General features: G+C 40.3%; 1 protein-coding gene across 1 annotated transcript; it reads left to right on the top strand.

The window, feature by feature from the left end:
* Positions 1-58,604: 58,604 nt before the first annotated feature.
* Positions 58,605-118,565, top strand: SH3BGRL2 (SH3 domain binding glutamate rich protein like 2). The gene is made up of 4 exons (XM_037039270.1): positions 58,605-58,851; positions 95,114-95,299; positions 112,174-112,254; positions 115,581-118,565. The coding sequence occupies exons 1-4, from the start codon at positions 58,807-58,809 to the stop codon at positions 115,590-115,592; spliced, it is 324 nt and encodes a 107-aa protein (XP_036895165.1). The 5' UTR covers positions 58,605-58,806; the 3' UTR covers positions 115,593-118,565.
* The last annotated feature ends 25,614 nt before the right edge of the window (positions 118,566-144,179 follow it).

Raw genomic sequence — 144,179 nt, 5'->3', positions numbered from 1 at the left:
GATCTTATAGCTTTGTTTTTATTAAGATCTAAACTAATTAATCCAATTAGTAAAATATCATGTTCATAATAAGGCTTATATATGGGGGATTATTCGTAGTGTTGGCAAATGGTGAACTGAATATACACGTTTAACCCCTGCCTCCCGAAGTCCCAGTGAAATAACAAAAAAGCCATAAAATAAATGAAAAAGTGTTTAAAGATTAGAAACATAACATTAAGGGGTAGCGGTATGGAATGGAGATAGCAGTTGAGGAAATCTTTGAGGCAATTCTGGAATATAGAAATTAAATAGGATGAGATTGAAGGAGTAAATAGAGAAATAAAAAACTACAGCCTAAAATTTCATTGGTAAGAATACTGCTTTCTAAAGGATGCCCAGAGATATTTCAAGTTCTGAGACAATATTAGCAAAAGTCAGTTCTGGATAGGAATATCATCAGTGCAATTAACCACAGAAGTGCTGAGGCAATTGGGTCCTACTCCCCTTCCCTCTCTTTCCCCTGGGTTTACATTCCCAAATTTAGTCTATAAACACAGCACACACAGCCATGAGACAATATTGATATTATAAACTTCAACAATTAAAAAATACAACAAAAGTCAGAAAGGAGGAAGTTCAAAGAATATGTGTCCTAATTTTCTCATCTTTCATAACAAGTTATGAATACTGTCTAAAATTAATATGTCAAGAAATAGTAGTAAAACATATTATTGGAGGCTAGAGAGTAACCACCACAAACAAAGAAAAATCCCTTGAAAACATTCAGTGGCTGCTGATGAAAATTTGTATCTCTGGGGAGGGAGACTTAGCATAGGAGGTCAGGGAAGGGGCAAGGAGTCTTAGACACATTTGTTTAATTTAAAGTTTTTCTGAATTTTGATATTGCTTTCATAAAAACAAATAATTTTAAGTGCTTAGTAAGAAGAAAATGTAAAGAAATACACTGAAGTGTTCATAGTGGTTGTTTCTGTATAAGAGCTATGGACAATTTTTGTTTCAGTTCTCTATAATTCTACATTTTCCAAGTTTCCTATATTTATTAAAATTTCTAAAGTAGAAAAAAATCACTATGAGTAAAATGTCATGATCATGGGTTTTCTGTAAAGTATTTCACATACAACACTTACCAGAAAAGAGGAGAATCAAAGTGGCCAACAGGGAAGTCTGGGCTTTGTAGCGACTGATAACAGGGAAGGGAGAGGTTGGAACTGAACAGAGGAAACTGGCACCAATTTCAGAAAGGAATACATTTTGAATATACACTGGAATGGAAAGTTTGACCAGCCACGGAATTTATTGAGCCATTGCTGGATTTTCCCCCACTGTGATTCTCTGCTAATCTAGATTCTTCTGTATGATGAGACATGCATATTCATTCCCCACCCCACCCCCGTATTTATCACAGCCAGATAAAAATCTGACCTCCGCACAGATTAGAAATGAGGCCTTCCCCGTGAGGACAAATTGTACCTGGAGCTGCTTGCTTCCTGATTTTGTACTCACTGGCCACGTCCACCACAGGTCAGACACGACCTCACAGAATTGGCTTGGTGATCTGATTGATGTTCCTACTTGGTCAAGGAGTCAGGCCCATGCAGGCCTTTGAGTTCTACAGGATGGTCACTATGTATGATGTGGTTAGTGCAGAATATTATCAGAATATAACTGATCACTATAAGAGGTGCCTCTGCACAGAAGCCTCAACTATTAGTGATTCCAACAAAACCATCTTACTTGTACTTCAATGTCGTGACTATGGCATCTATCTCTGTGTACTTCTTTTAATACTTTTTTTGGCCAATATCTCAGGAGAGCACATATTCTGTCATGCAACATTCAGCAAAGATTTCTGCAAAAGCCAATAGTCATGGATGCAGCTAATTGACTATCAAAAGGATAGCATGCCAGCCCACTACGAACAGAGACCCTTTAGAAATATCCACCATTTTGCCCTGGCTGGTGTAGCTCAGTGGACTGAGCACAAGCCTGCGAATCCAGAGGATCCCGGTTCGATTCCCAGTCAGGACACATGCCTGGGTTGCAGGCCAGTTCCCTGTAGGCCATTTCCCAGCAGGGGACGCGCAAAAGGCAACCATACATTGATATTTCTCTCCCTCTCTCCTTCCCCTCTAAAGATAAATAAATAAAATCTTAAAAAAAAAAGAAATATCCACCATTTCAAGGGGCCATATGAAGGCCATTTCAGAACTTTCATGCAATGTTTCCAAAATTTAAAGAACTATTTACTTTCCTGAAGGACTTTTACAACCAAACCCTCCGGTGGGCTTTTCCACTGCAGACTAGACATCTTAAACTATGTAAATGTTCTTTGGAATTAGGAAGTTTCATCCCCCAATTCTTTAATATATAATGGAGCAACATAAGGTCTTGAAATATTAAAAGAGCTGTGGCTGCTTTCACTGTGGACTAAATAAAAGTCAGCTAGGATCTTTTTTGGTCAAGATCTTGCTTCTCAAACTGGGATCCACAAACAAGCAGTGGATCCTAGCATTGCTGTGGATTACTCAGAGTCTCAGGCCCCACCTGAAACCTACAGAAAATAAAAATCTTCAAGGACTTGCTGAGGAGACTCCAAGGCTGCTTTGGGAAAGTTCTCAGCTGTCAAAACAGAGTCACTATATCTTATGAATTTCACAACTAACTTCTGAGCATGCTATACTAGTTATTTGATATTCAGGGAAGGTTAGATATTTCTCATACTGATAGCTATATTTCATACTGCAGTTTTTCTAAGCCTTCACACCATGGTTCATTGCCTTGGTGATTCAGACCCTTTTAGTTGGGTTGCAGGTCAGAGAGGATTCCATCTCCCAAAGAGTATTTAGCTTTTGGTATGGAGGCTTCTTTCCAGTCAGTGCTGAAATTTTTCTTTGAGAAGTACTTACATGATTTACACAGCCAAATAAAGAAAGACAGAGGTCACAGCTGATGTAAGTCAAATAATAAAGTTCTAGTTTTACCATTTTATTTGCCATGGCCTCTGAGTTTGTACCTGCCAGTCCAATGTTACACTGATTAAAAATACAGAACATTAAGGAAGACGGTATTAGTATGTTTTTTATACACAGAAATACTGGATTCTGATGAACTTTTTCAAAATTACAACAAAACTTCAGTTTTAGATTAGATATAGATATAAATAGAGATACATATATATATTATATCTTTGAATATGTATCTATACATATATATATAGATATCTATATATATATCTTTGTTACAGTCCCAATGTTACACTGATTAAAAATACAGAACATTAAGGAAGATGGTATTAGTATGATTTTTTTATTCATGGAAATACTGGATTCTGATGAACCTTTGCAAAAATCACAACAAAACTTCAGTTTTAGATTGTATATAGATTAGATATAGATATAGATATCTATAAATATCTTTGGATATATATTTATACATAGATATATGTCTATATATCTATTATATCTATATACAATCTAAATATATATATACATGTATAGATGTATATCTATATAACCTATATATAGATGCATATCTATATGTAATCTATATTCATATATATATTCACCATCTAAATGAAAATAATCCACGCTTATGGCCCCAGTGAAGAGAATCGACTCAAAAATTCATTGCATTTTAAATTTGGTTTGTTTCCTCACTTGAACGGACATGAAGACATGATGTACCAAAACAAGAAGAGTGACCCTTGCAGCTATGATGGATACAACCCCAAACAAAGATCTTGAGTGACTTAATTTTGTAAGTCTGAGCCATTTTCCTTCCTCTTCCATTATCTTCCAGAATGTACAGTTTTGTGAAAATTATATGGTCTGGTCCCATTTTAAAAGGACTCTTCTTCATTCTCAAGAAATGTTACAGTTGATCATAAGCTATTTTTTAAGATTTTATTTATTTATTTTTAGAGTGAGGGGAAAGGAGGAAGAAAGAGAGGGAGAGCAACACTGATGTGTGAGAGATACATTGAAGTCTGAAGCATCAATCTGTTGTCTCTCGCACTCTCCCCACTGGGGACCTGGCTGGCAACCCAGGCACGTGCCCTGACTGGGAATCCAGTGGGCAACCTTTGCTTTGCAGGATGATGCCCAACCCACTGAGCCACACCAGTCAGGGCCATATGCTGTTATTTGATATGTCATCATCAATTTCTTAGTGGTCATTTTTAATTCTGTGGTCAATTGAGCTGTGTTGAGAAATCGCAGTTCATGAGTACAATTCTCAAAAGCCTTTGGAGAGTCAAACGACCTGGCTTTACTTATTTTTCCTGTTGTGATCGCAGTAGGTGCATTTATACTATGTTATTATGGCGTCTCTCTATATACAAAAAGATTAAGTAGGAATCTTTGAAGCATCTAATTTTTTATGTAAGAAATTCCGGGGGTGTGGGAAAGGGGGCATACTTTTTAAATCACAAAGTTTGTGCTAAGGACAAAATGTATGCATACATATTAATAGAGCCTTTCTAATCTTCTTTTGACAAATTCTCCTGACAGTCAGTTGAGGGTTCTTGTTTTAGGAGTATTCTTTGAAATTCAATAAAGGATTTATCGAGGAGTCTGCAAGAAGGAATAAAGAATGTTGATTTGAAATTTGTAATTCAAATGTACTTTTCTCTAAATCCTAAAATCCAGTCAATAGGAATGAAAGTTAAAAATATAAAATTTAATAGCTTTCATATTGCCAAGCAGTGCAATCAAGAGCACAGACTTTGAAGTCAGAGGTCAGACAGACTTGGGTCTATCACTCAAAAATTACATATTGAACATGTTATTCAAGCTTCAGTTTCTTTTCTGTAAAATAGAAACCATCATGTCCCCTTCCTCAGAATTATTTTGGAAATTGAGTAAGATAATTGTTCAGTAAACCTTTTGGCTAGTGAATGTAGGTATTGTATTATTATTACACAGAGTGGAGCAAAAGTAGGTTTACAGTTGTATGGAAAATTATACAATAATTAATACCTAATAATATAAGAATAAACTCTGTGTTTCACATACTCATGACTGTATACCTACTTTTGCCCACCCTATATACCTGGCAATATCTAGCTACACAATGAAAGCAATAAATATTATTATATAGATAAATATTGTTATTATGGATATTATTATATATCTACCAATATCTGTCTTGATAATGTAAAAGACAAGATATTTTACTCACTATAGTCATATTTCGTGACCTACATAAAAAAACCTAAAAATATACCATGTCTCCTGAAAGAAAAACTGAATAATTTAAAGATATCAAATCATTCGAAATTGATTTATATGCTCACCATTTCTTTAAATTTTTCAAGATGATCTCAAAATACATTTAGATAAACACTCAAAGTTAAGTAATTTTTATTATAAGGGGAGTTATAATATGTCCAAATATTAAAAGATTACAATGCTACAATTAAAATATATGATGAAGTTCTTAAATTAACAGAAGAAAAAAGATAATTCATTAAATGATTCTAGGACAAATCATGAGTGTAGGGATTTTTTTATGACCTTTACTCATACCATTTTATTAACTACATACCAAATAAATTTAAGAATTAAGGGTAAAAATTCAAAATATAACAAGCAAGCATAAAATTAGAGTAATTACCAAATTTCTGCAAGAAGGATACTTCCTAAAAGTATCCTTTCATCATTACAAATGATGAAATAAATATCTACTAAACACATGAACAGAGGATATGAACAGATAATTGACCAAAAATAAATTCATGCATGTTCACAAGTGTGGAAAAGTCTAACATCATTAGAGGTCTTGTTTTTTAATTCCAAAATTAAGTTATTAGATCTAAGTAGATTTTGCCTTTACTCTACATTTATTTCCCATTTCAAGAATAAAACCACAGACTGCTGCTCAGGAGGAGGCGAGCTCAGGCACCCACACTCTCGGGAAGTGATAATCCAGTTCCAGAGCCATCCACCCAGCGGCTCAGGGTTGCTGTGCATGCGGCCCAGCACAAAATCATAAATTTATCTAAAACATGAGATTTTGTTGTGATTACGTGCTGCAATGCACTTAACATGTAGCCCAAGACAACCTCTTTTCTTCCAGTGTGGCCCAGAGATGCCATCCAAATGGCTGGACACCACTGGAAACTTTTTTGTTAGCAATATGTCAAAAGTCTTAAAGCAACTGTATCTCTTAAACCAAATAATTTGATTTAGAATTATTCTCCTTGAAGGAATTCCTAAAAACAAAAATTGTAAAGTGCAAATATGCATTTATAGTATCACAAAATTATTTTTGAAAGAAACTGAAGAGACCATAAATATAATGTGGTTAAACATATTATGGTTTATGGTTAAATTGGGAAAAACATTAAAAATGTTTGTAAGATTTATAATAAGAGGAAATAAATATAATAATTTTTAGGAAAATAAATGAATATAAAAGTATAATAAATGGGCAAAATATTAACTCTGTCTTTGGGTGGCAGCACTAAGGACATTTTGTATTTTTTTTCTAAATATATATTCTGATTTCTCTATCATGGACACATTTAACTTTTATGATTACAAAAAAATTATAAAAGCTTTGAAAACACCACGGTAACATATTTACTTTTATAACAGTGCTTTTCTGGTTCTATGAGAAATATACAAAACAACAATTGTCAATTTATATTTCTTCTCTGACCACATGCATAATTATTGACTCTTAGGTGCCCACAAGAATGGTATTATGTACATGTCAACAAACTTTGATAAGAAACATGAAAACTTTTTAGTATTAATCTTCAGATATAAGGAGGTATTTGCAATTTATAGTTTTATAGTATTTTACAAACCATTTCAAAACTAACTAACAATAAATAAGGTGACAGAAAACAAAGAAGAAATACAGAATTTTAACTAAGCCAAATTTTAAGTTTTATTAAAATTAATACTTATCTAGAATGTTTTTACCTTTTTAAGTTATGATCATTGTAGTGGTTCATGACAAAAAATTAAAATTTATGACTGGAAAGAAGATATGGAATTTTCCAAATTATTATTCAAATATGAAAGATTTAAATTCTTATTGAGCAACAAAAAGCATTGAGCATATGTTTTCAGAACATCTGCAACATGAAAAAAAAATGTGAGGAGCTAACTATTAATAGAGAAATGAGAGAACTGGAGCATTCCACTGGGAATGTTCCCAGACTGCAGCCTTCCAAGGGTAATTATGTTTGGAATATTTACATTTGGACTAAATGCACACTAGAGGAAAGTGCCTCGTAATTAGTAGTGGATAAGTTTGCTAAGATGCAACTTTGCTGCAGCCAGCAAACATCAGATGTCCAGAGAATGTCTTGTTTCTAAGTAAACTTTAATGTTTTATGAGACAATTATATATTCATATGTCTCATTGGGCATGCGAAAATTTTTCCAGAGTGCTTCCAGGAGAAAAGTTACCCTGATTGCAGGGAGTTTGGAATTAATCAGCCTGGAATGCACAGACTATTATGTACATGACAGCTTATTATTTTGAACCTCACTGATTTATGACTATGATTATTCCAATCTGGGTTCTTGTTTTCCTTGGAATTATCAAGGAAGAAAATGTTTACAATACAAATTAGTATCTTTAAAAAAATCTTTATTTACTTGCTTGTTCGCTTGTTTGTTTGTTTATTTATTTGAGAGAGGGGAAGGGAGGGAGAAAGAAGGAAAGAAACACTGATGTGAAAGAGATGATCCTTTGCCTTTTGCATGTGCCCCAACCTGGACTGAACCCACATCCTAGGCATGTGCCCTGACCATGAATTGAATCGGTGACCTTTCACTTTGCAGGATGACGCCCAACTAACTGGAGCCACACCAGTCAGGGCACATATTAATATCTTAAATGAGAATCTCCTAAAAGAGAAAACTGATTTAAACATGTCAGCACCTTTTTTTGTTTAGAGAGTCAAATGAATTTCACTGGCATGAGCAATACATGCAATGAAGGAGGTAACACAGCCAGGGGAACAGGAAGCAGGGGAGAGGGTGTGTGCAGTCTGCTGCTGTACCTCCTCCAGACAGTTCAGCTCAGCAGACAATGGACTGCAGAATCAGCACCATTTGGGCACAGGTCCTACTTACACAAGAGGTTCAGCCACTATCAAATCAATAAGCAATGGCTTAGGGCTTAGGGTGTTGCATACATTAGGACAGCACTAGACCCTAGCCTCGAAACTAGCATTCCATGGTTGCATAAATACATAATGTGAATGCAATTTTTAGAACCCTTTTTGAAAAAAAACTTATTTAAGGATAAATAAAGCACAGAATCCATTTATTAGTCATTCATTTAGTTCAAAAAATGAAAACTCTAAGTACGGTCTCTGTAACAAAGATCTTCTCACCAGTAGTGAAATAGCTGTTGCTCAGCAAAAGTTTCTGGTAACAAGCTGACATGAATCTGTAAGATGCATTTCTGGCACTTTGGGTGTTTTCTTAATTTAACTTTTCATTATGAAAATGTTCAAACATATGCAAAAATAGAGCTACTAGTATAACGAATCTCCACTTATCTACCTTCTAGATAAAACAACTATCAATGTGAGGTTGGCAGAAGTAGAATTACAGCTGTGACATTCTTTTGCATTAATAAAGTTACTGTAAAAATCATAACCTGCATGTCTTTTCCCGTATGAAAAACTGTAAACCTACTTCTGCCAACCCTTGTTTGTGAGCCATCACACACGTGTGATTCCTTACAGACTCAGTTTGATTCTTCCCCAATCACTCTTCCTGGAGTTGTGCCTGATTTTGTTACCAATTTTCACTTGAATAGGAATGGGCCAATTCGGCTTCTGTTTCTTGGACAGAAACTTTTTGATCCTGAAAGTCTTGTGAGAAGGCGAAGAAGAATCAACCACATGCACCGTGATGGCAAAGAGAACCTGCGGTACTCTGGGAGGTAGAAAGTGTGCCTAAACCCACTGAAGAGACAGCCAGTGCCAACTGATCCCTGCTAGCTGTGCACTAGAAAGTACTGTAAGACTGAGATGAACTAAAGAAGGAACTGTTCAGTTTGTAGATAGAATTTAGAAGACAATGGCCTTTATGCCTGGTAGGAGAAACCTGAAGAATATAAAGTACTATATTTCATCACATTTTAGTTTTTTTTAAATTCAACATTAATTTTTTACTTTCCATGAATTTGTAAATTTTGCATCTTTTACTAATTCTGCCATAAATTTTCTTAGAAAATGTTAATCTCTGGGGGTACAGATGAGGCAAGCAAAGCTATCTGCCCCGTTGAACAGTAAGTAGTAAAGCCAGGATTTGATCTAGAACTATCTGAATTCAAAATCAGTACTCACGCCTTCTTCCTTGTTTCCAAAATTCTTTCAACATGGGAAGTCTTCCAATTTATGAGTTACTGTACTTAAAATGTATACTATATTTTCATTTATAACTTATTCTCAAGAAATACACAAGAGTTTCACAGACCTGAATCCTTTTAATATTCAAGCTGTGTGACAGAATGATAAATTATGTATGAAGGTCTAGAATATGCTTTCCCACTTTTGTAATTATAATAGAGAGGAAATTATTGTGCCCCAGCAGTTTGAGCTGTTGAAGGTGAACTCTCTTTGATATCTGACCCGTAATGCTCTCCTGGTATATCTCCTGCTGCTTCTGACTTAGTATCCTCCATTTTTCCTGGGTAAGCTTTCTCTCTCTTTTTACTCAGAAAATTCCCATTTAGATTAATGAAATGAAAATTTCCCTGGCAGGAGAACAAGGAAGAAATGGATTTTCAACAACAGGAGGATATAATATTTACACCTGCTTGGGATGAGAGGAATACATTCAGCTAAGATAATTGCTCCTTTTTTCCCTTCACAAAGGAAAGAAAACTCTATTCTTAAAATGATTTATATGTTTTTTTCTGGAATCATAGGACATAGATGATAAATTTCTTTAACTCCTTTATTCTCTGAACATCCTCAATCTCCATTTTGGGGGGATACGGAAGAGAGAACACCCTCTGCCTCTCTAACACGTGAATACAACCATCACCAGGCTTCCTGCAGTGACCTTTCTGTGTGGCGAGAGAAATTTTAAGAATATAGAACGGCATTGTATTTATTCAATTTTCAGGTTTTTTTAAATTCAGCATTAGTTTGTACTCTCATTGAGTTTAAAAATTATGTATCTTACTACTTCCACCATGGTATTTGATTTAAAAATTAAGGTTCCATAACTACAGTTGTTTTGTCATTTACCAAATAGCTTAAATATTATAGAAGAAAAAGAAATAGAACACAGCTCATAGTTTATCATATTATTTGGCATCATTATAACCCACAGTTTCTCAATAGAGTCACTATTTACTAGCATTTTGGCAGAAAAACAACTCCTTGTGTGAGATTGTCCAGAGCACTGAATTAGCTCATCATCCTTGGTCCTGATACACTAAATGTCTATAGGACCCAAGAGTCATTGTGTTAAGTAAAAGTGCCTATATACATGTATAATTTCCCTTTTGGGGTATGGTACTGTCTATAACTGAATGAGATTCATCAATACAATGCAAATTTGAGAAATCCACAACTCTCTCATTCTCTCCTCTAAATTCGCCCCAACAATTATGGGAATCTCTAGGGAGCATCTCACATGTGCTTATTTATGAAATAGTTCTCTCCTCTCCCATACCACAGAAACAAATTTCCTTGTTCCTGCTTCAGCTTTCTGCAATGATGTCCAGCTCATCATTGCTAGTGTTTTTCCTATTAAATCTCTTTTTGAGTATATACTGGTACGACCTATATGTCAGAACTTAAATGTCTCCTTTATATCCCCATAGTTAGTGTTAAGTGAGATGAGTGGTATATCATGGCCAGTTTTGGAGTGAGGAGGGTAGGCAGTGGAGGAATGAAGGACCTGAGAGTTCTCGCCATCCATCGCAGAACCTGGACCACACTCTCTTCTCTTACACTCAGTTGCCAAGAGCATCTAAGTGCCTACCAGATTCTGGATTACACGGGAACAGTCTTATGAAGAATAATGCCTGGCTTATTGCTGGTGTCAAATACTTGAGGTTGGAATTCCATTGAATTCATACATTAAACCTCCTGAAGTAAGCGGCAGCCTCTGGCACACCTCTGATACACTTGTTGTCCCATCCAAACACAGCATTATCCAAATTCTCAGGCTGATAGACAACCCCCTATAATTTTAGCTTTTAAAAAACAGACCTCTCAACTATGTTTTCATCCCATGTGTCCAATTGCTTATATTTTTCTATTGTCCCAAACTAAATATGTCCAGAACAGAACTAGTTTCTTTCCCATCAAACCTGCTAGAAAGTCCTTCCAACTTCTTCATTAGTGGAAGAGCGAGAGGAATCAGTAGTAACCAATACTTCATGAATCCCAGGTGAGGAAATTTGAGGTAATCTTTGACTCTTTTATTTCTTATTAGGTACTAATTATTATGTAAATAATTCCTAAGTAGTGACCTAATGTGTCCCTAATTATATTTATCCTTTTATAAATATCTTAATTCACCAAATTAGATTCTTTTCACATTGCCATAACATTTTTCTCAGAACTTTATTGCCTTAAAACTGAATTAATCAACTCCCCGTGGCTTAGCTTTTCCTTGATTCATTCTTCTTTCTAACCTATCAGTCAATTTTCCATTGGACCATCAAACACACCTTCTGCACCTATTTGAGAAAATATTCCTTAGTGTCACTAATTGTATAAACATGTATTTGATGTTTATAATGTAGCAGACCTGGTTCTTCCTTTCCTTATTTCTAAAAAATTTCTACTTCTTTAATATGAAATGTATCCTGATTATTTCAATCCACACTGTTCTCTCTTTTCTCTGAACTCATCTCATAGTAACTCATGCTCAGAACTACAAAAGATGGAATTTTATTGATAGCTAACTATTTCCACAACAAATTACAAATATGTGGAAGATGTAAATCATAGTTTATGCCATTTCTATATTGTATTGTATTGTAGAGAACAGGGCTGAGCACATTCTACTTGTTAGGAACAAATGCTTGCTTGCTGACTTTATTGAAGGCTTAGATTCTCTCAAGATAGGCCTGACTAAAAACTGAGCTAATTGGGGTATAATATATAAGATCTCCATTCATTGATCTTGGCTGGTTTCCTATAGGCTGTGATGGTTCATTTGGTAAACAAAATAAAATCTCACTAATTAAATTTTTAGAACTGATGTTCCTGAGTGAACTCATTCCTTAATCACGCAGCACTCCTTTAATATGACTTGCCCCTTATTTGTGCAGACTTAGTTCTGTTACTGAGAGTAAAGTAGCATTATGTATTTATTAAATTGTTTTTGGGAACTCTGATATGCTAATTGTAGAATGTATACAAAATAGCAAAGAATAAGAATCTCCTCAAAGAGGAAAAATATAGCCAATACACTGCTGGAAGAAAATGTACATATGGGGGTGAAAAGAATTTGCCCTATATCCGGGACTATTTCACGTTTCACTAGTATGTTATAGGTGTAGAGATAGACAAATATACCAATCAGACAAAAATAGAAACTTCAGATAAAAGCCCTCACATATATGAAAAGTCAGAGCTGCAATTTTAGAGTAGTGTGGAAGGGGAACTTAATAAATAATGCCTGGACAACTGTTTCCTATGTGGACCCACAACATAACCGAAAACTAAATTCTTGATGGATTAAACACATGTAAGTGTCTAAGCTTTTTGAAGAAAATATAGGAGATTATCTTTGTAATTTTGTGTTACAAAAAGGACTTCTTTAGACAAAAAAGGAGTGGAATCCATAAAATAAAAGAGATAAATGAAAGTCTTAACACAAGGACTTATTTATTAAAAGACCCTATTTTAAAAGTGTGAAAAAACAAAACACAAGCCAGGGTAGAGTAGGGTGGGAGGCTTATGTATTCCAATTTCTGATGTATATTAGAATAAAGTATTAGTATTATATGTATATATAAAAATACACCAGTATTGTACATAATGCTCCAGTGTGTGTGTACGTGTGTGTGAGTGTGTGTATATCCAGTAAAAACAAATACATGCAGACCAGTAACAAAAAGTGAAAAAAGCATCGATGCCCATTTCCCAGAGAGGAAAAATAATAATTAGTAAATGTATAAAATATGTCCAACATGTCCAACTTCACTCCTAATCAAGAAAAGGCTGAAATATCATTTTATATCAAAATATTGGCAAAAATCATAAAGCCTGACAGACCCACTGTGCTTGACAACAGAAACTCCTGTATCCTGCTAGTGGGAGGACAGGTGTGTCCACGCCCCTGTGGGGTAATGTGGCGTTGCCTTGTAAAGTGAAAGATGCCCCCACCTACCAGTAGGCAATTCCAATTCTAAATCAACACTCTAGACTAGGGAAAATCTCACAGATCTGAACAGAATACGGGTACTAAAACATTCACTGCAGTGCTGTTTTTAATAGTAAACACTGGAACCAACCCAAAGGACCACTGCAGGAGACTAGATACGTAGGTCGTGGTAGACACACATAACGGGGTACTCGATGTGTAGCGGTGAAAACAAATAGACTGCAGTTTTATGCATCCCCATGATGAAACATAATTCCGATGAAAAAGAAAGGGACAGAGTATACACAGTTTACAGTTCCAATTTTATAAAATTCAAACATATGCCCAGCAAACATTATTTAGAGATACACAAGTTTTGAGGAAAAGCCCCCAAAATGATAAACCATACTTCAAGATAATGGTTACTTAAGAAGCAAGGAGTGGAGCAAGTTGAGAGGGTGGCAGTGCCAAGCGAGGTACACAGAAGGGACTTCAGAAGGCTAGTTGTCATTCTTAAGCCAAGTGGGGAGAAGAATGTTTATTTTATTTTTCTTATTTATACTGTACATCTATATTATATTCTTTACATGGATGAAGTCATCAAAGATAAAATTTCTGTTAGCGTGTGTAGTAAACATTTAGCTAAATACTGTCCTGGTGTGTAACCTGATTCTAAAGTGGGTTTGCCTAAAGTGTCAGGACTTATATCTACAGCCGTCACTTTAAGCACAATTTCTGCTTTGTGGGCATGGTTTTCAATGACTGTATGTAAAAATACGTAGTTCTTCACAACTCTATATTCCTTCACGGAAATTTACTGTCCAACCGAGACTTAGACTATCAGTGGGAACATGCAGAAGGTCAGATTAGTTCACCAAAATTGAGGGCTGGGATGATATATATTAACTCTGTCTGTAAATAATCTGGGAGATTTTCTCTTTGCTCTGGGCCGAGTGATAATGGTCTATATGTCTACAATTTTAAAATAACATTATTGAAAATAATCCCCTCCCCCTCCTCCTTTACAACTCTCCCCACACTAAGTGTCTTTGGGAACATATGGCAGCTCCCAGAAAAAGCGGAGTGAAGATCTAAAACATCAGTGCGCTGTGCTGCTATCATCACAAGAAAAAAGAAAACTGGGAATCCAACAATCTCCTAACACAACCGCTGTTGCCTGCCAGTTCTATATCAAATAAAAATCGTCGCTTAGGGGAAAGATGGCGGCACAGTGACTAAGCAGACAGATGGCAGGTGTGAGTCAAAACACTCTGGGGTGCGAGCTCAAATCATTCTGTATTACTCACTGCTGGAGAGAGAGGGAATCAAAAAACAAATCGTCTAGTGGACCACGAATAAAAGGCTGAAATCCAATAGAATTATACAAGGTAGGGGAGGCAACCAAGGTTTTAAGAGTTGCTTTGCCCCTTCTAAAGCGAATTCTCAGGTCTGCCCTTTGATCTTTCTCTGCCTTCATCTGACCTAAGCCTCCCCCACCTTTTCCAGCTGGCCTTCCCTGCGATGCACAAGGAGGTTATTGTTTCTCCACTTATCTCCCAGCCTGGGCTGGGACCACCTGTTACTAAAGTTAGCCGGCTGCATTCCCGGAGGGCAATGTTCCGAGGCCAGAGATAAGATGTTAACCACAACCCTTCCTGGCCAGCAGCCCCTGATGGTTCACCACCTTAGCGTTCTGTTCCTGGAAGTGACCAAATCTAACCTGTGTTAGACACAGGCTTGGAGCAAGACAAAGACTCAATCACTCTCTCTCATTTGCATAACTCTTTCCCACATTGCCATCATAACGATTAGCTTTAATGAAAATGAATGTAATTACAGAAAAGGGCCCTAGGTGGAGCTTCAGTACTGGTGGCGATAAATGGAAGAACAAATTGAAAATAAAATCAAGGTCCTACAAAAATTCATAGTGAATTATAACATTTTGTTGAAAACTTGTTTTGCTCTTGTTATTCTTCCTGCATAGTCAACAGCTGGATGTAGAATATGTCTTTTGTTGAAGAATATCTCTCAAAAGAACAAGGTTCTGTAATAAACAGTGAAGGCATATTAAAGCCTGTATTCTGTGCCTGATGGCGTTTCTACAGGGCAGCTTATGTGCAAGAAGCAGCGTTAACACATTACGTGATCCCCTGAATGTTTCTCCTCAGTCCTTATAGGAACATCATCACGACAATTTATTTTTGTAGGAAAAAATTCTCATAAGAGAAATAATCAGAATTATTTTTAAAGTGAATTGCTTTTGGTAGATTACAAAGAAACTGTAATATGTTAAAATTAGTTCTTCATTTTTAAAAATCTCTGTCAACAATGCCAAAGAATTGAGAATTATTAGACTTGAAACTTTATTTTATTATAAGGAATGTATGTAGCACATAAACAGAAATCTATTTATATTCCTAGTCATAAAGAAAGATTATTGAGATTTGGAAGATTTTGATGGTTCTGCCTAAACATATGAAATAAGTGGTGGAAAAAAGGAAAAAGTGTGACCATTTACCTGTAATGCAGGAATTCTTAAGCTGGGAAAGGGATTCATGGGTAGAATCCTTTGGGTCTATGGTTAAAATTCAGGACATTCAGGACATCTATACTGACCCCCACTTTATTTAAAAGTCTTGACACTTTGTTCATCATGATTTTTGCCTTAATCTTGATTTTTAAAGTATTGCACTAAAAATATTTTGATAACTGAGTTTTTTAGTGATCCTTACATTCATTTTCTGACTGAGTGATTGCTTCATTCACTTCGTGCTAGTTCTGTTCTGATCTATGGACTATTATCACCTTCACAAGCTTCTAACTGAAACCTAGCATTTTCTTTAGCTATGAATGTAAGCAAAAACCACAATAGTATAAGGAGGCCAGTAGAAATTACAGATGTTTCACGTGACATTATGGTTGTTGCAAATATCACCAAATATCATTTACATTCACCACTACTTCCAATTTATGAGTTAATATATTTGCTGTACTCATATATCTTGTTATTCAATGCCTTAATAAAAAAGCATACAATATATCACAAATTTGCTTACTTTAATAATTTGTAACTGTACTTCAATATTGTTTCTTTTATAATTTTATGCCATTTATTTTATTCATTTAAATGCATTCATTATTCTGAAAAGGGATCCAAAACCTCACCACACAGGTCCATTAAAGAACCCTGTATGGGATAGCTACCCAGCCAGCTAATCTCTTGGTCACATGATCTTTGACCTTGGACTATTCATTAATTCAGGCAACCTATAACTCATGTATACATACATTCACATGCAACTAGAGTATGTATATATGTAAACAGATCAGGAATTTTTGAAAATCAATTTATGGCTAAAGTAAACCAAATCAGTTTAGCCATATAGCCATACCCTGACATAGCCATACCCTATATAGCCAGCCATACCCTGATACAAGAACACAGAGTTCAATAAATATGCCTGTTCTTGGGTGCTACTTGAACTCAAATCTCTTAGTGTCTTAGCCTAGGAATCGGACTTTGATTCAAGCTTTTTTGCAATTCTGATTCAGAGGGCTGTTGTCCTAAATGTTCCTTTCTGAAAGACTAGTACAAGAAGTTGTTCAAGTGGTTCTCAGTGAGACTTCCAAATCTTCAAAAAAAAGTACTTTCTCTGTCTTCCCCACTCATTCCTTTCCTTCTTTCTACCTCCTCTTTCTCCCGCCTTCCTCGCTCCCTCCCTCTCTCCCTTCCTTCCTTCCAGAGAAACTGACTTTTTAAATATCAAATATGCCAGTCATTTAAAGGAAGAAATTTATAACACTTGTACTCACACATATGACCCAACTTAAGGAGTTGAACATTGCAAATAAAATCCAAGTTCTGTCATTAACCTTCCTGATCATACGCCAGCCCCGCACCTTGAAGAAGGAATTTACATTCAGAATTTGGTGTTTATCACTCAATTACATATGTTTACATTTATACTACATATGTATGCATCATTAAATGAAATGTAATATTAGAGGGGGGCCCCAAAACATGGAACTTATTTATTAAAAATTGTGTATTTATTATTACATGTTTAAACTTCAGTCACCTTCAATGTACTTCCCATCTGATGCAGTACACATATAGAGATGTTTTTCCCACTGCTCAAAACAGTGTTTGAGCTTGTTGATTTTGATGTCTTTTCGTGCTTCTGCTGTTTTGTCTTTCAACTCTTCCATATCAGCAAAAATGTTTCCCTTTGAGGACTTTTTTCATCCCAGGAAACAAAAAAAAGTTACTTGGGGTGAGATCAGGTGAATGGGGAGGTGGGGCATGGGGGTCATGCCGTTTTTGGTCAAAACCTGCTGAACACTCAGCGCAGGTGCACTACTAAATCACCCATCATGAAATGGGCAACGGAGGTAAAAGTCTTAAAAAAAAATTACTGAAGCCGGACACAGCCTCTCACAACAATGCCAGTTGGTACACTAATACAGATGGGTTCCTAGAACACTCACTTATCGGGACAAGCCTGTAGTACAAGGGGTCCACCCTCTAGAAGATAATTTCATTTCTTGGGGGAGTCCCCCCTCATATATCAAACACTTCTAAAGTTGTTAACATAGTATGTCTTCTGAAATGTACTACTTTCTCAACATTGTTTATGAAATTTATCCATTATATGAGTAGCTCTAATCACACTTTTTTAAAATAAACTTTTTATTTTGAAAGAATTTTAGACTTACAGAAAAGCTGCAGAGCACAGAGAGCTCCCGTACACTGTTTCCCCACTTTCCCAGTGTTAACATCCCACACAATGATATTTTGTCCGACGAAGAAATCAACATTGGTACATCACAAATAACTAAATTACATATTTTATTTCTACATAATTAGTTTTCCCATTAATATCCTTTTTTCTACTCCAGAGTCTAATCTAGATTATTGCACTGCACTTAGTGTTCACTTTTTTCTACTGAATAGTTATCCTAAAATTTATGTCTCTATCTTCATGTTGATAGATGTTCAAGTTTTTTCCAGTGTTTCATTAATGTACCCAATGATATCTTTGTATTACACATATGAGGTCACTGTGCACACACATTAACACATCTTCAAAGTACTTACACCAACATACACTCTCACAAATAAATGAACACTCTTACTGCTCCAAATTCATTCCAACCTTTGGTATCCTCAGACTACATTTTTAACATTTTTATGGGTATGAAATAGCACCCATTTTATCTTTAACTTGTTTCCTTTATTATTAGTGAGATTCAACATTTTTATTTGTTTCCCATTTTGTGAAATTACTGTCATAATCATTATGTTTAATTTTTATATTGATTTGCAGATGTATATTCCACATTAAATCTGAGTTGACAATATGCACCAAAAATATCTTCTCTGGTTGGTGGCTTGTCTTCTCTCACTTTTTAACACAGCACCTAGTCAGATGCAATGACCTCTTGAAATGTTAATGTGGTCTAATTGATTCACAGTCTTTTCCTTAAAGGTTTAAATTTTTTTTCAGGATAGTACAATATTTCCCAACCTTGAAAGCATAAAAATGTTCTTCTATATTTTATTCTAAAAGTTTTTCCCTCCACTAAATATAGACTTGTATGTAGAGCTTGAGGTAGAAATCCAGTCTCCCTTCCGTCCTATTGCAATATATAGATCCCAGCAGAATTTACTGACAGGCTTACCTTTCCCCGCTGATCCACAATCCTACTGACATTAAAGACCAAAAAGACCAAGTTTCCTTATGTGCTTGGCTCTGTTTCTGGATCTCTGTTCTCTCCATTTCTCTCCGTTTTTTATCCTTTTGCTAACATCACATGATTCTTAATTATCATATCTTTGTAAGCCTTATATCTGGAAGAGGTTCATTTTGTATAATCTTTAATTTTAGGATCAGCTTATTAAGGTCCATAAAACAAAACAAGAACAAAAAACCTGGTAGACTTTGGGATTGTGTTGAATTTGAAGTAAAACTGATATCTTTATGTTTGGATCTTTGTATTCACATATATGGTATACTAGTAGGTCTCTTTTAAAGGGTATCAATAAAGATTTATAATTTTTTTTCAAGAATGACATTGAAATGAGGCATTATTCAGGTAATCACAAACCAGGAAAGACAGCATGAATAGTCCCTCACTATAAGAAATTCTAGACCTCTGGTCAAGATGTCAGCATAGGTAAACACAGCTCACCTTCTCACACAACCACATCAAAATTACAAATAAAATATACAACAACCATCACTCAGAACTGTCAGAAGTCGAGCTGAATAATAGTCTGACAACTATGGAATTAAAGAAAACACATCGATCCAGACAGGTAGGAGGGGTGGAGACACAGAGCAGGCTGTTCCCACATCCATGTGTGGTAGATAAAAATTTGGGAGGAATATCCTGGGAGCAAGGAGTCCTAGATCGACACTAGGCCCCCCAGCCCAGGGTTCCAGTGTCAAGAAGATACATCCCCATAACTTCTGGCTGCAAAAGCCAGCAGTAATTAAGTTGGTGGAAGAAACTTTAGGAGTACAGGAAGTGCCCCTTAAAGAACCCACACACAACTTACTCAGATGCACTCTTGCTAAGATCCAGCACCAACCTGTATAACTGGTAGCAGCTTGAAGGGTAAAAGGAATTTTCTGCTTCCTCCACAGTATCTATGAAAAACTCAGCTTCCATCACACTTAACGGTGAAAGACTTAACACTTTCCCCTTAAGATTAGGGACAATAAAAGGATGTCTGCTCTTACCCCTGCCAACCAACACGGTACTGGCTGTTTTAGTCAGGGAAATTAGGCAAGGAAAATAATAAAAGGCATTAAGATTGGGGCAGGAAAGTAAAATACTCTCCATTAGTAGATGATCTTTCTTATATACAGAAAATCCTAAAATGCTACTAAAAAAGTATTAGAACTAATAAATGAGTTCAGCAAGGTTGCCAGACATGAGGTCCATATACGATAATCAACTGTATCAATACAGTAGCAATGACCGAGCAATAAATAAAATTAAGAAAAAATTCCATTTACAATAGCATCGAAAAATCAAATAACCAAAAATAAACAGAAAACAAAATTTAGACACTGAAAATTACAACATATTGTTGAAATAACTAAGATCTAAGTTAAATAAAAGACATTCTATGTTCAATAATTGTTATACTTAATATTATAAAGATGGCAGTATTCTCCAAGCTGATGTACAAATTCAATGCAACTCCTATTAAAACTATAGCTGTTTTTTTGCAGATTGACAAGATGCACCTAAAATTCACATGGAAATTCAAGGAATCCCAAATAGCCAAAACAATCTTGAAAAGGAACAGAGTTGGAAGGCTTATACCTCCCAATAGCCAAATTTATTATAGTGCTGAAGGAGTTGAGACAATGCATTACTAGCATAAGAAAGACATATGGAATGTACCATTGGAATAGAACTGAGAGTCCAAAAATAAACCCTCACATTTAGGGTCCATATGGTTTCAAAAAGGGTGCAAAAACAATTCAATGAAAAAAAGAGTTGGCTCCTTAAGGAATGGTATTGACACAAGTAGATATATACACATACAAAACAATAAAGTTGGACCCCAACCTTATGTCACATACAAAATTTAACTTAAAATGGATCAACACAAATATGAGAGTTAAAACTATACAACTAGCCCTGGCTAGTGTGGCTTAGTGGTTTGAGTGTTGGCCTGCAAACTAAAGGATCACTGGTTCAATTCCCAGTCAGAGCTCATGCCTGGGTTGCAGGCTGGTGAGGGGTGTGTGGGAGGCAGCCACATATTGATGTTTTTCTCTCCCTCTCTTTCTCCTTCCCTCCACTCTCTCTAAAAATAAATAAATACAATCTTTTTAAAAACTATAAAACTCTTAGAAGAAATCATAGACATAAATCTTCAAGACCTTAAACTAGTCAATGGTTTCTTGGCTAGGACACCAAAAGCACAAGCAACAATAGAAAAAAATGACGCATTAAACATCAAAATAGAAAACTTTTGAGCTTCAAAGGACATAATCAAGAAAGTGAAAGGATAAGCCACAAATGGCAGAGAATTTTTAATATTCTTTATCTGGTAAGAAACTTTTATGTAGACTATAAAAGAAAGTCTCATTATACAATAATAAAAAGATAGTTAACCCAATTTTCAAAATAGGAAAAGGATCTGAACAAACATTTCTCCAAAGAGGGTATATATGTACAAATGGCCCATAGCACATGAAAATATGCTCAATATCACTAGTCATCACAGAAATGCAAATCAGATCCAAACTGAAATACTACTTCATATCCACTAGGATGACTATAATCTAAAGACAGACATCAAGTTGATAAAAATATGAAAAAATTGAAACCCTATGCACTACTGGGAGGAATGAAAAATGGTGCAATCCCTGTGGAATATAGTTTGGCAGTTCTTCAGATGATTGAGATACGGTACAGAGACATGCAAGACAAAATCAGGTGACTCACTGTGGAACTATGGAGTTTCCTCCAGAAGTTAAAAATGGAACTCCCTTTTGACCCAGCAATTCCACTTCTGGGAATTTATCTGAAGAAATCCGAAACACTAATTCAAAAATATATGCCCTTATGTTCATTGAAGTGTTATTTGTAATAGCCAAGATTTGGAAGGAGCCTAAGTGTCCATCAGTAGGTGAGTGAATAAAACAGCTGTGGTATATATACACAATGGAATACTAGTTGGCCATAGAAAGAGCAGAAATCTTTACCCCTTGTGACAGAATGGATGGACCTGGGGAACATCACACTATGTGAAATACCATGTTTTGCCATGTACAATGTGCACCCACATTTTTGGCCCAAACTTTTAGCAAAAATATCTTTCATTTTAATTTTTTAATTCAATTATTTACTTCTTTACATTTAGAAACAAAACTGATCATCATATTCTAGAGTATTACTTTGCATATGGATATTGTTATTGCTCTCTAGAGTTATACTTTTCACACATGAGCATAAATAAAAGAATTAAAAACATGTATATAGAAACAAAATCAGTACTACCCCTGTATAATGTGTATCTTGCCCTCAAAAATTTGGGCAAAAAAATGCTCATCATACACAGGAACTGTGGTAAGCCAGTCAGAGAAAGATAAATACCATATGATTTCACTCATATGTGGAATCTAATGAACCAACTGAACTAACACACAAAACAGAGACAGACTCACAGATAGAGGGCAGGCTGACAGCTCTGGGTGGGGGCGTTGGGTGTGGAATGATCGAGTGAAAAAGGACCCATGGACATGGACAACAGTGTGGTGATTGCAGCAGGAGCGGGGGTGGGTGGAGATGGAAGAGGGTATAAGAGGGATATACGGTAATCTGTTTACTACTTATCTGTAACACCCAGCTGGGCTATGGAGATAGGATGAATGCAACTAACTGATGGGTGTTGTAGACTTGAACAAGATTTTAATTCTTGTAATATCTGATGTTTTTCATTAACAAAAGAGATTTAGAATGATAGTAATCGTGTTTGTAAAAATTAGGTAAAGGCTTGTATCCAAAGAGTTAAAAAGTTCAAGAACTCAATATTGCCAGAAGGACATTTTTAGAAGGGCCCCACTTAAAGGCAGATATTCTGCTCACCACAGGCAGCCTCCTGAAGCCCCACCCTGATTAGTTAGAAAAATGCACCTTTCTCTCCCGAAGGTGGCTGGATTCCAGCCCCTACGGAGGCCTTCCCGAACAGCCTTGCGCAGGACACAACTACACAGCAGGTGTCCTGATTGCCATTCCCTCCACCATCTCTCTCATCCTCTTGTCTCTGTTTAATTTTTCTCCACAACGTAAAACAGCCTGTAATATACTATACAAATTAACTTGTTTTGTTTAGCTTTGGTCTCCACACACTAGAATATATGAGTCATGATGACAAAGATTTTTGTTTTGTTCCCTGTCACCAGCTCTTAATATGCCTGATTAATCCTGATAATGCTCAATAAATATTTGTTGAAGGAAATGTGCTGGAAATAGACCAGAACAAAAAAAAAAAGAAGAAGAGGAAAAAAGAATCACTATATGACCCACCAATTCTACTCCTAGCCAAGAGAAATGAAATATGTATCCATATATTTTTACACAAAAAATTCTACACAAATGTCCACAAGTAGAAATAACTCATATGCTATATTTCTATAATAGTCAACTGATGAATGAATAAACAAAATATTATATATCCATACAATGGAATATTTGGCAATAAAAAGGAAGTATTGATACTGTACATGGTACAAGATGGATGAACCTAAAAACATTATGCTGAGTAAACAGAGGCACTTATAGAGAACCACATATTATATGATTCAATTTATAGATAATGTCCAGAGTAGGCAAATCTATAGAGTCAAAAAGTTACCAGGGCAGAGGGACTTGGGGAAATGAGAAATAACTGCTAATGAGTATAGGGTTCCTTTGGTGGGTGACAAAAATGTTCTAAAATTGCTTGTCATTATGGTTGCATGACTCTGTAAATACAGAATACTGAGTTATATACTTTAAATGAGTAACTGTAATGCATGTGAATTATATCATAATGAGGTTGTTATAAAAAATAAAAAAGGGCTCAACCTCATTCAACATCAAATAGATAAAAATTAAAACCACAAAGATATGTCATTCTACTGCAAACAAGCAAAGAAAATTCAAATTTTGGAAAGTGCCAAAGTGTTAGCATGGTCACAGAATAGTGAGGACTGTCACCCACTGCTTACAGAGTGCAAATTAGAGGCACAACTGTGGGAAACCCTTTGGCAATACCTTGTATACACCCCGTGACCTAGCACATCCTATCACTCTCTGTACATAAACACTAGAAGACAGGTGGAATAATATTTATAACAGCATCTACTAAAGACCAGCACCACCCGAATGTTCATCAACTGTGGAATGGATTCAATTGGCTAGTACAAGGCAATTTTTTAATGAAAAATTGCGATCGTGCTGCAAATCATAGACAGATTCACTTAGAGTCCCAGAAAGATACTAGATTCAGTCTTCATGGAAATTGTCCCATGGAAACTGCCCATAACGAGGCAGAGGACATTCTGAAAATGGAAACTGTACAATATTAGGAAAGGGGAATGGCCAGAAACAAACACCACCAACAAAACAAATACCCTCTGCACACCAGGGTCGGTTTTTTCCCCATAGGTTCCTAACCTACAGGAAATGTGGTTGTGTTACCTCCTAACTCCCTCAAATGTCTACAAAGCAAAGCACTCTGTTATTAGCCCAGCATACGCCCAGATTCGTAGAAAGAAATACTGTGAGAGTAGAGAGAATGGGGGGTAGGGGGCAAAGTATTTTTCAAGGGGCAAGATGGGACTCTCCAAGGTGGGGGACATTGTCTCTTGCTCTGCAGGCAGGGAAGTAACAGTAGGCAGATTACTTTCTATTTGTCCTCTAGCTACATTCCCCCCTGCACCAGAGCATCAGGTACAGGGACAGAGGAAGCCTAGAACCTCCTATCTTGACCTCCAACCTCTTGGGAGGTTCTCCGGTTGAGAATCTGCCTAGTCCTTGTTAACCATTTCTCCACTCTCCACCCACTTACAGGAGGCCAAGGAGAAAAGCAAACTGGTCTGCCTGTTTCCACTCCTGTCCCCTCAGGCACAGAAGCAGATACAGTCTCCTCACTGCTGGGAAAAGTGCTTCCTTCTTTCCTCTGAAGTCATTCCCAGATTCTCTTGCCACTAATCATTTCTGTGTGAGATTTTCTCAGGTGTCCTTTCTATTAATAAATTCTCACTTGTCATACCATCTTCCCAAGTGACACTGAAGTCATTGATTTGCTTCCTCACCATAGCTTCCTCTTCTGGCCACAGACAGTTAAAAGCGTCTCAGGAGTCCCCTCCCAAAGCTTCCTCTCCTCCCACTCCAACAACTGCAAACAAGTCTGAGTCAGCTGAAGGATTTCATGCCCGGAATCTGCAACCTTGGATCATCTGGCAACACTGGTTATTCAAGGTGGAAAAACCCAGGAATCATGATGGTCAGACAGGCTTTCTTGTCTATGAAAAGGCAGCGAGGAACACGATAGGCCGAGAAAGGAGTTTTAAGTGAGTTTGCAAGAATGCATATACATATATAAAATGTGCATGTACAAAATGTAGTGAAGCTTCTGCAATTCAAGTGGATTTTATCCTCTAAAAAGTCAACTGCTTTGCTAATCAATGTGATCAGTTTTATATGTAATGTTTACTTATTCTCATTCAATACCCTGTAACGTAGCTGAAGAGTAAAAAAATATGGGCTTTTTAATTTCCTACTATGGAAAGCTTTTTTGGTCACTGTTCATGTTCATGTCAATACTTAGCAGTTAACAATTCACAGTACACATCATTCTCTTTGGGAGGTTCCTAAAAAGTTATTTTAACATGAAAGATCTTATATTTCTTTATTATTATGATACAGTATTGCTTTCAAGAAGATTTTGAGGTGACTTAAACTAAAAATAATACAACTATAATAGTAAAAGAAAATAAAAACTATGCAAAAGAAAGAAAACAAACATGCTTAGCTTAGTGACAAATACAACTACAAGGACTGAGCACTAAGCCAACTTGAGTTTCCTAGCAGTCCAAGTAAAAAGGGACACAGAAACCACATCAACACTTCAATAAAAACAGGTTTGATTTTATTTTATAATCAAATCTAAAAGGCGTTTCTAAAAAAGGAAACAGCCATTCATTCAAACATTCCTTCATTCAAGTCAAATCCTAGATTAAGATACTGGGAACACAATGTTAAATATTTCAAAAATAATCTCTGCCCTCAAAGAGCTTAGAAGTTATTGGGAGGGACAGACAAGAAACAAGTAATCAAGCAAATAAACATAAATCACAATTGAAGAAGTGCACAGGGGACTAAGAGAATAACCAAGTGGGAAGGACTCTCTGAGGGGGTAACGTGAAAAATAAGTAAGAGATGAAATGTATTTTCTGCACAGAGCTATTTCGGGGGAGAACAAGGCCCTGAAGTACTCCTACAGAAGATCGATTTTTGAGGTGGAAAAGCTCCCAGTGTGTTTGTCAGATATCCTACTTAGCAGTGCTACAAAGGAAGAAAGAAGATTACAGGCTCCAGAGTTTTCAATTAAAATGCCTGCGTATGAGGCTCTTGGCATAGAGAGTCAAGGAAGACTTTCAATGTGAGAGCGGCAGCAGTTAGATTTACCTCAAGACGTAGCAGAATCTGCCTCCAAGAGTCCTGGAGGGTACACGCCTACCTACCTGGGCTTCTGTGATTTTGCCTGAACTCAAAGATTAAGAAAAATAGTCTCATGTTAGTAACTTTTGGCCTGTAATAGCTTTCCCTCCCACATCACCTATGTAAGTAAAGAGAGACAAATAAGAAGTGCACTTTTACATAGAAACATTATAGCCCTGGCTGGTGCAGCTCAGTGGATTGAGTGTGGGTGATGCGGGCTGTGAACTAAAGGGTCGCCGGCTCAATTCCCAGTCAGGGCACATGCCTGGGTTGTGGGCCAGGTCTCCAGTGGCGGCTCATTTTTTTTCTCCTTTCTGTACCCTCTCTCTAAAAATAAATAAATATAATTAAAAAATTAAAAAATAAATAGAAACATTATAATTCATATTTGCATTAAAATTTGAATAATTTAGAAATTGGAAAACCAGAAGAAAGTTATATGAAAGTTCCTCGTTCTTTTTCAGTCTGCTGAGAGAGAGTCAGAGGGAGAGAGTGCAAGAGGGGAGAGGAGAAAGTGGAAGTACTGGGGGTGGGAAGAGAGAGAGAGAGTGTAGGTGCTCAAGTCTCTGCTTCAAAAGGAGTATGATGTTGAAAAAAGCTGACAGGCTGAAAACAGACCCAAGTGTTGTTGCTATGGTTACTGTACCATCTGTGTTCTTGCCTACCCTACATCAAAGGGTTATATAACCTGGTAACTAGCTAAATATTAAAATGGACCCAAGAGTTGAACCGGTTATTTTTGTCAATTTTAAAAAGGGTAATTGTTGTCAGAATGACTATCATCAACAAGTCAACAAACAAGTGCTGGCGAGGTTCTGGAGAAAGGGGAACCCTTCTGCCTTGTTCGTGGGAATGCAGACTGGTGCAACCACTGTGGAAAACAGTGTGGAGACGCCTCAAAAAATTAAAAATGGATCTGCCTTTTGATCCAGTGATCCCACTTCTGGGGTTGTATTTGAAGGAACCCAAAACACTAATCCAAAAGAACATAAGCACCCTATGTTTATTGCAGCATTATTTACAATCACCAAGATATGGAAGCAGCCCAAGTGTCCATCAGTAGATGAGTGGATAAACAACGATGGGACATTTACACACTGGAATTCTATTCAGCTGTAAAAAAAGATGAAAATTTTACCCTTTCCAACACTAGAGCTTTCTTGTGCAACTTCACAGGAACTGTGATAAAGAATTGTTGGATCACAACTGACAAAAAAATGGCCCACAACCCATTGTGGAAAAAAATAAATTGTTAAACTATTAAGCACAGGAATATGTACAGCAGGTCCTACAATAATGTCCTTTTATTCAACATCTTTTCATTATAATGTTGATGAGATGCCATAGGAACTTAACTGTTGTTTATATCGATTAACCTGTGGTAAAAATTGGTTTTGCTATAGATCATTTTACTTAATATCACAGAACCTATCAACCACATTAAGGACTTACTGTACCATCAGGATCATTTTCCATTGTTCCATTACAGATTAATTTCCTACTCCCTGCCTTGAACTTGCATGAGGAATTACTTAGACAATTATTAAGACCATAACTTTCTTCACAGGATATTATCTAAAACCACCTTAACTTCGTAATGTTGGGGTAAAGCTGTAACATTCACATTAAGTTTTAAAATGTGGAGAATTATTTTAATAAATGCCCATATTCAAATGTGAAGTGCCCATATGAAATCTGCGGCATAGGTCCTCAAGCAGCTGAACAGCACTGTTATCATTCGTGGACTTCGGTGCACTATTCAACACATGAGAGTCAAAATGCAAGTTCTCTAGAGAAAACTTTGAACATGTGTGCTTGTCATAGTCAGTTTGATTAAACACATTCAGCACAGAAATTGTTTCTGCTGAGCAGACCAGAAAGGAAAACACATGCCTGAAAGCACTGTGGCTGAGCTGGTCACTAGGAAGCAAATTTCACCTGGAAATATAATCTTGGAGGCAAATTTTACTTTAGTGAGTTCTTCTGGACATAAGATTGCCAACTTCATCATATTAATTCCCCTTAGAAAGAATCCAGAGACTTCTAATTTAAAATCAACAATAATGTCATGAAACTTCAGAGTAGTACTAGATTGATCTTCAAACCCAACTTTGCAAGCCAGCAAACCGATGATGCTAAAAGGGTAGAAAAGAAGGGCCCTTCCAGAGGCGAGTGGAGCAGCTGGCTGAGGGAATGCTTCCAAACCACATGGAGTCCCGCTGGTCACAGGGCGGGCTGCAGAGTGTCCTTTCTGCTGAAGAAAAGGACAAGCGTGCCCTGCTTAGGTCTCTGGGCTTGCCTGAAGTCTCAGGACAGTCCTTAAAAACAAATGTTTTCAGCTTTAGGTGGTGGGGCACATAGCATTTTGTTTTTTCTAACTCTTCTTCGTCCTATGCGCATCTATAATTACCTTCTTTGTATTCTTGGGTCTCTGAAAACATATTTCCTTCAAGCTGGGCCTTAGACACCTTGCTGGAAGAATTTGGACCTTCCTGCTGTCACAGGATTGGTGACACCGCATCTCCCCCACCCTGCTGAGCACCGCTGGGTGATCATAACTGGGACCGATGTGGGCACATCGCAGAAAAACAAGCTGACCCTTGCTGCCTGGGTGGCTGGCAGACCGTTCAGAAGCCATTTGTGTTTGGTTAAAATGTCACAGTGTACTATGTCAAGGAAATATGATATTTAGCTTTTTAAAAATCAGAAAGCCACATTTCCTTTCTTTGTACTAAATACCATATTTTTTTGCATATGAGCTCAGGACAATTTCCTTTTTTCAGATGAGTTATACAAACTAACAACTCTGTCATTTATTTACACACCAAAATCTGGATGGAAAGTTCTGCTACTAGTACACATTGTATAAGTAATGCTGTCACCTCCTACTACATTTTTAAAAATAAAACTATTTCAGTTTTGGACACTCGTTATTTTCAGAATTAAACTTTGGGCTCCAGTTTTGAGATAGACATAAATATTTTTTTCTAGTTGTTTAAAAGGAAAACACACTTTGCTTCTCTATTAGGATAGAGCAAAACAAATGCCCTTCTACGGCACATTTTTACAATTCTTCCGACCTACAAAAAGGACTTTGCTGCTGACTCCGCTACCAGCACCCACCCATCCTTCCCTCCAGCACTCGTTTTATGAGGATGTAAATAACCTCGTTTCACAGCACACCCTGTTGTACACAGCCCTTGGTTGCTCCCAGACTCATTGTGATTTCAGTTGACACAGTTTGGTTCAGCTGGACTTAAAATTTTCTGCAGTTTGGAGTTTTCTACTCCCAATTGATTCCTTGTAGCTTCAAAACCATGGTGGCAGAACATTAGCCTTGCAATAGAGCCTGCATAAATTAAAAAAAAAACATTAGCAGTCTGATGGCAAGATCCAGTATGGGAGGCAAAACACTGGAATAATAGGGTCAAAATGCACAGCTGGGCAGACTGCACCAGCTGGGCTTCCAATGTACCTAGCAGAAGACAGTTCCTGGCCCTTATTTATTTTTCTTTCTTTTTAAAAAGATTTTATTTATGTATTTTTAGAGAGAGGGGAAAGGAAGGAGAAAGAGAGTTAGAGAAACATCAATGTGTGGTTGCCTCAAACATGGCCCCCCCTGGGGACCTGGCCTGCAACCCATGCATGTGCCCTGACTGGGAATCGAACTGGCAACCCTTTGATTCGCAGCCCACACTCAATCCACTGAGATACACCAGCCAGGGCTATTTTTCTTACCTTCATGATCACCATCTCCCACCCTTCTTTAACCCTACAGTCTTGTTGAGTCCTTATTTCACAGACCAATGGCCTTACTGGCCATGACCTTTCTTTGGTTCTTCCCTCAGAGACTGGGAGGTGCTTCCATGCTACTCAATTAGAATCCTAATTGGACAGAAGCACTGAGGACTCATGCACTGCACCCTTGGGTGTTTCACTAATAATGAGAAAGAGAAGTAGCAGGAGACTGAAGAAGGTCCCTCCCTGGCCTCCTAGGAGGACAGTTACCAACAGCACCTGGACCAAGATGTCACAGGATCCTCCCTTCAGTACGTCTGGCTCTTCCAGTCTCTCGGTTATCATGTGATTATTCATGGCTGAGAGTTTCATTTTACACAGGTCTGATTCAGTGTTAGCTTTCTGTAGACAGGAAACATGTTTAACCCAATGTGTTGCCCAAAAAGCTTGGCTCATGGTAGGATTTCAAGAAGTTCTGACTTAATAGGATACACAACTTCCTCCAAAAAGATTAAAGTTCAAACTAAGGGCAATGACATCAGTAACATGGGGCATTATGGCCATAATTTTAGAAAGATTCCTAGGGTGTCAGCAATTAGTATTCAGAGGGAAAATTCTGTCCTATGACCTACAAAATCTTTTTTTCTCCCAGAATTCAACCTAGGAATCTGACTTCTCATCCCGGCTGCAGATCAGGACCCCCTGGCCCACTTGCTGGAACTATAGCTGACCTGTCTGTCCCCAACCCCATTGCCTTCATGACCTGTTTGACTCATTAGATATGGGATCCAGTAGAAAATATGAATTTATTTTAAGTTGCCTAGCTGATTGTCTTATGCCTGGCAAGGTTTGGGTACACTGCCCCCAGAGAATGCTGACATGTGGAGAGCCATGTGCTAAGAAAGTGGTGAGACTAATCTGCAAAACTATTGGCAAGATGAAGGTGTAGCTCTTCATGGGCTTAACAACCTTCTCCCTACTGGGGCTGGAGCAGGATGGGGTGGAGATTCAAATCAAGCATTTACACTGAACATACCTTTTCTGTTGGTGCTAGAGGTGACTCCTCAGTGGTAAGCAAGAAAATATTCCCTTGTGTGATAAGCTCTTTTCCATTCATGACATTGAATATGGAAAAAATATGCATGAAGAGCAGTAAGTGCCTTGACTGCTGTGGCTCAATGGGTTGAGTGTCATCCCACAAAGCTAAAGGTCGCCAGGCCAGTTGGATTCCTGGTCAGGGCACATGCCTGGGCTGTGGGCCTTGTCCCTGGATGGGGTGTGTGCAAAAGGCAACCAATTAATGTTTCTCTCAAACGTTGATGTTTCTCTTCCTTTCTCCCTACCTTCCCCTGTCTCTAAAATATTTTTAAATCATTTTTTAAAAATGAGCAGGAAGCCTGTACTATTTGAAAAGTCTGTTACCATAGGCATTGATTAGACATATCCAGACGAGTTTGACTGGAAGAGGAGGAATGGCCATACCTGATTCTGGCTTTGACTCAAGAATGTGCCCTGCCTTCCCAGACCCAGAGTTCTGACCTGCACTGGCCTTGCTCTCTCCCCGCTGACAGGCAGCTGGCTCTCCCAGTTAGAGGAGTCTCTTTCTTTTACTCCTCATGTTTCTTCCAGCCTCATTCATCCAAGTCCCACAGCATGGTTAAATCAACAGAGCCATCTGAGTTGGCACAATGTTCTATTCTATGGCAACTATTAATACTCCATTCATCCACAGCTGATCCTATAGCCATATTGATCCAATCAGTCACATAGCTATATTTCCATTAGCTGTCAGGATTCCAAAACGTTGAATCACTTATGTCTCAGCCTAGCTGCCTTTATTATAAACATCATCTTATTTACCACTAATGCTGCCAATATGCCTGTGGACACAGAGTTACAAGAGACTGGCTAGAATCTTCTCATCCATTCATCTGGGCAAAGAAGGCAGGCCATTCAAGTCTCATTTCTCATGTGGCCCAGCCAATGGAGTTACGACAGCACGTGGAAGGCACATTTCCAATGTCAAATGAGAGAACTGCAGAAATGTCATCAGGCAAACCTGTTACAGTTTTAGAGATCTGCTCCTGAGACGATGCCTGCCTTTCCACACACTGCCTTCACATTTGCTTCTTCTAAGACTGCAAGAAATTTTTTCTGACATTCTTCTGGAACAAAGGAAGGCACAATATTACTATCCTTTTTTATAATATGGAAAGTTTCCAAAGAAGCAAATTGGGAGAAGGAAATAAAAACTGGGTGGAGCCTTCAAGTCTAGATTGCTGCTAATTCGTTATGTACAGCCTTGGACGGCCACTTAACTTGTTGATCTCACTTTTCTCAGTCACGTATTTTTTCATTTGACATACATTTCTTCAATAATGTCCAGATATTTAAAGCCAAAAGAGTCTCATAAATACAGTGCTTTGAGAATTCACGCTTTCGTCTTGGAGAGACAGAAGTCCCATGCCCTCGGAGCCATACCTCGGGCCTGCCTTCAGCACACTGGGAACGCTGCTGTCTTCGTAAATGCCCCCAGCAGCCCACACATTCTGAACTAGATGAACATGGCCCTATGTTATAGGAACAGATGGTTCTCGATACTGTTATTAATGGCATCAAAATAAATCATCCAATGAGGGTCTATCAACAGGCTTGGACTTCATTTCATGCAGGACAAGTCACTCCAAAAGTACTCAGAGTGGTATTTTTGACATTCACACTTAGGACCAAGTTATACCTCATGGTCCAGCCTGATCCCTCCCCGCTGGCTTCAGGGCAGGCAGAAAGTTTTCTTATTAATTATGGTCAGTCCGTAATGTAGAGCTCATGTCCTGGCCACACAGTCTTCTTACACAATTAAGACATGTCCTGCCTTTTACACAAGGTCTGACAGAGTTAGGAATTATGTGAACGTATGTCATGTTTCACAGTTCAAAGAAACAATGGTGCCTGGCATACAAGTAAGACCCTACTAGAAGTATATTGTATACTCAATAGGGATTGAGTAAGTGAATGAATGAGTGAATGGACACCATTCTCTCCCCAGTCTTCATCATCACTTGTTTTCTTCTGTTTAGGCTGTAGGGTTATCCCCTGAGGAACTAAGGGTGAACTTCATGACCTCAGGCCCCATGTCCTCCCTTCTATACAAGGTCTGACAGAAAATGCCCTGGGTCTGGGAAATAGGAAACCTGATCATGTGTGGCACACAGTAGGCACTCAAATCAAAATTGATTAACCGAACTGAGCCTTGGGTTTACAACTAACCAGATGATGTGTGCTCTGGGGGCAAGGTTCTAAACCGAAGTTGTCCCACATGTAGAACAGGGAAGTTAGACTAAGTCATCTGGACTATCCCTTTCTGCTCTAAGATTTTATATCCTATTTACTCTTCTGCTATGGGCTGACAGCCCGGAACTGCTCCATGAATGGGTACTAGGGACACTGCCTGAGCCTCGTTGCCCTCACCTGCAAAGATGGACAACAATCCAAGGGGTGTTCTGTGGCTTATGTAAAACAAGGGACGTGGGATGCCTAGAAACATCCCTGACACATAGAAGGGGCCCACCAAATGATAGTTGTTGCTGTCTTCATTATCGAATAACAGTTTTTCTGCTTCTCTTTTAGCTAATGAATTTTGCCAAATCAATTGACCTTAAATTAACTCATTTCTCTACTTTGAAAAGATTCAGTCACAGACTCCAATGTTGGGCAAATCTAGGTTCTAATAATAGCTCAGCCGCCTACTAGTTGTGTGACCCCAGGTCTCTTCACTACTCAGAACCTCAGGCTCCTTGTGTGTAAAGCACAGGTAATTATACTTTTTTTTGCTGGATTAATTGTATGTAAAGAATGTGGCATAGCAATGGCTCAAAATTAAAAGCTATAATCACAATTCCATGCTGTTAGGCAAGGCTGAGCTCCAGGATTTTTTATAACTTCATTATCCACAGAAAAGAATAGGCACGTGTGTTTACTAAATGCCATTCTCCCTACTCGGTCTACAGTGATTTCTCCTATCATCCCCTAGGAGGGTTTTATCCCCTCACCCACTTCATCTGGGAACTTCCAGATTATGACTGAGGATCTGATAAGTGGGTGAGAAAATTCAGCCCAGTGCCAATAGTACTGACAGTTACTGCAACCCACTCCCTGTTCCAGTGTTGTTAAAATACAAGCATGAGACACCTACGTAATCCAAACCAGGGAGTAATTTAAAAATCATATTGATTTGACTTTGAAATGAGGCTTGGGATGTTTCAATAACAAACTTCCTTTAAGTTCTGCCTTGGATGAAATCAATTCTTATTTCCTGAGCGTTCATCAGCTGAAAGCAGGAAGAAGCAGCTCCAAAACCTACTGGGCTTCAGAGAAACCCACCTTGCTCAACGTTAAATATTTGACACAGAAATCCTCCAGCAATCCTCAAAATGCATAGAAGTAAAACTCCTCTACTGATCAAGTGGGAAATGTGCAGAGAATTGACTCTGTGTTCAGCAGGCACTGGCCAGTCCCATGCACATGCATCAGTGCCCTTCCTGGCCATCTAGGCATCTGGGTGCAGCCCTCGGGACTTCTGACCTCCCACCCCACTGTCCCCAGCTTTGCCCAGGGACCTCAGGCCCCCTCCTTGCAGGAAGGCCAGATTCACTGGTATTTTCATTACCTGAGAGTCAGAGCCAGTCAGTTGTGAAACACATCTACAGGACTGCTAACCATGAGGGCAAGCAGCACTCTGTTCAAACCAGAGCTCCCCAACCTTTTTGGCACCTTGGGTGGGTTTTGTGGTGGGGTGGGGAAGTGACACAGGAGGCAGAGCCCAGGTGAGCTTTGTTTTCGACCTGATTCCTAAGCAGTCTGGAGCCTGGGGGTTGGGGACCCCTGGTTGAGACCAGAGCTAATAAAAGATCAACCAGTATGTTCTTTCTCAAAGAGTAAGAAATCAAAAGAATCTTTCACTCAAAGAGGACAGTTTTGAAGGGCATCTCTCCTCATTCTTATTCTAGCATCAAAAACCACATCAAAACGGAGCTTGTCCGAGTGCCTGAAGTAGGCCTTTGTCCCTAAAGTGCCTGAAATAAGGGCCTTGGTGAGCAATGATCTAGGAAAAGAGCAAGCTGCATTCACTTGAGCAAGTGAAATAGGCTCATTTAAAACGATCATATCTTGGTTTATAGTGCATTATAATCCATAGTTTCCAGGGACTTTGGGAGTGGGGGGAATACTATGGAGAAGGAGTTATAGTCCTCCTCAGCACCTGAGAGTGTGTGTATGCTAGAGGTAAGGCTTTGTGTAAACTTTAGAAATAAGTTTGGATGAACTTTGGAACCAGTTACTGCCTGTCAGATAATTCTAGTTCAGTCACTCCTGAAAAGCAAATGATCTTGACCTTATTTGACCTTCCTTCAGTGACATGACTGTACAGTCCCTGAAGGAAGGTGAGTTTGGGGCAGTAGGTGATATGAAACAGGCAGCTCTCATCAGAGCCCGGGCATGAGGCAGTGAGCGGGGAGAAGCCACATTTGCTGTCCTAAGTGTTGAGAAGAGACTCTGCCTAATGTTGTGGCTGAATAATAGTACGGACCATTAAGTTGTTTTTTCTCCATACACATTTTCTGTCCCCCACACCCACCTACTTCTCCCCTTTTGCATTTCATTGCCTCAAAGGCACAGGGCAAGGTGAGAAGCAGAAGGGGCTGTAGGTCCTTTTGGGTTTTGTTTTCTGAAAGCCATACCCATGAAAGAGGACGGTGTTAGAAGGAGAGGCAAAAGCCTAGAAGACGGTGGTGGGAGAGTAGGACGCTGCCCAGGGGAACGGAGAGCATTGTGGGACCCTGCTGGGAGCTGTGCAAGGATGGGGGGCTCTGTTCTGAAGAGGGCACTAAGCCTCAGGGGATAGGGGATAGTTCCTAAGGAGGATGCCCTCAGGCCCTGAGGGCCCAGAATGTGTGCCAGGCCTGTGGCAGAAGCACGATCACACAGGGCTGGCACGGTGTCATGAACTGAATGTGGGTGTCCTGCAAACATGCATATCCTGAAGTCCTAACCCCCCAAGTGAGGGTATAAGGGGGTGGGGCCTTTCGGAGGTGATTAAGTTTGGGTTATGTCCTGAGAGCAGAGCCCCCAGGATGGGATCAGGACTCTCATAAGAAGAGGAGGAGACACAAGGGTGCTCTTCCCGAGCACGACTGAGGAAAGGCCACGTGGGCATGGCAAGAAGGCCGCCTTCTAAGCCAGGAAGGGAGTTCTCATTAGGAAGTCAATCTGCCAGCAACCTGAACTTGGACTTCCCAACCTGCAGAACTGTGAGAGAAATAAAAGTCTGTTGTTTAAGCCACCCAGCCTCTGGTATTTTGTTATAGCAGTCTGAGCTACCCAGGACACACATCAAAGACCATTATTTGGAGGACTTTTCATCATTTTTAGCCCTCTGTGAGCCTCCCTCCCAGGTTCTGGTGCAACCCAGGAAAGGGGGGAAGGACCCCAATACTGACTAAATGGAAGTTCAGGGCTATTTAGGTAGAAGCTAGACTAAGTTGATGAATAGATAATAGGAAAAAATCCCACTATTTCTGGCACAAATACACTTTGAACACAGAGTCATAACAGCAGGAATAGGTGGCTTTCTGTTCTCAAACCAGCCTGAGTTTAAGCTTTGAGAGTCCTGCAATTTTCACTGATCAGGACTAACAATAAATGTTGTAGGAATGGGACCCTTCTCAATCTTTTGTATTTTATCAAAAATGTCACATTCATCTACAACCAGTTACCTTGGCATGAGAAGAACTGCTTTTCTGCTTTTTGCTCTGCCTTTTAAAAGACACATGAGGTTGGGAAGTTTATTTAACCTCCCCACCCGGCAGTTTTTATCTGCGAAACCCAGATGGCACTTACTGAATGAAGAGGAGCCATGCACTGACGAGGCACCGATACCCAGTCTCTGGCTCCCACTCTTGGTCTCCAAGCTGCACCATCCACGAATTACCTCTTTGACCCGTGTCTAGGCAATGCTGGGCGAACTGGGTATTTGGCAAAGGAGTGGTGATCATGATGATGATAGTGGATATTGATATTAATGTTTCTAAATATTTGTCAAGTGTTTTATGTTTCAGCAAGGAAGTTTCAAATATTTGATGCGATCTGATACTCTGAGCACCTCTCTGAAGGGCTGTTACGCCCCCTTTGCAGATAAAGATACTGAGAGAGCTAAAGTGAAAGGTCATGGTGAAGGTGTCCACTGTCAAACGGCAGAAGCTCCATCCACCGAAGTCCGTGTTGTTTCTACAGGGATGCAGAGCTGGCCCCATCTTTACACTCTAAGTCCTGACTCTCTCCTCAGTGACAAAGCCCCTTCCTTTAACCAGAAATTGAATCATAAATGTTATTTTTCTCATTTTGCTTCATAATAAGTGCCACAAAATACGTCTGGATTCCTCTAACACTCTCAATAAGGCTATTGATAGAAAACTCGAAAGTATATTTGTATTCATGGCCCCTCAGGCTTCCTTCCCAGTCCCATTCCTTGCTCTTTGTCTAGGTTTCATACTTCCTTGTCTTCTTGTGCTGCTCAGACTTCTTTCATTGCCCTGAGGGACAGCTGCTGCATTGATCTAGGTGGGGACAGTGGAGCCACATCACCTTGCTCATTGCTCTGCCACTTACTTATTAACTGCACGACCTCGACAAGTTCCTCAACCTCAGATTTCTCACCTTTAAGCATGGCTAGAACTTACTTCATAATGCAACTGCAACTAAACAGGAGTTCACCTTAAGAACCTTGCACCGTGCTTGGCTGTTAGAAAGTATGCTATGAATGGTAGGTGCTGCTGTGGTTGTTCAGAAATCCCATCTCATTGGCTCACCCTGACTACAGTGTGGCATATGTGTTTTGTCATAGGCTCTTTTACATATTTCTTTAATGCTGTGGTCCTCAAACTTTGGGGAGCAGACCACCCAGGAAGCTGTCCACTGTCCTGAGTTCAGAGTCAGCAAGCCTGGGTGATGTCAGGGCTGCTGTCCCCAAGGCAGGCCCAAGGGGCCCAACGTCTAAAACCTCGAGTATCATGGGAAGAGCAAAGGCTTTGGAGACAGAGACCAGAGCTGATTTCTGGTCTTGTGACCTGGGACCTGTCACTGAACTCTCCATACCACATCCAAAAACTAGGCATAAAAATACCTCTGTCACGGGGTTATTGTGAGGAAAAAATGTAAAAAGTTCATTAAGGCCCTGTCACTGTGGGATCTCAGTTGTCGGGGTGGTGTAGATGGAAGGAACCTCACAAAAGTCCTAATTAAGCTTCGTACTAAAGAAGGAAAAACAGAATTATGAGATTAAATAAGTAGGTGCTCAAAAGACGCCATTGAAAGGTGACCCACACTTGAAACATCAGAGCAGGGACTTGATCTTGTCTTTCCCGTGAGCGTCAGACTCAGGACCATCTAACAAAATTCCAGTCTCACACTCAAGTAACACCTTATCAGCATATAACCCTCTCAGGATCTTTTTTAGAAGGAGCAGTGATTAACAGCCAACACTAGACTGGTAAGAGTGGAGTTGTTTGTATCAGAAAGGGAAATGTTATTTAAGTACACTGGGATTCGGGAGAAAGAAGTACTAACTTCTGCTGCTCTTCCTCCTCCTCTTCCTCTCATCCCTGGGCAGATGCATTGTGTTTGGTATGAAAATAGAGCCAAATGGAAGGTTGACCCTGAAGACCCCAGAGGGCTTCCCCCGTACCCCTTCACTCTGAAATCTGGAGCTAGACACCGTCACCCTAGAAATCTGGGACATGTCTTTGCTCCATCACGAACAACTTCCTGAATGGAGGAAGCACAGGGTAGCTGCCTTGTTAGCACTACCTGAAGCTGCTGGCTGTTGGCATGAGTAATTCTCCCTTAAAAATAAAATTTCTCTGGTCATTTCCACCCTCAAAGTTGCAAAGAACAGTGGGAAATATTCTATACATCTTGAATTTTAGAGCTGGAAGGAATCTTAGGAGAGGTGCTTTCAGTGTTTTTGACTATGAACCACAGCAAGAAATACATTTACACATGACCCCGTGCACACATGCACACACATCTACTTAATGTATGTTCATAGTGTTTTATTTATTCTATTTCATAGTTTAATGTGTATTTTGACCTGTTAAATTAATTTCTTCACTGCTACAGAGATAACAGAGCTCAGCATGAGGAAGCAACTTGTCTAAAGTCACAGAGCAAATAGCTACAGAGAACAGCAAATTCTAAGGCAAGGGAGACTGGAATAGATGTAGTGAAGGTGGGTGAAGAAGAGGGAGTGAAATGTAGTGAGGTCAGTAGGGCCCAAACACGAAGCTCTGTGTCCTAACACACACACATGCTCACACACACAAACTCCACAAGCTATGGGAGACAGGGAAGGATTAGAATACGCAGCTGACCTACAAAGTTCATGCTTTCTGCTTTCAGTGGCCAGAGCACTGAAGATGTAATGGGGGTGCAGAGCAGGGGAAAGGCAATCTTTCCTTTTCTTGATACCATACCTTCTCTCCTTCTTTGTAACATCATCTTCCAGGCCTTGCACCCATTCTCATCTGATACTCGGATCTCATCCCTGGACTGCCTGCCTTCCCAGGACATCCCTGCACTTCTAGATGCCAGCTCTGGCCACCTACAGACCCATTTGAATGATCCCTCTAATATCAGAATTCATGGCTCTGCATTCTCCTGACTCTGATGACCTCCATTCTTCCTTTATCACCTCAAATGAAGCCTTGCCTTAAACTTATCAGTGCTGGAAACTGTTTTCAGGTCCTATTCTGTGAAATTGCCCATATTCATTTTACTTCTCTACCCACCTCCAATTCCAGCAAGCGTTTATTAAATGCTACTATATGCTAGGTAATATATATGGAGCAGAGTGGAAGATGCCAAGTTGTATACTACACAATCTTGTGCTCAAGAAGATCCCAGTCATGGGCTAGACAGACAGATAAGGAACCACAATCCAGAGTGATATATGTGATGCTGCTGGTGGTGGTGCTAACATCAGTAATAGAACTAATAATTCACATCTGTTTGGTGCTCTCTATGACCAGGCACTATGCTAAGTGCCTTATGGGTAGAAACTCAGTCCTCTTAAGTTAATTTAGCTGGAATCGTGCACAGCCAGACAGACATTCTGGCTTCAGGAGCCATGCTAACCTCCACCTCTCACCACCAGTGATAAAGAGAGGCATGCGTGGCTGAGGGAGCCCAGTAGGGGGCACCTAACACAGAGCATCCTGGGGAAGAGGACCCCAGCATGAGTTTTGGGAGGTAATATTGATTGAACCAGTTGTACACTGTGGGTTGAGAGGAGGTGATCCAGGTAGAAAAGCAAAGATTCAGAGTTCAAAATGGCAGAGAACATTATGAGTAAAGCAAATAATTTATCCTGGCTGAAATGTGGAATGGTAAGACGTAAGGTGGGCAGGATACACATTTGATTTGTTTTTGTCCCTTGGCATATAATGTTCAGAGCTCAAAATGTGTGAAATGCTATGCCCTTGAACTCTTTGTCTAACAACCAGAGGTTTTATTCCTTTCGTCTCTTTTTTTTTTTGAACCCAAATAGCATTTGTTTGGTGGTGTTCTGAGCATTTGCATTGTGCCTCACACCATAACCACCTCTGCCTTTGTCTTACTCTCTGCGAGATTTTAAGCTTGCCCCTCTGAACCTGGAGCAGAGAGTAGACACTCACTTATTTACTAAACTAGCTCCAGGAAGGACTCAGGGGAGCTTATGAGTCCGTTCTTGGCACACTGCACAGAAAAGCCTCTGATTCAAACGGAGACAAACCCTGAATGACAGAGGAAGCATGCATTTCCTGGCCATGGAGGTCAATGGCCACAGGAGTGGAAGAGGGCGGCTTTAGGAAAGACTGGGGCAACCACGCAGGACAGATGTAACCCGGGTAGGTGGAGAAGAGGGTTAAAAGCCACTTTCTGACTTGGTGCGACTCCTACTCCTCTCGAGCAGGAGCAGAAACAAAAGGTGGCCTGGCAGTTTATTCCCTGGGAAGCAGTTTTGCTCCAAGTAAGACTCACCGAGGGCCCCTCAGGGTCTCAGCCCAAAGGCTCCTTCACAAGGGACTGATACGGACACTGGCAGTGCAGAGGGCTCACCGATAGCAACTGCAGGGGACAGTGGCCTCAGCATATCACTCAGACACTCTGGGTGAGGAGCCACCTCACTGCTCTGGAGGCCACGAGGCCCTGAGGTTGCTTTGAGTTCAGAAACCCCATTGCGGGGATCACAGCTCCTGGAGTAAGAAGAGGAAAGGGCTCAAATGGAGCTCTGGTTTCAGCCAATCAGCAAGAGAGGCTGGGCTGCTACAAGAGATGACACATTGATTGTCCTCACTGGCTAATGTGGTCTGGTCAGAAGACAGCAGTTGGAGTCCAGCAGCATGGACCACCCTACTACCACAGTGACCTCTGTGAGGCCACCTCTGTGCAGGCAACTCTATAGCCTGTAGCACTGTATCTATTAGTAAAGGTGAAGACTTTGGAGCCAGACCCAGAGGCAAATGCAGTCTGCAGCTTGCTAGACAAATCACTTCATCCTTCCAAGCCTGGGCATCCTCACTTGTCCAAGGGGACTCGCATCTCCCTCAAGGAATTGCTATGAGGATGGAGTGTGATCACACCTGTAAAATGCCCAGTGCAGCGGCTGATACATATTAAATACTCACAAGCTGTGGCTATTTATTTTTTCTTCCAGAGCCACAAGGTCCTCCTGTCTCTGACTTGTAGCACACAATAAACTGTGCCTATTTATTATGAAATGATTTCCAAATTTATATTTCCTTAATACCTTACATTTCTGTTCTAAAAACCTATTTTAAACCAACCTTGATTTCTTCAGTTTTATTTTGCAAGGATGTGGGCTGAAGTCACCTTCTTTTTTCGTGTTCGAGAGGCACGAGGCCCGGAACAGCTGTTAATGACACAGCATGGCTCACATCAGATGGCAAGGCGGGAACAGGCACAGGGAGCAGCGGGGGCCCACTGGCATTATGATCCTGCGCTGGCCTTTTGCACGGAGCCCAAGAGAGATGGGTGGGGGGAGGACGAAAACAAAGGTAATGGTGGTGAGGAGCTGGAGGCAGGAATAACAAGACTCAGCATTGGTTTACTGGGATTCCTGGCTATGTGGCAGCTCTGCTCTAGGTTCTTCATACACATTTTTCTCCCTTCGTCTTCAAATGACTGTGAGAGAGATGGCGTCTTATCCTGTCAGGAAGAAGATACCTCTCAGCAATGTCAACTGACTCACTTGAGGTCACACAGGGCCTTTGTATCCATGTCTTCCTGATGCTCGGGCTCATTCTTTTACTGAAAAGAACAACAAAACCTCCAAGAGGCTGGTCCTGAATCTGCACCAAACACTGTGCTCAGGGTCCAGACCTCATCTTCCTTACGGTTACATTAAGGGGTTGCACTGACGACCTCCACGGTCCCTTCCCCTCTCACATGCTGCCCTTGTCACTTTGGTAAGCTCTCTGCTCAGTGATTCAGGGCATAAGAAAAATGCATGGAGGAGTTACTAAGTGCAGGATTTGTCTATTTAATTCATTTGTAAATTTCAAGCTAACTTTTGATTTTGAAAAATATCCAACACCTGAATTCAACAATTATAAAAAAATTGCCATATTTGATTCTTTCATATTTGATTCTTTCTATGTATCATCTACCTAAATTTTTGAAATTATGTAGTGATCATCTTGAGATTTCACTCTTAAATATTTCCTCCTGCATCTCCTAAGAATTAGGACATCTTCTTTTTTTAAATATATTTTATTGATTATACCATTATAGTTGTTGTTCTATTCCCCCCATTCATTCTCCTCCACTCTGCACACTCCCTCCCCCACCATTTCCCCCTTTAGTTTATGACCACGTGTCTCAAGTTCTTTAGATTCTATATTTCCCCCACTATTCTTGCCCTCCCCCTATCTATTTTCTACCTACTGTCTATGCTATTTTCTGTACTTTCTCCCCACTTCTCCTCCTCCCACTCCCCTGTTGCTAACCCTCCATGTGTTCTTCATTTCTATGCTTCCACTCCTGATCTAGCTGTCCTCTTAGTTTGCTTTTGTTTTAGGTGTGGTTGTTGATAACTATGAGCTTTCGGTCCTTTCACTGTTCATATTTTTCATCTTCTTTTTCTTAGATAAGTCCCTTTAACATTTCATATAATAAGGGCTTGGTGATGATGAACTCCTTGAACTTGACCTTATCTGAGAAGCACTTTATCTGTCCTTCCATTCTAAATAAAAACTTTGCTGGATAAAGCATTCTTGGATGCAGGACTTTGGATTTCATGAGTTGGAATACTTCTTTCCAGCCCCTTCTTGCCTGTAAGGTCTCTTTTGAGAAATCCACTGACAGTCTGATGGGAACTCCTTTGTAGGTGACTGTCTCCTTATTTCTTGCTGCTTCTAGGATTCTCTCCTTCATTTTAATCTTGCCTAATGTAATTATGATGTGCCTTGGTGTGTTCCTCCTTGGGTCCAACTTCTTTGGAACTCTCTGAGCTTCCTGGACTTCCTGGAAGTCTATTTCCTTTGCCAGACTGGAGAAGTTCTCCTTTATTATTTGTTCAAATATGTTTTCCACTTGTGGCTGTTTCTTTTCCCCTTCTGGTACCCCTATAATTCGGATGTTGGAATGTTTAAAGATATCCTGGAGGTTCCTAAACCTCTCATTTTTTTTGAATTCTTGTTTCTTTATTCTTTTCTGGTTGGATATTTTGTTCTTCCTTCTGGTCCACTCCCTTGATTTGAGTCCCAGTTTCCTTTCCATCACTATTGGTTTCCTGTTCATTTCCCTTCATTTCAATTAGTTTAGCCTTCATATGTTCCTCTAATTTGTAAGTATAATCAACCAGTTCTGTGAGCATCCTGATCCCCAGTATTTTGAACTGTGCATCTGAGAGGTTCGCTATTTCTCAGTCGCTTAGAGTTATCAGCTCTGGGGCTTTGAGTTCTTCTTGAGCCATATTTTGGACTGTTCATGCCTGTTATGTATGAGGAGTGAAGCCCTAGGTGTTCACGAGGGCAGGGCAACTCAGTCACTGGGTTGTGACGCTGTATGTGGGGGCGGGGCCAAAGGAAATCAATGGCGGGCCCCCTCTGCCTCTGTCGGGGACGGCACAGTCCATCTCACTGCTCACTTCTTTGCTGGTTTATCTGTGCTCGAGAATGTGCAACCGCGGGCAGCCTGCCCAGCACCCTCACTGGGTTCGAGCTGGGGCGTTGGGATGGGGGGGTCAGTCTCACTGTTCACACCTCTGCTGGTCTATCTGCGCGTGAATGTGTGACCACGCTCAGCCTGCCCCACACCCTCACTGGGTCCGAGACGCTACTCTGGCTGCCTGCGAGCCTGGGTCGGTGGATCCTTCTTGCCCAACCCTGCTCTGCTGCTGGCTCTGCCCCTCTTACCGGTCCTGGTTGAATGGTTCGTTGTTGTCGGACTTCCATATAGTTGTTTTCTGTTCTTTGGCTGCGTCTTTGTTTACTAAACCTTTGTTGTATTCCAGGACATCTTCTTACATAACCACATACCATTACCACACCAAGGAAAATAAACACTAATTTCCTATTTATATGCAAGCTTAATTGCCAGTCCAGATTAAAATTTCCTTATCTCCAAAAACTTTTAGAGGTTTTTTTTTTGAGCCAAGATCTAATCAAGTTTCACTCATTGTATCTGGTTAAGCAAGTTAAATAAGAGTTTTCATCAAACTTAGTATGTTCGTTTGATTCATGACATTGACTTCTAGAAGAGTGCAGGCCAAAGTTTGATAGAGAAGCCTACATCGTGCATTTCTCTGACAGTTTCCTTGTGATGTTTACTTAACCCCACCCCAATTTTTCCTGTAAACTGCAAGTTGGTTCTAAGGGCTGGATTGGAATTAAACATTTTTGATTGTTTAATCTGAAGGGCTACTTCAGAGGTGATTGGTATTTCCTACCACTTCAGTCAGGAGACACAGAATGCCAGGTTGTTCAACAATAATGACGCAACAGGCAGTCACTTGGTTAATGCAATGACCCACAGGTCCTTCCAATATCAAGCTGGGGGATTTCTTTGAGAATCTACTTGGTAGGCCCTGGGTAATCTGTTCCACAACAACCTTGTACTTAATGATATGAGCATCTGTTGATGTTTATTTAATTGCATATATAATTTAATTGACAGCTGCAAAATGGTGATTTTCTAAATTATCATTTCTTGTTCGTTTATTTGCAGGCATATCTCAGTAAATGAGAGCTTTTCCATACCTATGGGGGATGAATTAAAGCTTCTTTCCAAAAGGCAGGGTGAGAGCCTCTTTTTCTTCGCTAACTTTCAGAGTAAAAAGTTGCTATATTTTCAATGGTGACAAATTAGTTTTTTTCTGTCTCTCCTGCTTTGAACACTCCTATGAACTTTATTTATTCAAGTTTTACTTACTTAATCAATTTTTAATTGAAATTTTTAGAGAGAGACATCAATTTTTTTGTTCCACTTATTTATGCATTCATTGGTTGCTTTTTGTACGCCCCCTGAATGGGAATTGAACCTGCAACCCTGGTGGATCAGGATGATACTAAAACCAACTGAGCTACTCGGCCAGGGCCTTTATTTTTATTTATTCATTTTTTATAACTAGTAGCAGTCATTTTTGGCGCCCGATAGCCCCAAATTTGGCCAGCAGGAGCTCCTTCAAGCTGGCCGACTCCTGTGTCCTCTGAGACATCTCCATTTTTCTGAGCTCTTCCCTGTGCTGGGCACATGAAAATGTCCTAGGCTTACCTTGTAACTTCTCAGCCCCTGACTGGGGATCAACCATTGGTCCAAGGAGCCTTGGAACCCTTTACAGGAGAATAGTATTTAAAAACCGAGATCTCTGAATTCAGTTAGCTCATTGCTACTGCAGTATCATTGCCTCTAAGCTCTTCAGTAGCTAAAGCTAAGAAATTTACTTACTTAAGTCATGAGTTAAACATAATACTTCCAATTAAAATTTAATGGTTTTCCTTAACTTTTAAGATTTTATAGTTGTACCTCTTTTCTCTGACACAGAAAAATCTCAGTTTCTAAGGCCAATATCACATTTACTTTGTATTAGTCTAATATATATATATATATATATATATATATACACACACACACACACACACAGAAATATATATATATCCATATATATGATTTAAAACTGAAATACCAGAGAATTACTTGGCAAATTTTAGTTGTGGGGAGTGCAGTTTCTTTGTTGTCCTTAGAATATATTTGATTAAAGATGAACAATAGGAGTATTGTGTCCCAAAGTCACTTGAAAAAATCAATTTTTCTGTTTATCACGTAGTAATTTGTTTCCGTTTGATTTCAGATTTGGTTTACTTTTATTTTTTCTTTGTAATTAAATTTTATTTTTGAATAGTTAAACCATGTCTGAGTATTTATATGAATCAAATCAAAGCTATATAAAAATGCACTCTGAGAAATTGATTACATTCATCCATACCCCTTCCACCCGTCCCTCTTCCTCCCCCACCACTTGATTTCTATAGGTAACCAATTATTTCACCTCTGTTAGTTTGATATTTTATATTTGCATGGGTAATTTCTTCCTCCCTATTACACAAAAGAAAGTAAACTATATTCACTGCTCTGTGCTTTGTTTTTTCCTTACTAACAATATTAACCATCATATATCCCTGAGAATTCTGCATGAATGTATCATCCTTATTCTTTTTTGTTATTGCATAATTTATTTAGCAGTGCTATATTGTTGTTGTTCAGTTCAAAACAAGCAGTGTAGTTTATATACTCCCACTGGTGGCCATTTTTGCCTTTGTTCATGTTCTTCTGGTCCCCTCCGGCGTTTGCGGTTTTGACCTCAGCTAAGGCCTTCCAGCTGAGTGGAGGCAGAGAACGCCAGGTACAGCTGATTTCCAGAGGACTCACCCTGTCTACCCACTTGCCTTTGGTGGAGATGAGGTCAACAAGAACAGAACTGCCCGTGTTTTCCCTTGGGTCTAGCCCTAGGTACCCTGGGTGTCTTCCTGTTTAGATGGAGTTCGGGAGTGATGAATGAGGGCAGGGTGTGGCTTTAACACAGCCTGGTTTTAACGCCATCTATTCCCATTCCCTTTCCCTTGTGGAGCAGATGGGAGTGATTTCCTTCTTGTGCTAATTTAGAGGCCTTTAAACAAAAAGGACATGGGATTTTACTAACATTGGGAAGTCATTCCATTTGGTTAAAGAAAGATTTTATTACCTACTGAAGCTGTGCTTCCATTTTAAAAAATAAGTGTTTCAGCCCGGATTGGTGTGGCTCATTTTATGTGGCATCAACCTGAAAAGCGAGAGGTTGCAGGTTGATTCCTAGTCAGAGCACATGCCTGGGTTGCAGGTTCAGTCCCCGGTCAGGGCACGTACAAGAGGCAACCAATCGGTGTTTCTCACATCAATGTTTCTCTTCCTGTCTTTCTTCCTTCCTTCCCCTCTCTCTAAAAATAAGTAAAATCTCAAAAAAAGTTTCAGATTTCTCACAACAGCTTTATATATAGTGTATGTGTGTCCTCTTTATGATGACCTTTTTCCCCTTCAAAACAGCTTTATATATAGTATATGTGAGTCCTATTTGTGATGACCTTTTTCCTCATCTTTAACGCTCAGAACACACATCCTCTGGTTTTCTTTCTGCTACGTCATTCATCAGTCCCACTGGAGCCAGGCTCCCCTTTTTAGAGATGATAAATGAATGTTCCTTCCTGCTGCATAATTCTTTAGCAAGTCTATTTGTTCAAAGTTCATTTCTTAAGTTATTTGTCCTAATTCTGTCCTACTCTTTTTCTGACCTTTATGACAGTGGAATGGCAAAGAGAAACTAATGCTAGGTGCCTGTGGATTTGATGATAAGCACACCTTATTGCACGCACCTGGCATTCCCTGCGTCCACCCAGCTGTGAATTACTTATGCTTTAGCACATGCAGAATAAATTAACCTAGGTCTGAATATATTACCCACTAGCCCTTGGAGGATAACTGTCTCTAGGACTCAAGAGTCCTGCGTGAGAGTCGGCATCCTTTTTAGCCTTGAAGTCTTTCTTCTCTGTTTTAGGGTGAAACTGGGATAATTTCCTGGCCTGAAGGATGGGCAGGGGGTCATGAGCAAGAAAAGAAACATGTATGGGAAAAGAATTTGGGAGAGAAAAAATGGAGAAGAGGAAGAGAATGGGAGCGAGGGAGAGGAATAGGGGTGTTGCAGGAGAAGAGTGGAAAGGGTCTAAACTGTATCACGGACATAGGTCTGGTGGGAAAAAACTCTTCTCTGAGGGTTGGAAGCCATGTTTCCAGTTCCATTATCTTTTTTTAAAAGATTTTATTTATCTTTAGAGGGGAAGGGAAGGAAAGAAGAGAAATATCAATCAATGTATGGTTGCCTCTCGTGAGTCCCCTGCTGGGAACTGGCCTGCAACCCAGGCATGGGCCAGGACTGGGAATCGAACCGTGGTCGTGTGGTTCACAGACTCTCACTCAATCCACTGAGCTACATCAGCCAGGGCTCTCCAGTTCCATTATCTTCTTCACGTAGTGCTATCCAGGGGATCTGAAGAATTTGGTTGTAAATGAAGCACTTTGGGAAATACAGTGCCTCTTTTTATTAGTGATCGATATTTATGAGTAATTAACATGCACCGTTAGTTTACTCAAGCATTTGGCATGGATTGTGTCATTTAATTCTCACCCAAGCCTAGGATTAGGTTGTGTTATCTCCATTTTACTGGTGTGGAAACTGAGGCATGGGTACTAAATACTTTACCTGAGGTCACACTAAGCAAACAACTGTAGCATCACTGTTGCTACTCACTGCCCCCATTGTCTTCCTGGCTAGCAGAATCCCAGGAGTTTGGGTTGCCAATATGCCCACCCTCCCACTCTATTCCCAGGGGATGAATGATAACAGATCTAAACACTTCTTGGCTCTCACATTTTCTTCGTAATACACATTTTCAGCCTCTTTCACAGGTGGCCCAGTGACCCAGTCCTGACCAATGAGGTTTGAGGAGAAGCCCGCTAGACTAGAGGTCTTCTGGGGAAGCTTTTCTTCTATGATAAGGAAAAGGCGCATTTTCTGCTTGCCTTCTCTCTTCCTACTTGGATAGTAGTGTGCAGATGCTATACTTGCAGCTGTGGCAGCCACCTTGCCACATGAGGTGGCAAGCCCCAGGAAGAACATCACTATGCTAAGGATGACAGAATGGAATGGGAAAAATGCCCTGGGCTTTCAGGGCATTGTTGGACTGAAACCTAGGTTCACCTCCCTGCACCCTTCTTGTTATGTGAAATAATCAAACGTCACTATGACTGCTAGAAATTTGTCAGGTTTAGCACATTTACAGCTGCACTTATATCAATGAGATAGGATGTGGATTTTGGAGACTGTCTTCGCTTTAGGCTGACAGGCTGCCACTCAGTGCTGCAGAACTGTCTCCTCCAGCATCTCTCACTCTCAGCCTTGACTCCAGGACGCTGTTGTTACTTTTAACCAAGGGACAAATGCAAAATGTAGCAAATTACAGGAAAACAGGCACTGATGAGATTTTAACTATGATTCTACTTTACCCTTCAAACTGAAAAAATAATGATACATATTGCAAGTAAACTTTAGATCATACTACAATGACTCCTTTCAAGGGACTCATTCATATTCCATGTCTCCCTGCATTCTTCTCACACAGCCACTCACTCACCAATTTTGTGCTTCCACTCAGGACCTGAGCCTGAGTGCTAAAATGGTCCCAGCCCACCCCCAACAAATACTCTCTGGTTAGTGTATCTTCATATTCCCAGAATCTAGCAGAATGCCAAGTGCCTAGCACAAATTAGATAAATGTTTGTGGTATGGAATTAAAATTGCATAACACCCCCTCTGTGGAACAGCTGTCAAAGTCACAGGCTTCGGAGGAATTCAAGGACATAAAGCTTTTCTGGATTTGAGAGGTTATTTCTTAATAATTATTAAAAATTTAAATAAATGCAAATTGCTGACAAGAGAATGTTTGATAGGTTAGTGATATACAGGTGTTCAACAAATAAATTGAACTGAACGGATTGGGCTTTTAAAAACATGCCCTGGGCAAATGTAAACCATGGTTAAGGTAGAATAGGGCATTTCACTACATTGTTAGGGGGCGAGAAGAATTCAATGAATTTTTAAAATATGCCTGGTTTACAACCAGGAAGCACCTACCATTGGAAGGACTAGAATACCACTCTTTTTTTTTTTTAGGATTTTATTTATTTATCTTTAGAGGGGAAAGGAAGGACAGAAGGAGAGAAATATCAATGTATGGTTGCCTATTGTGAGTCCCCTGCCGGGAACTGGCCTGCAACCCGGGCATGTGCCCTGACTGGGAATTGAACCGCGATCGTGTGGTTCGCAGGCCCGCGCTCAATACACTGAGCTACACCAGTCAGGGCAAGAATACCACTCTTAAGTACTCTATTTTGTGATATCATGGCTTCGGAAGCTGCATGTATAAAGAAGTCTTGCTCCCTGACATCAGTGTTCAATGGAATTCCACTTAGTGCAAAACTGCTTCTCCTCTCAAAAGATTCTGTTTAAGCCCAGGGGTTCTCACTGCAGCAAAGACAGAAGTACTGTGGAGAGAGAGAGCCTCAGTTTAAGCTGCCTCTGAACCGGCTGGATAGAGGAGGATGTGAAGATCTGAGGACAAGAACTGGTAACAATGTTAAAGTGCTCTATGTTTTTTTTCATCCTTTGATTTTACTGTTTTAAAAGAGCTGAGAAATTTAACGGTAAAAGTAAAGACCTTTACAAAATCATTATTTTCTAAAACACTATGGTTCGAGGTATCAAAAAGTACTTAAAAACAAATGTTCATAATTTCCATTCAGTAGACCCTGCGAAATTGCAGGAAACAATAAAAATAACTGCTACAACAATAACACTTTATGTTTATTTAACCTAACTTCCACATTATCTAACTGTACTATGTATAAACTTTTTCTTATACATCCTTCGTCTGTTGTAATTACTCTAAATGGCCTTTATGCCTAGCATGAGAAATTATAATGAGAAAACTCATTAGCATGTATTCATGCGAGATCAGAATGTTTCAGAATTCAACAATAATCTAAATGTAAGTTTTTCTTTATTATAACATGGTAAGCATCTCTAAAGCAGTAACCTAACAACCAAAATGTTGTAGAGTATTAAAAGTTCCTCTAACTTATGTTGCCTAGAACTATTTAATCAATATCAACTTTAATTAATATTGTGTTTTTTCCACTACTATTTATCCACATACCCTCTTCTACCTCCCCTAACCACCCCCCACTATCACCACACTGTTGTACTAGTCCATGAGTTCTCTTTTTTCCATTTTTGCTCAATCCCTCCACCCCCAGCCCACATCTCCCTGCAGAGCTGTCAGCCTGCTCTCTATCTATGAGTCTGTCTCTATTAAGCAATATCAACATTTAACCCTTATTTTGTTATGGTGATATCATATCCTGACCTATGATGCCATCTTGTTGGGGGCAGGGGGATNTTTTCTTTATTATAACATGGTAAGCATCTCTAAAGCAGTAACCTAACAACCAAAATGTTGTAGAGTATTAAAAGTTCCTCTAACTTATGTTGCCTAGAACTATTTAATCAATATCAACTTTAATTAATATTGTGTTTTTTCCACTACTATTTATCCACATACCCTCGTCTACCTCCCCTAACCACCCCCCACCATCACCACACTGTTGTACTAGTCCATGAGTTCTCTTTTTTCCATTTTTGCTCAATCCCTCCACACCCAGCCCACATCTCCCTGCAGAGCTGTCAGCCTGCTCTCTATCTATGAGTCTGTCTCTATTAAGCAATATCAACGTTTAACCCTTATTTTGTTATGGTGATATCATATCCTGACCTATGATGCCATCTTGTTGGGGGCAGGGGGATTGTATATATATATATATCTCCCCCCCCAAAAAAAGTTGATTAGAAAAGTCCTATAAGATTAATAAAAAATAAATAAAAACCCCAAAACCTAGTCTTTTCCTTCAAGCACTTAGCATATCATTGTTCAGTTTTCATCTCCCAATTAGCTGTAGTCTCCACGAGGGCAGGGGCTATGTCTGATGCACTGCTGGGTCCCCAGCATCTGGCACAGACTGAATGAACACAGCGGCAAGAAAGGAACGGCACACAAGGTGTTCAGGGCACCCTCTGGTCACCAGCACGTCTCAAAGCCTCACTGTTACAGTTGTAAGATGGCACTTGGGCTGTTCTCTCTTCTCATACCCTTTGTCAGTCTCACTTGGGCACAGGCACGGGGGTGGGGGGGTGGATAGAAGTGTTTTCTCCTGTCAGAGAGGAACCCTATCGGTTGGGGTGAATGTGAACTGATTCACTACTAAGCCCTGGATGTTGGCTTCAAGCCTAATTCCTTGCTTTATGATCTGTCTCCAGGCCTTTAACACAAGTGCCCAGAGTTCCATCCAATTCAGGGATTGGTTAATATGGTTCCTGTTTATTAGGGATTTTATTTCATTAAGAAGAGACAGAAAGGGCCTGATGAAACAACATAAAAGCAGTGGATGAATTCTCATAAAAAATTCAAACTATACTATTTGACTTTATTTCTGCTTCATTTCACAAACACTCATTTTTTGCCATAAATATGGCCTCTATACTTCATCAACATCAAAAAGTTTTTGTTAAGTACTTTAACTGAACATGGCACTGTATAAAGAGGTTTATACAACCAGATCCTTGTTATTAAAATCACAGACAGGACACAGAAATATTTATAGGATTTACATGCTTTACACAGATGAAGGCCATCCCCGATTTACTTTGTATGATTAATACTTACTGAGGCCTAACTACGTCCCAGGCACTGTGTGAAAAGTCACTTTGCATACTCCTTCTCCAATAAGCTCCTTAACAATAACGAGGAAGGTGAGGTATCGGCAACTTAAGTAAACTGCCTGAGGAAGGTCACACAGCTGCGACACTAACTGGGTCTGGCTAGGAGGCCCCCTTCCTTAATGACTCTGACCTACCACCGCCCTTTGGCTTACAACCTCCTCTCCCACAAATCTGTCCCCCAGTAACAGCCAAATGTGCCGACTCAGCTTTCACGGGAGGAACTGCCCGGAGCAGAGCGGGGATTGTGACAGGCATGGTATGGAGCCTGAAGTTCCTTAACTCCTTGGGGAGCCAGACAGCATGGGATTAAGTGCTGTTAAGAACAGGACAGCTCTGACAGAATAGAATTTGTTTGGTCAATCAGGTTCAATCATATTTTATAAATAAATCAGGACAGTTGATGCTCCAGACAGTTTAAGAGAGCTCTTTACTTAATCTGTAGCTAAACCTTAATGAACAATGTCCATGTTCCCCGACTCCCCTTTGAACTTATGTCCCTGCTTGGCCCCTCAATCGACTCCTCAACTTCTAATTAGAAAAGACTGCGTCACTAGATGTAGTCTCTACAGCATCTACAGCCTCCATGGCCATCAGTCCTCAAGCCACTGCAGCCTGGCTTCTGCTTCCGCCCGTCTGCTGGACATGCTCTCCCAGAGGCCAGGAACAATAACAAACCATCATTACAAGAACACCTGGTACTTCTTGTGGATTTACTGGGCACCAAACACTGGTCTCAGCACTTTATTTACACTGGAGGGTGAAACCTGGAGAACTAGGGCTTGCAGATGGTTTTGGCTTCATTGGCTCAGTTTTTAAAAAATTAAATCTACACTAAAAAATCCAAATATTTCAGACAAATATCCGAATTTTTGTGATGCTCTATCCAGTTTGCTGCAGTCCTCACGGAGAATACATGTGCACTTGGGCCTTCCTTACCTCTCATAGTGGTGTCCCCTGCCCAACCTTTGTAGGACTACGATGTACTCTCCATGCTTTACGTAGATATTCTGGTCAGGAGTGTACCGTGTCTGGGAAAAAAGACCCACTTAAACCAGCTCCAGATTAAAGACTGGAGACTTTGAACAGCAACCCAAGGGCAGGAACTGTGGCAAACCTGGATTCATGGAGACAGAGACATGGAAGTCAGACAGCCACCAACCATCTGTTAGTGTCTCCACTTTTACTCCTCAGTGGCTCCATTCTTCTCTTGTCACAGACTGACTTCCTCTTCTTCATTTCAGTTCCCTCCTTGTCTCATACTTGCTGAAAGCTTCTCATACCCACCCTCAGGCCCCTCAAGGCATCTTCCTTTATATTCCTACTGCTAATTGCCTTAGCTTTTTGATTTTCCAACCGTAAATTCCGTCAAGTCCTGAAAGAGTACAAACCTGTATTTCCAAGCTTGGCCATATATGTTACAAATTACTTTTCAGCTGTAACAGGTCACCCTGGGGGATGTTTGCACCACACCTGTGGTACAAACATCTGTAACTGGTGAGCTTGAAGTATCCTTCACAAAAGCTGTGGGTTGATGGACACTCTAAGGCATAACTTAGAGAACATTCTAAGTATAATTAATCCTCATAATGATCTTGAGTGATAGTCATTATTTTTACTTATTTTATAGACTTGAAAACTGAGACTTAGAGAGGTAACAAAACTTGCCCACATGATTAAGTGGAAAAGCCACAATGTGACCCCAGATTGCCTAGCTAACACACTCAAAACCACTGTTTTCATTATCATCTTTCCTAATTTCCAGGCTGAGTAACAATCTTGCTATTCTCTACTTCCTGACTCTTGGTTTTGTACTTTTCTGATCATTCTCCACTCTTAAATTCCTTGTTCCTCCAATTCTTAAATGTAGCAGTTTCCCAAGGGATTCTTCATGGCTCCTTGTCTCTTTCGGTACTTTCTTCTTTTTCTACTTTTTTTCTTCTTTCTGTACTTTCTGTAACAGGCAAATTCATTGGCTGTTACAGATTTGGACAGAGTCAGACACCACCATTTTTCAACCTGGAATTCTTGAATACTCTCTTCCCCCACTTCACAAGGAACTTATGGACAAAATTCAGGGAGTTCATGGACTTGAATAAGAAAAAAATAACATCGTTATATTTTTGCTAAACTCTAACCAAAACTTACCAATTCTTCCAACTATGAATGTAGGCAACAAACCACTGTAATAGCAGAAAGCATCTGTGACTTTGTTACCAACAAAAATAGCAGTATTTTAATCTTTTTATGATGATTATTTGACCCAGTACTAAACTGTGATACTTAATGCATTAATAAAAAAGTATGCATATTATTATATCAATAATTGTTTCATATTTTGATAAGTGTTTTGGAATATAAGTAGTTTCCTATGTAATCTTGTCCCTTTTATTTTTCGTAATTAGAAACTTTTTTTTTGAGAAAGGGTCCAGAGACTTCTTCACCAAACTGCTAATGGCTGAAAACTCTTGCTTTAAAACATTTTGTCTGTTAACTAACCTTATTATGGTGATTATTTCAAACATATATGTATCAAATCATCATGCAGCACACCTCAAATTTACACAATGTTATATATCCATTATATCTCAATAAAGCTAACACCCCCCCCCCACTCTACCAATGTGGTCTTATGAAGGAGATCAAATCTCCAGCAATACAGGAGTGACTTCCCTAAAACCTAATGACCTACTCCATTTTCTACTTTCTGTCTTTAAGTTTCAGCTGCCTGCTTTATCTGTAGCCTTCACTTGTCGGATGGGCATCTAATCCTCTCAGTAGTGTGATACCCTGGTGTTGATCTTGGACCTCTAGCTCGAATCCCAGATTGCTTTCTACTCTCGGTCACTCTTCCACCTCGTTTGCTAACTCTGCATCTCAATTCCACATTGGCCTTTGAGATTTCCCTGACTGGTAACACTCTATCCTGCACACAAGCTCTAGAGACAAACTTTTTCACCCAGGGCGGACAAAACAGCTAACTATCGCCAAAGTGATTCTTAAAGAATAGCTCTGATCATGTCCTTCTGTTTGTCAGATCTGAGGTGGCTTAAGATGAAGAATGTATGATACGGATACAGCATAGTATTACACAGGCCTCAAGAACAGGGCTCTAGAAACAGTTTGAATCATAAACAGAGATTGGTGAACTTTTTCTGTAACGGCCAGGCAGCAAATGTATTAGGCTTTCCAGGCAATGTGGTTTCTGTCATTCTACCACAGACAATATGAAAAGGAATGTGTGCCAATAAAACTTTATTTACAAAACAGCTGGACAACCAGCTGGATTTGGCACACAGGTTTTAGAACCCCTGGACTAAAGAATTGTCAGGACACTCTGAAACTCATCTCTGTCACCCTCCACATATCTGCTTTGTTGTTCTCTTCCTGTTGACTAGCTTCTGTAGCTTTCCTGGTTCTCATGTTAGAACATGGCTTCTGAAAGCTCTGAGCTTCCATGTCACAAGTTCAAATTCAAATTCTCTCTTTTTCCCAGCCTTAATTCCAAATCCTTAGGGCCAGGAATGTTGCCTACCCTCGCTTGGGTCAGGTGCTCACTCCTAGACCAATCAGTTGTGTCCAAGGGTCTGGATGTCTGAACAGGATTTGGGGCACCATCATCACTACAACCCCTTGGATCAGAGAGAAGGAACAGATTCCAGAGAAGGGCAAGGAACTGGGCAGAAAACTCAGGAGAGTTCCTTGCCATATTCATTCCAACCTCTTTTTTCAGGCTTGTCCCCTATAAGTCCCCTCACTTCCGTTTCTGAAGCAAAACCAGCTCCTTGCTATTCTCAAATACTCTGAATAGTTTCACTCTGCATTCTCCTCTATCTGCCAGCAGAAATTCTACTCACCTTTAAAGTCTCGTCTGAAAGGTCACCCCTTCCCTCTCCATCAGTACAGTGTTTTTTGTTCCGTGACTATTTCTGTACCCTTTTCTTTTGCAGACAATAGGTACTCTGCTAACTGAGAAAATGACTTAATTAATTTTTTCATACATTCTCATACTTGTCAGACAACAGGCTCTGGGTTCCTATTTGTTGGTATTAACCATATTTTCAAAGCTATATCATTTCAAACTGCAAAAAATGCTGATTTTTATAAAGTTGCATTTATGCAGGAAATAAGTATCTACCTTCAAGAAAATTATTTTAAACTTTATAAACATACATTCCCACATTTATGGTAGCCAAATTAAAGTATATTTGAAGAAAGTAATTACAGAAAAATTTAAAATTGTTGAATACCATTAAGATTGGTCTTCTGTTATTATTATTTAAAAAGGAAGACTACAGAAATAAGTAACAGGAAGGTTATAAACTTAAAATATTCAAAATCACTCGAAAAAAACAAATGGTCCAAATGGTTTTGTATTTGTGCAAGAAATTTTCCAAGAGACCTCATCACCTAATTTCTTTGTGTCTAGAATTATTAATTAACATTGTTCCCAGAACTCTGCAAAGCTCCCCTGCTGAAAGCAAGAAAATAAATACAGTGCTGCAGGGAAAACTGGTTCATTTCCACTAAACTGCGAGAGGCTTGCGCTTTTGTTAAACAGAAGCACTTGCTAAAGAACTATTCCTAAACTATCAGTAACTACATAAAAGCTTTTTATTTAACGGCATCCTCCAGGGAGGCTGCGCTGGAATGTGCAGCAGGCCTGAAAAAGGCACAGATTTGGCTCAACTGTAAATATTAGGTGCACAGAGCAAAGCTATTGTGCAAGGGTAGGGGGTGGGGCGGGTGGGGTCCTGATTTCCAATGTTGATAGCAGGATTCCAATTTCGCTTGGTATTCATTTTTTCTACTACAATTACAGTTTTGCTAAGAAAAATAAAATATCGGTTGTGCTCTCAACTGGGTTTCTAATTTTCAGTGTCTGCAGAAAAAGAAAATCTCTTTTTATCTCATTTATCTAAAAGAATCACCTTTCTGCAATCTCCAGAGTCCCTGACAAAACAGAGGCGCGCTCAGCTCCCGCCGCCGCCGCCTCCTGAGAGCCCCGCTCCTGCTGTCTCGAGGGCCACCGGTCCCTGGGGCTTCTCCTATGTAGATGGCCTTGGGTGGGGATGCTCTAAACCAGTAAACCATAAGATAGAGCCTAAGCTTGGACTTTGGGCCAAGCCTTTTTGCCTAGTTTTCTTTTTCCTCGTCTCGCTGGCATCCTCGCCACCCCTTGTTATTCCCTTTCCCCCTCCTGGGGCTCCCTTCCAGGCAACTGCAGGCGGACGGGATTGACAAGGAACAAACCTGAACAAACTCAGTCCACCGGCCACTCTAGGGAGGGATCGAAACTACAATTCCCATCATGCCCCGCCTCTGCTTCCCTGCTCCCTCACCACCACCCCCTCCACAGCCAGGGCCGGCGGCAGAGAGCCGCTGAACCTTTTTATCCGCAGACCGGGAGGGAGGGATCTAGATTCCGTAGATCTTACCCGAAGGGAGCGCACTACTCAGTGGCACCCGCGGTTCTCAGCTGAATTTTGCCTCCGGGTCCGCGCCAGCCCAGAGCCCCAGGGGGCAGACGGTGTGTCCCGGCAAGACGAGAGGATGGTCATCCGCGTGTTCATTGCCTCCTCCTCGGGCTTCGTGGCGGTGAGCATGGCGGGGACCGTAGCAGGCTAGGGTCGGGGTAGCCGGGGGAGGAGGCACAGGGTGCGGGTCTTGCGGGAGGCGCACCGGGCTCGCCCCTGCGCGTCTCCGCGCGCGCGGCACGTCAGTCCGGCGGTGCGAGCTGGCGCTCGCCAGGTGATCCGTTCACACTTGGACAATGAAAAGGGCGGGAGCAAAGGTGGGTGGGGGACCCTAGGCTCACCCTGCACCGCCAGAAAGGGGGACAGCGCTGAAAGCCCCCAGCTCCGGTTGTGGCGCTCGGAAATCTGGGAAAAGGGTGGTCTAGAGCTTCGGGGTCTTACTTTCCTTGGTGTTAATTACTCCTGATTTTGGACTTTAAGCCTGATTAAGTTTTGTACGGGAGGTTTATTCCCCTGCTTGGTGTGCTATCCTAGCTCTTGAATGGAACAAGTTTAAGTGGAAATTGCTCTCTACCTGCCTTCCCCACCAAGTGCGTTTCTTTAGTGTTATACCTGCGCAAAGAGGAAAGTAACCCAGGTTTTTTCCTGTTGTGCCTGGAATTTTTTTTTACCGTGAATACTGTAAATATTTTTACATCTTTATGTAAATGTGTGTTTGGATCCCCCCCCCCCCAATGCCGTGGTCAATTTCGTCTGGGGTGGGGAGTATAAATGGTGGTTTCTTTAGTTATTGTAAGCTACTTAGTTTGGTCGATATTCTTTAATAGTCTTAAACAGAAGAGAAGTTAAATAGGTAGATTTAAGACTTTAAGGAAAACTTGGTAGTATACTTGATAGCCCAGTGAGCAAGACATGTAGCGGTGTTCTACATGATTATTAAGACTTAGTTTGCTTAGCTAAGAGTTAAACTGTGGATTTAAGAGGCTTGTGGGTGAGATACATAATACATATATCAGTGCATCAAAAAGTGCAGTATTGATTGATTAAAATTTGACCTGGCCAATTGACTGCCCAGCAACTCAACCCAATTGTTCCAAAATTTGTTTGTGAAACAGGTGGATGGCCGGTGGAATCAAGTGTTGTTTGCAAATCCATATAAGCCACTGAGTCTTTTAATTTAAAAGTAAATCAACACTGTAGAGTTGTGTAGTGTTTAATGCCAAAAAAAAAAAAAAGACTCCCTTTTGCATTAGGAATAGATGGGAAATGCCAACTTATCTTTATATGCAGGCATGCTCTGGTCCCCAGACTCCTGGTAGTGTGGTGTTTCTAGTTATTTGTGGTTGCTTAGTCACACCTGTCTTTTATAGATTTTCTCCACTGAAGCTACCCTTCATGTATTTTGAATGCCCAGACTGTTTCGTAGAGTTTTACAAATGCACTCCTTCACAGGAGTGCTGCAAAGTTTTTGGTCTCACCACCAACTAGCATACTTCAATAATTGTTCCAATAGCATTTTATTGATTGTGCAAGGGGTGCTTTAAAGTACTAAGAAGCCTAGACTGTATTAGATACGTCAGAGTCAAAACTTGAGGTGATTACTTGGCATATCCTGTCAATAGGTAATGCATCAAGATAGTTCTGGAACCCCGCATCTGTTTCCTCAATTCCATTAACAAGTATTTATTGCCAACATGCTATGTGCCTTTTTAATTTTTAATTTTAATGTTCTGTTTTTCATATGAAGCTAGACTTAACAAACCTAAGTATTTCTTATTTAATTTTTTAAATCCTCACCTGAGGACATGCTTGTTGATTTTAGAGTGAGGAGGAGAAAGAGAGAAAGAGGGAGAGAAACATCTATTGGCTCTGCCTTTTGTATGCGTGCAAACTGGGAAACCCAGCATGTGCCCTGACCAGGAATCACACCTGTGACCCTTTGGCCTAAGGGAAGATGCCCAGCCGATTGAACCACATGGGCAAGGGGGGAAACTTAAGTTTGAACGTACTCTTTAACTAGTGATATAAGCTTGGATAAGGTGCCCCATCTCTGCCTGAGTCTGTCTTCTGTAGAATGAAGGATCGTATGATTAATAACTCAGAACTGCACTCTAGTTTTAAAATGCTTTGACTTCATCAGTTGGATAAATGTAGGTAAACCCTCAAAACAGCTTCTTTTAATTTAGCAATATACATATAAGCCTTAAAGTGAATTTGTTTATCCTTTGGTGTTTTACTGTGGTGTCTCAGGTCCACTCACCATCCTATGTTCTGACACAGCTTGATTTGAGCTGAAGACATACTATTATTACATATGTACAGCCCATGAACACTAACTATCTACTTAATGGACTGAGTCTTTTCAACTCTCAGTTAGTCCTCAGTCATAGGGTCTCTCCAATTGTAGTATTTCCTATGTCTATATAGTTTCTCTGTAATTATATAATATCAATACTTTTGGCAATGATAACTTTATGCTCAGGTGCAAAAATAATGATTTCCGAGAGATACTGAAGTTGTTTAAGTCAGCTGTTGGGCTGGGGAGGCTAATGGGGCTTCTGGCATTAAGGTATATTAAGCTTTGGTGGTATAGCTATGAAATTTTCCCTCCAGCAGAGTGGTGTTGGCACTCCTTTATTTGGTGACCAACTGTGACCAGCAAGTGCATGGGAAAACAAATAATTTGATTCCCAAGTCAGTTTCATTTTAGCTGAAGATTATTAAACCCCAAAGGAAGAATGTGACTAGAATTAGTCTTAGCTAAGTAAGTCCCAGGAATTTCTAAAAAGATGCTCTGCCCCAATCAGCAATAGGTTCAAATGTTCTATTTAGAGAAAATGCTCATATCTTGTTTAGATTTCCCCAGACTCTCTGGTTTCAACATATAGATAGCAGTGGTAGTTGAACTAATTAACACCAAAGGGCGATTGCCGTTTTATCCTCTGGGCTCCAGGTAATACCTGCTTTACTAGGAAATAAAAGTGATTCCACATTATTATGATAATGGATATCTGAAAAATCAGATTTCTTATATACCTGATATTGTTGCTGTCATTCATATTGTAGTGAAGGACATTTTATTTCAGTCTCAGGACAATAGTGTACTTGGCTTATACTGGCTGTACACCTAAAGGGGGGGGGTCTTGCAACTTTAAGCAGGAAATATATTAATATGAATTTTAATTTAAAAACATTGAAATCTGTCAGTTATTTCATTCGTTCATTATTTAATTCATTCAGTAACTATTTTCGAAGGGTTTGCTCCTTGCCTAGCTCTGCCCTTGGTCTGGTGGAGAGCAGGAAGAGAATAGAGGGTGGGGTGTGGTTTGTGTCCTCAAGGAATTCACGTGGGGACCAGGTGGGGAGATAAGATAGGAAAGGTAAAACCACCCGTAATGAAGTCCAGCTCAAGGGCATATGCCTCTTTCAGGGACATTCTTACCAGAGATAGAAATAATATAGGCAGCAGAGGGATGCATTGCAGGATGTCAGATAAGGAGGAAATGTGCCAGAAATCATGAAATATGCATGTGGGAGCCTTAGGCAGATGGCAGAGAGAGGGATTGAGTTAGATTTGGAGCCTGGGAGTCAGTGCATGAGCCCACCTTGTTCAGGCTGGAAAGGGAGGAGCTTTGGGTGGGAGACAGCAGGCTGCAGAGGTCCCCAGGGAGCCTTTTTGAGGACAATATAGACTCTCTGAGTCCTTGAAAGAAGCTCACGATAACACACAAACTCCATCGTACTCACTGTCTTGGAGATGTCTTCAGTATCTGCAGCTCGCATGGTCTCTGGAGCCTTTTCCCCTCCGGGGAACTAGGTGCTCTCTGACAGGGAGGGACTGCTGGTATGTGATTTCAGAAAAATGCACCCTCCCCACCCACCAGTGTTGACTGAAATTTTTCATAGAAGAAGTAAAAGTCTTTTACTCTTCAGTAAAGCCCATGGGCTCAATTTTTAGAGCAGGAAGAAAACAAAGAGATTTTTAGTGAAGTCTGACCACCTAATTTCACAGGAAGGAAATTTGGGGATAGAGATTCAGTGGCTTTCCCTGAGGTCATTATTATCAGTCAGTGCAGAGATGAGGGTTAAATGGAAGCCAAGTCTCCTGACTCTTGAATGTATTCATTCATGCGTTCATTCAGCAATGCATTCATTCATGCATGGATTGATTCTTGCATTCATCAATCATTGAAAGCCTACTAAGTACGAGGATCTATGTTAGGTGTTGTTAGGTGCTAGGTGTGGTGTGTGTGATGGTCAGGAGAACAGATTTAATCTGTCCTTGTGGCACAAATCGTAGTTGACTCTGCAGCTCAGACTTGGGATGTAAACGTTTAATCAAGGAGAATGAGGAACTCGATGCCTTGGGGGTTGTTTCCATGGGCATGGTGAAATGAGCTAGACAGCAGTATATCCCTGGATGTTGGAGTGGAACCTTCACTGGGGACAAAAGTTACAGAGAAACTGGAAGCAAAGTTGGAAAACGTGGAGCTTTACCCAGGGCGGCAAGTACCATATTTTGCCAGTACTTTCTATAATGCGCACCCACAGTTTTGTGTGCATTATACATGGGATTATTATACCCATGGCATATAATCATTATACCCATGTATAATTTGCAACTTTATTTTTCCCTCAAAAATTTAGGCAAAAAGGTGCTCATTAGATGCAGTAAAATGTGGTATGCTTTCAGGTAGGGTAAGGATGGTAGAAAGACACATAGAAACTATGCTCCGAGTTGTCTCACCGTTTGCCACTGTCGAAGGCATACCCAGCTGCTCTGAATAACTTATAACTATTTTAAACATGCAATGATCAGTTAAGCAATTGCACCTCCGCAAAATGTATTTAGTGAAGCTTCACGGTGTGAGGAAGCTACCAAAAGGAGTTCCAAGGCAGTCAAAGTCGGGATGTGATTATGTAGAACAGACCGGGCATTATTTCCTAAGCAATTCTAATGCAAGAAGGAGTTAGTAAGGGTAAGCCTGGGCTCCTTAGTATCTTTAACTCACTTAATCTTCAGAGTCGTCTGACCAGGGTTTGATAGTTAGTTACTCCAGTTTTATAGTTGAAGAGACCTAAGTTAACTGACTGATGAGATCATACACAGTAGGCGGTGGGACGCTGAGTCACACTCGGGTGGGCAGGTGGCTCCAAAGCTTCTAGAGCAGAAGTTCTCCACTGTGAGCACTGTGGCCCCCTGGGTGAACGAGCGTACCGGGGCTACTTGACATCCTGCAGTGAGTGTGCTGGGCAGTCCCCCATGAGAACTGCCCCATGCAAAATGCCTGTGGGACCCCTGAGGAGGAACAGAGCCAAAGGGGAGAGTGTGGAGTGAGGGTCAGGAAGAGGTGGGAGCATACACGAATGAACAGGAGCAGAAATCGTTGGGATGCAAGGAAGAGGATGTGATTGTAAGAGAAGGTCAGGCTGGGAAGGCATATGTTTTAGTTTCCTAAGGGCTGCCATTAACAAAGTACCAAAGACTGGAGGGCTTCAACAACAGAAACTTGACTCACAGTTCCGGAAGCTTGAGGTCAAGATCAGGGTGTCAGCAGGGTTGCTTCCTCCTGAGGGCTGTTTGAGTGGCTCTTGTTCCATGCCTCTCTCCTGCCTTGCAGAGGTTTGCTGGCAGTCTTTGGGGTTCCTTGGCATGTAGCTTCATCACCGTGATACCTGCCTTCATATTCATATGGCGTTCTTGTGTGCGAGTCTGTCTGTGTCCACACTTGCCCTTTCTGTTGGGACACAGTCATTCTGAATTAGAACCCACCCTGCTGACCTCACCTTAACTGGATCATCTGCCCAGACCCTCTCTCCAAACAAAGCCACCATTCATAATCACTTCAGCATCTTTGGGGGACATGGTTGTGCCTGTAACAGCAAGTAATATGAGGGTTGAAATAGAAAGACTAATTGATGGAATTTCCCCCTTTAATTGAAAAGATTTTGAGCAAATTTTGGAATCTGAAAGACAGCAGCTGGCTGTGATTACATGGAATGAGGGTCCATGAACAAGGTCTGTTGCTGGGAAGGGAGATTTATCACGACCCCAAGTGAATGCCTCACCTCAGTTTTTCTGGTTCATTTTAATGTTCCCCAAATTCTATATTTTTATTCTACAATTGTATCTTAAACTTGTAAACATAAATATAATCAAGGTCATGGACTCCTTCATGAAATTAGGGTTTTTTTTACCCATTTGGTTTAGGACACTTTCAGTAAACATATCTATTTGAGGAAATGAAGTTTTGACAAACGTTTATAATATGAAATATAAAATGGTTTCCACGTTGCAGGAATGTAAGACTAATTGAGTCTATATTTCAGTTTTTCAATTTTTTGATCAAAAACAGAAAAGGAAAGCAGTTTTAGGAGGGAAAAACAAAAACCTCAACAGTTCAGTAGGAAGCAGTATAAGATACTAACTCCAAAAAATATTTCTCCTTTAGATTTTTTAAATGTTTAATTTGTGAAAAGTTCTTGGCATATAGAAATGAATTTTGTTTTGCTGTCCCCCCAGGAAACTTAGAATTGGGTAATGAAGTAGAAAAAGTCTAGATTCTTAGTGAATATATCACTTTTAAAAATAAAAATTAACGTGACATACTGATAATTATATATAAAAGTTTAAAATACTTTATTTTGAAATGCACACTTAAAATGGGGTTAAGAAATTATTTAAGGTGCTAAATGTCATTTTAAAAAAAAAATTATTCTCCACATTCTAAACTCAGAATGAGACCCTTTTCGGTTTCAGCAATTTTTCAGCAGGAACCTCTCATATTTGTGTTATTGTATAGAGTTCATAGAAACGTACCTTATCCTGAATGAAATTACATTCCTGTATTTTTTAAATTAATTTCTGCTGTACTATTTATCCATTATGTTAAAAAAAAGCATAGCTTTCCAAATTGGAAATTTAGTGAATATCTTTCTATGAACTGGCACATGCTTATTAATATTCATTGGAAATTTTCCACTGATTATGTACAATGATCGTTTTAGGGCCCTCTTTATGATCATAGCTCACAAACATGTCATTGAACCTTTCTGCTGAGTGGTTTTTTAGACCAGTAGTGATCAGTATGTACCATTGCCTAGTGTTGGGCGTTGGTTGCAGGGCTGAGAGAAGTGGGACTGGGAAGATTGGCAGCCTGTACCCGTCCCATGCAACAGGCGATCCCGTTTAAGGCAGTGCAACAGGCGATCCCGTTTAAGGCGGTGCAGTTTCCCTTCTTTTGCCTCTTAATAGGCTTATCTGGGTTTATCTGCCAGTACTGGCTCGATACTCAGGCACTAGGCTATGGTAATTTAAAATTAGTATTGTTATTTCTTTTATGTTTGATTGTTTTTTCCTAAACTCTGAAAAAGAAATCTATCTAGGAAAAGCACTTAATTGAATATTTCCCTTTTGGACTCTTGACAGCTTTGCTGTCAGATTGAAGTTGAACTAGATGCTGGCAGACTGAAGCCCGGCTACCTACAAACCTGGGTACTTTTAGGCTGGTGCAGCCCCTGGGAAACTCTAGAGCAATATAGTTGGTTCCCTGGATCTGGTTCCCTCTGCCCTTGATCTTAGCCAAAAGGCTGAGAAACCATGGTTCTGAACCTCTGTTGCCATTGGCAGCTTATTTATTCCTGAAAGGACCTGAGTCTTTTGAGCTGGCTCAGTATCTGGCACACCCCCAAAGGGGTTTCCTGGGACTGACCCCGGAAAGTGGAAAAGCAGGACATGTGTACATTAGGGTGTGTCTGTCTTGTTGTGGAGCCTTTGTGGGCTCTCTGCCAATATTGCTTCAGAGCTCCAGAGCCGGAAATGGAATGTTGGCTGTGACCAAGGGCACAGGGTTCTAAGTATTATAGGATGTATTTTCCATTTCATACTGGTAATGGCCCAGGTCAGGAAATGAGTTTTTGTCGTCATTGATCTACTGGCTTTGGAAGTGGAGGGCTGAGTGTAAGAGAGACCCAGTTAGGTGACTTTCTTGACAGGTCAGTTGAGATATTTGGTAAATGCATATAGTTAAAGTAAGCAACTCTTGCTGCATACCAATGCAGTATTAAAACCACAGCAAAGCAAAACTAAAAACCCCAAGTAACAACAACAACATAGCTTTTGAGTAGTTTGTTTTCCTCCTGTGGGTTGCATATGGAGTGGGAGTGTAGGCTTCTTCATGCACGACATTCCTGTGTGGATCAAAGTTCACTGGTTTTCTGTTTGGGTTATTATATCCATCAGGACGCTTCCTGCAAGTGGGAATTGGCCATTTCTTTAAGCCTGGATCCTCAGTTGAGAGTTTTGGGTTGCGCTGTCCTTTTATGACGAACAACGTCCTGGCCAAAGTAGGTGTTGGGGTTGAATATCTGCTAATATAGTTCACTCTGGAGTTAGGTTATGTTAAACCCAGTGTCTCCTTCTTTCCCGTGTGTGGATTATCTGTCATCGGAGGGCGGGGTTCCCTCTTGGGTGAGGTAGGGACGGAGTTGGTGAGGGGTGTGGCCTTAGGTAGGCAGCCTCAGCTTCTTCATTTGTAAATGCTAGTACCTTCTGTGTAGGATTGTCATGAGCATTGAATGAATGAAGTGTTCCCTGTGAGTTTTTTAGCAGAGTGCCAGGCACACATTAAGTACTCAGTGTATGTTATCTATTATTTCTCTTATATCATCATTAGCAGCAGCCATAGTAGTAATAAAAAATAAAAATTATGAACTTGGATCATGTAAAATCATTAATCATCAAAACGTGTGCAGTATATACTACTACTTATTAGCTGAGGATATATGCTGGTATAATTTTTGGACCGTTTTTAATAAATTTAAGTATAAAGAGTTTTTAGTTGAAATTTGAATTAATAAGAACATTACAATTTGAGGTCATTCCCTATACAAACTACTTAATTAGAGTTTTGTAATTTTTGAACATTTAAGGGCTATACAGCAGGTTGTACATGAGTCACTAAACCGTATGTATTCACTGCCTACAAAGTGCTTACTCGTATGCGCACGGGCACTGTTCTTTGCTGTGCAAGAATATATAGTGCATGATTGTAGAGTTCTGGCTTGATTTAAAGCTTCCTGTACTTGGTGAGTAGATTTCATCCCAAATGACAGCTCTGACTGATGGTGGCTGCCTGGAGAGCTGGGTTGTGGAGCCTTGTCTGGGGAACCAGCAGTGATTGACTGCTGGTGTCTTCTCTGGCACCAGAGGAGGGAGGGCCAGGGCTCATGCTACAAATATGCCAGCTCTGCCTTAGACTCTGTGCAGCTGGACTCCATCTTTCAGATTTGTGTGCCTGAATGTAGACTATTTTGACTCTATGACAGAAATATGAGACACCAAACTGAATTGATGGATAGTATCCTCTGCAAATGTCTCACCCCTAATTTGGGGGTGCAGGTGGTGGAGAAGGGCCAGGAGCTCTGTGTTTAATGAAGATGTGTGGTACTTCCCAGCAAAGATAGTGATTATCCTGGCTGTGAAACTGAATGCTGAGTCTTAGTGCTTGTGACATGGATGTGGGGTGCATTCACACCTGGCAGATGGCAGGTGGGTGGGTCATAAGTGAGGTCAGGAGGTCTTTGCAGGAAAAGGTGGTGGAGACAGGAGAGGGAGAAAGATACAGGAATAGGTGGAGTCTAAGATATGCCCATCTGCCATGCTGAGCCTTGGGGCACTGAGAGGTCAGGTTCAGGTGAACAATGAGTGTTTACTTGGGCCCAGCAATGTGATAGTATTCTTCCTGCAGGTTGTTTAAACTTTACAATGACCCTACAAGCTGTGGTTCATTATACCTGTTTTCCAGATGAGAATATTGTGGTACAAGGTGTTTAAGTAACATTAGGGTCATTCAGCTCTCCAGATTTGAATCCCCATCTTCTGAGTTTGTGCCCGATACTTTTCTCATTAGCCCACATTGCTCACTAGAAGAGCCCACAATCAGAGGCCAGTGAGAACCTGGATTGTGCGACCCACAAAGCTGGCTAGGATTATAGTGTGTGAGGTCAAGCTAGAGAGAGGGGAGGGGCAGAGCTCCTAAAAACCAGTTCCAGGGGTCCCCACTCAGCTATTGAGCAAGTCATTGTAGTCACAGTGTCTTCAGGGCATGTGAAGGCAATGGCTTTGCTTCTGCAGAGACTGATAAAAGCTGTAAGGAATATGAGCTGAAATGGAAAGAGAATTATGTTGTCGTTGTCGTCATCATCATGATCGCAACAATCACTTAAGCCTCCTGCAGGAAGTACTCAGGACTTTTTGTTTGTTGTTTTTCTTTCTTTTCTATGCATGGTAGCCATTCATATTTGTGTTCTCTCTCTTTCAGGAAACTGCTGAAGTTCAGAAACTTTAAATAACCTGCCTTTTCATAGACTCCAGAAGGTCCAGATACCTGTATCTGTACCATCCTATTTCCTAAAGGCCATGTCCTGGAGCCAGAGGAAGGAATGGGAGATTTAGGAGAGGTTAGAATAGGCAGTGCTCTGAAAGGAACGTTGAATGTTTATTGGGTGTCCTGAAACCAAATTTGCTTCAAATAAGATTCTCTTGTTTTGTGTGATAAAGTCGAGTAGAACTGACTTAATGTGTTGAATTGGAGGGAGCAGGATGGGATGGGAGGGTAATAAGGGAGAAGGAAAGGTTTAGTCCCCGTGGCTGGAATCCAGGGATAGGATTGAGGGCAGATACAATTAGTCTCTTGGGACTTCGTGGGCAACGTGAAATGTACCAGGATAAGTGGTAGTGGTGGGAGTGTGTGCCCTCCTTCTATTTATTTGGGATCCTGGGTTCCTGGGAGACATTTTCTCCATGGGGTGATGATATCCCGTTTCTGTGGGGGTGACTTTGCCTTCAAGTCCACCCCCCCCACCATCCGCCATGGATGAAAGTAAATACTACCAAGACATGATCTGCCTGGGGAGGAGAGGTGGCCAGTTTCTCAGAGGAAAAAGGCCTCGAGCCCCTTCCTCTAGGCAGTAAGGATCAAACAGTAGATAACATTTCAAAGAAATCTGAGGGCTTAGTCTGAGTTAGTGTCTGTCAGGAAAGGGGGTTTGCAGAAACTTTGGGAGACATACTCATTTCCTGCTCAGACCCTTAACATATGAATGAAAACACTCTTAGCAAAGCAGGTTTCACAGAATTTTTAGGAATTCTTCCTTATGCCTGATAAACCCGATGGGGAAGGGGTGTAGATCTTTGTGCTCTAGCAAGGCAAGGAGCTGCACCCCTCCCCATCAGGTTTTCGGGCTTAAGTGGATTAGAGCCAGGAAGCGCTTCTCCCAGAGGACATGGGGACTTGGGCTATGTCACATAGCCGGGGGGCAAGGGTCCATTGCTCCCTCTTTGTCACAGCCCCCCGAGTCCTTCCATTATGGCCTCCCAAGTGATCGAGTCTGGCTTAGGTTGCCCCACATTGTGAGGAGTCTTACCTGTCATCAACATCAACCATGCTTTGGGGGCAAGGGGAGGCAACTGAGGCAGCATAGGCTACCAGAGACAAGCTTTGTCTCCTGTGGCTCGCATTCCTCATCCTTAGCCATGGGGGGTAGTTACAATTCCTGAAACCAGGCAGAGCAGTTCTCAACAGTCTTCTACCCTGTAAGTAAAGTATCCATTTGGTAGAGTTTATTAAGACACCACCGTCTACTGTGGGAGTTCAGAGTAAAAGTGAACAGCAAGTAGGAGGCCAGGGTCAGGGCTGTCAGTGGTTGGAGGGGACGGAAGGAGGGTTGTGGGAGTGCAGGCTGCTGCCGTGGTTAAAGGGAATGCCGTGGTCAACACCCGCAGGCAGGCGGGAGGGCCCACAGGAGTGGGGATGCCGCTGTTCATACACTTCACACAGATAGATACTTTGCACAGAATTTACAGACAGAGCCTCATAAATTTGGTAAACAGAAGAAATTTGTGTGATGCAAGCAAGGTATGGGGAAAAGATGTGGACTTTAGAAACCCAAAGACCTGGGTACAAATTATGACTCTAGTACCCTAACCAGGAGGGTAGCTTAGCAAGTCTTTTAACTTCCCTGGATCTCAGTATCCCCATTTTAGTTGCTGGAACTTAATGAAGTGCCAGCTATTAATAATATGAGTTAAGTTTAAATTTAAGCCAGCGGTAATTTTCAAGAGAATTACTTTGTGAGTTCTCAACTTTAAATAATTAAGATTTAATTAAACAGTTTTCTTTAAATTATGAGACAGTGGGTCCTGAGTTTGATGAAATGCGTCCACACGAAGATCTGAACATTTTACGGTTCTACAGCCTAAGCATATTGCGTTCTGGAAGGTGTCCCGTGCATTGTAGTCCCCTAGCAGCACGCCTGGACTCTCCCTGCTCTAGTTCCCCTGCGCCCCGGTTGTGACAACCAGAAGCTTCCCCAGACATTCGTAAATGTCCCCTGGGGAGGAAAGTCACCCCTGATGGAGACCCCTGCTCTAATCTGTAGGAGCAGAGAGGAAATGCACATGATATGGAAGACCCAGATTGCCGTAAAACTAGAAGAGGAACCGAAGAGATTACTTAACTCTTCCTCCTCTTCTGATGAGGTGTGAGCTGTTAAGTGACTGTGTCAAGTTTACGCTGCATGTCCTGATACTTCTAGAACTGTGTATCGTGGACCTAGAATACTGCATGGGGGGTGGGAGACTTGGAGTGTGGTTCTGTTGATGCCCTATAATTAGCTTTGTGTCTTTGGACAAGTTGGCTTCTCTGGGCTTCAGGTTTCTCATGATACTGTTCTTGTTGTTTCCTGATTGTGATGTCATATACCATGAAATTCACCCTTTTCTGTTTTATCAGTGGCTTTTAGTATATTCACTGTTGGGGACCCATCACCACAATCTGTCTCCAAAACCTTTCATCACCCCCAGAGGAAACCCGAAGTCCATTAGCAGTCACTCTCCGTTCCTTCATCCCTGTAGCCCCTGGCAACTACTAATCTGCTCTGTCTGTGGATCTGCATATTCTAGACATTTCATGCAAATGGAATCATATGATATGTGCCCTTTTGGTCTGTCTTCTTTCACTTAGCATAATGTGGTCAAAGTTCATGCATGGTGTAAAATGTATCAGCACTTCATTTCCTTGTACATCTGAATAGTATTCCACTGTATGAATATACCACATCGGTTCATCATTTGATGGATGTTTGGGCTTTTTTCCCATTTGGGACTATTATAAGTACTCTTTGGACATTTCTGTATAAGTTTTGGAGTGGCCATATGTTTCCAGTTCTCTTGGATATATACCTAGGAGTAGAATTAGTGGTTCATACGGTAACTCTGTACTTAACACTATGAGGAACTGCCAAATTGTTTTCCAAAGCAGCTATTTTATTTTACATTTTCACTAGTAATTATGGGAGTTCTACATCCTCACCAGTACTTGTTATTGTCTCTTTTTTTAGATTATTACCATTTTAGTGAGTGTGTGGTGATATCTTAGTGTGGTTTTGATTTGCATTTCCCTAATAAGTAATAATGTTGGTGTTTTCAACAGCTGGTTTAGGTTTTTTTTAAAGACTTCTCCTAGCTCTGAGGGTTTTGTTTTTTCTCTTCCGTTCCATACACAAACCAACGTGAGTAAAGCAGAATTGAGTTGTTAGGGGATACCTGTTTTGGAAACCAGTTGAATTAATCAGTTCTTGCATGTTTGTGAGAACCTCCCGTTGCCCAGTTTCTTGTTCAGGGTGCAGAGTGAGTGTATGGCGCCACTCTACCTCCCCGCCCCCAACAAATAACTCGTAAACTGACTGAGGGGGGGGGGAGATGAACACAGAAAACAGAGGGCAACACAGTCGTGTGGAATGTAGTGCTAAAATCACCCAATCTGTTGGTAAGTCTCAAGGGCAGGCGTATTTATTGGGATGAGAGCAAAGAAAGTCGTGTTCAAAGCTAGACAGAAAAAAGCGTCTCCCAGGGTGGGAAAGTGGCTGCTTTTAAGATTTTAGAAGATTTCCCTTAAATGACAGGCTCCACTGGGCACATCTAATATTGGTTAAAAGACTTTTTGTTTCCCAAATATGTTGTATTGGTTTGTGACCTGGAAAGGGTGTCATTCCTCCCAGGTCTTTCTCAGACGTGGATTTGACTTGTCCATCCCCGCCGCCCTTTGTTGTAGACTAGATGGCTCCTTTTCCATGGGCACTTCCCGTGGTGTGAGAACATGACAAATGGGTGGTCTATAGTTAGCTCCTGAGTGATATTTTAATAGCGAGCTTGGTTCAAGAGATAATTAACAGGAATGAGATGATGAATAATTCCCTTTTTTAATTCCTTTTCCATTAAAGTGGGGGAAGAAGGGAAGCCTCATCCTTTTAAAAGATTAAATTGGTGTGTTAGTTTCAGAAAGCTTAGAGAAACCTCATTGGCCCTTGAGAGCTGATAGCTTCAAGACCAAACTTTGTGGCCTGGTATCCTGGTCACCTCTGTGATCTGATTCTGACCTGCCTTTGCAGCATGATTCTGTCAGTATTCTTTGGGCTACTGTGTAAATACACCAGGCTTTTTTCCTCCCTGCCTTCTGTGTCTTTTCCCATGCCATTTTCTTTGCCTTGACAGTGCTCACCCTGCATTGGGACTAGTCAGAGTCCCCTCTTTCATTTGAAGCAGAGGAACTTTCCAGTGAAGTGCACCCCACACCCTCCCTTCCTCCTCTGCCCTCCACACTGGGAGGTCTCTATCTCCCCAGCCCTCCATGGCACAGCCTGTGAACTCTCTTGTGGCCTTAGTACAGTGCACCCTTGGTTGTAATTATTTTGTACTCAGGTTGTTTGAACTATAAGTTCTAAGTTCTTTGAGGCTAGGGACTATTCCATTTGTCTTTTTATTCCTCCAAGTTTCCTGTTAGAAAACTTGGCATATAGTATTTATTGAACAAGTGAAAAAGAAATACTGTTGCTGTAGCTTCTGCATCAAAGATATGAAGCTGTATCAAGAGTTCATGACCATGTCAAAGTGGGATTGCAGTAGAGCATGTAGACAGAAGTGTGCTTTGGGAAATATGGAGGCTGTGAGGGACATGACTGGTTTTACTGCTCTTAAATAAGTGGCACGAAGGATCTATATTATTATAGGTCATTTATTATAATATGACTTCTCTTATCCAGGTATCAGATCTAGATCCCCTGGGTGGAATGAGGCAGGAGACCTAGAAGCAGACAGGCCACTGAGAGGCAATTGGCTGTTCTACGTTAAGCAGGGTTGCAGGTTGCCCTTCACAGCCTTGCCCAGCACGGTGTGAATAACGTAGGCCACAGTGGTCTTTGACCCCATGGAGAAGAAGCTCTGAGAAGTGACAGCTACCTTCTGAAGGTGGAAGTGGAGAATTCCAGAAGCACAGCCGTGGCCATCTGATATAAAGTAAAGCAGCAGGCTTCACACATAAGTGGACTCTGGGAATGTCAGAGCACCACATCAAATACAAAAATGGATCCTAATGGTGATTCTTCACCCAGAACAGATTCAATCAGGTTTGGCATATTTTTGTTTGATGCTCTCTGCTGAACAGTGCAGGAACAGGTGGTACATTTTAGAAAGATTTCCAACTAAAAATAGTTTAAAATAAAATAACAAGTTTGTGTTTGAAGGGATGAGCTTCAGTTACACAGAAAGCCTCAGTCTGTACTGCCAGGAGAAAGTAACTTATCTGCTCCTAACTGTCTCTGTGTTGCATCGCCTCTTTTGCCTTCCGTTTTCCTTTCTTTCTACCCTCCAATACAGCTGTAGACTCTTTTTCCTCTCCGCCACATATTTATTTTATACTACTTCTTTTTCTGTGTCTGATACTGTGCTTTTGTTCTTTTTTCGTACATTGCTGTAGCTTTGTGTCCCTCCCTGTGCACCTTCCCCACAGAGCCCCGCCTTTTGGCTGTCCAGGCCCTGTAGGCACTTCTGTGTTGCTGCCCGTTTCTTATGGAACTTACTTGCTGTCAAGCTCCATTCACCCTGCACCACCCCACCCCCACCCCCGCCCAGACTGTGCATTGCATCAGTTTAAAGGCCTTGTTTTGTCACCTATGTTCCCCTAGTGCCCAGGGCAGTGTCTAGCACGTGGAAAGGTCTTTGCAAGGTCTTGTGAAAACCTGTTGAGTGAACAACAGCTCCTTGACCTTTAAGATTAGGAGTCTCTGTGTTTCCTTTGTGCTGACCCTCTATTCTTGCTCACTCTCTCTCTAATTCTCTTTTGTTAATTTCTCTACTTGCTCTTTTGAGTCAAGATGGAATACATAGAGAATGCCTATGTCTGTGGCTAAAGACATAGAGAAATTTGAGGTGCAAACAGCAGAATTTGGAGGTACTCTTCAAGACACACTTTATCTTAACCTGGAATGCAGGAATTAGGGGCATCTGTGGGAAGGACAAGAGCCTGTGGAGATTCACAAAAGCTGTGAAAGCTCCTAGAGGTGGTTGTGAAAGATCAAAACTATTAAGTGTCCAGTTGAAGTGAGAAGGTTGGATTTCAGCACACAAGGCATCCTAGCTCAGTACGCAGCCCAAGGAGGGCAGAGAAAGCTGAGGATACAGCCAACCCAATAGAGGGGGCGGATCCACCAAATGCAGGTAAGAGCCTCCACACTTCTGTTAGAGTCTCACTTTGCGCCTGCTATGGAAATAGGAGCTAATTACATGATACCCTGCAAAATGTAATTGTGAAAATGATCTGTCGTCCCTCCAATTATTTTTCAAATGTAAGTAGAAGTAATTTCTCGATCATCTTATAGGGTCACTTTCACACGTTTGAGGATGGGCTAATGCAGAAACGGGAACAGCATCTTCCAGACCCCCGCTGTGATACACAGCAGCATTTCCAGCCGTGGATAAAGGCACGGCTTTGGCTGAAGTCTGTGGAAAGTACTATGCTCAGCAGGATTTCCTCTTTACTGTAGAGGATTTTGATTATTAAAGCAAGTTTTGCCCGAGTAGCTTTTCTGCGAAGTGTCCTCTAATTAACAGGAAGCGTGTGTGTGAACAGTTGTATATAATTTCCATGATGGCATTCAGAACATATTTTGCACTTGGCTGACTTTTTTCCTTGAGAAAGTAAACATGTAATCTTAACAGAGAATATAAAAACTATAAAATCAAACCACCCACATCTTTCATTCAATGTTTTTGCTAATGTTTTATCATAGCTTTACATTGCCGAGTAATGCAAGTTCTTTTTTTTTAAATACCAACCAAGAGTAGTTTAATGCAAGTGTTGATGTTACTTGTTGCCATTTCTATTTTATCAAGCAAGTGGGAAAGGAGACAAACCGGCCGACAGGTGTGTGATGAGTACCTCCTCTGAAGCTACCCTGTTGAGGCCCTTGTGGGATGCAGGTGTGATACACACACGGTCTGCATCCTCCAGAGGAATGTATAGTTGAGTTGGGGGAAGAGGCACAATCAACTGTTGTTGAACGGTGCTGGTCTGTATATCATTGAAGGCTGGGTTGGTGGTGACCGTGGGTGTAATGGGAGTTTTGTAAAGGAGATGAGCTGGGAGGGCAGTGGTTGGTGGAAGTCAGGGTTTCTCAACACTGGCACTACTGCATTTTGGGCTGGATCATTCTTTGTTGTGGGGGTAGCAGCATCCCCAGCCCTTGCCCACTAGATGCTAGTAGCACCCCCTAGTTGTGACAAAAAATATCTCCAGACATTGACAGATGTCCCCTGGAGCGGGTGCAGAATCCCAGTTGAGAATCACTGGGTCGACTTGATTGAGCACAGTGTGGGCTTGGGGCTAAGTGTGAAGAATGAATAGAACTTAGATTGGAAATGTGAACAATATTGGTTTTAGTGGAACGGAACCATTATGTAAAGACCCAGTCAGTTTCTATACCAGCCATTCCTGAAGCAGAGCTGTTCAAAGTGTGACCTAAGGGTCACACTTTGTTACTGATAGAAATACCGTAATTGAAACTAAACATTTTATAGCAAGTTTACACAGTAGATTTATGTTTTTTTAATTATCAATGAAAATTTCAGGCTTCTGTGTTGTCTATCTTTATCTGAACATTCATTTCTGAAAGTATAAATGTAGCTCTGGGTAATGATGCATTGTGTGTTTCCTGGAACGCTTAATTTTTTAATATTAACTGCTTCCTTCTTTGTATCTTGAAGTAAATGGCTTGAAATAATAAACAGAGCTGAAGGCAATGTATTTTCATTTGGAATGACATTATGTGACAAGCTGTCTCGGTGTCCCGTCTCCTAAATGTAAAGTATTTGGATATTGGATTGCTTATAGGAGATCTGAATTCCACTCCCAACTCCTGCTACTTATTAACCTCTGTATCTGAGTTTTATCATTTTGTCAAAGAACTGTCCACTCAACTATGACAGGAGAGCACACACAACCCACAAAAGAAACCCACCTGGAATATCTGGCTCAGGTGACCAGGAAGACTGCATCGCTGGGCCCGGTAGGACACCTATTACATGAGGTCACTCTACCAAGCCTGGGAGACTTCAGCTCTACCAGGAAGGCAGTCAAAATGAGGGGACAAAGAAACATGTGCCAAATGAAAGAACAAACAAAACTCCAGAAAAAGAAATAAAAATGGAGACAAGCAATCTACCAGATAGAGTTCAAAACCCTGGTTATAAGGGTGTTTGATGAGAACTTCAGCACATAGATAAATAATATAAAAATGGAGATAAAAACACAAAAGAGAATCAGTGAGAAATTAAAAATATGATAACTGAAATTAACACTACATTAGTGAAACTCAGAAGTAGATTAGGTGAAGCAGAGGATCAAATCAGTGATTTGGAAGGTGAGATAGTAGAAAATACCCAATCAGAACAGAAAAAGGAATCCAAAAAATGAGGATAGTTTAAGGGGCCTTTGGTGTGTCATCAAACAAAGCAACAATTGCATTATAGGGGTACCAGAAGGAGAAGAAGGAAAGTAAGAAATTGAAAACCTATTTGAAAAAGTAGTGTCAGAACACTTCCCTGACCTGGCAAAGGAAACAGACATGAAAGCCCAGGAAGAACAGTGAGTTCTAAGAAAGATGAACCCTGAGAGGCCCACACCAAGACCTATCATAGTTAAAATGTCAAAAGTTAAGACAAAAAGATACTCTTGAAAGCACCAAGAGAAGAGCAGCTAGTTACCTGTGAGGAAGCTCCCATAAGACTCAGCTGATTTCTTAATAGAAACTGCAGGCCAGGAGGAATTGGCACAAAATATTTGAAGTTATGAAAAGCAGGAAACTACAGTCAAGATAACCACCCAGAGAAGTGATCATTTAGAATCAAAGGACAGATAAAAAGAGCTTTCCAGATGAGAAAAGGCTCCAAGAGTTAATCTCCACCAAACCAGTGTTACAAGAAATGTTAAGGGGACCCATTTAAGAAGAAGGAAAAGAAAGATCAAAACTATGAATAATAAAATGGCAGTACCTACATATTTATCAGCAATTACTTTAAATGTAAGTGGATTAAGTGTTCCAATTAAAAGACATAAAATGGCTGAACGGATAGGAAAACAAGACCCACCCTGGCTGGTATGGTTAAGCGGACTGAGCATTCACCTGTGAACCAAAAGGTTACCAGTTTGATTCCTAGCCAGAGCACATGCCTGGGTTGCAGGCCAGGTCCCCAGTTGGAGGCATATAAGAAGTAACCACTTGATGTTTCTTTTTCACATAATGTTTCTCTCCCTCCTTCCTTCCCTTCCCCTCTCTCTAAAAGTAAATGAAATCTTAAAAATGTGATAGCAAGAAAAGGAAAATAACACCCTTACATATTCTGCCTACAGGAGACTCACTTCAGATTAAAACACACACAGACTAAAAGTAAAGCTATACAAAAAAGATATTTCGTGAAAAATGGGAATGGGGAACAAAAACTGGGATAGCAACACTTGTTCCAGACCAAATAGACTTTAAAGCAAAGGCTGTAGTAAGAGACGAAGAAGGACCCAGTGATTCTATTTCTGGGTATTTATCCAAAGAAAGTCAGAACACTAATTTGAAGAGACGTATGCATCCATATGCATTATCTACTATAGCCAAGATAGAGGAGCAACCCAAGTGTCCTTCCGTGGTTGAATTGATGAAGAACAAGTGGTACATTATACAGTGGAATTTTACTCAGCCATAAGAAATAAAACCTTGCCGCTTGCAACCACATGAATGGACCTAAAGTGAGGTAAGTCAGAGAAAGCCAAATGCAATATGATTTCACTTGTATGTGGAATCAAAAAAGCAAATAGACGAACAAACAAAAACAGAAACAAACTCATAGATACAGAGAACATTCTGATGGCTGCCAAACAGGAGGGGAGTTGGGGAGAAAGGGTAAAAAGGGAAAAAGTTTAGAAATACAAGATTGGTAATTAATGACAAAAGAAGTCATAGGGATATAAAGTGTAAATAGTCAATAGTGTAATAACTGTGTACAGTGTCAGAGGGTACCAGATTTATTGGGGTGATTGATCACTTCATAAGTTATATCATTATCTAATCACTATGTTTTACACCTGAAACTGATATAATATTGTACATCAACTGTAATGGAGAAATAAAAATTTATTTCAAATAAAATAAAATCACAGTAGAAGTACTGGGAAAAAAAGGAAAAAAGAGTAGACAGACAGGTCATTGAATAGTTGTAGGACAAATAAGTCATTTCAGATGATGGCCCACGCATTGACGATTTCTCATCCATTGTTTCTGCAGCTTCACTGTTTGCTGAGGTAGCATGTGAGGTACTTTACAGTCAAAGAAGCGTAACATCTGTTCCCAGCTCTCTAGAGTTTGACTAGACAAGAACCAGTAGCTCTAAAACACAAACTGAATATCGATATCATGTAATTTGGAAGTAAGTGGAGAATATTTGGGACTGAGGTGTTACAGTGTCAGAGGTGGGCTCTAAGTTGGGCCTTGTAGGAAGAGGAGGACTTCAATTTTGAAGTCAAGAGGCCATTCAAGGCAAGGGAAGCTAGGAGGTAAATGTGGGTAAAGGAGAGGTGGGAGATTGCACGGAGAAGGTGGAGCCTCAAATGCCAATGCCAGCACTCCTTCGTCATATCCCTAATACCACCGTCCTCCTCACTCCTATCTGTAGATTTGCCTCTTTGGACATTTGATATGAATGGAATCATAGAATATAGTGTCCCCAGTGACTAGCTTCTTTCACTTTAGCCTGTTTTCAAGTTTCATTTATATTGTATGTATCAGTACCTCATTCATTGTATGGCCATGTAATATTCCATTGCGTGGCTATGAAATTCAAATTCTTGAGCCCAGCCCCAAGTCTTACAGAATCAGTAACTTTGGAGCTGACCTCCTTTCTGCGGTCTGTGTTTTGACAAGACCCCCCAGGCCACCCAGCTGCATGTGCGGGCCAACAGCCGCTGCCGCAGGGTGAGCGAGATAGGTGTGAAGCTGGAGAGGCGGGCTTTGCGAGGGCTTTGCCCCAGCACAGATTGTTACTTTCATCTCAAGGATGATGGGAAGCTATTGAAATGTTTTTAGACAGGGATATGAAACCATCTGTGTTTTTGTTTCTGCTGTAGTATTGTGCTACTTAGCTATCTATTAAAATTATACCAAGAATTAGAAGCAAATATTGCTTCCCGAACCCATGGCCTGGAGGTGTTGGTTCCCAATCAGAAAGTCCACACAGGTAACATTTTCGTTGATGGTGGGTTAGACTGTAGTTCATGGGAAGTCATTCTGCCCACAGCAGGGCAGTAGTAAGCTCTCTTTGGTCTGTTCTGAAACTTTTTTTTAAGCTCAAGAATAATAGACCCGAGTAAAGTCCATATAAACTCTGATACCTGCCTAAGTCTCACTTTAGGAACTAAATGAAGTGATTGGTTTTAATTACGTATTCTTGATCTTAATCTGTAATTCTAAGAGACAAGTGAGTGTACTTAAAATAAAAATGTATTAATTTGATGCTATTTATCAGTTTAGAAATGTGCCCGGATGGAATCAGTGAGTCCTAGGGGACTGCCATGGGGACATTTGTTAATTACTCTTTACTTGGCTGAAATCTCTGGTGCTGCTTGTTCCCCTTTCTAGTTTTATCTTTAGTATTCCTCCTTGGTCCCTGTACGCAACAGAGATGGGAAAGTCAAAAAAGTTACTCTTGTGAGCACTCAACCCTGAACAGCACCTGTTCGTTCCTGGGTTTGGCTAGTCTAGATGGGGCAGTTGGACATCATTCTGCTGATGACAAGATTGTGCAGGGGTGTGCCAGGCAGACCCTGCTCTGCCCTCATCACTTTCAGTCTGCTTTAGCCTGCTTCCCGGGGCTGGGATGGGACCGTGGCTGGGTTAGCATGAGCCTGGGTGGAGAATAAACCCTTAGAGAACGTGTTCTGCTGGTGTGACAGCATTGTGTTCGTAGCTAAAGGGAAACCCATTCTTACCAAAGGTGTGTTCCCAGAGAGTAGATCATCTCTCTGTCAATCAGGTTTAGTTTGGGCACTGCCAGTGCTTTGACCATCGACACCTGTAATTCACAGCTTTCTTGGGGGCAAGCTGAAGTAAAGCAGGGGCAGGTATGTAGCCCTGTGCCGGGCACAGTGCCTGCCACTTGCTAGACTCTCAAAATATCCTTCTGGAATGAGTAGACGAGTGAACGAGTGAAGGGGTGGAGGAAGAGAGGCCAAACTCCATGGAGTTGTGACGGGATCAGATACCCCCAGTGACTAGCCGTATGCCTGCTACAGAGCAGAATAGCTGGTGGGTTTGTGGTTAGAATAAAAACTACTGTAGTAATAATAGTAACTAATATGTGTGGAGCTCGTTCAGTGTCCCATTCACTAAAATCTCTGTATTCTGTCATTTAATTTTCTCACCATGCTCTGGGCAGAATTATGATCTGCATTTCACCTGTGAGGAAACAGAAACTTTGATAGAATAAGTAACTTGCACTAGATGATCCCTTTCTGACCGTCCAGTACTAGAACATAAATCAAAACTCTAAGTGGCCCAGATGAGGGTCAGCCCGCTGCCCTTGCCATCATTAGCAAAGTGCCTTAACCACCGTAAACAGAGAACCCGGGCCTCACACAGACCCGAGTCAAGCTTGCGGTGGCCAGACTTCCTGCCTACTTCCTTCCACACCATCCCCATTTTAGTGCATCCAGACTGAGAGAGAGGTGTGTGTATGTGTGTGTGTGTGTGTGTGTTGCTTTCATTTAGGTAGATTAGTTTTGCTACAATATTAAGCTTTGGGTTTATGGGCAGTTTATTGTCATGTTTAGTCACCAACAAAGTGGTGGTTTATTGATATAACCTGAGAGTAAACAGAAGGAGGTAAATTGTGAATCGATGGGTTGACCTTGTGAAACAAGGTTTCTGTTGCTGTTTTTTTATCAATCAAGTTTGAGGTGATGTTTACAAATTTAGGCATAAATTTTCAGAAAGGCTTTGGAGCTATGGATTGGTTCTTGTGAAATAGGTCAATTTTGAAATGTAAATTTTGGTTAGACCTTCATAAAGGTGAATAGTTGAAGTCCTGGAAGTATGTGAAGTCTTCGAGAGCAAAGGTATTAGTATGAAGAGAAAACAAATTATAAAGGATATTGCAAGACATCGTGATATCTTCATTCTCTCTGATTCAAGCTCATTAGTCTGTGCTAATGTTCCTGTTTTCTGACTCGAGATTTATTACCCTGTTTCATTATGTTAACCTATAGAAAAAATATTAGCTATATACTTAATTCTGTATTAACAGCGAAACCCAGGTTAGTTTTCTAGGAATTCTTCATGAATCTAGTAATTTTTCCAGTCATATGTTGCTAGAATGCTTCCAGGTAAAGAATATCAAAATTTAAGCCGTAAGATCCAAAACCTAACATTGTTATAAAACTAACCTACTTAAATGAACCCCCACACCACTATACACGGGTTGTTTAAAAAATTTGATGAGATCTTTTCCCCATTATTTTTGTTGATTTTGCAAAGTAGCAATTTATAAATTGACTTTTAAAACCTGGTATAAGGGGAAAAAACATGGAAAGGTAAAAATAATAGAATTCAGTAGTTCTGAAATGTTTGGAACAGAGATTTGCCTACTGTCCTGAGAGTCATTTAGCCACACATTGTAGAGGAAAATAATATATGCTTGTGTGTGTTTGCACACACACGTTTCTCCTGGTCCCCACAGTTCTCTGGTGCAGTCAACTGCAATGTGTTTTGATCCCATAACCCAGTAATAGGAAGTTTATTTGAGAATATATTCCCAATATCTGTGTATTTTAAATAAATATATGCATTTATTATTATACTTACACAATTTATGCATTATAAAGTGTGCACAAAATAGCATTTAAAATGATGGGCTACTGTTGAAATAATATTATTAATTTTATATTCTAATGATAAAAATGTTCTTTTTCTCTCTTCTAAAAGTTTTTCTTAGTGAGCACAGTGTAAGCTAGTGATCAATACTACAGGTTGAAGATCTGCTTTTGGTTGTCATTAAAGTGTTGGGAAGGCACCTCTCTAAAATAAACAGATGCAAATGGAGGATGCGGGTCATTGCAGTTGAAGGACAGGGGTGCCCATCCTCCATCCCACCTGCCAATCATGCAGCGGTGCCAAGATTTTCATGATTATGGTCACACTCCCTTCCCTGATGTGAATTAGTTGTTCCTGATAACTAATTAAAAGGTGGTCTATTTTTACATTTAAAAAATTCACTAAATTTTTTTTATTTGAAATACTTTTAGATAAGTAAATTATCTTTCTGGGTTTTCACAGTGACAGTTTTTATAGACAGCAAAGCATTGTTTTCATTGACAAAGTAGCCAGCATTTCACAAAATTTATTTTGTAAAAGTTAAACAAAAAAGCTATTTGATAAAAAAAGTTCAAAACAGAAAGTTACTTGATAAATTATCATCTTGAAGGAACAAATCCAGAAGGAAGGAGGTGTGTGTGCACGTGTGTGGTTTACTGTCTGTTGGGCGGCACACTATTGGTGCCATTTGTCATCACATTCAGGGCAGGCAACGTTTTTATAGAAGAAAAAAGTCTCCAGAATGCACTCAAATATCCAATGGTAGGATAATGCTAGAGTCAGTACGCGATAGAATTTATGCATTCAAGAAGATAACTTTGAAGATTATAAAAACAAAGTACTTATAACACAACCACAATGTCCTACTCTAAGACACTTATGTTATTCTATAGCAACCAAATAAAGTGTGTATGTTCGAAATGCTGAAATCTTGGAAGGTAATATGAAAAATAATTACTTCAGAATGATGAGATTATGGGTTTTTTAATTAAAAAGATGACTTAGCATTATAAGCACGGAAAAAAACAATGTAAGTTGATTAAGAAACCAGGGCAAAAAATGTTGACTGGTTAAAATGGAACATGTTAAAAATATTTATTAAACCTCAGTAATGTGTGTTTGTTTAGTACAAATGGAATGCCTGGTAAGTGCCGGCGACTGTGCTAGGCCACATAGATGAAACAGCAGTCTTTTCCATCATAAAAATTGTATTCCTTAATTGACAAAATATCATAGTGATTCTTTCAAAATTGCTCAGTATTTCATTATCGCTCTTTCTGACACTGATTCCTTAAAACTCAAGTTTCAATCTCTTGCAGAACAGCATCTCTTACTGTTATCTTTGGCTTGGCACTTTGGTATTTGCTTTCAAGTAAGATAAACCGAAATGGACACTAGGAACACATTACTTTTTGTGTAACCTCATGTTTAGTTAAAGAGCATTGGAATGTTGACAGTTAGCAGATGGTTTTGGGGGGCTTTTTCTAAATCCCTGCCTTGCTTCCCAACAAATGAGACACTTTGGTGAGTGTTTCAGTTAGGAATGTGTTCATCTGCAAGTAAAAGAGAACCTGACCACTGTGAGCTTAAATGGGCAGACTTATCTTTCCTGATAAGTCTAGAGGCTGATTTGTTCAGGGTTTGTGTTTTTCAGATTCTCTTGATTGTCCTTTTCCTGATGCTCATGGCCTCACAATGGAAAGGTTGCCTTTGCGCCTCTAGTCCTCTTGCTTGTGTTTCTAACAGGAAGGGGAAAAAAAGGTGGGGGTGGGTGGGCATAGCATCTTAATCCATCTGTTGCAACAGGAAAGCAAAGCCTTGTGCAGAAGCTCGTCCCCCCCCCCCCCCCCCCCACGGGCTTTGGCTCACACCTCAAGTGCTGGATCTGGATCACATGGCTGCCCCAGCTACAAGGGCAGATAGGAAAACGAACTTGAGTTTTTCAGCCTCCACAGCCAAGGAAGTGAATAGCTTCTGGGGTAACTGATCTAGCATCTGCTACAATACTTCTTGCCATCACATCCTCTTGATTGCAATATAATGCCTAGTGAGGCCAACGGTGAGGTATTAATTGAAAATTTTGAAATTATATTATTTTGAGGTACCCTACTCAACCATTGGAGAGTTTTGGGGGGATCTTCAAAAAGGGAAAGATTATCAGTCATTTCCTCCCTTTTTAGTTGAAAGGAGGATTTATTTTAGGGCCCTCTGTCTCTCTCCTAGTCTGTAGTTCGATCTCTCTGTAAACTTTGTCAAGTTATAAGAAAAGCTGTTCTTTTTTCCTCTTTCCTTTGCCTGGCTTTGACTTTTTCCGTGTGAGGTACATGAAAGGCCTCAATCAGCTGTACCTCAAGTCAGTAAAAAGAAAACTGTGTATTTGAAGTATGAAAATAGGTGAAATAGCTGTTGCACTGGATACCTAAAGCCATTGAAAGCACACAGAAGTCACTTTATATTTTTCACAGAAGGCCACATCTAGGACAAAAAAGTAAAGGTAATATATTTGAATGGATGATACAGTTGAGCAAGTGCCTATTACTGCTTGGTTCTTTTCTTATTTAATCCTCCCAGTGAACCAATACAAAAAGATATTAGTTCCATTTCACAGATTTGGAAACTGAATCTGAGAGAAATGCCAAGTAATTTCTCCAAGGCTACTCAACTGACAGGGCCAGAATTAAAAGCAGGGCAATCTAACTCTAAAATATACATTCTTTTTATTTTTTAAAATATTTTATTTATTTATTTTTAGACAGAGGGGAGGAAGAAAGAGAGAAACATCAATGTGTGGTTGCCTCTCATGGGCCCCCTAGTAGAGACTTTGCCCACAGTCCAGGCATGTGCCCTGTCTAGGAATCAAATTGGCAACCCTTTGGTTCACAGGCCAGCACTCAATCTACTGAGCCACACCAGCCAGGGCTAAAATACATATTCTTTAAAAAAAATTTTGTTCTCATTGTCCTCCATTTATGCCTCATTTGTCTTTAAACTTGCTTTCCCAGAATTGCTCATATTAAATGTCATTTTTTAAAAATCTATCTTAATTCAAATTGATTATGTCCCTTTATTTACTAGTGACTTCCAAGGTGCCAGGGTGCTGCACTACCTGTGTACACACCCTGGGATTCAAACTTGACTAGACATGTCGGGAAGCCTATGGAAGGAATCTGGCAGGGGTTGCTTAATTACGTAAGTTACCTGGCAGCCTTCTGGGAAGGAACTAATCCTATAAGAAGAGAATGGAGGAGGCAAGTTTACTTAGAAGTCAGTGCCACAGAGTAGGGGATAAGTCTCAGTCAAGTGCAGTACAACTTACTTAGCCTATCCTCTGATCTAATCCCTGTGGACTTGTGGAGCCACGAGATTGCCAGATAGAAGTATCTTCACAGATTTACGTGGGTCCCCGAGTGTTCATGCCACAGCAGCGGATTCAGCAGCAGCAGCCCAGATAGCTTATCATCCAGGCAACTGTGAGGCTGGGTCACCAGGGCTTGGATGTGGGCATTGGGGTCCTCTGCAGATCTGAGTCTTGCAGGGGTCCCGAGTTGAAAGGGTGAAGATTTACTGTCTTGGTGCATTCAGGCTGCTGTAACAAAATACCAAAAACGGGATGGCTTACAAACAACAGAAATTCCTTGCTCACAGCTCTGCAGGCTGGAAGTCCAAATTCAGGGTACCAGCGTGGTCAGACTCTGGTAAACTCACTCTTGCGGTGCAGACTGCAGGCTTTTTGTCATGTCCTCACATGGTGGAAGGGGCAAGGGAGTTCTTGGGACTCTTATAAGGACACTGATTCCATTCATGATGGCTCTGCTGTTGTAACCTAATTGCTGCCATCTGACCCCCCCCCCCAAGTTCTAACATCATCACTTTGGGGGCTAGTTTTCAACAAATGAATTTGAGGGAGACACATTCAGACCTTAACACTTACTGATACAGTGGCCAAGAAGGCTGCCTCAAGGCACAGGGAAGGAACCTGCTTTAGAGAGGGAGATAATTGGGGGAAATGGCTAAGGGAGATAGAATCCTGTGGTAGCAGTTGGAAGAGGAATCAGGGCAATATTTGCTTATTTCTCGGTTGCCATCAATTTGAAAATATATCAACAATGTAACAAAAAACACACGGGCAAAATAACATACTACCTTATGCACTTGCAATTTTTGAAATTAACTGACAATAGCATTTCTTTAAACAAAATCACATCGAATTTTCTTCAGTATCAGTGTCAATGTTAAAAGTGAAGGCTTTAAGGGGAAGCATTCACAGGAACAAGTATAAAGGACACATGGATAATAACTAAGGTGGGGGTGGAAATGGGAGGGAGGCGGGGAGCACTGGGGGGTGGGCAGGGCTGGGAATATGTCAGAAAACTGTACTTGAACAATAATTTTAAAAAAGAAAAACGAAGACTGTCACATTCAGGGTCTAGAAGTTCTGAGTTCTTTAGGGTATTTACAGTTAGATGTAACATGCTAGACACACCGATTTTAAATCCATACAGTTTTAGCATTCACTGAGAAATAGTAGTGTTTGATCTACATTTCTATTTGACTAAACTTTAGTACCTTTGTTTCTGAATGAATTACTGAGTTTGATCTCTTAAACATCACCTGGAAATCTTTGATGCTCAGCACTGGAGTGACAATTCTTTAATCATCCATTCAATTAATATTTACTGAAGGCCTCCTGCTTGCCAGTCCCTTTGCTTACAAAACTGACATTGTGGAGAGAGAGTTGATCATAAAAATGAGTACAGAGATAAAGTTTTAATAAATTTAGACAAAACTTCAGCTCAGGTTGCTAGAGAGGCTCTCCAAAAAGGTGATACTTAAGGTATCTCATTTTAAATGGTAAGAAAATCAGCACTGCTGTTGCACTCATGTCTGCTTGTGAGAATCCTGTCTATTCATTAACGAATATTTACTGTCTGCTGTGTGCCAGATGCCATTCTAGGCTCTGGGGATTCAGCAATGAACAGAACAGCAGACAAGAATCTGCAACCCTTTGGAATTTATGTTCTACTTGGGGGGAGGTGGGTAAACAAACACACACAACATACAGTATGTGAGAGGCTAGGTGCTAAGGTGAAAAACAGAGCATTGAAGGAGAGTATGAAGTACTAGAGTGGCTGGTAAAATCACATGGTTAGGAAAGTCCTTGCCTAGTAAATGAACTTTGAGCTGGAAATGAACATCTGGGATCAGCCCAGAGTTGGCAGACCTTTTCTATGAAGGGCAGCTAGTGAATACTTTAAGCTTTGGGAACCATAGTGCCTCTGTTGCAACCTCTCCCCTCTGCCATTGAGAGGCAAAAGCAGCCCTAGACAACATTGTGAGTGAGTGGGTGTAGCTGTCTACCAATGCAACTTTATTTATGGTCACTGAATTTGTATTCCATATGCTTTTTACAGGTCATGAAATGCTAATATTGTTTTGATTTTTTCCCAACCATTTAAAAATATAAAAACAAGCCAAAGTGAGGTAGGATCAAGGGTGGGAAGTGGGGGTGGCTGGGGTATGGGGATAGCAAGGGGGGGAAATGAAGACAACTGTATGTGAGCAACAATAAAAAAAGTCAAAAAATAAAATAAAAAGTTAAAAAAATAAAAGTAAAAATATAAAGACTGAATTTGGTCTCTGGCTGGTGTGGCTCTGTGGATTGAATGCAGTCTGCAAACCAAAGGGTCGCCAGTTTCTTTCCCAGTCAGGGCACATGCCTGGATTGCAGGCTGGGTTCCCAGTGGGGACCACATGAGAAGCAACCACACATTGATGTTTCTCTCCCTCTCTTTCTCCCTCCTCTCCCCTCTCTCTAAAAATAAGTAAATAAAATCTTTTTTAAAAAAAGACTAAGAGTGGCCTGTGGACCATAGTGTGCCTGCCTGTGCACTGGCTTCAGAGATTTGGCCGTGTGTGTTCCCTGCTCTGGATAATGGGTAGTGGCATGTGTTTGAGTGAAAAGATGAAATGTACCTTTTGTGCTTTTGTAGATATCTCCTCCTTTTGGCTTCAAAAACTGTGTTGTTGTTTTATGAAGAAAATGAAAACCCATCTGGTTATTCAGTGACAAATATTCACTTCACTTATATTAAATTCATGTCTTACAGCTTTTATTTCTAGGTTCTGTTGTGCGGTAGCAGCTTTTATTTTCAATCCATCATACTACAGTATTTCTGAAGGCATTGTAAGTAGCAATTAAGAATTTAACTAAATAGCATTGCAGGGAGATGCACACTGTAGAAAACTTGATAAAGAGCGGGTTAACTAATTACAGGTTTGCTGTCTCACACAAAGGTTTAGAGTAGGCTGTGCCAGACTGGCCGACACCAGTAAAATGTCATCAAGGGCCAGGGCGCCTGCCCTCTTGTTTGACCATCCTTAGCATATGCCATTTGTTTTCACATTTGCAAAAATGGTGAAAACAAACATCTCTACGCCTCCATGCACCACTTCGAGTGTCTGCAAGGGAGACAGAGAGGGAGGAAGGGCGAAACGGACTCTGTCTTTCCGTTCATTAAGGGGAGCCCTCCCAAGGATCATCTGCCTGACCTCGTGTGGGCCAGACCTGTGTCATGCGGTCACCCCAAGTGGCAGAGGAGTGTGGGTAAACAAATTTTGTAGCTGAGCACGTTGCTTTCCTAAACAAAACCAGGCTTCTGTATTAAGAAAGAAAGGGAGAGAACTTACTGGGTAGTAGCTAGCATTTGTCTGCTATGGCTTCTGAAGAAACCAACTAGGAGTTTCAGGTCCCTGCCTTCCACTCGTGGCTGCATTGACGTGAGTGAAGGCAGTGACTGTTGTCCCACAATTCTTCTTTTCTGTTTGCTTCCCAGATTTATTTTGATACTGGTTGTGGGGTATACTTCATTTCAGAACAGTCAGATGTGGGGAGAAGAAAGCTCTTAGTGGTAAGGAAATGACTGTATAAGTTACTGTTATTTGAACTGTGGGTTCATGCCCAGGCTTGAAGTGCCCTTGGTGCCTTCCTGTTGCCACAGGGGAAGCCTTTCTATTGCCCAGGGTCCTGCTGTCTCTGGGGCAGTGTGTCCCCAGCCACTCGAGCGGGAGCTCCCCCAGTCCCAGGTCACATTCACCTTGGCGTATGTTAAAACCAGTGCTTGGTGGCATGATGCATCTTCCTTCCTGATGTTCATGTCACAAACATCCACGTGAAAACCTCTTTCTCTAGGTTAAATTTCTCTTTTTTGTTTATTTGGGTGATTTACTGTAGTATTAGTTAAATGTCTGTAACCTTAGCTCCTTTTTAAAATCTTATTTTAAGTGCTCTGAATCCTGCTGCATGTTTGGGGAAACCTGATTTGTGTAAAATGCTGCATCTCTGTGGCCGTGTACTGCTGCTCCCCTCGGGCTGTGAAGCTCTGTGTGAAGCTTCTTCTCTCTCAAAACAAGTTTCTTCTATTTAACGTTTTGACTATTGACACATTCACGTTGTTCAAAAAGGTTTAAAGTTTACACATGTGGAGAGTGAAAAAAAACCCTTGCTCCCACTTTGTCCTCATTACCCAGTTTCCAGTCCCCCAACCTCTATAATCTTCAACAGTTTTTTAAAATGTAAATACAAGCAAATACAAATGGTTTTATTTTTCTCCTTTTCTTTTCAGAAAAATATGCCTAGCTTACTCACAGTTCTGCTCTTTGTGCTTTTTCACTTACATATTTATCTTGGAGACCTTTTAATAGCAGTGTTAACAGTACAAACAGTTTCTCCTTTTGTCTTTTTAAGGTACGCAGTACCATAGTGACCTCTTTGAAACACAGACCTGGTCAGGCCTCCCCATGCTTTCCCCTTTAAAAGCGGAGATACCGTTACTTACCTTTCACTCCCCACATGACTGTCGGTCGTCACCATTGTTAGTGAGGAACTGTCTTTTGCTCCCTGAGCATCATCAGTGTGCAATTATGCATTTGAATTCTTTTAGAACAGCTGTTTCTCTTTTTTTCTTTAGTTTTGCTGAGCTATAATTGATATAACATTGTGTAACTTTAAGGTGTACAGTGTAATGACTTGATGTATGTATGTATGTGATATGATGACGACAGTTCAGTTTAGTTAACATCCATCATTTGAGCTGTAATCTTCTGCAATACAACTTTCAAATATTGGCTGTAAGCGGGGAGAGGTGTTGAGACATGGACACTTTTAAAAACTGATATTTAAATGGGAATGTAAATTGACATGGTCTTGTGTTTTTTATTGGGGTATATTTGACATACAACATTTGTTTCAGGTATACAACACAATGATTCAGTATATGTGTATATTACACAACACAATGATTCAGTATATATGTACACTGCAAAATGATCACCACAGTAAGTCTAGTTAACCCCCATCCCCACATCATGTTACACATTTCTTGTTTGATGACACTTTTGAAGATCGACTTGTTAAGCAACTTTCAAACATACAATGCAGCATTATGAACTATAGTCACCATGCTGTACGCTACATCCCCAGGACTTATTTATTCTATAACTGGAAGTTTGCACTTTTTGACCAATGTGACCTTGTTGAAAAGCAGTTTATCTATCAGGAGCCTGAAAAATGTTTCTGCCCTTTCACTTGGCTTTCATTTGTAGGGCTTTGCCCGAAAGTGGTTCTGTGAGACACAATAAGAGATTTATAAATAAAGATGCTCACTACATGATAGTGTCTCTAGTGGTGAAAGTTACAAGTACACTAAGTATCCAACAGTAGAGGGTAGTTAACTGTACATCTACATGATGGAATTGCCAGGGAGATACTATAGTTTATTCTCTTGAAAACTTTTAATGACGGGACAGTATATATGATTTATTGCTCAGCAAAAGGAACAAGGTGCAGCTGTTTTTTTACCCAGTGTGATCCTGTGAAGGAAGAGACCAACTGAGCTGTATAGGGGGTTATAGTCCAGCGATAACTGCTGTATGTGTGTGTGAGAGATCTATGTTTGTGTGTGGGACGGGGGTGGGGGGGTGGGTACACAAAGACACTGTGAGTGTCTTTGATGTGTCCTAGTATTGAGAATGTGTGAGTTTTTAGGTACTCACAGTGTGATGTATATACATTGTTATATGTATATACATCATATGGGAAACCAAGATTTGGCTGTATAACAGCTTCATTATCACTCTCCTGAACATTTGAAATGTGCTGGATATGTAGATTTCCATACAGTAACACCAAATCCAGGCTCTTGCCTCTAGTTAAATTTTGACAGTGGTTGTCTGGGTAATAGGATTGTAGGTAACTTTTTGTTTGTTTTTACAATTTCTACACTTTTAAATATGTAAATACATTCCTTTTATAGTCAATTTACATTGTGCCCTATGCTCAGAAAAGTATAGACGTCTATTCAGAAACCAGCCTTGTAGTATGAAAAATAGAGACACTTATTAAAGAAGATATAAGATACAAGAATATTTTATGTAGAACAATGATGCATCATTTCCCTTCAAAGTGGGCACCTTGGGACCTCATACAGTTCTCCAAGTATCTCTTCCACTGTTCAAAACGCTCTGCAGAATCCTTTGTTGGAATTTCCCATCAGCTGTCCCATCATATTTTCCTGAATCTCATCTAAGACCTTATATCTCTTCCCTTTCAAAGGTGGTTTTAGTTTTGGGAAAAGCCAGAAGTCACGAGGCACCAAATCTGAGCTGTAGGGGTGCTGAGTGATTTGATGAGTTGCCAAAAAACTCTACATGAGGTGTGATACACGAATGGGAGCATTGTCGTGATAAAGCTGCCAGTCACCAGTTGTCCATAGCTGCAGCCTTTTTCATAGTATTGCTTCTCTCAGCCCATGAAGAACATGGAGGTAGCACTCCTCATTCATTGTTTGGCCTGGAGGGGTGTGCTCATAATGGACAACACCTTGCCAATCAAAAAACTCAGCTGACGTGGTCTCGGTCTTGCTGCGACTTTGCTGCGCTTTCTTTGGTTGTGGAGAACCAGGCATCTTCCATTGGGACAACTGGGCCTTTGTTTCTGGATCATAGCTGTCGACCCATGATGCATCTCTGGTTATGACCTTCTTGAGGAAGTCTGGTTCATTGTTAGCAGTTTGAATCAAATCATTAGCAACTGCAGTACGATGTTCCTTCTGTTCTGGTAACACAAACCACAGAATGAATTTTGCCACCCTACACTTCATGCCAAAATCCTGCATCAAAATCTTGGGTGCAGTAGTTTTGGAATCTCTAGATCAGCTTCTAGTTCTCATACTCTCAGGCATCGGTCTTTGTTGATTGCAGCCTGTACATGTTCAACACTCTTAGGTGTTCTGCTTGTTGCAGGCCTTCCAGAACATGGATCACTTTCAACAGATTCTTGACCATCTTTGAAGCATTTATGCCACATTTTTATTTGCACTGAACTCATTTGCATCATCCTCGAAAGGCTTCTGAATCATCTAAATAGTTTCCACAGGGGAATGTTCGAGTTTAATGCAAAATTTAATGTAGATTTGTTGCTGTACTCAGTCATTTGGAATGTGACAGCCACACAGTCCACATGCTCACTCAATGGTGTCTACTGCCCCCTCTGACTGTTACAGTGAAGTTGTCATTGTTCGTGCATGCATATTCCAATCCAAACTCCTTGGCTGCCAGGTTACATTGATATCATGCATTCTGTTCTCATTATGTTAACAATGGCTGGACTTTTTCTGGACAGACCTCATATGTTCTTCCAAAAGCAGCAAGGGCTACTAAAGAACAATTTTCAATAGGGGAATGACATGATTATCTTGACAAGAACACACTGGGATCTTGATCAAAATAGGTGACTGTTTTGACCTCAGGAATAATAAAATCTACTCTGTAGGGAGAATTAAGCAGGATGGATGACACTTTTTTTGCAAGTTGAAGTTTTGAAATAATATAACTACATTTCTGAAATCATATATCAGGAAAAAAAGAACTTTTTCAGAAATTAAAAGTGGCTTAATTCAAGAAATTAAGATAATGCCAATATCAGTTTGAATTTATACAGTAGTTGTCTCATTTAACAATATCATGGCGCTTGAAGATGTCCTATTTTGTCAGCTTTTTATTTCTTACCAGCTTTGCTCTTATTAGTCATTCATAGACCTCAACCCAGTGATCACAATCTTTTTGCTCATGGCATGTGGCCGATTTCCAACTCAGACATTTACCATTGAGGCTTTGTGGAGAAGGGTTGGTGGAGGTGATTGCTGTGTGACAGTTTGTTTTTCAAACATTTTTATTTCCTGTGACAAGAGGTCTTTCAGGCTGCTTGACCTCTGAAAATGATTCTCTGGCCATTATAAGATTTACTTCATCACTTAAGTTTGTTCCTTGGGCAGATTTTCCAGAATCATTTAGGAAAAGCAAGCTTGTTTTCTCATGTTTCACACACTGTTTTAAAGCAGTGAATATCGTCACCCCCATCTAAATTAGTTATTAATATAAACACTTAAATTAAGAAGATTGGTAACATTTTGAGAACTACAAATATGTTTTCAGCTCTTGAAGAACATACCTGACCTCTAGTGACTGAGGAAGGAAACATGAAAGATCAGAGGAATGAAAAGGGTTAACAAACAGATTTCAGAATTAAGTGGCGCTTGTTACTGACTCTCACCTTAGAAGTGGAGAACGTTTTTCTCTTATGAATCGTTGAAAGGATGTTTTCACGCCAGTGTCTTCAGTGTGGAATATCTAAAGGAGGTTTCTGAGAGGGATAAAAATATTGCTGCTCCTAGGAATCAGTGAAATGTTGGCATCTCAGATAGGCCATGCATAGTCTTCAAATGGTTTTGACTAGAGAGAGCTTTCATGACTGTAAATGTCACCTCCTTTGGGTGTGAGGGAGGAGGGGTTGTGGCCCTCTCAGAACTACGTGAATCCCTCATCTCATACCTAGTCTGTTATTCTAGGAAATCAGACTTGTGCCCCTGGGTTCTGGGGAGTCCAGGTGAAGACGTTATGGTTTCAGGACTCCCTTAGACCTCTGCTGGATGCCCACGGAGTGGACAGCAGATAGCACCTACATAAATCACCTCTTTTCTGTATCAGTGACCTCTGACAATAAGAAATCAAATCTAGTTTAGTTTGGGAATATCTGCATATTGTTCCAGATGAGCATTTCTCTGTTTGTTTTCTCTCATTAGATAAAGAAGAAGCAGCAAGATGTGGTTAGATTTCTGGAAGCCAACAAGATAGAGTTTGAGGAGGTGGATATCACAATGTCAGAAGAACAGAGGCAGTGGATGTACAAAAACATCCCCCCAGAAAAGAAGCCTGCTCAGGGCAACCCTCTGCCACCTCAGATATTTAATGGTGACCGGTACTGCGGAGTAAGTTGCTAAACTGTTACTACACTATTTCTTTGCATTACTCACTTCAAAGAGTTACCTACAGTACAGTGGGTTTTTCAGTGAGGACTGTAACCTCTTCATCCAGTGCCTATTCAGGTCCACGAGTCTAGCAGAGGGTGAAGTTAAGGAGGAAGGGGTATGAGTCCGAAATCACAGACAGTGTGTGAGTCTGAGTACGTGTATGTCTAGGAGTTTTCCTGTCTCCCTGTTGGCTTTGGAAAATGGGGCAGGAAGGGAAGTTGTGGGTATGTTTTTATCGTGTTCTAAATTTCAAAGCATATTTTTTGATTAATACATTTTGGGGAACAGACTGGAAGGGGTAATTATTTTTGAACCTTTATCCCTTTATGGTATAAAAAGCTAATAGCTTATTATAACAATATTTAATTTTTATTATAGTGAGCCAGATGGATTATTATGAACATCTAAAATACGTTAGGTGCCTTCCTGCCATATGTAGCATATGAGAAGATGAAGTCCCTTTCGTCTAATTCTTTATTTTCCTTCTCACCCTTAGGTTAAGAAAAAAATCAAGAAGTTTCTTCTTTCTAATGAGTAGTTAGAATTTGCCTTTGGCCAGAGCTCTGACTATATAAGTCAGTGTTTATTTTGGGACTCATTACAGTGCTTCAAGGATGGCCTGGAGAAGGGCCAGGGGCCAGGCCACAGTGCTCAGGTGCTTGAGGGGAAATGAATAGCGGGGTTGTCATTAGGGTGGAGAAAAGGGATGGCAGAGTGTTTTTGGTGGTTTGAAAGGGAACAGTCTCCAGTGTGCATAAGGGAGAATGAGACATCAAAACATAAAGCCATAAGGATTGTAGACAGTTTTTACATACATGTCAAGAGGAGAATGCTGAACATAGCACTAGTATTAACTTCATGCTGACTGTGGTGCTTTTGGAAAATCATCTCTCTATAGGTCTCAATTTTCTCATCTTTTAGCAAGGGATGATAATATCTATCTTCATGGAATATTTATGACCGTTCCTAAAGTGCTTTTAAAGTAAATTATTATATAAGAATGAAGGTTATTATTGTGGGATTTTTAAATATCATGATGTCATATATTGTTAGGGTAAGAATGTGATGGATTTCATCCATGATTACTGAGTCTAGAAAATGTACTCTTGCACCTATAGCCCAAACTGAGGTAATAGCTGAAAATGTGGAAACTGTACAGTATGAAATTAAAGTAAAACTGTCAAATAATGCTAGAAGGCTTAAAGAAAAACCTTAGTTTTCTGTCTCTCAGATTTTGCAGGTATGAAAGTGCCATTACTCTGGTTTGGTAGTTGAGTGGTAGTTTAGCTGGGTATAGAATTCTTGGGAAGAATTTTGATGGTTTGGCTTTAATATTCTTCAACTTCAGTTTCAAGTTCTGCAATTGTGAAGTCTAATGCCATTTTTCTTGATCTGTCATTTTTGTCAGTCTCTTCTTTGCAAGGTTTTAAGATCTCTTACACATATGTGATTTCTAGACTATTTTTGGTGCATTACTACAATATAAACTATTTTTCATTTATTAGAGTGAATGCTCAGTAGGTTCTTATAATCTTAAGAGTTATATAATGGAGTCATTAAAAATGGTCTTATATGATTTTCTTTGAGAATTTTTTTCCTTGTACCTTTTCTCTGGAGTGCCTATTAACTTAGCTATTAGACTTCTTACACTGATTTTCCTAATATTCTTTTTTGTTCGTTTGTTTTGTTTTGTTTTGTTTTGTTTTTGGATTGTCCACTTCTCTAACTTTTTGTTCTACTTTCTGGGAGATTTTTTTAACTTAACCTCTGAATCCTTCCATTGAAATTTTTCATGTCATATTTTCCCCCTTTCTTACTTTCTGGTCTTTTCTTTTTAATAGTGTTGTGCTTTTGTGAGATGAATGCAAGATTTTACCTCAACGGACATACTAATATGATTTTTTTTGAAGTTTTCTTCTCTTGCCAGTATTGTCCCTGTTTCCCTAAGTTTCTTATTTTTCACTTTGTTTGTATTGTACTTCTCTCTGGAGTGTGTTGGGCTTTCCTCAGCTGTTGGGCGATTGTTGTCTTTTGTTTAATAGGTGAGGCACAAGAATACTCATTAGAACCTGTGTTTTCCGCTGGACTTTCCTGCAGGATGATTGGGTAACCTGTCAGCATTCTCATTGCATATAGTTATAGTAGTAACTGTAAGTCTTTTCTCAGATGATACTTAATTTTTTTGGAGAATGGCCTTCTAGTTTCTTGCTTTGGAAATATTAGCCTGGCTGATGGCGTTCTGGCCATGTAGAGTGAGAGAACTAGAGGGTCTCACTATCTGTTATACACGTTTTTTCACTTCCTATCCCTGTGTTCACCCCCATTGTCTTCATTGCTGGTGTTTATAAGTTTGTTGCTTCCCAGAAACCATGTCTGTTAACTGTGTACCTTCTAGCTCCTTTGGGAGGCACCCTGGGAGTCTGACTATTTTTCAAACAGTCCCCTTGTTTTCTGATTGCCCACTCACCCCACCTTCACAACAGCAGATGCCTCCAGTTCTTGATGCTTCCTGGGGGTCCTGCAGCTTGTGCCTTGTTGATGCTGCCTCTGCAGACACTAAAGGCTGACCGCCCTGCACTCTGACAACCCTCCCCATTTCTCTACCCACTTCCTGCGTATGCTGTAATTCAGGGCTATAGATGTCTCCTAGCTTTATCTTTTTTTAAAATGGAGATCCTGGCTTTTTAAATCTTCGTTGTTTTGTTGACTTTGCAAGAGAAAGGAGGTAGAGACATCTTTGCTCTATCATCATAAAAGCAGAACTCTTCAGAGCCCTTTGAATAGAGGAATGTATTTGAGTGTAATATTGTGAAAATAAATCTTATTTTTACCTGTTTATGACTTTCTGAATCTCTATGTATCTTTGCCTTTTAGAGTCAGTGGAAACTTTTTCAGATAGACTGGTATCTGGCTAGAGGCTACAGATTGATTAAACCGTGCCAGATACACTGCATCTTCCCTGCCTGAGCAGGGTCAGTCCCGTGGTGATGGTCACAGCAGTGCTGGTATTCGCATGCTGACGTACAGTCTGTTCTGGCAGGAGTTTTGAAGACAGTGTCTGCTCTCATAAAGGTCAAGCAAATTTGACTGACAAAAGAAAAAAAAGCATTAGAGGGCAATTAATAACCATGGCCTCATACATTCCAGCTGCTCCTGTATACCTTGCTTTACCCAGTGATAGTTATGAGTATTGTTCCTCAATTAGATAACCTGTGGAAAACTGCTACATTGCAAGTGACAGGACCCAGTAAGTAGGATTCTCCTACTTCCTGGAATTGACTAGAAACTTATTGCTTTATCTTAAATGGATGAGCTGGGCAGTTGAGACATACACAGCTGCCAAGCTACATGGTAACCAATATGGACAATTGTCTTCTCTTTTCAGCCTTTTGTTATTCTGCCCATTGGGAAGTCCCTATTGAATGGAAACTCCCTGGCATGCCTCATCAGTTCTTACTACCCCAGAATTTGAACTTGGAGGGGATGATGCAGAAATACATGATTAATTGAAGGTTAGCATTGAGTGTTTGAGATGATAGGACCTGAGAAAGCCATGGCTGACGTCTTCATGAGACTGATCCTGAGGTGTGGCCTGGGTGAACTCTTGGCTACCCAGATGTGGAAATTACTCCTTTTTTTCCTGAATTCTCCAGGTTTAAATGTAGACTATATGAACTCCCCACATTATCTCCATAAATCCCTTCCAAGTTGTCAGTGTCCATTTGTTGTTTGTCATCCAGAACTCAAACAGGCATGGACTGATTGTTCATGCTGTCTCCCTGGAGTGTCCTACCATGATCAGGAGTCTTCTCAGGAAATGGGGACCTAACAGTAAGTGTCCAGACACCCAGGATTTTCTGATGGTTTTAGTGTCTGATTTGGGTTTTTGAAAGTTCATGTCATCATGTTCAAGATACAGACTTTGCAGTCTTAACTGACAAGTGTGAAATGCACTAGAAATGACAATCCTTATATCTGTAAAAAAGAAGAATATTTACTACCCTTACATTTCTTTTTATTTCCTCCCTATTAAGCACAAAAAAAAGGATTTGGATTTCTTCATATATTTTTTGTTTTATTATTTACTAAAATATTTTTATTGTGGCAAAGACATATATAATAAAATTCACAGTCTTAACCACCTTTAGGTGTATCGTTCACTCATGTTAAATATATTCACATCGTTGTACAACAGGTCTCCAGAGCTCTTCAGTTTGGCAGGACTGAAATTTTATACTCATTAAACAGCTCCTATTTGTTTCACCATGGCCTCATACCCCTACCCCAGTCCCTGGCAACTATCCTACTTTCTATCTCTATGAATTTCACTACTTTTAGACACCTCATAGACATAGCTCACACAGTATTTGTCTTTTTGTCACTGGTTCGTTTCACCTAGCATAATGGCCTCAGCATTCACCTGTGTTGTACATCTTAGTCCTTGAGGCTGGTATGACACAATCCTACTGACTGGGTGACTTAAAAACATTAGAAACTTATTTTGCACAGTTCTGAAGGCCAGAAGTCCAAGAACAGGGTGATAGCATAGTTGGGTTCCAGTGAAGGCCCTTACTGGGCTGCAGACTACCAACTTCCTTCAGTGTTCTCACATGGTAGGAGGGACAAGAGAGGTCTCAGACCTTTTTTATGAGGGCATCAGTATTTCACATACAAATTTTGGCAGGATACACACATTCAGCGTAGAGCATTGAAACCGTGACAAGATCTCTTTCCTTTCCATTGTATGTATATACCACACTTTGTTCATCTGTGGATAGACATTAGAGTGGTTCCACCTTTTGGATATTGTGAATAGTGCTGCTATGAACATGGGTTTATAAGTATCTCTTTGAGATCTTGCTTTTAATTTCTTTGGATATATACCTAGAAAGGAGATTTCTGCATCAGATGGTAGTTCTATTTTTAATTTTCCTAAGAACTGTCGTACTGTTTTCCATTGTGGTTGTGCCAATTTAAAGTCCTTCCAACAATGCACAGGGTTCCAACTTCACATCCCCGCCAACGCTTGTTATTTCCTGGTTTTGTTTTTCGAGTACACATCGTAATGGGTGTGATGTGATATCTCATTGTGGTTTTGATTTGCATTTATCTGCTGATAGGTGACATTAAGCATCTCATGTGCTTGTCCATTTGTATATCATTTTTGGAGAAATGTCTGTTCACATCCTTTGCACATTTTTTTCAATCAGATTATTTGATTTTTTGTTTTTCACTTGTAAGGGTTCTTTGTATAATCTGGATACTTACCCCTTATCAGACATCTAATTGGTAATATTTTCTGCCATTCTTAGGTTGCCTTTCACTCCATTGGTTATATCATTTGATGAGCAAACATTTTTAAGTTTAACATATTCCCATTTGTATATTTTTCCTTTGGTTGCCTGTGCTTTTGGAGTCATATCCAAGAAGTCATTACTTGCCTAATACTGTATCATGAAACTTTTCCCCCACTTTTTTTTTTCTTATAGCAGTTTTATAGTTTTGGGCCTTTATGTTTAGGCTTTTAATTCATTTGTAGGTAATTTTTATATATGGTGTAAGATGAGAGTACATGGTCATTCTTTTGCATGTCCATAACTAGCTTTCCCAGCACTATTGTTGAAGAGACTGTCTTTTCCCCATTGAGAGGTCTTGGCACTTGTGTTGACGATCATTTAACCACACAGTTGAGGGTTTATTTTTTTGAACTCTGTTCTGTTACATTGGTCAATATGTCTGTCTTTATGCCCGTATCCCACTGTTTTGATTACTATAGTTTTACAATATGTTTTGAAATGAGGATGTGTGAGTTCTTTAAAGTTTATAGAAACTTTAGAGTTTTAAAGATTCAGTATGAATCTTTACTTGAGGGGTCCCTTGAGATTCAGTATGAATTTTAGGATGATTTTTTTCTATTTCTGCAAAAATGTCATTGAGATTTTGATAGGGATTTTGTTGAATCTTTAGATCACTTTGAGTCATATCCACATCTTAACTGTAGTAAGTCTTCAATATGAACATGGAGTGTCTTCATTTATTTGAAGTGTGTCAGCATTCATTTCTTTCAACAATATTTTGTAGGTTTTAATGTGTAAGTGTTTTACTTCCTTGGTTAGGTTTATTCTTAAATATTCTTTTTGTGCTACTGTAAATGCAATTATTTTTAAATTTCCTTTTCCAATGATTCATTATTAATGTATAGAAACACCAATAATTTTTATATGCTGTTGTCCTGTAACCTTGCTAAATTAATATATTAATTTTTATTTTTTAATCAAAACTGGTATTTATTTAGAAATGGGAATGCAGCCAAATTCCAATTGACCAAGGTCACATTAACCAGTCTGTAGATTAACCATCAAGGGGGAAAGCGTAGTGACCATTTAGGTAGTCAAGGCAAGTGGGTGCGGCTGAGGATGCCAATACTCAGCAGGAGAAGGTGGGGAGAGAGATGGGTGTACAGTGGAATGTGTAGCTCAAGTTACTCATGTAAAGCCCTGTCTTACGTACAATGAAGAGAGGACAGCCCAACTGAGAGACAGACAATTTTTATAGAAAGGTAAACTGATCGTTTTCCACGAGGTTACTTATGTTTTAAAGTGTTGAATTACTCTTTTGTACTTTTAGATGATACTTACAGAATGTTAAATTTGCACCCGAACAGTGCATGTATTGCTAACCAAATAAGCTTCAATTAAAGCACTTGACCAGTTTAAGTAATAATTTGGCCTTTCCCCATATTACCTTCATTAATTAGAGCATGAAGGTGGACTGGAGGGGGTTGGACTAATCTCAGGAAACACAGGAAATCTCAGTGACCAGCAGAGGTTCTTTGTGATATCTGCTCCTCTGTGCTGTCTTTCCAATATGAAGAGACAAGGAAATGTATTACCTCACATTTGGTGGAGGCTCAGAAGCACAGCACGAGAACACCTGAATGTATGACTTGTGTTGTTTCCAACTGCAGTGTTTATTTAAGACTTGTGAGAAGATTGTTTGGGATAATTTATTTTAATTGTGTTTGGGGTCTTTTTGGAAGCATGAAGAACCAAGTCCTTTAATTATCAATTTTACAAATCCCTGATTCATACATATAATTTTATTTTTAATGAAGAAATATGTGTATGTGCATATACAAGGTTTGTCTTAACAAGGTTTATATTAACAACTGTGGTTAATATAACAAGAACAGTTTGCATAACCCCGATGTAACCTGGCAGCCAAGGAGAGTGGACTAGAATGGGCTTGTGTGAACGATGGTGACCTCACTTTACTAGTCAGTGGGGGTGGAAGTCACACCACTGAATGAGCATGTGTTCTGTGTGGCCATTGCATTCAAAATGACTGAGTAGAGCAACAAATCTGCATCAAATTTTGTGTTAAGCTTGAACAGTCCTCTGAGGAAACTACTCAGATTATTCAGAAGGCTGCAGCTATGGGCAACTGGTGATTGGCAGCTTCATCACAATAACACTCCCAATCATTCATCACGTCTTGTGCAGTTTTGGGGTGAAATATCAAATCACCCCCAGTGACTCAGCCCCCCTTCAGCCCAGATTTTGTGCCCTGCAAATTCTGGCTTTTCCCAAAACTGAAATCACGTTTGAGAAGGAAGAGATTTCAGACTGTCAGTGAGATTCGGGGAATATGATGGGGTGAGTGACAGCGATTGGGAGAACTGTGTGAGGTGCCAAGGTGCCTTTGAAGGAGATTGAGGCAACATTGTCCTACATACAGTGTCTCTTGTATCTTCTTCAATAAATGTCTGTTTTTCATATCAAATGGCTGGATATCTTCTAGACCGACCTCATATATGAATACATGAATGAATGAATAAATGATCTTTAGCCAAAAGTCTCACAATAAGTTTATTGGAAAGAAATTTTTTAAGTTTTCATATTGCATTGGTTATCCATCATCATCATTTCTTTTTTTCCCAGCACTAAAATGAATATGCAAGTGGAGAAAAATTTTTAGAAGAGAATGAGATAGAAAGGTGAAACAGTTTTAGCTCTCTAATACACTCTTTTCTTACAAGTAGATTAACCTTTTTTAATCACATAGTTTGATCACCCTATGTCAGGAAATACTATGGCATTTGTGTCCTGCTTTGTTCTCTAACCAAAAGTTTTCATGTAATTGTAAACTTACTTTTTAAAGGTTGCATATTATTGCCTTGGGTGGACTATTAAAATTAGTGTAATTATTCCCCTTCAGTGGGCTACTTAGTTGTTTCCAGCCACTGGAAACAGTAGTTTGTAATTGGCAGGCTTTCTGAAGAGTGCAGTGCTTCATGTTATTTTAGAAAGTGTGTTCTCGTTTTAGACTAGTCTACTCTTCCTCTTTTCCAAAAATATGTTGGGGTATATGAAGGGTTATTGTTGGTTGCCCCAGAATTTGGTTTCAAGGTCAACAAAAAGTCACTTGGTGAAACAAAAACTAGTAAAGGTTCAAACAGGATGAGCATTATATTGGTTGCTGGTTAAAAACTATTTGGATTTCTCAGGGCCTGAGGATGCACCCAAAGTCACAGAATAAAGACTCCCTGTCTGCCAAGAGCAGCCATTTGGCTTAAAGATTTTGCCACCGTTCTGTGGCAAACAGTATTTTTAAACAGCAGAACAAACACTAATATGTTATGGGATAGGAGGACTAATTTCCATGAAGGTTTAAGATGAACAGGGCTTCAGGGAAATTGCACATTTTCAGTGGCTGCCTGAAAATATATCCCCCAGTCCTCTAGATAATGGGTTGGGCCACCTGGTAAATACTTCAGGCTTTGCAGGCCACGTAGTTCTCTGCTGCATATTGTTTTCTGTTTGGTGGTTTTTGCTTGTTTTCTAACCCTTTAAAAATGTCAACACCATGGTGAGTTCCGAGGCCCCTCCATAGTTTACCCCTCTCTAGATGGTCCATTCACATTTTCCTCTGCCTCCTGGGGATCTTCAGGGCTTATATTTGAGACACGTGGGATTAGCTGTTTCCCAAACCTCCTTCATGAAAATTAAGTGTGTCTTCTGGCAGAACAGACTATAGTGATAGACAGAAAATTTTACCTATATTGAAGCCTGTCTGCATTAATATTGTTAATAGAACTGTTGAGAGTCAATAATGGAAAGTGGAAGGGGGGCGCTGGAGATCAAAATTTTGGTTATCCTCAAGGAATTGTGCCCTGTCTCTAGAATATGGCTGTTATTTATGTGGGGTTAATGGCTGCATCATCTACACGATGCTAAAGGCAAAGCCCTAAAAGTCACCATACGTCTGTTTTTTCTCACCTCAATATTCAGTTTGTTACCAAATCCTATAATTTTACCTCCTATATAATTCTGCCCTGTTTCCCTCATACACTCTAAAAGGGCCTTGGTATTGAGCTTTCTCTGATTAACTAAGACTCTGCTTATTCCTCCCCCCACCCCATGCCCAGCAAACCTGTGCCTTATTACTGCTATTACCACATTTCTCTCATAGAATTTTCTTTTTCTTTCCCCCCCATGTCTTTGCCTTCAGCCAGTCTGAGTTCCTTGTACTCACCCCCTCAGGCTCCGTGGCATATTTATCTTAGTATCTGTTCCCTATCAGAATGCTGCGAACATAGACCATATTTAACAAAATTCGATTCTGTGAATGGGTGACTGACTACACCAGTGCTTTTAGCACAGCAGGGAGCTATCCCCGTTATGTTGGGTCGTGCCTTGTCAAGGTTCTGAGCATTTCTATTCACATTTTATTAATGAAAGTCAAAGCCAAATATCTAATAAGTGAGCTTATTGAAATTTCTAACTTTTGCAATGACATCTATTTCAGAAATTACCTCTAATAGAGAAGCTCACATATCCCATGGGTAGAATTTCCTTAGAAAACTTTTGATCTGAATTTGAAAATCTGTATTCCAAGTCCTTCTGTCTAGAAGATCACTTATCTAATCAAGAAGACTCTTCTCCTTTAGATATTTTACTGTAAATAATCTTGCACGGCATCCTGACAGCTGCTGGGAAAGGAAAGGCTGGGTGTTGAGTTATGGGTGATACTGAGTCCTCTTTCTCACTGATTGCTGATCAGCTGTATGCCCAAAGCATTACAGTTTAATTAGATATTCTTCACAGTTTTATCTATTCTGTATAACTCTAGGTTCTATTCTTCTGTCTATAAATGTTTAACCTCCCATTTCACCTGAGATATTTGCTTCGATATTTTACAGTGGTCCTCGGTGGTGTGGCTCAGTGGAATGAGTGCTGGCCTGCAGATTGAAAGGTCACTGGTTTGATTCCCATCAGGACACAGGCCTGGGTTGCAGGCCAGGTTCCCAGTTGTGGGCTTGCGAGAGGCAACCAATGGCACATCGATGTTTCTCTCCCTCTCTTTCTCCCTCCTTTCCCCTCTCTCTAAAAAAACTAAATAAATATTTGACAGCAACGAGTACCTGGGACATGTCTTTCATAAAGATGACTTGTGCTCTGAATATTGCAAAGCTTCATCCAGTTTCAGGCCACCCCAGGTGCCTGTTTAGCAGTATATTTTAGCTAATATCCAAACTGGCAGTTTTCCTTTTGTTAAACATTTTTATCTGAGCCTTATGTAGATAAAACTAATGAAAAGAAAAATATTGTTAAGATATTAAGGCCATGTTAGTATCAGTGTTAAGGCAATAAAGCCTGTTGACAGGAGGGTCTGGTTTCCTCTGCCCTTCTGTCTGCGTGGCCTCCCGCAGATTCCCGAGACGTAGCCACTTCTATGAGATTCTTAAGTTATCGCCTGTTTCATATACTAATATCTATATTCCTTGATTTTAAATGTAGACAGTGTTTACTTTTTTCCTTGAAAGATGAAAAGAGATTTGTAATCTCATTGCTTCTCTCTTTTCCCTTCCATTTTGATTTACACATACACTCACACTAACATTGCTAAAGCTTATGTCACATTCTCTTTTGTAAGTATAATAACTATTATATAAGTATATATTATATTTATATTGTTTTAAACATACAAATACTGTTCTCCACGGAACTGTTTAGATCTGTGAGGAGTCACATTTGGGAGGGTATATAATCCTGTTTAACTAAATCCCTGTGAAAGGAGAGTGACAGAAATGTCAGTACCTAAGAGATCTCATAACTAAGTTTAGCCTTTTCACTTACTCCTCTGGGTAGTTATTAAAATTTTATTGCTGGTTCCTTTTCCCATGTTTAGCACAAAATTTTTTTCATCCAGTTTCAGTTGGTACTTACACATACTTGCTTGCCTTGCTGTCTCTTAGCAGTGTGGTTTGGAAATGTTAGACATGAATTAGGAATTTAAAATCCTCAACTTTTGGCTTACTCAAATTTTTAGTATTTGGCATAAAAATCACTGAGTGAAGCTGTTTTAGACAATTACATCTTACATCTCCTACCAGGATTGTAACTGCCAACTATTTTTTCCTCCTATACCAAGATTTCATGAAATAGAATAAATATAGTAGTAACTATCTTTAAACCACTAAATCAAGAAATTCTGCTTAGAGGAGACCCTCAGGCTTGAAAGAAATTTTAAGAAGGGGCCTCAGCCCGTTACATGCAGCAGCAGCAGCAACAGCAGCAACTCTTACAGTCTTATAATTTTTAAAAAACATTTTCTTCTTTTGGATAAACCCAATTTGCTTTGGGTCATTTAGAATTGATTGCTGCCACCCTTTCCTTGTAGGCCACGTGTTATTTTGGTTCCCTGCAACCTCCTGTTTGGATGTGCCCTTGACTTAGCGTGGGAAGCGGCACAGCTTTTCAGAGTGGCTGCTGTGGGTTTCCTCCCTGTTCTCGTAGGGAGCACTAAAAGGGCAAAGAACTTTAAGGTCTTTGTCTCAAGTGTTTGTCTAGTCCGCAACAGTCTAATCTCAGTGTATGGCCAGTGTCCTTAAGTAAGCTCTTTGGAAGAATAAGACTATTGTGGACTTTACCTGTTGTAGATTTTATCATGAGCTTATAAATGTCTCTAATATTGGTTTTCACTTAAACACAAATGGAAGTATAGATGATGGAAGTTATTTTTTTCCTTTTTAACAGCTATTTAGCTTGCTTTCTTCTTAAAGTTGCAACATTCAGATAAATGTTAAATTTGTAACAGTGCTCAGTTATGCTGATATCTGTATAATCCAGAAATTTTTCTTTTCATAAGTAGTCAACACTAGAAACAAGGGGAATTTTTCATCTTTTTTCTTTGATGTACTGAAAATGTACCAGCATTGGGAACTGGGCAGTTTTAATCTTGAATGTGCTATGTGTTGTACTCTCCTCCAAAGGTGCTCTTAACTGGTCATTAACAGAAGGTTGATTGTCCTGAAATGTGTCATTTGCAGACATGTATTTAAAAACACTCAGAGACAGTGTCTGACTATAAAGAATTCAGCAAGCCCATTGAGAAGCTTTATAGCGAGTTTTTAAAATACAGTGTTTTTCACATTTGCAGTGCAAACCATAATGTATTTCTAAATTATAAGCGTGATAAGTGAAATGAATCTGATAAGAAAGCAGATTTTTCTCTTTTATTGGGGAATGCCTAAGGCCATGATAACTTGTACTTATAGTCAGTAGGATGTGATTTTAAAATTTCTAACACTTTTAAATTAATTCACATTATCCTATTTAATTTATCTCTGGGAGGCAGTATGAACTATTTAGAAATCCTAGATTTTAAAGTATCAATCATGTACTCTGCCTAAACATGACAAGGAAAATAATTTAACCCTTTACATTTTCAGATTCGTCAGTCCACTCAAAAGCTTTTGAACATCAGACAGTGAATTGTGTACATAATTCTTTAAAGCCTGCAAGCAATAACATAGAAATAGGATTTATTCAAATTATGTTACTAGCATGAGACTGCCTGAAACTTGGTATAGCAGTCATCAATTAGCAGACAGCTAATTCGTCCACTTGACAAATACTACTGGTAACCTGGTGTGTGTCAGGTACTGTTCTAACATTGAGTTTTAAAATGATTTCATTAAATTATTCTGCTTTTAAAGTTAATTACAAAATTTTATATTTGTCACTTTGGAAGGAGTTAATTATCTTCAGTGACAATTACTAAAAGGTTGGGAGGATCTAGGTCAGGTAAGAACCTCCCTAGCTAAACTTCTATGGCACTGAGTTAAAGGTTCATAAAATAAAGATAATGCTTATGATGTTTATGACACAGATACAGTTAAAGAGGATTTTTAATCTAAATGAGAAATGCTGCTCTTCTGAGATTTCTGAATATCCGAAATTTCTGTATACCTTTGTTGATGATGAGAATTTATGAGAATGGTTTTGATTCAGTGTTAAATGGATTGTTTATAAAGTTACATATTCTCTACATGTATAAATTTCACATGTCCTGTTTTGTGATTTGAAGAACTGTACTTATGTTTATATTAAGGTATTTAAATTTTTTTATTGATTGATTTCAGAGAGAGGGGAGAAAGAAATATCACTTTGTTGGTCCACTTGTTTATGCATTCATTGGTTGATTCTTGTGTGTGCCCTGACAGGGGTGGAACCTGCAACCTTGGCCTGTGATGCTCTAACTAAGTGAGCTACCCAGCCAGGGTGTAAATTAGAGTTTTTAATATAAACACTGAAACCTGAATTGTACACATCTCCACTGTAACTCATTTTTTGATCTTTTACATGCAAGATATTTTCATGTTAGCACTTCAGTCTTTTAAAGTAAAAAGCATGCTACATTTACAGAGATTGAGTCAGGCATTGTTTCTCATTTCTTATTCCTTACATTGTTAGTTTCTTCATTCCTCACAGACTGACATCAGAGATTATTAATCAAGTAGAAACAGGTAAAGACCTTTGAAAATTCAAAACAGGGACAGCATTTTGATGACTAAGTCACTAGTCATTTTTTTCCACTCACATTGTCTCTTCCCTTTCCTAGTCAGTTAAACCAGAGAGGGGCAGGTTTTTCAAATAGATATTTTAGTAACTGGAATAAGTGAGTGACTTTACCCCTGGGCACAGCTAAACAGCCCATTGGAGAGCAGCTACATTCAGTGCTCCATCCTTTCATAGAATATTGGTGCTTCAAGGGACTTTGGCAGTATCTGATGCCGAAAGAAAGAAATAGTCCAAGGAGCTTAAATGAGTTGATCGAGGTCACATAACTCAGTAGATTGTAGGACATCACAATGGACTGAGTGTATATACCACTTAGTTTCCCAGAAATTAATCTGTGAACCAGGTGGTGGTTGGTATGTGGAAATGAAGACCTCTTGACCAAGAGGAGCCGGACTACATAGTGCCTTTATGCCATGTGAAGAGTTTGAATCTGTAGTATAACAGCAATGAAAAGTCCTGAAGGAAAGGATTTAAGAAGAGGATAGCATGATCAGTGTCTCATTTTTAAAAGATCAGTCTGTCCTTACTTGAAAATGATGGGGTGGAAATAGGTCTGATTGGACAAGGGGTGATAAACTGAGACGCTACTGCAGAAGTCTAGCTTGGATCAGGGCGACGAGATGGGTGTCGAACAGGGAGAGGTCGGACGAATGTGCAAGGCAGTTAGTTCCCGGTCCAGGAAAGAGGGGAGTCTGCCTGTGGTACCTCGATTGCTGTCGTGGTGGATAGAATCTGTTAGATGGTGGTGCCATTTTTCTTAGAGGGCCATCTCGTGGTGTGGCGGGAAGATCATGAATTGCAATTTAGATCCCTTATGTTTAAGAGTTTGCAAACAGTTTTTATATAAAACCAGAACTGAGAGGAGAAATCAGAGGTAAAGATGTGAATTTGATTAGGACCATGACTCTAAATGAGCTTCTCCAGGGAAAGAATATAGAACGAACAGTGGCCGAGTATGGTATGGGGAGGGGCAAGTACACTGGTGTTCATCAGGATCGGATAAGTAGGGCTGTAGTTCAGCTGTCTCCCCCCCGTTACCGCACTGAATGTAAGCAAAAATGACCACATAGAAAATGCATGCATCAGTCAGGATTATTTCCTGAGCCCAGTGAAGTGTCGCTCAACTGCTAGGAAGTAGCTTTGTTATAAAGAATATTTGTAACATTCATGGGATTTCACCTAAATTCCACATCAACTTTAGACTTGTATTATTTGTAACATAGTTTTCTTATTTTTAAAAAATTGTTTTTTTAAATAAAATTCTGCAAAATCTGTAATATTGTAAAGTCACTAGGAACCTCCAACGGCCCTGTTTTTAATCTTCTTCACTTGGGTGTTTCATACAACTTCTCAAACTTAACATTTTGAAATTTAACTCCAATTTTATCCTGGCAAAGTGTTTGGACAATTAGGGTCTCTGCACTGAGTCACTTAATTCAAAGATTTTTCATCAGCTGAGGCGTGCTTTGCAAGAAGCAGACCTCCACTTTATAAGTCATCAACTCCCACTTAAATTCCTAGGCAGATTTCAAAATGTGCTTTTTCTCTGGTCTTTTCTATCAAGCCACAAAGCTCAGAGTTGCTTTAATTTTTGATTCACCCTAACCCGCTCCACTAATTCCACAATTGACTATGATTATTTCTTCCTCCAAAATCTACCTCCAGTCTGTCCACTTCTCTCTGTCTTCCACTATCATTTGCAGTGGTTCAGGCTGCCACCATCTCTTGCTTAAATTGCCACAGTACTCTTCTAACTTCCCCTGCTTCCCTTCTTGCTGCCCTCTCTCTGAACCATTCTTCACAGAGTTGACTTCGCTATTTTCTTAAAGTAAACTTGACCGTTCAGCTCCCTTGCTCAGAACCTGTACATGATTTCTGCTCTGTAAGTATTGACTCTTAGATTCCTAGACAGGTTTCACAAGTACTTGTGATGCCATTGGTTCGGCTTAGCAGTGGATTCATAAGGGCTTAGAGACTTGTATACAGGGTGCTCCACACTTGCATTCCTCTTGGGCGAGAAGCATCAGAGAGCACAAAAGTCATCAAATACAACAATACATCAATGGGTGTTGGCCCCAAATCTCAGTTCTCTCATGTTCATGTATTGACTGTCAAACTTGGGCTTTTTTTTTTTTCTTGCTTTCCAACCAGGTAGGCTATGGAAATGCCTAAAAATGATTCTGATCCTTGTCTGCTTATAATATTTATCCTTAGGGTGACATTATCAAAGGGACCTCTACCAGATTTTAAGATAGCTTTATATCACCTTAGAAACTGTATAGTATTATACATGCAAACTTTTGAAAAGAAACAATTGATTAACATATTGACCAGAATTCTTTAATGGCTTCTTTTGTGAAAGTAAGGAGAGAAAAATGATTCTGCTTCTGAGGTGAAGGTAAATGTTATAGAGAATATAGTTTTCTCTAGTTTTTATTTGATCCTTTTATTCTCTCTAAAGACACAGTCTTAAAGAATGTGGACTACTTCAGAAACAGAATAGAAGCACTCATATTGACACATGGAGACCTTTACAGGTTTCTGTGTACCCAGCGATATATATTTTTAGAGCCCTAGATAACAAAATATCAAGAGTCGAATTGGGAGGCAGCCTTCCATATTGAAGTGCTGGAATAAAATCTTAGGTCACCATGATTTCACACAAATAAATATTAGTTTGGCACATGAGAGACAGGGACTGTGTTTCAATTTACTTTCTGTTGTCAGTGTTTTATGTTTTAATCTTTTCACAGGCTTTGGGTTAAAAACTTGTTACATTTACCATCATACTCAAAGAAATTTTTAGGCTCAAGTAGAACAGATTAATCAGTATATTTATATAGCTCTTCCCTGGCCTGGATGGAGCAATGGTACATTTTTTTTATTTCCATAAAGAATTGTCAAAAGCATCAGATACAAAGGTAATAGTTTGCTTTTGTTTATTTTCTCCTCCCCCTTTTTTTCTAGGATTATGACAGTTTTTTTGAATCGAAGGAAAGCAACACAGTCTTTTCATTCTTAGGCCTGAAATCACGGTTGGCGTCAAAGGTAGGTCAATCTTTTCTTGTTTTAAAATTCCTCATTTTTTGCCCTCTTGGGCAAAGTTGGTTAGAGCATCGTCCTGCTATGTCAAGGTTGCGGGTTCGATCCCCAGTCAGGGCCCACACAAGAAGCAGCCAATGAAAGCATCAGTGGGAGGAGCATCAAGTCACTGCTTTTCTCTCTCCCTCTCTTTTCTCTCTCTCCCCCTTCCTCTCTCTCTCTAAAATTGATAAATAAAATTAAAAAAAAATTTTTTTTCATTGTTGTTAATTGTTCTCAGTTGAGGTTGAGGGTATTATAGGAATGCATATATACCCTAAATATTTAGCTTTCACTTTCTTGAATGCACAACTAGAGACTGCAAGTGTAAACACAAAAAGAATCCTAATTTTTCTTCCCAGTTTTCAATTGTTGCTGTATATTAGTATTTGTTTTATAATTTATCATTTATTTATAATTTATAATTTTTATTTATAATTTATTTATCATTTATATTCCCTTCTTCCAAGAAGAATTTAAGGTAGCAAAAAGTAGTAGTTCCTTTCAGTTTTTAAATTCAAGTTTACATTACTTTATGTTTTTGAAATAGCAGCATCAAAGCCATATTTTTAGGGTCTTTTGCATATTGAACTCATTTAAATTGGGAGAGAGATGGTCTGCAGTAACAAGTAGTCAACCTCAGAAAAACTCTACAATTCTTCAGCTAATCAAAATGTTTTTAAAGCTAATCTATCATGTCGTATGTGTCTTAGAGAACACAGAAGGCTCAAGGTTTTCTAATATTTAGGCCTAGAAATGATGCATATTATCACAACTCTGTGAAACATGTGGATTCTCTTTCAAACTTGAAAAGCAGCATTTCCTTATTAAATAAGATATTTTGATTATTTCTCCTTTAAAAAACAGTGGTTTTGGCGTTTTTCCCCCCGATTATGAAAGTAGACCAGGCTCATTTGGGAAAACTGGGGGAGTACAAAAAGGTATAGACTATAAAATAAAAACCATATCACCCAGAGAAAGCCACATTAACATTTTTGTTGTATCTCCTTGCAATCTTTGTATACATTGCAGTTAAGGTTTTGACTGTGTTTCAGTGAGACTGAATTCTAAAGTGTCATTTTTAACACTGGATTGAAAGTGCCTTGCTGGGATCTTTGATGTCTGTAAGTAATAGGCCTTTTGAGGCTATCTCGGAGTTGTGCCATTTCCAGAACACCTGTGGGAAGGAAGGCAGAGGCTGTCAATGATAAAAACCATTCGACAGGCCCTGTAGTTTATAACCAATGTGAAATCGTGCTTTGTTTGTGCATCAGTCAGTCCACAGATGGTTGTGGGCGGTTTCCATGTACATGTTTTAGATAGAGGCAAAACCCACACTATAATATTAAAAGGTTTTAAAGACTATTTTTATAATGATGGAACATTGGAATACTTGCTAGGAAAATTGTAGTATTTTATAACATGTTTCCTCCAAGAGTAGCAAACAGTCCAGATTTATCTTCAAAGAACTGGAAAAACACTGAAGTAGAAGTAATCTAATGGGTGCATAAACCCAGGGGCCATCATTGTCTATGCAAAAACCTTCAAAAAATACCGTGCATGCTTGCCTTCTTTGTTCTTATTTTCCTCTTCCTTAGAGACTGTAGGCTGACTATTCTACTCTTTGTATGTTTTTTTATCCTCACCTGAAGAGATTGTTTCATTGCTCTTTTTAGAGAGAGAAACAGTGATATGAGAGAGAAATACCAATTGGTTGCCTACTCATAGGCCCCCCAATCGGGGAAGGAACCTGCAACCTGTGGATGTGCCCCAACCAGGAATCAAACCTGCGACCCTTTGGTCTAAGGAATGATGCTCCAACCAACTAAGTCACACTGGCCAAGGCTGGCTGTTTTACTCTTTAAAAAATAATATTTATTTCAGAAATTTCTCAAGAAACCTATGACCTATAAAATACGCATTCTCACATGACTTGTGGTCATCATGTTAAAGTTGGTTTTGATGGCATTGACGTTGACTTGATTTTAGCAGACCATTCCAAAGGCAATGAGGATTCTGGGCACACCCACCCCTTCAGCCCACCGTGCACAGGTGCTTGTGTCAGGCATACCTGAGCAGGGACACATGGAAGCAGGGTGGAAGTGCATGGTGTGGTTCGTGCCACCCCCATCATTAACCATTTAAAGGGGCCTTAAAGGGTTAATGGCAACTCGTACTACATTCATCTTCAGAGGAGAGAAATAAACATATCTTTCGGAGCATTTCCCCCCTTTCTGGTTACTTGTTTTTTACCTCACTGGCAATTCATTATCCAGTGTGTACACGAAGGCCTGGGCTGAGTGTTCACAGGTGTAATGCAGTAGAAGACGGAAGCCCCCTTTTCTCATCTCCTCTCCTCCCCTCTCTACAGTGCAGAGCTAAAGACAGGGCCAGAAAGCCTGCCAGGGAACATAGGAAGACACCATTAGCATCTGTAATTGTTCTCACACAGTGAGGAGAGAACACGGTAGGAAAAGAACATTCTATGGGCCCAGAGGGCACAGGTGCAGTGCACACTCTGGCAGTTCCCAGAGGCAGACAGGGCAGGCGGGAGGTCACTGAATGGCGCTTGCAGGCCACACTGGCTCCGAATGAGTTCGTCTGCATAAGCGTTTTTAAAAGAATTTAAATTAGTTGTTAGTATTTAAAAATAACAGATTTCCCACTTTTCTCCAAGAGTTGAAAGGTGAGAAAACCCTGGGGAAACCCACTGTCTTCTCTTGCTTTGTAGGCCAGCAGGTTTGGCCCACCATGGTGCCTACTTAAGAAAAAGGAAACCTTGTCACCAGTGATTTTCAGGTAGAAAACCATCAAGACTCTTTTAAAAGACTCGAAGCAGGGACTGAAGTAGAAGTTTCTGCATTCAGAATGCTGCCCTTCGGGCGTGATGGCAACTGGCACACTGGGCCTTGACTAGCCAGGGCTGGAGCAGACGGGGGGCCCCTGCGCCAGGTGTCTGTTCGGTGGTTGAATCGTGGAGCCCTCCTGGGGATTGGGGCAGCAGCTGTTTGCCAGTAGGCATGGCCATGCAGTGCTCTTCTTCCCCTCGGGTCACTCCCCACCAGTCCTCAGAGCACGGTGACCCCCACACTCCCTGCTCACCTGGGTGCAAGTGGAACAGTATCTCTGAGAGGCTGAACCCAGGATTTGTTCTTATCAAGCACACGGGGGTGATTCATTGTGATTCCCAACATCTCTGTTCCTGACATTTAAAATTTCACTGACAGGGTGAATTTTCTTGTTAATACAGTGCAATAACTGGCTTTTTTGTGTGTTTGTTTTTGAATGAATAGGCAGAACCTTAGAGAAGACAAGTGGAAGATGATGGAGATGCATTTTGGAGCGCCCCCTGGTACTCAGCACACACCTGCTTACCTAATGCATCACTGTGACAAAAGCCACATTCATCATCAGTAACTTTGCTTGCATTCGGAAAAGGTGTTTTTGGAAGACGTGGGTATAATGGGATTGCATGATTGCTTTAAACCAAATCAGAACTGTGGTGGGTTTTTTCTTATTTTCAGAATTGCCTGCGGTTGCCTCACTCACCTGGAGGTACTATACCCTGTTACAGGTCTGTTTCCCTAATGACTGAAAGATAAGTAAGTGGTGCCATCAGAGAAAGTGCTGGATCTGTCCTAGGTTGTAGTTGATGCCAGTATTGCTCAGACCTGCTTCTCTTTAAGCTGCCTGGATTGTATCCTTAAAATTAGTCTGCTGGGCTATTAGAATCTGTTGATCAAAAAAAAAAATGCTGGTTGATAAATGGATGAAGATTTTTGCTACAGAATCACACAGCTCACCATTCTAGTGCTTTATGATAACACTACAGAAAAAGTTGGGTGTTCTTCCCTCCTTCTGGTAATGTAAAGTCTTACCCCTTTAAGTCCTCCAAGCTCCTGCACGTGTTTCCAGAAATCGCTGTTACAACAGTGTGTGTTCAGAACCAACTTGTAGGGATGGGAATAATTGCTATTTTGGAAAATAGATGCTGCTTTATCTCTTGCAAGGGGAATGTTTCATCTAAATGCATAAGACTGTTTAAAAGATATATTTTAAGAGGTGCACTAATTAGATAGTAAATTTATAAGGAAAGTATCTGACTCATACCTGAAGGCATTTTGAGCTCTGGCAACTTAACTGTACGTAAGTGCACATATCAATATATTTTTGAATGCAGCTACCCTGACTAACAGCTGCTTACTCTATTTTGTGAAGGGATTATATTTTTTTTAGAAAGGAAGATCTTGGTTGGATATATTTTATGAACCCCTGATGAGGCATATCAAAAGATACTAATATTGCTGCACAATTTAATTTTTTTCCTGTCATTCCATTGGTTCTTTAACTTTGCTAGTCTATGTTTCTGGCCAGTGCCTAGTCCCAGATTTTTCAGAGTAATGTGGACACATGTTCTCACTCCAGAGATAAGCTCAGTGAATTTTCAGAGCAGCATACATGAGAAAGGGGCTGTTGGAGATAAATCCGAGTTGTACTTGGCATGCAAAACCTTTCCTCCCTTTGCAGTGGATGCTTATAAACACTGAACGTGTCAGTTGTATTGGGGCAGAGGCTACTTTTTTTGTGTCCTTGTCCCTGTTTACATTTTCTACAGTTTTTAGTTGCCAAACATAGGAACAGTCTTGACTGACTAGGATCAACTGTCGGAGGATTGCCTAAAATGTTCTGCTAGTCTCAACATCGCAATGCTAGACCTGCCATTTAGATTCTGAGCAGGAAGTTTATGAAGAGTTGAAAGAACAGAAGTATTAAAGCCCTGTCTCATATGTCCTCTCACCCTCCAACTTGCTAAACGTGGACTTGTTAAAAGCTAAAGCCAAAACCCCAGCCTGAGACTCGCAGCCCAGGGCTGCAACCAGAAGCAAAGCATGCCACCAACTACTTGGCTAGAACAGATACATGATCGGAGCAGTCTTTGTGTGAGGAAAGCTGTTGTGAAGTCATGGGTATTACTGCTTCGTTGGCATTAAATAAGATCCAGGTCAAGTTCCATTGGATGAATCCCAGGGACTATCCAGGAATTGTTTTTAACTGGGTAATGTGTCTGAGTGTATGAGTCTTCTGATAAGACAGAATTTCTTTTTAAGCTCCAGCAATTAAATTTTTTTTAATGTTACAGTAACGATCTAATTTATGTTGTCTACTCTTGCCAGTGAGCACCAAGAACCAACTTGTGAAGGTTGAGGGTTTGTAAGTTAAATTCTGGGGTCATAGGATCAATACAATACTTGCTAAACAAAGATTTTTCTTAAAACTTTTGAATGGCTGTGGCTGTGGCAAGCCCAGTGTGATTCTCCTAAACAGACTAGATGAATAGTAGTGCTAAATAACTACAACAGTTACACACCATCTACCCCTCACCCCACTTTTGTTTTTTAAATCAGCAAAGAAATAGGAGCGGTCAGCATCGGCCGGGGCCGTGCTTGCTCTGAGTGAGCCGGAAGCACACCCAGGCTCTGCAGGGTTCTGAGGGGTTGCTCTCTGGGACCACACTGTCGTGAGAGAATATTGTGTCCTTCCTCGTACTGTTGTTTTAGCTACATTTCAAACATGTAATGATTTTTGTGTCCCTTTCTTTAACTAGCTGCCTTTAGATTTAGGTAATCACAGTCTTAACAGTCTAGGAAGGAAAGTGGATGAGAATTGCAGGCATAGGTGTAATTTCAAGGGCATTTCAAGATGGAATCTTTATTTCCTGTAGGACATGTGTTGGGACAGAGGAAGTGTGCTGCCGGAAGTCAGAGCGTGCCGTTTCAAACTTAGCTAAAACACAGAGTGCCATCCTGACAGGTGTATGCAGACCAGAAGGAGATTTAGTTGGGGAAATACTTGTTCATTCCAAATTCTGGTTTTCTACTAAAATCAAAGAGGAGAAAAGGAAGATTTTTTTTCTCAGAATTTAATATATTTTAGATTTGTTTCTGTTTTATAGATTTATTTCACATCCCCATGTAGATGTTTTTGTATTACATGAATTTATAATGAACTAAACCTATTTTTCCTTTGTTACTGAAAGCTACCAAAGTCTCTTTCTGTTTTGTTTGTTTCGTTTTTTTAAAATTTGATTTTGCTGTAGAGGGTTTTGCTTTGCCTAGAAATGCTTTTCGTTTAGCAGTTTTTCTCAAGTTTCAGGGCACACCTTGATCTACATAATTGTTATTTTTACATTTCACTTTGTATGAGATTGTCCTAAAGGCATTGGTGAAGTCTCAGATTTTATATTCATCATTAAAGAGGAATAAATTCCGGAAAACACATATTCTGAAATTGGAGTGTTTGTTCCTTGCCATTTCTTTTTTTTTCTTTTTTTAAAGATTTTATTTATCTTTAGAGGGGAAAGGAGAGAGGGAGAGAAACATCAATGTATGGTTGCCTTTGGTGCATCCCCTGCTGGGAGTTGGCCTGCTGGGAACTGGCCTGCAACCCAGGCATGTGCCCTGACTGGGAACCGAACCGCGATCCTCTGGTTCACAGGCCTGTGCTCAATCCACTGAGCTACACCAGCCAGGGCTTCCTTGCCATTTCTTACACCTTTTCCAGTTTTAGTTCTGTGTGTGGTTGAAACCTTCCTGTTGAGTTGGGCTTTCCACTCCCATTTGTGAGCCCCATAGCTACAGATCTGTTGTAAAAGTGCAGACATGTCGTTGGGCCAGTTGAGGAGATGTGGGCTGTGTGTGTGTGTGTGTGTGTGTGTGTGTGTGTTGGGAGGTGACCACAGAATCATCGCAGATAGCAACCAGGACCAAGAAAGGCATTAAATCACTGGTCCTTCAGTTGGTCTAAGTAGATGACTGTGGTTTCCTGAGCACACTGAAGCCCCAGGCTGCTGGATTTGTCCCCCTAATTGGGGACAGAAACCAAGTGCAGGGGAGCTGCCACCCTCAACGCAGCGTCTCTGAAAGCAGAAGAAAACCTTTCTGAAGGCAGCGACCAAAGTTGATCTCATCGCTGAACTACTTCCAGCTTTGAACACCAAGACAGGGGGAGGGTGGAGGAGGAGATAAAAGAGTAATAGAGAACAGGCTGTAATTTTGCAGAATGTGCTAAAGCGTGAAACCAAATAAGCCACCCACTTGTAACCCTGACTTTCAAAGTTTTCCCAGTTCTCCCAGAAATGCAGCTCAGGTTAGTTTAGTCATCTTTTCAGTCAGCCCTTAGGATGTTACGGGCGCTGTCTGAGCAAGACCGTAGTCTCCACACTGAAGGGCGAGAGAAACAGAGAAGGGAAAACTGCAGTCACGGCAGAGTGGTAAGTGATAGAGTTGAGGTCTGGGCATTATCGCTCCAGGCCAAAGATGATGGATAATCTTTTTCTATGATTGTTACAACCACTCCAATTTAAAATTACATCATACATGCAATGGAACATATATGCATACACACATTATATAAATAGATATAACATCTGTATGTAAAGAGTGATAAGCCCATGTGCCTGCCACCAGCTTACTGCCTTTCTGTTCTAGCACCGTGAGCTCTCCTCCAACCCCAGCCCATCCTCGTTTGACAGCGGAGCCCCTCTCCCCGCTCTTTGTGGGTCATAGCCTTTCTGTCCTTTTCAATTTTACCTCCATGTATGTATCCTTAAGTAATAAATAAAATTAAACTATTCTTGTCACTTCTTTTGTGTGTCCATTGCAATTGGGTCATTTTGAAACAAGTACCCTAGTTGTTTATTTTCACTGGTAAGTTTTATTTTACTTGTATGACTGTCACAATTTTTCCCTTCTGTTGCTAGATGTTGAACTGCATCTTTTAAACAGAAAAGGAAACGTTACTATGAACATTTTGCATGTGATTTCTGGAGCACATACACAAGCATGGATGTATACCTTGAATAGAATTGGCATGTCATATAATAAAACACATCATCAGCTTCAATATGTATGGCCAGATTGTTTTCCAAAGTAATGGGATGGACTTATTATGCTCCCATTGATATAGTAGAATTTCTGGTTCTCTAGATTCTGACCAACTTTTGGGATCGTGTGATTTCATTTTGCATGTGTTTGATTACAAGTAGTTTGAACATTTTTTATTATGGGAATTTTTATGTCTTCTTGAAAATCCCTCTTCAGGTCTTTCACCTTTTTTCTATTGTGTTGTGTTTTTAATTTTGAATTTCTAAAAGTTATTTATACTTAAATCTCTTGTCAGTTCATGCTTATCTAACTATTAAAGAGAAACCCTATTTAGAGGAGAAAAAACTTCTGAAACCATTCCAGAAGTATGGAGAGCATGTGAAACTTTATTCTACTTGGAGAAAATAAAGTTAAATGCATATACAGTGGTTTTTAATTGTGTGCTAATTTTCAGCTTTTCAGTATTATCAGCCAAGAGAAGATGTACTTTGGAAACCTCTCTCTGTGCTCTAAAAGTATTCCTTCTGTGAAGCTATTTTAAGGCTCATCAATTCCAGTTATTTGATAGGAAGTGAATGTCATGATTTGGGTTTCTGCTACAGGATTTCACTGGAAGAAATCTTTATATAGACTTCATGTTTATGTATGCACATTTCCTTAGTATGTCATCACATAAAAAGCTTACAGCAATAGGCCAAAATGACATTATATGTAAATGAACATTTTTAAAAACACTTATTTAAGTCATAGGAGATTGTATTGGGCCTGTACTCTACACAATTAAACAGTCCTAAAGCTGACCTAGGAAGGTCAGCATCATTGAGTGAGACCCAGTGTATTGGGACAGTAGCACGTTTCCTGCCGTAAACTGATTGGCTGGCATGAGAACAAGAGACTACGATGCAGTCTTATTCTGTGAGGTTCCTGCTAACCAGAGGACAGCATTTTTAATAGACTAAGGACCCTGGCATTTGACAGTATATCATCTGGAAACCTCATACTGCTAATAATGAATTGCACCGAGATTTAGACCTTTTTATAAAGCAGCTTTCCATACTCTTAAAATATACATCATTTTTGGTTCTATAATAAAATTCACTGTAAGCAAGCTTTTCCCTGAAGAAACTCTAGTGCAGATAACTTATCATTAATGTCATGCAAATGAAAGCTCTATAGTACAGAACAGTGCTATCAAGTATGGTCCCAACAAGCCCTACAACACAGAACGGTTAGCACTTGAAGTTGCCTAGTTGCCTTTGTGGTGTGCCGTAAGTGTAAAATATACTCCGGACTTTGAAGAGTTAGCATAAAAAAATTAAAATGCCTCCATAATGTTTCTGTTGATTACTTTTTTAAAATGCTAGTACTTAGAATATATTGTGTTCAATTAAACATTCAGCTTTTAATGTGGCCACTAGGAAATTTTAAGTTATGTCTGTGGCTTGCATTCCAGCTCTACACAGAGTAGTGTTCTGTACCAGCCTCCTCACCCGAATTTACAATAAATTAGTACCTTTACAAGATTTTTAGGGTTTGGGCAACAGTATCTCTTTTTGTCATTTGTAGTTCTGAAAGGAAATGTGAATGTCTTTTGGAATATGATTTTTTATGCTGCCATGATACATACTTCACTCATTTTGCTTTTTTGTCCTCTGTATTCGAGCATTGTTAATAGTGTGGGGGAGGGGCTGTTCTGTTTTTCCTGAAGTGAAGAGTAATGTGTATATATTATAATGTGGACATCCTCTGTGTGTCCAGCCCCTTGTTTATTGTCCTGTAAAGTTGGTGTCACCTGTTGCATCGACCTAGATCTGTGAACTGAGTCATGGTGGCACTTTCGTGTTTTTCCTTTTGTTGAAGAGGGAATTTAATGAAACACACAGATACCATCTATAAGCTACAGAACAGTGATGAATATTAATAAGATTTTGTCCTAGATTCCTGAAATGTTAATACTCTGTATCTGTAAAACCCATTCGAGCTCATAAGAATATATGGATAATCTGCTTTTGTAAATTTTCTTTCTGATCTCACTGCCAAAGATGAAAACAAAATGTGAGTATTAAAGGAAAATATCTTCCTTTCTCTGCCCGGGGTGCTTAACCATTTTCCTTTTGCTACTCTCTCAGCAAAATAGTTTTTTGGGGAAACCTGTGTTAGTTGTGGTATTAAATTAATTGATGGAAACAGTACTGAGTTAAGTGGAAGAATATTGGGGGGGATTATTTTGTTTGGGACCCTTCCCTGAAATGAGAGAGTGACTATACTACAGCCCTTTTAAGCCAAGAGATGCCAATCATCTGTTTTCCTGTAACTACTTTGCATGCTGTTTGGGGCTTCGTTATTTGTCATTCTAATAATCTGTCATACCTTTGTAGGATTTCGCCTTTGGGGATGGGCAGAACAACTTGTCTGTGATGCATTATAAACAAACATTTTTAACACTGATTTAGTTTATTGATATTAACAGATGGGATTCTGTTAAGTTGGGATAATACTTTTGTCTTTCAGTCAATCATCGAAAGACATCTCCCTATCACTCATTTTATGTCGTGTACTAATAACATCACTAGGTTGAAATGCTGATTCTGGACCCTGGGACAGCCCACAGCTAGGCTCAAAGATGACTCTCAGATCAATAGCTGGGGCAGAAAGACCAGCAGTTTGGCATTGACTCTGTTATCCCACCAGACTGAGCCTTTTCCCTTCCCTGTCTTTCGTGGTGAACCACTCTTGAATAATCTGCTTCTAGCCACATCCCAGCCGACTAGTGCGGTGGGTAGCAAAAGTGTTGACAGCAGCAATACTTTCCTCCCCAGACTGACGACCGGAACGAAGGACTCTGGCTGCAGCTTCCCTCACTATACTGTTTTACGTGCCTAACAAATAATTATCCTATGTCCCAGTCATAAATGAGAAACTAAATGCGGACAGGTTTCCCATCCTAATGCTAAGGTGACTGGGCAAACAGAATTTTAGCAGTTACATACTTAGGGGTAAAACGACTACAGCATTCTGACTTGGGGACAGTTTCCAGGAACCGCCCTCCTGCTCCACCCTATCATTGACTCATTCAGGAGCCAGGGTGCCTTTGAGACCATTCCAGAGAGACCTGGTTCTCTAGGGAGAGCTTTACAGATACCCCAAAACAAAGTTACATCTGCAATGAGGATGGACAGATGCTACTGGAATTAGATAGATGAGCAGGCAAAATGATGGGGGAATTTGGGTGGTAGTGGTTCCTACCAAACAGTGGTTTCTACCAGTTGGTCTTCCTAAAAATGGGTTATTTTAAGCGCAGAATGGACTTGAAGTGTTGGTGAAGATCTGGTTTCTCCATTGTTTTTGACATTACTGAAAACCTTTATTAGTCATTCTCATTGAAGATGGCCTCTTATTGGATAGTATTTCGGTACTGGCTTGGGCCCCAGAGTGAGGAAGGGGCTGCAGGAAACCCTGGAGGCCGAGAGGCACCTGACAACAGATTGCCCCCACCTCCAGTCAAAGATGCATAGGACGCCTTGCACCAAGAATGCAAAGGGACCAGTACGTGTGACCTCCTATCCCCGTCTAGTCCCAGACAAAGGTGGGACCAGAGGACACAGTGGCACATGTACTGTCAAGGTCAACATAGCAGCAGGGGGCGGTGCCATCTGGTCAATCTAGCCTGGGAATAGGACAGGGTTGGCTGGGAAGGCTGGACCCTCTGAGAGCACTGAAGTTTGGGTGGCTGAGATTTAAACCAAGGGAAAGGAGAAACGTGCTTCTCTGGGATCCACCACGTGGCCATGTGGGCCAGGTTTGTGGGACTGGCGGACACAGGACCTGGAGCCGGCATGACAGAGCTTCTGCATGGCCAGCCACAGTGGTTGGAAGTGGCCCCCTGTGCTCCCAGTGTGCGGGAACACAGACTTCAGGAAGGAACCTGAAGCTGGACACCGGCAGGGAAAGAAGCTGAGGTGTTTGGATGGTCCTGCTGCAGCTGCTGCACTTCCCAAAGGACGGTATTTTTAAATGGGAGAAGGAACTCTCCGTTCCTTGGGCTCTGAGGCAGAAGCCTGCCATTCTTTCAGATTGTGCAGTATTTGAATAAAAGACCTCTTTTTCACCAAACCTCTGCCTCCAGAATTTGCCTATGGGTGGCGGCAGACAGCTGAACCCCACTTTCTGTTCAGTAACATTTTCAATATATGAGGTCTGTCCAGAAGGTATCTAGCCATGTAATATGAAAAATAGAGACATTTATTAAAGAAGACACATGATACAAGAAACGTACATAGGACTGACACTTCAGTCTCCTTCAAAGCAAGAGACAGTTCTCCCAATTGCCATCAGCTGCCTGTCATATTTTCCTGAATCTCAGCAATGGTCTAAAATAGCTTCCATTTCAAAGGTGATTTAGTTTTGGTTAAAGCCAGATGTCACAGGGTGCCAAATCTGGGATATAGGGGGGCTGAATCCCCTGGGAGATTTGATGCTTCACCAGAAACTCTGCACCAGACATGATGCATGAGCCAATGCACTGTCCTGATGAAGCTGCCAATCATTAGTTGCCCATAGCTGCAGCCTTCTGTATCATCTGAATAATTTCTGTGGAGAGATGTTCAAGGTTAATGCAAAATTTGATGCAAATTTGTTCTACTCTCATTTTGACTGTGACAGCCACACAGTACACATGCTCACTCAATGGCATCTACCACCCCCACTGACTAGTACAGTGAAGTCATCATTGTTCACACATGCACATTCCAGTCCGCTCTCCTTGGCTGTTGGGTTACACTTAACTCACACAAACCATTCTCATTATATTAATGGCTGGACACTTTATGGATAGACCTCATACATATTATTTTAATTTACATTCTGGGTGGGGTTTTGTTGTTGTTGTTTGCTACTTGGAACAGCATGCTTTGCAGACCTACAGCAGACATAGGAATCACCAAATAAGCTGTCCAGCCAAAGCCCAAGAACTCTGTGCTACTAAGGCATTTTTTTTTGTACCCTGGCTTATATCTTTTACCTGGTGAACAATAAGCCCTTTATTACCTGGAGAGATTAAGCACTTCCCTATTTTGATAAGGACATAATTGCCATTCACCAATGAAACCCAAATATGATATAAAAACCAGATCCATTATCTCTTACTTTGTATTAAGACAATTCTGTGAGATTTTTAAAAATTTTACTTATTTATCTTTAAAGGAGAAGGGAAGGAGAGAGGGGAAGAAATAACAACGTATGGTTGCCTCTCGTGCTTCCCCTGTTGGGAATTGGCCTGCAACCCAGGCATGTGCCCTGACTGGGAATCCAACCGTGACCCTTTGGTTTGCAGGCCGGAGCTCAATCTACTGAGCTACACCAGCCAGGGCAGAAGAGTAGTGTCCTTTGTGAGCATAAATATTTACTCTTTAGTATCTCTATACTATTTGGTCTTGGTCAGCTTTGTATTACTTGTATGTTCTCTTTTTACTTAGAACAAATTTGTTATATAAAAACTGACCTTACAGTCAAATGATATACATGATTTATTAGCATGTGTTCATTAGTCTATTTGATAATTAAATACATGGCAATGTACTAAAAAGTATAGTTTTATTGTTATTATTGTTATATCTAGTAACTTGCAATCCTTATGTCTCTTTTGCTGGCATTTACCAGTTATTAAGTATGCATGTGTTGCATCAGTCTGTGACCAATTAGGAGAGAAACACCACATGGTGATTTGAACAGGAAATTAAACATAAAAATTATTAAACTCCAATAAAATAGTAACAGATATATTTTATCCTGGCACTGAGGCAGAATTCCCAGGGAAGGACTAACTTGGAAGGGAGGCCAGGCTCCTTGGATAAATGATAGTAGCAGCCTGCTGCATGGCAGAGGTTCCCTGGGTGGGACTGCTATAGCCACCGGCAGCAGGAACCAACCCTCGGGAGTGCAGGCAGCGGCCAGAGGAGCCCAGAGTGTGTGCTTGCAGAGTGAGTCGAGCTGTCGGTGCAGATGAGAAACCTGGGAGATGTGTTGTCCATGCCAAGGGGTTTGCGGCAAGGTTACCATCAGACCACACCACAGCTGCAAGGTCCCCAAGGAACCACATGTTCGCAGACCCCAGAGCTGAGGCAGCACCATCAGACCCACAACTGAAGACTGACTGTGTAGGGGCTGCACAGAGGAGCCCCTTCCTCCTACAGTGTTCCTTCAGAACCCTCAACTGAGAAAGCCTAAAATCATGCCCACTGTCAGGAAAGATGCTTAAAGTAGTTCTGAACATGTGCTAGAGGGTAAATATGGAGCTAAGACACCATAAATTGATAACTCACATGCATCATAAAAGGATTCTTTTAGTAACTTCTCATCTGGAATTAGCCAAGGAGTATTAGTGTTTTCTGAAATACAGGTAATTTAAATGAAAATTTGACTTACAAACAATACAGTGCCTTGCTTTCAAGTGTTCAGACTTCATAATGAGAGCTAACAAATCAGTTAACTAAGCTGGTGAGTGTCTTGTCACAAATATAAATGTCATAGAAAGATGTAAAGCTTGTTCTTGTCATCTTTGTGGTTCTTGGTTTTATAAAGGTGTTGAAATTTTATTTAAAGGAAGCATGATGCTAAAATATATATTTAAAGCTTCTAGAAATGAGTCCATGTAATCAGTTATTCAAAGGCTACAGACCAAATTATTTTTAGAACATCAGTTTTAGCCTAGCAATAAATTTCTCTTTAATTCCAAAACAATAAATACTAAAACCCAATACTTTTTAAAATTATATTTTATTGATTATGCTATTACAGTTGTCCCAATCTTTCTCCATCCCCCCGCCGCACGCACCTCCCATACCCTCAGGCAATCCCCACACCATTGTTCATGTCCATGGTCCATGGGTACAAGTTCTTTGGCTACTCCCTTTCCTATACTCTACATCCTAATGGCTATTCTGTAACTACATAATTGTACTTCTTAGTCCCTTCACCACTTCACCAATTCCTCCGCACCCCCTCCCAGCTTGCAACCATCAAAATACTCTCCATATGCATGACTCTGCCTCTGTTCTCGTTTGCTTAGTTTGTTTTCTAGATTCATGTGTTAATAGATATGTATTTTTTGCCTTTTTATTGTTCATAGTTTAGATCCTTTTTCATAAATAAGTTCCTTTAACATCTCATATAATAATGGTTTGCTGATGATGAACACCTTTATTTTTTTCTTGTCTGGGAAGCTCTTTATCTGCCCATTGATTTTAAATGATAGCTTTGCTGGGTAGAGCAATCTTGGCTGTAGGTCCCTGCTTTTTATGACTTTGAATATTTCATGCCAATCCCTTCTAGCCTATAAGGTTTCCTTTGAAAAATCAGCCTTATGGGAACTCCCCTGTAGGTAACAAACTGCTTTTCTCTTGCTGCTCTTAAGAGTCTCTCCTTATCTTTAACTTTGGTGTTTTAATTATGATGTATATTGGAGTGGGCCTGTTTGCATCCATCTTGTCTGGAACTTTCTGTACTTCCTGGACTTGCATGTCTATTTCCTTCACCAAATGAAGGGAGTTTTCTTTCATTATTTTTTTTCAAATAGATTTCCAATTTATTGCTCTTTCTCTTCTCCTTCTGGCACCCTTATGACATGAACGTTAGAATGCTTGAAGTGCTCCCAGAGGCTGCTAATGCTGTCCTTGTTTTTTCTTCTTTTATTCTTTTTTCCTTGTTCTGATTCATTGTTTTTTGCTTTCTTATGTTCCAAATCATTGATGTGATTCTCAGCTTCATCCACTCTACTGTCATTCCCCTGTTAATTGTTCTTTATTTCAATTAGTGTAGCCTTCATTTCTGACTGGATCTGTTTTATAATGCTGAGGTCCTCACTAAGTTCCTTGAGCATCCTGATAACCAGTATTTTGAACTATGCATCTGATAGATTGCTTATCTCCATGTCATTTAGCTCTTTTTCTGGAGTTTTGATCTGTTTTTTCATGTGGGCCATGTTTCTTGTCTCGTCGTTTTGGCAGCCTCCTTGTGTTTGTTTCTATGCATTAGAGTTTCTTTGACTCCATTTCTTGGTAGTGTGGCCTAATGTAGTAGGTGTCCTGTAGGGTCCAGTGGCACAGCCTCCCCTATCACCCAGGCTAGGTACTTGAGGTGGGCTAAGTATACCCTTCTCTTATAGTTGAGCTTTGGTTGCTGTTGATAAATCCATGGGAGTGACTTACCCAGACCAGTCAGCTGCAAGGACTGACTGACCACTGACCACCAACCTCCACCCTCTGTGGAGGATCAGCTATGCAGGGGCAGGATGGTGGTGCTCCAACATGGTCTCTAGCTGTCCACTGGGTGTGCAGGCTCTAGGGTTTCCTGGGTGGTACAAGCCAAGCAAGGTCAGTCCCAACCTGTGTCCCTGCCTGAGCTATAAAGCAATCTCAGATGGCTGCTACTTTTGCTGGTCTTGGAGGTTCCCAGGCAAAGCCAAGCTGTGAATCTAGGTTGGCTGCTGCTAGTGCCAGGCTTGGGGCCACTTAGAAAGAGGTATAAGGGCTTGGGGCTTACTGAGGTCAGCTGTTACTTGCTTAATAGGATTTAGGAAGTTGTGAAGCATGAGACAAGACCAGTCAATCACATGGAAAAGTCACAATTAACAGTTTGGGTGGACTCATAAGTTGGGTGGATTGTAGTCTCAGGGTATCTCCAGGAAGGGGCAAACAGTGTTAGCCAGGTTGATGGAGTCTCAGATATGGCACCAGCCTACCAGCCTCTGTGGGGGGAGAGCTCAGAAAAGGGACAGTGGCCTCTGGCTGCCTTTCTAAGAGAAGGCTGTTCCCCAGCTCCCACCTCAATACCAGACACTTCACTTCCTCCCTGTATGCCACTGGTGCCTTTCAAGCTGCTATCCCAGTGCTGGAGCTCAGAGGAAGTGAGTCTAAGTCAGTGTGTGCATTCTTTTTTTAAATTTTTTAATTTTTAAAATATATATTATTGATTATGCTATTACAGTTGTCCCATTTCCCCCCCACCCCATTTATTCTCCTCCACTTTGGGTTTCTTTAAGAGGAACTTGGGACTCGAGTAATTTCTTCCACCAACTTCATCCCTGCTGGTTTTTGCAGCTCTAAGAAGTTATCTTCCTGGTATGGAACCCTGGGCTGGTGAGACTGGTGTGTGGCTGGACTCCTTGCTCTTGAGATATCTCTCCCAAATTTTTGTCTGTCACATGTGGATGTGGGACCAGCCCATTCCATGTCTCCACTCCTCAGACCAGTCTGGAGGGATGTGGTTTCTTTCATTTCATAGTTGTCAGACTTCCATTCAACTCAATTTCTGATGTTTCTGAGTGATGGTTGTTTTATATTTTAGTTGTAATTTTGATGTCGTCTTGTGAAGCAGCATGCCGTGTTTACCTATACCTCCATCTTGACTGGAAGTCCCCAATATTGTAAAGTCCTTAGCTATTAGCTCTTTATCTTTTTTAACAAAAGAAAAAAGTTTAAATCTTCAGTAAAGTTTGACCTACTCACTCACCCTAGAAGATATTATCTCTAATGGAAAACAAGGCAGGTTATTGGGAATTGGTAGGTGCCAGATACAATTCAATCCAATGATTCTGTGCATTCCCACACTTACAGTCTGTGGCAGCTAGTGATTATTAAGCAGGTTGGTAGACAGAGAAACAGATGATCCTGCCAGATATCCTTCCTTTATTAACTTTTAAGTGAGCCCAAAGTGAAAGAAAAATTAATTTTACTGAGAAAGTAATATACCTTCAAAAGATGGCTAGTGCAGGATACTCTCACACCCTCTCATATTGCTGCTGAAATGCTGGGGTTTCCCATTTTCTTTTCTGATGTTTTCTTCAGTATTTGAGGATTTTGTATGAGTTTAAGACAGGTTTACAAAGTCAAGAGTAACGTATTCAGACCACCAGCATCATTCTGAACATTGTTGGGAATACGTTGGCTGTCTCATGGAAGGTGACAGTGTTGGTGTCACCGTGGTACCACCATCACCAAGCCCACGTGTAGAAATGGTTTCTGTGGTCCTGAGGACCTGCATAGAGAGCCTCACACCCTGCTAATTGTTAGGTTCCGTGGCATGGATTTTACAGGTGTCTGTAAATCAGTAGTGACATTGGCGTTAGTTCTGGGAATCAATTACCCTTACTCCACAAGCCCAGACTTTGTCACCTGTTAACAGGTGTGCCAGGGAAGATTGGGTCTATCTGTTATTTGGTAAGAGTATTACTTCAATACACATTCTAATTTCTCCAAGAGTCCAATGGAAGCATCACTGCTAGCTTAAGACGAAAAAAGACCCAAATCAGATACTCTCTTTCATTATGTAACTCCCCACTTTCCCCATTTGATTGCTATCCTTTTATGTACATAATTTTTAAAAAAACTAGCATAGCCAATTTAGTCACTAATATAATCATGGGATTGTTTCTCTGTCCAAGGAAAAATCCTGGTCTTCCTGGGCTCCTCCTTAATTCTAGCTCCAAGGTCAGAAAACAAAACAAATTGCTTTTAGAAACCTGACAGAGTCCTGCCAGTTTAGCAGCAACTAGACGGAGCCCTCAATATGCACTGACTGCTGTTCAGTATTTTTCTTGGGTAGAGCAAGTGGGTGGATGATAAAAACAGCATGTTCTCTTGTCTTACAATAACCTTGATTGTAGTCAAAGTTCCTTGCCTAACAATAGCTTTGGTTCTATTCAAGGCTGTCAGCAAATGACTGCATAAATAGTAAATGTGAGATTTAGAAGCTTTCATTTTTATTTGTGGGTGTAGTATACACATAGCAGTGATTTGTGTCAATGTTTCATTCTACCTAATCTTAGTTTAAAAAAAAAAGAGAGGCAAGGACCATCTTTAAACAGAATGTTCTTTTGAGTTATGCCTTTTAATTCTTGGCCTAGCCTGTGAAATGTGACCTACAGCAGCCGTCAGAAGTAAAATGTAGTAATTATGAAGTCAGTAACAGGAAGAATCGCAGGGAGAGGGTGGCCAGTGGAACTGCAGATGTGGTAGCAACACCACGGTGCAAATAAGGACACGTGAACAAAAAAGGCAATTCCAGCATAAAGAAAAAGTAGAAAGGAACTGATCATTTTTGTAGAAGTTTATCATATGTCTTGAAATCATGACAGTTTAGCCATATAGAGAACATTACAAAATCAGAAAGAGGCGGTACTGGAGAGCAGTGTTTCTAGCTTTCTGAACCCTTCTAAATCCTCCCATTCGGTTCTCTTATTTCAGAGTCAATATACCATAAATAAGTTTACATTTACAAGTTGTCAAATTTCAGAATGCAGAAGAACCAAATGCCAGTGACTAGTGAACTTGAGGCTATTTCCAGACCTCTACATGAACAGCTCCTGCTTTGAAATCCAAATCAACCCACAGAAGCCTCCCAAAATGTACAGAATCCAGAGGGAAGGAAAGCCATGCGATGGAATGTCCTCCAAGGACATCAGTGCAATTGGGGGCATCTTTCATGAGTATTCTGATAGCCAATCAAAGACCGGGTCGTTCTACTGCTTGTGTGAAAAGAGAACGAAGATAAGCTGTGAAAGCATTCAGGTACATCATTTACTCTTTGAGGTTGAACTTTGCACAAAACACTAGGGTTAGAATGAAACAAAGGAAATGGCAATTTTCTGTGAGTATTATACACACACGAGTGAAAAACATATATGAAAGAGGTGAAATATATATATGTATTTACATAACGAATCTATATTATATGTATGTTTTTTCCTGGATAATGATCTTAAAAAATACTAAAACGGCCAGGAAGCCTTTGATAACAGGACTTGGGTGGTGGCGACACCTAGAGGCCTGTAAGCCGCGTACAAGTTACAGAACGGACTTGGTATCTCATTTTAACTGTAAGCCTAGCCTAAGTTAAAGAAACCTGTGAAGTTATCTGTGAAAAGGAAATCTACCTTTGAAAAAGAAGTCTTTTTCAGTATACGGTTACATACGTTCAGTGGGAAATAAAGGCCTAAGAAAGGGGAGTCTTTGAAGTACTTTTTAGAGCGGCTAAGTGGGTCAGGGAATCTGGCTTCTCAATGGACGTAGGTGGTCCTGTCTTCTGGGGCGGGGAGGTGGCGCACGGAGAGTGGGGAGACCTGGTGGTGAGCAGGGGCTGATCACAGGAGGTGTGTTTGAATCTACCTTATCTCGAAATTCTCATTCTGAAGGCGTCCCAGAGAATTTTAAAGGAAACCGCAGTGGACCAGATGAAATCCGCCACATCACCAACCCCAGAGACTTGCGCCAGTAGCACGGCTTAACGTTTTGGCGGAGTGATATAGTAGGCAGTCCCTCGCAGCCCTGACCCAGTGGTACCTGCGGGACGCAAGGTGCAAACGCCTGTGGGTGCGAAAGGTGCCTTGGCCAGGTATCAGAGCATCTCCTGCAGCTTCCCTTGCAGCTCAAGGAGAAAGAGGAGATAGAAAAACAAAAACAAAAACAGAAGGACAGAGAAAATGAACCCAGAAACATGTTCTTTTCGTGGATTCTGAAGAACATTAATTCAGCACTGTATTAGTTTCTTATGAATATATCTTACAGTTCAGGAGATTAGAAGTCCAAAATGGATCTTGGGGTAAAATCGGGTTGTTGGCAGGAAGGCATTATTTTCTGTTGGCTTTAGGGAAAAATTCCTTTCCTTGCCTCTTCCATCTTTTAGAGGCTGCCTGCCTGCCTGCCTTAGCTCAAGGCCACATCAGTCCACCTCTGCTTTCACCTCACACCTCCTCTCTCTCTGACACTTTTATTGTTCTTTCCTCTTAAAAGGATCCTTGTGATTACATTGGGCCCACCCACATAATAATCTTGGATACACTTTCCAGGTAAAGATCATTAATTTTGTCTGCGAAGTCCTCTTTGCCAGAAAGCTACACATTCACACAGATTCAGGGGATTAGGAAGTGGCATCTTGGGAGGATTCTGCCCACCAGAAGCACCCTGTAAGTCAACACTGTCTCAGCCAGGCACAGCAGATGTAAGTCTCTGCCTCTAAATGGGTGAGGATGAGGGTCATACAAATAAATCAGAGTTTCAAGCACTACAAATGGTGGTAATTGTAGGAAACTCAGTAAGAAGCTAGCTCAGCTGAGGCGATCAGTTCAGGCTTCCTCATTCCAGGTAACACTTGACCTAATTCTGGAAGATCAAGAAGAGTTAGCTACAGGAGCAAGGAAAGGAGTTTTAAGCAGAGCGCACAGCACATGCAAAAATACAGAAGTGTGTAAAATAGCTCAGCAGTTTCCACGATTAATATGTTGTATTGTCTTGCTGGAAGTAGTGGGGGTTGAGCCTGAACCTAATGGCTCGACTACATTATGAGATTGCTCTTCCTGTGATAATATCTGTTCTGGGCTTAAAAAAAAAAGCAGAGGTTGATCCCTTGCATAAACATTTCTTCCCAGTGCTGTAGGAAATTATGTTCAACCCTGGTCATACAGCCAAATGCATTTTAATCTACCTTTTTATTAGCCACTTCTAATCATAAAAGAAAAGCAAGCTGTAAAGCCAGAATGAAGATAAGCACTTGATAATCCAATGAAAATATTAAAAGACAATATCTGGAGGAAGATATATATTTTTTTTCATAAGGCTCTTAATATAGTTCTGTTCTCTCACCACTGGCTTCATAAAATTTTAGTGAGATTTTCATTAAGAAAAAAAGATTACCATGGTAAAGACTCAAAGGTGAATTGTTAAGAAATGGGAAACAAATGTGATATTATTGAACCATTTCACACAAAGAGCTTGTAACACACGTATTTCCCTGCTATCAGGGAAATTTTATTTGATTTTTATCTTATACTATGAACTAATCCCCTGCTGGGGCTTATTTTACTGGCTGACAAAAGACATGAGAGATGTGGCTAGGAAACTGGGAGGGTCTCTGGACGCAGGTGGAGGCAAGGTTAGGAGTGATGGAGGCAGGGCAGGAGCTCCCCGGGCAATGTCAGGTTCAGCAGGGTGTGCACTGTAAGGGGTCCCTGTTTAACATTTGGACATGAACCAGGGACTCTTGATACTCAAAGTATTGTCCAAGGAGCAGCAGCGAAATCATGTTTAATAAGCTCCCAGGTGATTCAGAGTCAGACTGAGGTTTGAGAAGCACTGCTGTAGATTTCAGAAGGCATTAAAGGATTTAAAGCAAGTCAAAGAATGGTATTTGATTTTTGGAAAATCACAGGGTTAGCAGGGAGAGGAGAAGATGGGGTGAAGGCAAGGGTGATGTGGGTTAGAATGGAGGCTGAGAGACCAATTAGAAAGTTAACGCAGAGATGAGAGGGCTTGAGGGTCATGGCGGTGAAAATGCCTTATTAGCTGTTGGGGAGAGGGAGGAGAAGGGTGACACCCACACTTTCTGGCTTGGTTGACGGATGTAGTTAACAAAAATGCAGGAGATGATGAGGCTGCTGGTTTGCACTACAAGTCTGAGGTGCTGGTGAAACACACAGGTGATTAAATTTACTGGTGGACCACACAGTGGCCGTGATAAGATACTTTAGGAAGAACAGGAAATAAAGGACCACCCCGAGAAGTAGGAAAACCGGTGGAAAGTATTGTATGGGAAGCTGAGAGGGAGAAGAGTTTCAAAGAAAAGTCTGGTGAAATAAATACCAGAACACATCCTTTGGACTTGATATTCTGGGAGTCTGGAGTAAGTTCCTTAATTATTTGCATGCAAAAATATATAAGAAAGAAGGGCTGAAATTGGGAGAGAGTGAATACAAATGGAATAAGACCAGTAAATGCATGCAGAAAGTTCTGAAGAAAAAAAATACATTGGGGCAAGTGGGCTTATAGTAAGCAGGTGTGATTTTAAAAACTCTCCTGGAAGCAGACAAGCCACTTGAAAAGGAGAATGCTTCAGCTGAAATCTTATAAAAGCCAACTGCAGCATGGGAAGCTCAGAAAACAAGAAGGAAAAATGAGAAATAGAGATCAGAGGTATCAGAAGCTCTGTGAAATTTTTCACAGAAGGAAAACAGAAGAAAGTTGAACCTAAGTAATAGAGATGGGTGATCTCTTTTAAACTCAGATCACTAAGATCGTCTTCAGTGTTGTGCCATCTCACTAAGAACAGGTGTGTGGAGTTCATCCTGCCTATTGTCTTGCACGACTAATAGCTTCTCAGTGGCCTTTCCTGCCTTGCAGTGTGTTGGGCACACTCCAAGCTCTAGGCCTCCTATCGTCTCTCTCCACGTTTCACTCCTGGGTGCGTTAGAAACTGGGTGGGCCTCATCATGTCCTGCACTGTCTTAATGCTCCACAGTCCATCAGCTACAGAGAGAGGTTCTTTATCACAGTAATTTATTTTTTTAGTGTCTTCAAAAATCGTCTGTTTCTGTGGATCTGTTCCATTCAGGAAGAAATGCCCACAGGAAGGCTTCCTTGCAGGTGAATGACAAAACCTCACAGACGCCTGAGTGACTGGCTTTGTCTAATTTTGCCTTCCCCTCTTTTAGAATAATTCACTGAAACTTGATTTGAAGCTGTCCTTTTGTTCCCATAATTTCTGTGCTCTTTTATGAAAAGTAATTAAAACTAAAAATTCGGGACTTGAGGGAGTCTTTATTTTTACTCAGTCATTACGTACAATAATTCCCTACTCTAAAGAAAACATCATAAATCCGGAAAGTTTTTAAATTGCCTGCTAATTGGTTTAATTCAGTTGTTAGCCCTGTAGGGAGACCCCCCCAGACATGGTTTCCGTCCATGTAATACTACCTGTTTACTGTCATTTCCCCCTGGTTTTTGTGTCTTCCTCCTGGTGCTGATTCCAACTCCCAGGGTCTCTTCTTAACCCTACGCCATTCTCTGTACCAGTGCTCCTCACTGGGTACCTGGTGTCAATTATCAGCTCAAACAACTCCTACGTGTGGCCAACTGTAGCCCAAGGATGACTTTGGAGGGCAGGCCAATGGGACCAACCCACTGAATTGTTAAAGTCAAGCACTGATAACAATACTGATTTGAGAACTGAACTTAAAGCCTTAGGCGTGGCTGCATCTGGAAACTCCAGCCATGTTGCTAGGGGCCTTTCTCTCCAGCTTTCTTCCTGAGTCTTATCTGGCTTCATTCCATAGAGAGGATCTTTCAAGCTCAAAGATGAAACAGCTCCATGTTCTCATGGACTCTGTGTCAAATGCCTGGAAACTTTGGCCAGTCTGGGTCACACGCCCAGCCTAAAGGAGAGTCTACCAGTACCTCATGGAGTAGTGAGGGGTATCTCTCCTCCAAAAAAGCCGGAGGGCTATTGTCAGATGACAGAAGCGATGCTGGTCAGATGAAAATAACAGATGTCTACTACATCACAAATAATGAGTGAAATTAGCCATTTGTAGGTGTTCTGGAAAACAATCAGAAGAGAAGCCACACAAATCAGGGAGGAATAAGTCCTTGTGAAAAATAGAACTTCATTTAAGGCAGGGTCAGGGACATGACGGTATAGAAGATGATCTAGCTTAACTGATCACAATATGATGTCAGAAGTAACGTGAAAGAAGAGAAGTCCTCACAGAGAAAGGCAGACAGAGAGCAGAAATCTATCAGTGAGCCCCAGAAGGGACCCGGCAGGGTGATCATTCAGCAAACACAGTGAGCACCTACTATATTCTAAACCAGTGGCTTTCGAACTACTTAACCATGAGCCACATGGACAAATACATCACATATCAAGACCCAACACACACACACACACACACACACACACACACACACACACAGGAACACACTATATACTTATAATAAAAGCTGCATTATTTACAGAGCTCCCAATGTACAGAGCTCCCTGACATCTTTAATTCAGTGTACTTCATTTCTAAAATTCCTGTGTCTTTGTTTGGCAGAGATTTCATAACAAAGTATCACAGATTGCACGGCTGGAATGACAGGAATTTTCTCACAAGCTAAAAACCAATTTCCTGCAGGCTAGAAGTCTGACATCAAGGTGCCAGCAGGGTTGGTTTCTCCTGAGACCTCTCTTTTTGCTCCCAGGTTCCCATCTTCTCCCTGTATCTTCATGTCGTCTTTGTGCATTCCTCTGTCCAAATTTCCTCTTCTGCTTAGGAGAAGCACCCCAATGACCCTGTTTGACAGCCCCCTCTCCAAATAAGTCACCTTTTGAAGTATTGGGGGTTAGGACTTCAACAGATAAATTTTGGAGGACATAATTCAGCCCGTGACATTCTCATTTTTACCTAGTAACTTAATTTTATTGGGTTGTGACATGCAGTTCATAAACACTCTTCTCAGCAAAACAGAGTACCTTCCATCAGATAATTCTAGTCTCTTGAATTTCGCATTCTGTCTGGTTGGGCGGAGCCTCCCTCAGACAGGTCCATAGTCAGCCACTTCGCGGCTGCATCTGCTCTGCAGGGAGCCCTGCCTGAGGTGGGCCGTGACTGCAGGTGTGCCATCTCCTGGTTCCACCTCTGGGCTCCGTATTTGTATTCAAAACAGTACTTGAAGTTTGCTGCATTTACCTTCCCATTCTTGATTTCCTGCTTTGAAATAAACACTTCTCTCAGAGCAATCCAATTTTAAGCAGAGAAGAGGGAGACATTTAATAATCAAAAATAATCATTACCTAAAATGACTTCTGTTTTTTCATTTAAATGTATATTCCCTGGACAGTATCTCAACTCAAACTATGTTAGGTTGGTTAGAAAAAAAAGTGTTTTATGCATAGCCCTCTAATCAGGGTTCAGGAAGTGGTGCTCTCAGCGGACAAGTAAACATACCTCTTTATTTTGACATTGCAATATTGTTGAATTTATGGAGCTGGAGAAATTACCAGAATAACTATTCACCACTTATTAGTATTCACTGCAGAACTCACCTAAACTTCATGGCTTTGAAAATAACCTTTTAAAGAGGCTAGACATTTAAGTGTGTTTTTTCATCTTAAAATTACACAATAATTTTTACCAAGCTAGCAATTTGTATTTTCATTTGAAGTTGGGTTTTTTTTTAATTTACTTCTGGAAGAGTTTCCTTCAGCTTTAATAATGCAATCCTACTTGCCTAACCCATAGATACAGAGAACAAGCTGGTGGCTGTCAAAAGGGACAGGATAAAAAAATGTTATACTTAATAGTGAAACAACACCTTTCTCCCTGAATTCAGGAACAAGACAGAGCTGAGTTCACTATCATCACTGCTATTTAACATTGCTTGAGGTTCTAGTCGGTTTAACAAGGAAAATAAATAAGAGGTATGAAGCTTGGAAAGGAAGAATGAAATTGTCATTTGCATCTGACATGTCTATATATGAAAATAAACTAAAACTATGGCAAACAGTTAACTAAGTAGGGAATTTAACAGTGAAATGAACTGCAAGGCCAAAAAGAAGTTCTCACAAGACACAGGAATTCTGTAACTGAGCCTGGTGGCAGATGTTAGGTAGACATCCCCAAACACCTGTCCGCTTTCTCTCCAGCTTCTCCCCATTGTACTCACTCTTCACCTTGGCTGACCTCTGCCCTTTTGGTGGGTGGCTTTCTCCCACCCAATGCTAAACCATTGCTGGTCCATTTCCCCATGGAATGCCTTTCTTCCCCTCCCCTTATCCCCGTCACCCTTTAAGCTCTTGCTTTCCTTCTTTAGGAGGTCTTTCTTGATCACTTCTGTTCTTTGTAGTTCATTCTTTTCTAAATAACTCTGGAACTTGTTTTCAGAATTTCTCATTGGCAACTTGATTATCACCAATGATGCAATGTGTTTTCTTATCCTCCCAAGGGGAATATATATTTTGGAGAATAGGAGCCACAATTCAGGCTTCCTATTCTCCCCTCTCATTATTGCCTTCGCCATGGGCCCTTCTATGGGAGGCACTAAATAGGCGTTTACTGAGAAAATGACCGGTAGCATCTGGTGCTGAATTATTCTGTCTTGCACACGGACCTCTGCCTGATGTCCAAATCAGGGGGCTGGGAGGGTACACAGTCTGGAGGGAGGGGGCAGCATGTGAGCACACAACAGTTGCCCATTTAGTTGAATGCTTGGAATTTGCCTGATGTAGGGAGGTCACCTGACCCCAAATGCAACTCAGTGATATTCTTAGTAGGTATTTTGGAACACTTTGTTTACCAACTCCTCCATGGAGTATTGATCATCATCTTCTCTGTCTTCAATAAGTATTCAGAATAAACTTAATAGTCATACTTATTTATCAGTGGGAATTATACTTTATGCTAGTATGACACATATTACAAAGTCATTTTATATATATATTTTTGCATTTGAACTTCAAAATAAGCCTATGAGGTATGAAAAATGAGTGATGTTGAATCGATCCCCAGAAAGGTTAGATGATTTATTGCCTTAAGTCATGCAGTTTTCTGTTTATCTGTCCAGTTTTCTGCTGTCATCATCAATAAAACTTTAGCAGTTTACATTCGATGCGGAGGGTTTTTTCCTGTTAAGCAGTTCCTACTCCTCCCATCATCCGAAATCTACTCAAACCTGTTTGGTTCTGGCTCCTCATGAAGCAGCCATGCTTTTGCATAACCCATTCTTGACCTTGATGCTCTGTGGTATTTGCCATGCAGATCCTCCTTCTCACTATTGATGATGCAGTACAAGGGTTGACAAACGTTTCCTACAAAAGGCCAGGCTGTAAATATTTGAAGCTTCGCAGGCCATGTGGTCTTTGTCACAACCACCCAACTCGGCCATTGTAGCATGAAACCAGCAATAGACAATACATCTACAAGTGAGGTGGTTAGGTTCCAACAAAACTTTTTGGGAACCAGAAATTTGAATTACATATTATTTTTAGTGTCATGAAATAGACTTTTGGTTTCTTTGTACAATCACTGAAAGGTCTAATGGCCACTTTTAGCATACAAACTTTATAAATTCAGGTGGGGTGCCAGATTTGGCCTACATAGTGTATTAAAGTGCAGCTTAGTGATCAGCAAAGTACTTTAATTAAAGCTAAAATTGGCTTCAGCCTGGTTCTCTAACCTGTGGAATTCCCTAAAGTTCCTATCTGTTCTTGGTGGGTGTATGTTATCACGAGCTCTCGACTTCCTGATTGCTCGTTCCCCAGGTCTGGCCTCTCTTCCACACCCTCCTGTGAAATACAGTCATGCGCTGCTTAACAATGGAGATACTTTCTGAGAAATGCGTCATTAGGTGATTCTGTCTTTTTGCGAATGTTATGACACCACTAGGTGATAGGAATCTTTCAGCTCCATTATAATTTAATGGGACCGCTGTTAGATGTGGGATTTGTCACTGACTCAAATGTTATATGTCATGGATGTTTCACTGAGCTCCTCAAACACAAAAAAATCCCCCATAAGCCTTTTTTGAAGAAAATAGACTTAACTGAAGATTGCACAGGATGGTTTATCACGGAAATCTAAACCATGGCATTATACTTCCTGAAAAGACATTCTATTACTTCACCACTGGGTTATTTTTTCCAAATGAACTTTGTCTTCTTTAAGAGGACTGGTTGAACTTTTTATAAAAGTGGTATATTTTCTCCCCCTTCAAATGTTGGGGACGTGTGCATGCACTCATTTAACATATGTTGATTGAATGTCTGGTACAGTGTTGTTCTGAGGAACTTCCTGCAATGATGTGGGCAATCTGTGCTGTTCAAAATGGTGGCCACCAGCCACGTGTGACCACCAAGTACTTGAAATGTGCCCAGGGAAACCAAGAAACTGCATTTTGAACTGTATTTAATTTAAATTTAAATAGCCACAACTGGCTAGCACTACCATCTTGGACAGCACAGCTCTAATGTGTGCAGGGACCTTTCACACCCTCGGTGGCTCTATTAATACTTACTTGGTAACTAACATGTGTACAACTTGGGTCTGGGCCGCACTGCCCAGATTTAGTTAAAACTCCAGGGTGTATCAGGACTCCTTGTAATCATAATGCTCAAAGCTTTCACTCTTCACTCCTCTCAAGTGTCTGAAGATAGTTTCTGGCTTTCAAGATTCTCCCTTTTTTCACTTCATTTGCACACAAATGCAAAGGTTCTTTTCCCCCAAGGGCCAATTTCATACAAAAAGCACATCTTCAGCCATGCCTCCAAATAGTATATAGATTCCAGCTGTTGTTTGTTGTTGTTTTTTAACCAAGTACATAGACACAACAGCTGGTCTTTGTTTTTAACACCTCTCCACTTAGGCTAAATATTTCATCTTAAATACTGTGTTAATGTGTTAACACGAGGATGATCCATTTGCAAACTCTCCTATGGAAATATGACTGGTTTGCACACAAGAGGATTGACCTATCCATATTAGGAAGGTTTTGAAATGCCAGGGCGTTTCTCAGAAATGTCTGTGGATACTTCTGTAGAGCAACGCAGTCTCTCAGGCACTGAATCCAAACTTTTGGCATTTCCACAAAGACATAATTAACCTGTATATTACTGCAAAGTTGGAATCATGGTTACTGGGCCACTTGAAATATTCTGCGGGAGAAGGTAACATTCAAATACAAGTGGATCTTTGCGAGGCTTGGATCTAAAACCTCCGAGGCTACATTAGTATTTAAACTCACTCCAAGATAATGGGTTAAAAGAAAATGGTATCTAGGAGGGTTAGCATATACAGGAGACCAGTTATCTCTAGCTTTCCCTGGTTGTGCAAGTTACTTATCCAATGGCGGGGGTGTAGGGCTCAAGACAGGAGATATCAGTAACTACTTTCCACATCAGAAGGTAGATCAGATGTGAAACACCCAGGCTGGACCTTGTCAGGTAATAATCACCTGGCAAATGTCAGTGCCCCTTTTCCTGACTTTGCTCCCTTGCCTAAAGACTGCAAACCCGAGGAAGGTGCCACATCTCAAGGAGGCCGCTTCCAGGAATGCCATGACCAGGCCACCAACCTGCATGGAAGGGACTGTGGGACAAGACAGAGGTGAGAACTGGCTCTGACTGAGCTGCTCCCAACATGGTCATAGCAGTAGTTCATGGACTTCCTCTCTACTGCAGATATTGTAAACCCAGAACGCACAACAAAATTTTACCAAAAAATGTTCCAGAGAATGCTCGAGGAAACATGTTCTAGGAAGTGTCCCAAAAATCATGACCTCAGATTTCAAACCACTAAATTCAGGAGTAAATAAATCACCATAACTAAGAGTTAGCAAAAACAATGAACTATAGAAATAGAGGTTGGATATAGGGAATATTTTCTTTTATTATTAGTATTGATGTTAATCACTTACTGTGCCTAATTTATGAATTAAACTTTACTATAAGTGTGTATGCATAGGAAAAAACAGCCTATATAGGGTTTGTTGCTATCTGTAGTTTGAGGAATTTACTGAGGGTCTTGGAAGGTATCTTCTGCGAACAAGAAGGGACTACTGTGCTATAGACCTTGTGTCAGTTTACATCGGAATGCAATTGCTGGTAATTCAGTGGTGAAGGGAGAGATTTCAAATCCTGCCCCACAAATAATAGCTCGTGTCCAATTTCACAATAGTCTATAAATATCTTATAGTATCAGGAGTACTGCTTTCCTGGGGAAACAAAAGAGGTGATTTTTAACTACATTTTGGCATGTGCTCAAGTTAAGCTTGAGAGAATAATGAATAGTGTGGTAAAAAAAGGAAGCCTGGTGAATCAGGGAAACTGGTTCTAGCAGGAGCTGTTTATGAATTCACTTGGACACTGAGCACTCAGGACACTGAGTCTTTATTTATCACATGTGAACCACAGGTCCTAAACTAAGTGGTCTCAAGGGGAAGGTTGACACCTTTATCATTCTATAATATATTACTACAATGATTTTGGTAATAGCTTTATTGTCCCTGTTAACAAAACAGCTGTAGCAGTATCCTTAGCTGTGTTTTCAGAAATGCCATCACCGGGGTTCCTTTACTCTCACTGTGGTCTGAGTCTCTCATTAGGGCTGACTTACCTGCACACACAATAGAAGACATGGCAGGGTACATGACGATTTTAGGGGCCCACAAAATATTTGAATTTTAATTCCTTTTAAGATAATAAAAAATTAACATAACTGATGAAAGTATAACTAAGACAAACTGGACTGTATTTGTTTTTTTACCAATTAAGTCATAAATTATAACCTTACTAATATTTTTTATGGAGAAGAGAACTCGCAAGTCATAATGCAGCCTTTTCCACTGTGGGTCCTGTTGAACGGGAATCCATACAGCTTCCAATGAGGTGAAACCTGGAAGAGACTGGAATCTCTGCATTCTAGGTCCAGTACTTGGTAGCAACACAAAAATGAAGTTATATTTGAGTGTTAAACTAGTAAATTGACATAATAAATGAGAGCAATAATTTACACAACTGCTTAAAATATAGGAAGAGCAAAATTGGGAAATGTGCCTAGCCTGGTGGCTCAGTTGGTTGGAGTGTCATCTCATGCACCAAAAAGGTTATGGGTTCAATTCCCACTCAGGGCACATACCTAGGTTTCGGATTCAATCCCCCTTCGGGACACCTATGGGAAGTAACTAATTAATGTTTCTCTCTCACATTGATGCTTCTTTCTCTATTGGAGATCTCTCCCTTCTTCTCTCCATAAAATCAATAAGCATGTCCTTGAGTGAGAATTAAAAAAATTTGGAGATATGGGATAGTAATTATAATTATCAAGCATTTATGATATACCAGGTGATGTACTGAATTATGTGCACTACCTCATTTAATTTTCACAACAACCTTATGAAAAGAGTATTATTATGAACCTCATTTTATAGATGGAGAAAGGAGGCTAATAGGGATTAGATTAACTTGCTGAATTTCAGACATATGGTAAATGGCAGAAACAGAATTTGAACATGGGGTTTGATTTGGAAGAATGCAATAATGTCACCAACAAACCTGCCCTCCTTGTGAAAACTCACTAAACACCCCACATATTAGCAGATTTCTCAGTGCAGGAAAAGTGAGTCTGCATGGAGCAGAGGGAAGAACACTACATGAGGTGGAGTCCAAATGGGTTAGTCCTAAAGATGAAAGGTAAAACTTGAAGGCTGA

The sequence above is a fragment of the Sturnira hondurensis genome, unplaced genomic scaffold, assembly GCF_014824575.4.
Source record: "Sturnira hondurensis isolate 20B ecotype Veracruz unplaced genomic scaffold, ASM1482457v3 Scaffold0025370, whole genome shotgun sequence".
Lineage (NCBI taxonomy): Eukaryota > Metazoa > Chordata > Mammalia > Chiroptera > Phyllostomidae > Sturnira > Sturnira hondurensis.
Note: the sequence above shows the minus strand (reverse complement) of the source record. Positions and strands in the feature narration are given on the sequence as shown.

Bases quoted from the DNA above. Each gene is read 5' to 3' on its own strand.
- SH3BGRL2 (XM_037039270.1), top strand. From the start codon at position 58,807: ATGGTCATCCGCGTGTTCATTGCCTCCTCCTCGGGCTTCGTGGCG. The intron at 58,852-95,113 runs GTGAGCATGGCG...TTCTCTCATTAG, and splicing joins CCTCCTCGGGCTTCGTGGCG to ATAAAGAAGAAGCAGCAAGA. The intron at 95,300-112,173 runs GTAAGTTGCTAA...CTTTTTTTCTAG, and splicing joins ATGGTGACCGGTACTGCGGA to GATTATGACAGTTTTTTTGA.